The sequence below is a fragment of the Salvia splendens genome, chromosome 22 (genome assembly GCF_004379255.2).
Source record: "Salvia splendens isolate huo1 chromosome 22, SspV2, whole genome shotgun sequence".
Classification (NCBI taxonomy): Eukaryota; Viridiplantae; Streptophyta; class Magnoliopsida; order Lamiales; family Lamiaceae; genus Salvia; species Salvia splendens.
In genome coordinates, this window is record NC_056053.1 from 20,234,554 (window position 1) to 20,378,732 (window position 144,179).

Below are 144,179 nucleotides of genomic sequence, written 5' to 3' on the forward strand. Positions count from 1 at the left end.
GTCCGGCTTGTGATGACCCTGGCATGTCTTGTGACATTCTGGAATGCCGTGAATAACCATGCCCGCCTGTTCGGATACCTCTCTGACCAATTCCGCGAGCTCTGCGGATAAACCCTCGGGACATATCCACATCAGTGCGCTGTGTGGAAGGAATGACCGTGCGTTCACTCTCACCGCAATCGGTGAGGCAGTTAAGAGCAAGACTGTTAATCTCATGCAACAATCCTACGGCGTCTTCTGGGTCAAAACCGCGCGACAAATGAAATACACGTGCCAATGTCTCGGACTGTAACAAATAAAACGTGCATATTTAATAACATACGTAATTTTAAAAATTGTACAACAACTATAAAAATACAATACTTACTTGGAGTGTAGATGATGATGCAACAGTGTTCATCCCTACTTCTGGAAGCCTACCCGGCTGCGTGATATATGCAATGGTAATTTTAAAATACCACTCCATGTATTGTCGAGTTCTCATCACCTGCACGTGGTCTGCAAGAGGCTCCATGTAATGATTGGTAACGAACTCCGACCTTCTCTCCCAATGTTGGATGTAGGTCTTGTTCTGCACAGCCCAGTTCGTCTTAGCTTTTCCACGACGATTGGTTTTGAAATGAGTTTCATTGAAACCCCAATCACGCAATTCCGGGATGAACGGCGTGCCTCCAAATTGTCTAACAACGCGCTCAGGCTCATGTGCTTCGACAATAGCCCAACAAACCATGTACGTCACAGATCTCCATAAGTTGTTCATCTCGAGGCAGGAGTCTGGCAATTGACGGTCCACATAGGGCATCCAAATGAACTACAATAACAAGTTTACATTAAAATTACCCAAATATATATCAAAACATTACATTCAATTTACCTGGCTATTTTGGAGTAATGATAACTGTTCACGATAGTGTCGAACAGAATGTTTGGGGGCTCTGTTTATCATATATGAGCCAGTCCACCTACAATATGAAAAGTTGCCAATTTAATATGTTGTCATTAAACACGCGAAAGAGAAGAAACAACAAACTTACATAAATGCACATGGAGTGTTGTCTGTATGCATACGGGCCATCACAAAATCCGGTCTCAAAGTGGGCATTCTCTCCCACACCCACAGCTGTAGGAGGACGGTCGGACCTCCAATGTCTGTCCTTTTGCCCATGGACGCCTCACAAAGATTATGGTATAATGTTGCAAGTGCAGCACTCGCCCAACTAATCATAGAGGCAGACTCTACATCCCGAAGTTGGGTCAACCACATGAGAGGTATCTTGCACCCTGATCCGTCGGGTAATATCAACCCTCCCAAGAGCACAAGCACAATCATACGAGCCCGTCGAATATAGGCTTCGTCTTCCAGGTCATCTTGTAACGGTTCAATCATCATCCTATGTATTAGGGCCGATGCCAAGATGCCGTTTTCCTTCATCTCACTCTGAAGGGGATAAAAGCCCAACAATTCTTCACATAGACTCCTCCACCCAGAGTCACAATAACCACTTCCTGTGAACGGTGCTCCATCTACACGTAGAGCCCACAATACTTGCACGTCCTGCAATGTAATAGTAGCTTCCCCTACGGGAAGATGGAATGTATGTGTCTCTGGCCTCCAACGTTCGACCAAAGCTGTGATCAATGAATGATCTACATCTAGAGCCTTCCCACAATAAAAAACACCACCAAAATCAAACCTGCAGACATAATCAATCACTCGTCTGTGATGATTATCTATTTCCCAAAAATGTCCCTCAAAGCGCCGAATATTGAATGAAGATGTTTCCTCGCCTGCCCACGCCTTGCGAGATATATGACTGTGCTGATAATGCAATACAGAAGGATCTTCTGGTCCATATCGCGACATCCTAATATTCACAATTCAACAATTCACCAAAAAATTACCACCAATTTCAATAATTCACCAAAAAATTACCACCAATTTCAATAATTCACAAATTCAGCACAATTTAACAAAAGATTCATCACAAATTCATCCCAACACCAAACATTCAAAACCAATTTCAATAATTCACCAAAAAATTAGGACCAATTTCAATAATTCACAAATTCATCACAATTAACCACAACATTCATCACAAACTCATCCCAACACCAACTATTTGCAACCAACATCAATAATTCAACAAGCAATCGACACCAATTTATATAATGTACAAATTCATTATAATTCAACCAAAAATTTGAAATCATTCACCCTAAAACTATAACCAACAAAACTGAAATTAAGGGTCAAAACTTACCTACTAACAATTAAGTTCGGAAGGAGAGCAGCTAAATTGCAAGGATTGACTTCGATTTTCGTCGGAATTTGGCCGATTTCGCCGATTTTCGCGTGGATAGGGGGGAAGGGGATCGCTGGAATGAAGGAGGAGGGCTTCTGCCTCGTCTACTGATTCAAGGCAAACACGCATTTTCCTCTCGCGTGTATCAAGTAAAAGACGCGAATTGCTCTCGCGTGTATCAAGTGATACACGCTAATGCCTCTCGCGTGTATAAATTTAAAACACGCGAATTGCTCTCGCGTCTTAAATTTAAAACACGCGAATTGCTCACGCGTCTTTCCTATGAAACACGCGAATTGCTCTCGCGTCTTTCCTATGATTGGAATTCTTCTTTCTCCGGGTACAAATGGCGGATACGACCTCCCAGGAGGTCGTTTCCTGGAATTCAGCCTACAAATGATACGCAGAAAGATGGTGGCATGTATTCAAATCCAACTAACTACTATGACTATATACAAATCAAGAACCAGAAACCAGTACTAGAAGAATCTAAAACAATAGCTGTCATATTTTATATGCAAGGCATGATGTGATAGATCAAAGCAATTTAAAGCTAATTTCTGAATTCACACTTTACACTTTAGTAAAGGCAGAAGATGCAAATCTAATGAATCACTTTATGATATGATGATGGCTAGTTTTGTCAATCGAAACAACTAATCAGAAGTTATGGGATCCATTGTCCAAGCAATAAGCAGACTTTATGCAAGTAGTCGACAAAGAAAACAAGAAAAGGAAATAGAGTTTGAACAGCAAATGAAACGGGTTGCTGAATGTACAAATTATTACAGTATAATGTATATCTTCTCCAACCTATGGAGAAGATTACAACACCAAGCAGAAAGTCAAAGTTGCCTTACAACTCGAAGAAGCCAGAAACCATACGTATGAGTGTCCTGTGTTCAATACTTCCAACCTATGGAGCAGATTACAACACCGAGACAATGATGTTAACTATAAACTTGAATTACGTCACAAAGAAGCCAGAAACCATAATTATAAAGAGTCCTGAGTTTTATGTGCTTTTTCTTCTCATATGGTGAATGATAAGGGGTGTTCCTTCAAATAAGTCCAATAAATAATTCTCCAAATCTTCGGGATTATATTTGATGTATTTTCCCGCATGCCTTCCACTTTCAAGCTGACTCCCAAACCTTCCCATGAATGAGCGATAAGCTGGAATCACTTTTTCAGAAACGGATATCCTAAGCTCTTCACGAAGCTGAGGATCTGGGACTTTCCAAGCTGTCTGGACCCTGTAGATTTCTTCGAAGCAAGCATTGAAATTCTTAAACCTTTCCTTCAAAGCAACCTTAGATGCATTACTCGTGCTCCCACCAATCCCTTGGTCCTTCAAACAAGATAAGACCTTGCTCCATGATGCTCTGAGGTACTGTGTGGCATGCTGTCTGATCAGTCCCTGCCGCTTCCTAACCCAATTATCACCCAAAAGATTTCTCAGCTCTGAGTCTTTCACCTTTTGCACAATGTAGAGTATGTTGTTAATCAAAAATACGTATTGCATGGCAACATCCTCATACACCTTTGACTTATCCTCAATATTTGACTCCAAAGACATAATCAGAGCAGATAACCGACGAGCAAATGGGGACATGCTTTCCAACTCTGAATTCTCAGCATTCCCCCTATCTGAATCGACCGTCTCAGCCTCCAAATTCTCCAATAATAAGTTAAGAGTATTACTGTAATCCACAAGCAGCTTTGCATAGTTCATCACATATCGAGCAAGCGGATGAATCTCACCGTTCTGGATAGGCTTCCTGGAAGATTCTCCCTGAACTGCATTCTCAAACTCCACAAAGGTCCCAATAGCAGCTTCACCCAGTCCGTCCAACACTCCCTGAGCCTCCCGACACACCATATCACCTGCATCTTCATCCATAAATAATTCCTGCAAATCAGATAGAACCTGGGCTAATGCATCATACATATCAAGAATCCTAAACAACTTCTCCACGGACCTCCTCCCTATCGCAACAGCCTCCCCAAAATTCAACAACAACATCACACAACCTTTGGCAGTCTCTAGAAAGCAGACTTCCTTAATCAAATCAGACCCAGCAAAAATCTGGTCACACAAATGCTTCTCACTCGACAAAAGACCACGAACAACTATTTTCACAGCTTGAATCCATTTCTTCATCTTTTCATCCAACGATTTCCACTCAATCTTCTGCACCTCCTCTATGCTCAATTTCTCCACTCCGATAATTGCCATACATTCCTCTAGAACATCACGCCGAACACTACAATAGACCTGACAGCATTCCTTTTCATAACCAGAACGGATCATCCTATCAGCAATCTCTCCCAGCTCAGTCACGGCATCGGGGTGAATCAATTCAATTGACATATCGTCCCATCCAAAGCTCACACCCCTACCATGGCTGTGGTGGCTGTACCGCCCGCTGCTGACATCTTCAATGCTCTCACTCCCATCACCATTAAAAAACTCCGTTGCAGCAATCGCGATAGCAGCGGCGGACGACGAAAGCGTCGAGCGGTGGTGGTGCAGGCGGTCGGGGTCAAGAGGAACGGTGTTCCGGATCAGCACGAGACGAAACTCATCCTCCAAGCGCGTCATCGCGAGCTGCAGCGCGTTCTCGGCACGGTCCAGCACCTCATCGGGGGAAGCCAGGCTGAACTCTTTGGTCAATTGTATGATCTCATCGACTGCATCCAAGTAGTCATCGGGAAACGAGGAGGAATCGGTGTGGCTCAAAATGATCCGCTCGGCATCGTCGAATCGGGAAGGGGTAGCGGAGGACTCGCCGTCGGCGGCGGCGGAAGGATTCTCGACGAAGGAGGAGAGAGTGGAGAGGCGGTTGTCGAAGGTGGAGAAGATCAGCAGCATATCGTCGGTGTCGGAGGTGTTGCCGAGCGACTGCACGATGCGCTGTGCGGTGGCGAGCACCTTGTCCTCGCCTTGGATTGCCGCCGCCATCTGCTTCAGTGTGTGGGGATTGAAATTGATGGAGAAATTAGGGCACAGAAATTGGGGGAAAATCGAGCAACATTTTAAGAGCATCTCCCGTGGGCGGATGTCCCACTCGGACATCCACTAGGACATCCCAAAAACACCTCCTGCCATGTCACTAGGACTTCTCATCTCACTGCCACGTCACTAGGACATCCCCTGCACAATCCGCCCTTCCCATCGCCCTTCCCACTAGGACTTCCCGCAATAAAAAAAACACAATAATGTAATTACGTAAAAACGGAATTATAATTTTGACACGGAATACGGGAAAACAAAATACAGGCAAAAATACATAGTCAGAAAACATAAAAAAAACATAGTTAGAAAAAAAAACAAAATACATAGTCATTCAAAAAAAGAAAAATACATAGTCCAATATCCCCGGCTCACTCCGCGCTGTCCTCGTCGCCCGTGCCGGCCCCGTCGTCCCCGCCGCTAATCTCGGCGCCATCATCTCCAATGGGTGGCATCGCCAAATCGCGCCGACATCCATCGATGACATCCTTCAACATCCTCTTGTACACCGGATCGGTCGTGCTATGCCACCTATGCATGGTCCGGACCAAGCTAGTCGTTAACTGCGCGCGGGCGAGTCGGTCGATATCTTCTGGTGGAGCAGGGGCCTCCGATTGGACCTCGAACGACCCGCTGCTGCTTCCCCTAGCCCTCCGCTGCGCAGCCTTTTGCCCAACCGGGCGACGACGGCGGCGAGAGTCTGATTGAGGTAGCGGGGACACTTCGTCGGCTTCTGGGAGCTCGTGTGAACTAGCACTGCTGCTGTATTCACCAGAAGCGTTGAACTTCGTCCGCTTCGCCCAGCCCGATTCGACCCCCCCACAAAACTTTGGGGAATCCTTCACCACGAGAAAGGCCTTCCACTGATCGAAATGTTTGAACTTCAAGGCTCTATCGGGGTACTGAGCAAAGGCACGGTTCCGGACATCCTCCTCGGACATACCGCTGCTTGCCTGGCGGAGATTGTCTTGGTAGAGGCCCGCAAATCGACTAAGCTTAGGCCTCAACTGCTCCCACTGTTTCCGGCACTGTTCGGGAACGCGACGCTTCGCCCCAGCCGGTTTGTGTGTGTGGTAGGCTTCAGCGATGCGATACCACAGTCTGTCAATATGTTGGTTGGCACCGACATAGGGATCCTCGACTACTGAAACCCAAGCCTTCTCAAGCGCGACATTTTCCCACGGGCACCATACCGTCCTTTTTCCCGTCTCATCCTCATCCTCCTCCTCTGCCACCGTTCGCGAGGAAGAGCCCGGGGCTTTCCCCTTGCCCTTGCCACGTCCCTTCCCCCTGCCTGGAGTCTCCCTGACTGGAGATAGCCCCAACTCCTCTAAAGAGAAAGTTTCCAAGTTGGTGAACTGAGTCTCCGGAACATAAGTGGAGGGGGTATCAGTAGACAGCATATCGATAACTGGCCGATAGACATCGTCCGCTTGTGGGCCACTGCCACCCCCGGCATCATCCCCGACATCATCCCACCCATCCCCATCATATTTGGGGTCATGCCCCCCATCCCCATCCCCGGCATCATCATATTTGGGGTCATGCCCCCATCCCCGCAGCCCTAGGCATCATACCACACATCCCACCCATCCAATAGTACATATAAGGGGACATCATCCCACTCATTCCACCCATCCCTGACATTGTCGGAACTGTTGTCGTATTTCCACTAACGTTTCCCTCCAGGTCGATGGGAAACGCCGGAGTCTGCGACTCGCTCGTGGCAGGGGAGTTCCTATCGTTCTCCATTAAGTAGAAATGAAATTTGTAGTAAAAGAAGAGAGAAACTTGTTAACACAAGTGGTGCGAATGAAATGAAGTTCAACGAGCCGTATATATAGAGTTTAAAAAAAATTAATTACCGGACGTCCGACCCGGACGTCCGACCCACTCCACAATGGCGGACGTCCGCCCGCACGTCCGAGGACACCCGACGTCCTCACGGGACGTCCGTATCCGACCTTCGACGCCACAATGGCGGACGTCTCGGTCGCCCGTCGCGGACGTCCGCCATTGGAGATGCTCTAAGGCCATCCACCACGGCGTCCCTTAACCGTCCCTTAAACTACTATTTGAGGGTCCCACTGTACTTTTTTACTTCATCCCTTAACTAAGGGACGGAACCTGCAACCGTCTGTCCCTTAACCTTCCCTTAAATTACTATTCATTCAATTTCATTTTTTTATTTTTTTTCCAAGAAATTCAATTAAAAAAACACACTTCAATAAAAATGACATAATTTAAAATACAATTTTATAGAGAAACAACCAAGAACGATTTTATCCCACATCGAAAGTGGAACATAAAACATTCAAGAATGTCTTTATAAAAGAGAAACAACCAAGAATTAGTTTGTCCCACATCGAAAGTGGAACATAAAACATTCTAGGATGTCTCTATAAAAGAGAAACAACCAAGAACGATTTTATCTCACATCAAAAGTGGACACATAAAACATTCAATGATGTCTCTATAAAAGAGAAACAACTAAGAATGAGTTTGTCCCACATCGAAAGTAGAACATAAAACATTCAAGGATGTCTCTATAAAAGAGAAACAACCAAGAATTCATAAATTCGCAAGCCCATCAAATATATATGGGCTATTACGAATTTCTTGTATTCATTTATTTGTAAAAATTGTTTTTAAATAAAAAACAATTTTTATAAATAAAAAGTATTTTTTTTAAATTCAATTTTTTTTAAAAAATGATTTATTGCGTCAGCGTGACGACACTCACTCGCAGGCCGGCGAGTGGGCGTCACGCATGGCGCAGGGGCGCGCCACGGCGTGTGGCGTGACAGCCCGTCCCGTGTCTCGCAGGCACGGGTCGCGGGTCGCGGGACGCGCTAGCGACGGGCGCAGGACGGTTCGGCTCCTCACAACGCGTCCCGCGCGGGATCCGTCTCTCCGCGACGGAATGCGCGACGCCCGCGCGCCGAGTAGTGGATGCTCTAAGGGTGTCCACTATAAGGTGGACACGCCCAATAGCCCCGCCCCAGTTTTTTGTAGGGATGTCAATTGGGCCAACCCGTTCGGGTTCGGGCCAACCCGTTCGGGTTGTCGGGCCATTCGGGTACGGGCTATTCGGGTTATGATTTTTTCGGGTTATAAAAGTTCGACCCTAACCCTAACCCTTCGGGTTTCGGGCTAACCCACCGGGTTATTCGGGCCAATGCGTATTTTTAATTCTTTTAATATTTTCAAAAAATAATACGTATTTTAAATTTTCTTTAATTATATACATATTTTTAATTAATCATTCAACAATGAAATACATATTTTTAATTTTCTTTAATATTTTTAAAAAAGATTAAGTTATTTAAATTTAAATAACTTATTCATTACATAATTATTTACAAAATATCTATCAATAGTATGTTTATGTTTATGTATTTAAAACATAAATCAACACTTTGTTTCAAAATTCAAACATAAATCAATTCGTAGAAAATTAAATAAAATTTTCATAACGTGAGAGGTGCATCGTAGACGTAACAAAAATATTTTGAATTGTTAAAGAGTGAATTATCAAGATGCTAGCTAATTGGAGTAACTCTAAGTTTTCTTGAATTATGATTGGTCAAATTTAATTTATTCCAGCTGTAAATAAGTCAAATAATAATTTATCTTTGTTTTAAGAATCATCAAAGTACGCATAATTCAATGACGAAGCGGCGTCAAAACACTTTGCACTATTATATTGGAAATATACTAAAAGAAAGCTTTTATATACGAGTATTTATAATCCATGAACCACATGGTGATTTTTTCCGTGATCTTATATAGTCGGTTGACGTATTTGGATTTTGCATAGTTTTAGAGGGTTGTCTTGGATGATTTTGATTATATTTCTATATTTTGGTATGTTTACATGTGTTGTTGAGAAATGATAGAAAATTGATTAGAAAATGTAAACAAAATATGTGGATGTGCAGCAGCCTTGTTTGAGTCAATGTTTCTCGTGATTTTGAAGTCTGATAAACCTCTAATACATATCATTCTCTTCGTCTTCGAAAGAGCTTCGCGTGGATATATTGCACGCCTCAATCGGAGCTTTGTAGAGAAAGTTATGACCGTTACAAAAACTGCTCGCTGTGCAGAAGCCTTCAACCCGACGGGCCGACCCGTAACCCGAACGGGTCAGCCCGCCTAACCCGACAACCCGAACGGGTCAGCCCGAATGGCCCGATTTTAAATTCGGGCTGTGAAATTACAACCCTAACCCTGTATTTTTATCGGGTTATTCGGGCCGGCCCGCGGGTTCGGGTTACATTGACATCCCTAGTTTTTTGTCCATAGCCCCAATTTTTTATCCATAGCCCCAAAATTCTATTTCCGCCACTATAGTGGACAACTCCAATAGCCCCAAAATTTTATAATCAACTTTCATTTTATAATATATCAAGTAATTATTAACAAATTTATCGGGCTCTAATTAGTGGATTAAGAAAGGCCGACTATACGAATTAAAAATAAAAATAAAAATAAAAATAAAAATAAAAATACAATACAAATAATGAATTGTAGTGAGAGAAATTTGTATAGATGTTGTGTTTGAATGGTGTGAAAATAATGAATGGAGTGGGGTGTATTTATAGGTGAATTGAAATGTAAAAAAAAAAAAAAAAAATTCGGGCCGAATAGCCGCGGCTTCTTCCTCGTTACACTATAGGCGCCGCGCCTATAGGCGCGGCTATAGCTCCATCGCCGCGTCCGCCGCCTCCCTCCCCCCTCGCCGCGTCCACCTCCGGGGCGGACAACTCCGCCACTATAAGGCGCCCCGCTTCCGCCCCGCTTCCGCCCCAAACGCGGCTATAGCCGCGGGCGTGTTATAGTGGACGCTCTAATGGGATGCATTGGGAAGGTGAAAGGGTGGGATATCCCTTGAAGGCTAGAAGGTTTCATTGAGAAATTGAAATTGAAATTGAAATTGAAATTGAAATTGAAATTGAAATGATGTGTGTGGGGGCGTTGGTTTGAAGGGGAAGAAATCAACTACCAATGGAGGTCAGGCCATCCCGCCTCGATTTCATAAATTATATCCTAACTCAAATCAAAATTAGAGTATTCACATTGTGCATGTACCATACCCCAAACTCATCTAGTACATCTCTTCAATTATACCAAAAATATTTTTCCCAAATTTCGATAACACATACCAATAATCGGTAACGTTATTGAAAATTTGGTAAAATACTAAAATTTCAGTAAGTTGTAATAATTAATAAATAAATATATGATATCTACTCATATTGACATTTTCTATAAGATAATAAAAGAGTTTCAATAAGATATTCAAACTCGAATAATAGATATTCAATTCGATAAGATAATAGCATGAGTGCAAGTATATCAGTATATGATATAAAATATTATTTCATATTATCCAATTTATAAATAACATTATAAAATATCATTCACAAAATTTCAAACTCGAATAATAGATAAAATTTTAAATAACACTGAAAAATTTAAATCACACAAAAAAACTAACTTAAATACATTGTTTAGCGAAAATATGTGTATATTTTCTTACCAATTTAATCCGGGAAATATTTGATATAGTTTGTATGTACTCTATTTAACAAATTAAATACAGTACCTTTTTTTTAAAGTATCAGGATGGATCAAGTGTTGGGTGTTAGAGTTTGGGTTATTTACTTAGTTTTTTGGATATTAAAATTGGTGGAAAAGTCTTATTATTGTGGTGATTCTTAGTACAAGGTTCTCAAATGATCAATAGGTTCCCGGCCTAATATAATTTAATTATGATGTTTACATGTAGTAGCTACTGGAATTTATCTAATTTCCTTTTTTTTATTTTCTTCTTTTAGTATATTTGAGATTAAAAACGATAAGACGATCGAATATATATCTTCCCTAATGAAAGAATACTATTACCTGTGAAAAGTGGAGGAAATTTAAATTCTTTCTAAAAAAGGATAAATTAATTTCCTCTAAAGTCTAAACATTCAATGTTTTAAAAACCGGACCGGACCGGCCGGTTCGACCGGTCGGACCGCGAACCGGTAGGTAGTCCGGTCCGGTTCACCCCTTTAAACCACCACTTCATTAAACCGTCGTGAACCGGTGGAACCGGCCGGTCGGACCGTGAACCGGAAACCGGTTTTCTATTTTTTTTTTCAAAATTTTTAAAAATTTGTTGTTGGTAGAGGTTGAACTCATACCTCTCTTCTAGTTAAGAAGACCTCTACCACTCCACCATATGGGTTCATTGAACAATTTGAACATTAAATATTTTTATACATTAACCATTAATTTTATCTACAAAAACTAATAATTCATTTAATTTTATTATTCTTTAATATAATTGTTAATTATAATATATATAATTATCATCCTTTATATTTTAATGATGCTCTACTTACCGCCTATATTATTATTAGTACCATATAAGATTCATTATTTACTATAAATAAATTTTTTTATATTACATACTTAATTTATATACCCTAGCTATTGACAATAATGAATAATCTTATCTAAACTAATTAATAAGTATTCGTATTTAATTATATATTATTTTACGAAATAAATTTTTTTAAATTAATATAAACATTATCTATTTTAATACATGAAATATTAATTTTTTTATCTAGACTAACTAATATTAAATATATATATCTGAATATATTTACTAAATTTTAATATTATTTATATTTATACATCACTAATTATCTATAAGGTTTAATGTTTTGTGATATATTATTAATTGTAAATCATTTACTAAATTTAATATATTTTTATATATATTTGCAACAGTAAAACGGTTAGACCGGTGGTTCGACCGGTTGGACCGTGAACCAGTAACGTCGCCGATTCGCTTGCCGGTCCGGTTTTTAAAACATGTAAACATCCTGGTTGAGATCTAAGCCTTATAAAAATGATGACGTTGACTTTTCAACACATTTTATTATTCGCTTTTACATTTATATATTTTGACCTATCATATAAATATTTTGACGCAGTCATACGTTATTAATGTTGAGTAGTGCTAAATAGTCACAGGCTAGCCATAAAAATAAAAAAAATTAATAAAAGATAGTGTATTTAATGTCATTTCATTGAAATCAATGCTTCTAAAAAGTATCAATTTTATTTGTACAATTGTACCCTTAGTTATGAAATATAAATATGAAGAGACTAGAATTTATTCAATTGGAGAATTCAATATTTATTAAGGTTACTTTATAATTAATTTAATTCTTTCTTATATTTATAATACCAATTAGCAATACTTTTATTTTTCATATTTACTTAAAATACTCTAAATGTTTATATTTAAAAATAAGTAAAATTGAGCTTTGATCAATATACTTATTAATATTAATAATCATGGGTTAATATTATAAACGACCACTAAACTACAGAGCATGTATCAAATTAGTTCCTAAATCAATTTATTTATTAAGGAGTACTAAACTTTATATTTCATTCCATTTAATGTTTTTATTTAAATTTCTTAATTACTCTATTTTAAATGGAAGCTAAATATTGCAAATCTCTTCTATTTAAATTAAATTACTGAACTTTTCTATCAATTGAATCTAGTATGGTATTCATTTGCCACCAATTGAAGATTAAGATGGTTGGTTGCAATTGCAATTTATTGAAAACTATACAATTACAACAACTTCATGATAAAAAAAAAATATGCACTATAGGCAAAGTAACAACTACCCTCATCCATGTATGCCCAAGAACAAAGTAGTAATTCAAAAAACAGTAAAAAGTTTCTTTAAAAAATTTTCCATGTTGATATTATGCATTTTACATTATTTTGAATAAGAATGGTGTGGTAGCTAAATAGTTTATCAATTTCATTTAAATTGGAAAAATTATAACATATTCTAATCTATATTAACAATAATAATATTAATTGCTATTATTATTAGATTGTATTACAACTTATAATTGGAAAGTATATTGATATAATAAACTATTGTGTATAATGTTACATTTTGATATTATTAACTACTTTTAAATACTACTATATTAGTATATTATAGGCTCATAGATTAATATACTAATGCAATAATGTGGGAAGGATTAGTTTTTGTAAGAGAGTAGGGAGATGGAAGAGACTTAAGGGGAACGGGAAATTTCATGTGATTTTTTTAAAAAAATATTCTATTTTAAGATTTTATTACTTTAAAAATAAAATTCAAGTCAGAATATGATATAATGTGTTTAAAATAAAAAACAAAAAGAAAATTATATAAACAATTATAAAACAATTATTAGTATATTGATATATGAAATTATATTATAATACACTATATTTTTTGTATAATTAATAGTTTTTACAATATAACATAATAAAATATTGTAGACAATCTAATCGTGTCACACCTTAGTTAATACTGATTCCAACTTGGTATAATAGGAAAACATTTTTAAAAAGACAAAAGCTTAATATTAAATTAAAAAATAGTGTTAAAATAAATAATTGAAAACAGAAAATTAAAAAAATGAATGAATCTAATAAAAGAAATATGTATAAAAGTGTAAAAATTGGATTAGAGAAATGTAATAAAAAAAAATAGAATTAAATAGAAAGGTAATAGTGTAAAATTATTTGAGCAATAAATGACTTATTTATTGCTTTGAGCAATAAATGACTTATTTGAAACATTAATAGTCATACCTGGTATTATTTTGATGTATAGCTTTGTTATGTTTGTTTTCTAGTTAGTTAGATGGTTAGTACCCGGTCTGTGGGGATACCATAGTAGCTTTGTTAGCTCTTGTAATTTGTATCTCTCATGCGGACCGAGTCACTTTTGGGCTTGGTTGATGTATGTTCTTTTGATGGTTTTTGATATATACAGGTTGGGGGTCCGCCTTAACCCCCACCGTGATGGTGTTTAAAAAAAAAAAAAAAATTAATAGTCATACCATCTCTCTTCTGTTGGTGTGACAAGTCATTTTATTAACATATTTGATTTTTCTATATTACGAAGTTTACGGCGTTGCTTGACCATATTCCACCAGACCACCAATTTCCAGCAAATCAGAGAATTTACAAATATAAGAAAATATAAGAAAATGTTGAAGAATTTTGAACAAGCATAAACATGACAAATTGACAATATGCAAATTGTGGAGTGTTGATCTTTCGAAAATTAACTTGTTGCTGTGTTATGATTCAATATTAGTAGTAGTATTAATTTATTAGAATAGTTGACTTTGAAATACTATCTCTTACTCTTCATGATATATATTTATATATATATATGGGAGCGTTATTCTCCTATTCATCATTTAGATCCTTTATTCTTCTTAATATGAGTCGTTAGATCTCATTCATCAACGGTCCATATGATCTTCATTATTACACTATAATGGTGCATTATTAGTCGGTGTGCATTATTCAACGGAAAATCTGCATTATTAAATGACATGTGGCACTAATCTAACTGTCGGATGACAAAATCGTGGGGCTGAGATTAAAAAGAACAAAGAACAAAAGATACAAAAAGGAAATGAATACATCCCTATATATATATATATATATATATATATGAATACAGGAAAATGATCAATACAAAACTTGATCTCAATACCAAATCCAGACCAAATCCTGACCGTGAGATTTGATAATCCAATGGTCAATAATTAAACAAAAACACGGAGGGTCATTGTAAAGCAGTTTTAGGTCATATTATAAACTTTGGGTTTGAGGTCATGTTAAGATCATTTCATGTCATCCTTACTATAATGACGTAAAAATAAGCTTACAATGACCTAAAAATGAGTTTTGTATGCTTGGTTCTGCATTTTTGTATTAAGAATGAGTTTGCATAGATCAAAACCCTATGAATACATCCCTATATATATATATGATCACAACTATATATATATATATAGGGTAGTGTTAAACTCCTTTTCTCCCCTTAGATTTAAGTTTCTTCGCAATCTGGATCGTTGGATCAGGAGGATGGACGTTCTTGATTAAAATCATATTTATGATCCCGCACTTCATTATTTGACCAATTTCGTGCATCATGAGGGTGAAGTAGTCATTTTATGTACTCAAAACTGATGAAAATGTATTGTGTGAAATTTACTCACAATATCTTTCCCGATTCTCTCTCTCGACGCGTCTTCCCAATTCCTGTAAAAACCCTAGCCGCAGCCACTCAAAATCAAGCCGTTTTCTCGGAAATTCACCGGGGTTTGCCTTGATTTCCAATAACCCTTCCTGGTTTGAACAATATTATCACCAGCGCACTGCATACAGAAGCAATTCAAATTCTCGCCGAGAAATGGAAATCGATTCAGACATAAACTTGTATTCCAAAGAGCAACACAAAATGTATCAAACTTGGTTCAACTTTGCAGATACAGGTTGCTGCCTCTTTCCTTTTTTTTTCAAATTTTGTTTTTATTTCCAAGTTGAAATGTTTCCGTCTATGGAATATTAGCCGTTTAGTTCAGTTATCATTTGTGTTTACAGATCGAGATGGCCGGTTAACAGGAAATGACGCGACGAGTTTCTTTGTCATGTCAGGTTTAGCGAAACCTGAGCTCAAGCAGGTTTAGTATACTGATATGAATTCCTCATTTTTTTTCAATTTTCTCCTTTTTGTTGTTTTGTATAGTCAAAGAGTAAAGGAAGTAATTGTTACATTCTTTTTAATATAACTATATGTCACTGCAGTATTTACCTAAATGAGTACATTATATATGTTGCTGGGCAGTGGAAATTTTTTGGTTGTAATTTTAATGTTCATTTGGTACATTTATTTCTACAATATATATCTATTTGGTATTCCTTATATTGCACATTTCTTGATGCATGTTGGTGCTGCTGGACAGGGACAAAGCAGTTGAGGATGAACATAGAAGATGTTTTAATGTTTGTGTGGTCATTACTTGAATGCAATGTTTGTGTGGCCATTACTTGAATGGATCTGTACATTATGTAACTATTTTTATGCATTATATATCATGTATCATGCATCATGTGACTGTTGTATATGGTCAAAGAGTAAATGGAATATTTGTATGTTTATTACTTGATTTACTCAGTGCATTATTCGCTTGTTTGAATGCATTATTTACCATGTTTTATACATAATGTGAATGCTTTTGTAAAGCCTTCGAAGAGCGAAGACAATATTTATATGTGAATTGTGTTAATGAATCTGTACATTATTTAACTATTTCTATGCATTATATACATGTTTCATGCATCCAGTGCTTGCTGTTATACATGGGTTAAAGAATGAATGAAATATTTTTATGTTCATAACTAGCCTGAATCTGTACATTATGTAGCTATTACTATACATTATTTATCATGTTTTATGCATCATTTGACCGTTGTTGTACATGAGTATAAGAGTGAATGGAATATTTTTATATATTCATTACTTGAGCGATTTTGTTCATTAATTGGCTATTTGAATGCATTATTTATCCTCTTTTATGCATCATGTGACTGTTGTTGTATATGTGTCAAAGAGTGAATGGAATATTTGTATGTTTATTACTTGACCGGATCTGTACATTATTTAGTTATTTTAGTGCAGTATTTATCATGGTTTATGTTTTATGTGACTGTAGTTGGACATGTGACAATGAGTGATTGCAATATTCATGGTGCATTTGTTGATTTATTCTGAACATTATTTGATTATTAGAATGCATTATGTATCAGTTTTTAGGCATTATTTTGATGCTTCTGTGCAAGGGTGTATAAGTGAATGCAGTATAACTGTCCACATTATTTAATTCAGTCTGTACATTATGTAACTAATTGTATGTTATTATTATGTATGTTGTACAGCATCAAAGCAGCTAAAATTGGACATCAACGAGGCGGTCGATGATATACTGCCAGTAGGAATTGCAAGGAGTGAATCATTATTTGTACATTATTTAGCTATTTCTATGCATTAGTTATCCTGTATTATGCATCATTAGACTGATGTTGTACATGAGTCTAAGAATGAATGCAATAATTGTATGTTAATTACTTGACTGATTCTGTATATTATTTGGCTATTTGAATGCATTATTTATAATGTTTTAGGTATCACGTGGTTGCTGTTGTACGTACTAGACCCTAGCCCCTAGGCTTGTTAAACCCTTAGGGAAAACAAGAAACGTGTGTCAAACATCGAAACACGGTACAACCTAAATGAAACGGGTCAGGATAAATGTTCATTATATTTCACAAATAATGCATTACAGAAACTTATATAACGCATTACACTACATAATATGTACAGTATGTGTATCTGTTTTAAAAAATACCTACGCGCTATGCATGTGCAACCCGAGACGAATTACTGCAGCTCGTGTATTTGGACAACGTTTTTTAGACTTAGAACATACTAGCCCCTAGGCTTGTTAAACTCTTAGGGAAAACAAGAAACGTGCGTTAAACATCAAAACACGGCACAACCTAAATTAAACGGGGCAGGATAAATGTTCATTACATAGCACAAATAATTCATTACAGAAACTAAACTACGCATTGTACTACACAATATGTACATTATGTATATCTGTTTTAAAATATACCTACGCGTTATGCTTGTGGAAACCCAGATGAATTACTACAGCTCGTGTATTTGGACAACGTTTTTTAGACTTAGAACATACTACACCATAGCCCCTAGGCTTGTCAAACCCTTAGGGAAAACAAGAAACGTTCACCAAACAACGACACACGGCACAACTTAAATTAAACGGGTCAGGATAAATGTTCATTACATATCACAAAGAATGCATTACAAAATATAAACTACACATTATACTATACAAAATGTACATTATGTGCAACCCCAGATGAATTACTGCAGCTCTTGTATTTGGACAACGTTTTTTAGACTTAGAACATACTACACCCTAGCCCCTAGGCTTGTTAAACCCTTAGAGAAAACAAGAAACGTGCTCCAAACATCGAAACACGACACAAATTAAATTAAACGCGTCGTATAAATGTTCATTACATATTACAAATAATGCATTACAGAAACTAAACTACGCATTATACTAAACAATATGTACATTATGCGTACGTTTTGCGCGGCTTCCTCCTTGTCGAACTGCACGAAGCCATAGCCCCTCGAGTTCTCGTTGTGATCGACTGCGATCTTGCAAGAGAGCACAGTTCCGAAGGCAGCGAAGGTCTCGAATTTCATGATCTACACATATTTGGTAATGCGACTTATTTTCCAAAAAAAAATGAAAACATCGAAATCAATAACCATGGGCGAAAACAATAAACAGCGGGTAGAGTACTTAGTCATCAGACAGACCTGTTCGTCGAGGAGACAAGAGAATATTTTTGTCAGCTTCTAATCCCCTGCGACTGATCAGATGAAGATGAATTACAAACATAAATATACATAATTAACAGAGTCGAGAGACTACTGGTTAACAACTTTTTGCAATTGAAAATCATATTAATATCGATTAAATCAAAGACAAAAACGCAACGTCCACAGCAGCGAGAGATAGGGAAACCTACCCCAGAAGCGAGCAGGAAACGTGGACACGGAGAATCGCGAATGAAATCGGGAAGATAATGTGTGATTCAAGCAAAATTAAACCCGGACTAATGGAGAAAGAATTCAGCAGAATCTGCAGAAAATATTTTGAGAAACTGCACAAATCCTCCACGGCTGAAATCATGGAGCATTCCATAACTAACTCCAATTGTTAATCTCTATTATGCCCTTTACACGTTAAAAATTAAGAAAATTAAATAATTTCAGCCAGAGATTTAAACCATTAGATCACTATAAATCCACGGATGTGATTAAGAAGGAGATTAGATTAATAAGGAGAAAAGGATTTGAATACAATCCTATATAGGTAATTTCAGCCAAAGATTTAAACCATTAGATCACTATAAATCCACGGATGTGATTAAGAAGGAGATTGGATTAATAAGGAGAAAAGGATTTGAATACAATCCTATATATATAATTTGTGTGATAATATATATATATATAGGGGAGCGTTATTCTCCTTTTCACATCTTAGATCATTTTTCCTTCTTAATATTACGCGTTAGATCTAAGGCATCAACGGATCAGATTGATTCTATAAAACTGGTTCCGTGTTGCATTATAGAAGGTGGCTGTATGCATTACAGGGTTATTATTGACGTTTGACGGAAAAGTAACTGCCACATTTTGGTATCTGCGAATAATGCACCACATGGTCACGAGTAATGCATATAATTGACTATATAATGCACAATATGTGAACTGCAATGCATACGAATAAGATGTACCATGTTATGATGTTTGGACACACGTTTCTTGTTTCCCCTAAGGGTTTAATAAGCTTAGGGGCTAGGGTATAGTACGTAGACACGTATGTAATCTTCACATGGTAACGAGTAATGGATATAATTGACTATATAATGCACAATTTGTGAACTGCAATGCATACGAACAAGATGTGCTGTGTTATGATGTTTGACACACGTTTCTTGTTTCCCCTAAGGGTTTAATAAGCTTAGGGGCTAGGGTATAGTACGTACGCATTAATAACAAATTATAAAACGATACGAATAATTCACCAAATTGTCACGAGTAATGGATGTTATTAACTATATAATGCACAATATGTGAACTGCAATGCATACGAATAAGATGTACCATGTTATGATGTTTGACACACGTTTCTTGTTTCCCCTAAGGGTTTAATAAGCTTAGGGGCTAGGGTATAGTACGTAGACATTACTAACAAATTGTTGTTATTGGAATATACGCATGTGCATTATTTGGTTTAGGTAGTGCATTATGTAGCTGTTAATTGTCATTATCTCAGTATATTATGCATTATTAGAGGTATTGTGTATATGGGTTAATCAACGGATTGAAGATTACATATGCGTATTTAGTAATGTCTACGTACTATACCCTAGCCCATAAGCTTATTAAACCCTTAGGGGAAACAAGAAACGTGTGTCAAACATCATAACATGGTACATCTTATTCGTATGCATTGCAGTTCACATATTGTGCATTATATAGTTAATAACATCCATTACTCGTGACAATTTGGTGAATTATTCGTATCATTTTATAATTTGTTATTAATGCGTACGTACTATACCCTAGCCCCTAAGCTTATTAAACCCTTAGGGGAAACAAGAAACGTGTGTCAAACATCATAACACAGCACATCTTGTTCGTATGCATTGCAGTTCACAAATTGTGCATTATATAGTCAATTATATCCATTACTCGTTACCATGTGAAGATTACATACGTGTCTACGTACTATACCCTAGCCCCTAACCCTTAGGGGAATCAAGAAACGTGTTTCCAAACATCATAACATGGTACATCTTATTCGTATGCATTGCAGTTCACATATTGTGCATTATATAGTCAATTATATGCATTACTCGTGACCATGTGGTGCATTATTCGTAGCGGTTTCCAGCCATTATTAGATTACTATTGTACCCTCATAATGCACAAAACAGGACAAATAATGCAACACGGGATTAATTACCCAATGTTGATCTTGACCGTCCATTTCTCTAATCTAATGGCTGATATTAAGAAGGAAAAAGGAGGAAATATAGGAAAAGGAAATGAATACATCCCTATATATATATATATATATATAGTTGTGATCATATGATAACCCTTAATTTGTGTGATAACCCTATAACCAAATCTGGACCACACATATTTTCTAATCTTGTGGCTGAGATTCAAACTTATATTTACTTTATAAAAAAAGTGCATAGGGTAAATATGTCATTTCCCTCATTTAATTTCTGAATTTCGCTGAATTCTTTCATTCTCTCTCAGTTCGATTCTCAGCGATTTTGTTTCCATATTCCTCTTCTCAGCGATTTTGTTTCCAGATTTTCTTCCGGGAAGATGTTTTCAATTTTGCGTTCAACAGAGCATCGAAATGGAAGTTCAATTGGGTGGCCGGAATTCATCATCAGCTCCGCCAAATAACGGAGATCGTCGGAATCCGATTCGGTATGCTCACTGCAGCTGTTTCAGGCAGTGTTGTCGTTGTTTTTGCTGCTTCTTTTCTTTTCCTTAGTTTCTGTTTTTTTATGATGATCGTTCATCAGTTGTTCTTGAGCACGATGTGATGTAGAAATCTTTACTGCTTCTCTGTTTCTTTGCTCTGTAGTATTATCATGCAAAAATACCATTTTATCATTTGAAACTATCATTTTATCTCCTGAAACTATCATTTTATGATGCAAAAGTGTCATTTTATCAGCAAAAAATCTAAAACTATCATTTTGAAACAAAAATATCATTTTATCACTGAACGTATCATTTTACCCACTGAAACTATCATTTTATTCCCCGAAACTATCATTTTATCCAACCAAAGAACTCAAACAATCAATTTATCATGCAAAAGTATCATTTTATCATTTGAAACTATCATTTTATCTCCTTAAACCATCATTTTATGATGCAAAAGTATCATTTTATCAGCCAAAAATCTAAAACTATTATTATGAAACAAAAATATCATTTTATCACTGCAACCTATCATTTTACCCACTGAAACTATCATTTTATCCCCGAAACTAGCAATTTGAGTGTGAGAGAAATTGAATGCAGCGTTTAATTCACGTTTTCTTCTTACCCGTCCAATTTTATAACGAAATGACAATTTTGCCCTTAATATATCCGAAAATGATAGTTTTGAATCGGACCCTTTTAAGTAATTCCAGTTGATCAATTCATGAATGTATATATATATTATGAATGTAGTTTAATTATTTCTTTATGGTCTGAGTAGGAACCATATCTGTAAGGCAGGAGGCCCAAATCAATTCATGACTGGTTTTATTCGATGTAGCTATGGTCCCATGGATGTGACGTGTGTTACGTTTTTACTAGTAAAAATCGACTCTATTTACCATTCCTATTTTTCTTTTTTCCTTCCCTATTTTTTAAAATTTATTTAAATAATCTTTCACTTAAATCGACAATATTTTATACTCCTTAAATGCTATCGGTTAGCTATAATTGTCGTCCATTTCTTTTTATCCTAGCTCATCGCGAGTGATTTATAAATTCTTCTGGTTTTAATTTTTTTTATTGAAAAAAAAACACAATGAAACATTTGCAGCTTTGCCCTAATGTGGATCACATAAATCTTTCTCTTAATCGTGTGATGTGTTTATTCTATCATTTAACTATAACAATAAGGACACGTTAAATACACTCATTGTAGATCACATTAGTAATTGTTCATGCTATATACATATCATATATAATTATATTACTCCATATCACAAATTGCATTGGTATCATTGTTCCTTTTAACTTCAAAAAAGATATGACAAACATTAAATCAAGCTTTGATTAGTATGTGATGGAGTACGTACTAAACAAGCCCAACAGCAGTAAAGCCCATCAGCCTAAAGCCCAAGAAAGAGTATCAGTTCGGCATGACTAAAGAGTATCAGTTCGGCACAACCAAAGAGTTCGGCCCCAGCCTACAGCTCGGTAAAAGCCAACCAATCAAACTCTGCTCTCAGGTCGGCATCAAGCTCTACTCTCAGATCGGCAAAAGCTGCTCGGCAATAATTCAGCAGTTCGGTCTCAGTATTCGACCGAACTAGGAGATAGTGGACTCATGCAGGATTTCCACCTCCACTACACCCACGATCTATTTAGTGGTGTCAAGCAGTCATTAACTCATGCAGGATAGTGGACCCATGCAAGATCGCCACGATCTCCACGACATCCACTACCTAGTAAATGGTGCTGCATGCCACGATCTTGGTCCTTTGTATAAATAGAACCTAGATCAGATAGATAGGGTTAGACTCTCTCGCTTTCTAGAGATCAAATATAAAATAGCAAGTCTGTATTGTAAGCTGTAAAAAACAGATCAAGCAATACAACTCTGCCCTCTTTTCTTCCCGTGGACGTAGATTTACCTCAGTAAATCGAACCACGTAAATTCATTGTGTCGTTATCTTTATTCTCTACCAGCATTCATCACCATCAAAAATTCGCGGATTCATCACTGGCGCCGTCTGTGGGAAACAGAGAACCAAATTTGTGATAAAGCGAATTTTTGACCCTTTTTCCACCCCAAAAAAAAATGCATACCAGATCACACACTACCCGTAATACCGTTCGTGATAACCGTGAGGAAGCTAGTCCAGCTCGCAGGTCTGAAAAACGGCCTCGGGAGACATCTACCTCCGGTTCTCACGAAGAAGGAACAAGCCACTCCAGGAGAGATCGCACCGAGTCTTCCCAGCAGCCCGATTTAAATGAAGCTGTCAAGCTGTTCTTGGCCGAGAAGCAGGAGGAGTTCTTAACCTTCCTGCAGAAGAGCCAACAGCCGGAGAAGACAACGGCGGATTCTCCCTCCTCATCCAGACATGGAAGTCACTACCGCAGTAGTGACGTGTCTTCCAGGAGAAAGAATCCTCAACCCCGACATGTTCCTGTTCCTCCTCGGTACCGGAACCACAGGAGAACTCCATCTCCTCCGTACCGAAGAGATGTCGGGTTCGCCATGTACGGAGCATTAAAGACTCCGTTCTCGGACGATATCACCCGAACTCCTTTGCCGCGGAACTACCGGACACCGTCAATGACTTATGACGGGCTAGTGGATCCTCATGACTTCTTGGGACGCTATCAGTATAACATGGCGAACCAGGGTCTCAATGAGGTCCATATGTGCAAGCTGTTCCCCGAGCTGCTCATCGGGAACGCCAGAAGGTGGTTCGACAGCCTTCCTCAAGGCAGCATTAGATCCTACCGAGATCTAATGGATGCTTTCCACAGGAGGTTCTTTCAGAAAGCGGAAGCCCGGATCACTTCGGCTCAGCTGCTTTCTATACGTCAAGGTCGCGACGAAAAGATCAGCGACTTCATGACGAGATTCCACAAGGAATGCCTACAAGTAGATGATCTCAACGATCTACTTGTCATTTCGGCATTCCAAAATGGAATCCTGCCCGGAGCTCTCTACAGAAAGCTCGTGGAGTGCGGTCCGCAAACAGCTCAAGAAATGTGGGACATTGCGGACCAGTTTTCCCGTGCGGATGAGGCAGACCGTCGAAAACGGTCTTTAGACAGCTCATCCCGAGAAGAGAAAAAGAAGCCCGATCAAAGCGGCCAGGTGCTTCCTCGCCGAACTCCTTTTGAAAGAATTCAAAGGGCACCGGTACAAGGCAGATTGGGGCCACGTCTCAATCCTGAGAAGCCGCCCGCTCAGTTCGTACCATTAAACAAGTCAAGAGCGGAAATTTTCGAACTACATTCCGATATGTTCGAAAAACCAAAGCGGATGACGAAATCGGCCGCGCGCCGACCTCAGGATCAATATTGCTCCTTCCATCAAGCCCACGGTCACGATACCGAGGAGTGCCGAGATTTGGCTGCAGGTATTGATGTTCTTGTGAAAACAGGAACGTTAAAAAAATACCAAAGCAAGCAGCCGAAAAAGAACAAAAGGCAGAGAGGTGCGAACTGCAATCCTCAGGATCCGAAAAGGCATGAGGATCCCGAAGACGACGACGAGCCGCAATATGATGGAGTAATCCAGACTATTGATGCTCTCCCTGCCGGGAAGACTAAGTCGTCCCTAAAAGCAGAACGCAGAGGTTCCAATCAAGAGGAGCCAACACATAAAAGGCTGAAGAAAGACGAAGTGATTACATTTTCAGATGCCGATCCCGTCCCAGCCATCTCTCCTCACCAAGACGCTATTGTCATTCAAGCCGGAGTGGCAAACAAACTGATCCACAGAGTATTTGTGGATACAGGAGCGTCAGTCAGCATTCTTTTTAAAGAATGTTTCGATAAAATGGAAGTGGATCCAGCTCGGCTCAGTCCGGCTCCACTTCCTCTGAAAAGTTTCGCCCAGGAGGACACCCGCCCTGAGGGTATTATCAGCCTTCCGATCACGGTGGGAAAAGCGCCTACAAGCTCCAATACGATGATCGAGTTCTTTGTGGTGAAAGCTCGGTCCCCGTACAACATCATCCTGGGGAGAGACTGGCTCAACACAGTTCGGGCCGTTTGCTCTACTTATCACCTCACCATCAAGATCCCCACTAAAGGTGGGATAGCGGTCATCCGAGGTGATCAAAAGAGAGCAAAAGAATGTCTGCAGATTGCGCTTAAAAGTACCGAGCAATCAGTTCGGCACCATCAAGCATAGCAATCACAGCAACCGAAGTTAGAGGCAAGCGAGATGACCGAAGTCACTTCAGAGCCGAACTCAATGACCGTTCAGTTATACGAAGATGATCCATCCAGAACGGTCAAGATCGGCTTCGCAGGAACGCCTCTACTCCGGAAAAAGACCATTCAGCTCCTCAAGGAGTACAAAGATGTCTTTGCATGGTCTCCGTTGGACATGACCGGAGTGCCCCCCGAGGTAATCACTCATCGGTTAAATATTGATCCTTCAATCCGGCCAGTAAAACAGAAGCAAAGACTCTTTGCGGCAGAAAGAAGCCAAGTCATCCATGACGAAGTCCGCCAATTACTAAAAGCGGATGTACTATTCGAGGTGAAATATCCTTCTTGGGTGGCCAATCCGGTGATGATCAAGAAAAAAGAAGGAGGATGGCGGATGTGCATAGATTTTACCGATCTAAACAAGCACTGTCCTAAAGATTGCTATCCCCTTCCGAATATAGATAAAAAAGTAGAAGCTTTGATCGGCTTCGAAATTTTCTGTTTTCTTGATTTATACAAAGGATATCACCAAGTGTTGATGGATGAGAGTGACGCTCCGAAAACAGCTTTCATTACCGATTTCGGCATTTTCACTTATAAAAAGATGCCATTCGGTTTAAAGAATGCCGGAGCCACATATCAAAGGATGGTAGACAAGCTTTTTCGGCACCTAATCGGAAAACAGGTTGAAGTGTATGTCGACGACATAGTTGTCAAAAGCAAAAGCACTTCGGAGTACGAAGACAACCTCAAATCCACTCTCGACGTGCTCCGAAAAGCCAACCTCAAACTCAACCCCCAAAAATGTACCTTTTTGGTAGATTCGGGAAAATTTCTGGGTTGTTGGGTTTCAAAGGACGGACTCAAGGCAAATCCCTCAAAAGTTCAAGTTATTCAGAACATGGCGATGCCGAAGTCCATACACGATGTGCAAAGACTAACTGGATGTCTAGCCGCATTGAATAGATTCCTTTCCCAAGCAGCCGAAAAGCAACTGCCGTTCTTCAAAGTGTTAAAAAAGGCACCAAAGTTCGAGTGGGGAGCCGAGCAGAAAAAGGCCTTTGACGAGCTCAAAAGTTATCTAGCCGAGCTTCCTATTCTCTCTGCTCCAACCGAAGCCGAAGTAATATTCTTATACTTAGCGGCATCGGATCAAACCATCAGCGCGGTGCTTGTACGAGAAGAAGGCCTAAAGCAGTTTCCCATCTACTTTACAAGCCGAGCATTAAGAGGTCCAGAAACAAGGTATCAACCTCTGGAAAAAATTGCTCTGGCGTTAGTAAATGCAGCAAGGAGACTGCGGCCATACTTCTATGCTCACAAGGTATGCGTCTTAACCGATCTGCCTCTTCGGCAAGTTTTGACCAAGCCAGAAGCATCAGGCAGAATCGCCAAATGGGCCATAGAGCTGGGAGAACACTCAATCGAGTACCTACCTCGGAAAGCCATCAAGGGACAAGCCTTGGCAGATTTTCTTGCAGAGACCAAGTTCGATCAAGCAATCCCTGTCATTGCCGAACAGAAGAATTCTGCCAATGCCGAACTAGCACAGCCCTTGGAATCCGAAGTAGAGCCGCCGGACTGCTGGAGCGGATTCGTAGATGGAGCTTCAAACAAGATGGGAAGTGGAGCTGGTATTTTACTTGTCGCTCCCGACGGACACGAGGTAACCTACTCACTTCGGTTCCTATTCCCCACTACTAATAATGAAGCCGAGTACGAAGCCCTCCTGGCCGGACTCCAGTTAGCGCAAAGTCTGCTCGTCAAATCTCTCAAAGTCCATTGTGATTCACAAGTCATAGTAAATCACATGTTGGGTACAAGTGAAGCTCGTGACGAGAGAATGAAGAAGTATTTAGACAAAGCGCAAAGCATCAGCCGAAGTTTCTCCTATTTTCGGATAATCCGCATTCCCAGAGCGGAAAATAGCCGAGCAGATACCTTAAGTAAGTTGGCCTCAGATCCGAGCTCAAAGGCGGAAGAATTAATGCATCGAAGCATTGATGAAGCCGAGGTACATTCAGTATCCAGCTCGCCGAACTGGATGACGCCGATCTTGCAGTATCTGGATCAAGGACAATTGCCCGAGGATAAGAGAGAAGCTCGGAAGATCACGTGCCGAGCACTTCGGTACGAACTTCATGAAGGAGTCCTCTTTAGAAAGTCTTACCTCCAGCCGTTATTGCGGTGCGTAGGACCAGAAGAGACGGACTACATCCTCAGAGAAGTTCATGAAGGATCGTGCGGTAGCCACATCGGAGCCAGAACTTTAGCTAAAAAAGTTCTGAGATGGGGATATTATTGGCCAACCATGGTACAAGAGGCAGTGCAGCTCGTCAAGAAGTGTACGAAGTGCCAAATTCATGCAAATGTCCCAAGGATGCCGCAGACCGATCTATACACTATGCAAAGCCCTTGGCCTTTCATACAATGGGGCATAGACATAGTGGGACCACTTCCTCAAGCTCCTCGGCAAATGAAATTCCTTATCGTTGCCGTGGACTACTTCACGAAGTGGGTGGAGGCTGAACCCTTAGCTGCGATAACGAGCTCAAAGGCATTGGACTTCGTCTGGAAGAACATAGTGTGCCGATTTGGCATACCCCACATCCTCATCTCGGATAACGGGACTCAGTTCACCGACAAGACGTTCAAGAATTGGTGCCAAGAGCTGAATATTCAACAGCGGTTCACTTCGGTCTCTCATCCACAAGCAAACGGACAAACGGAGGTAACAAATCGTATCCTGGTGAAAGGGTTAAAAGCTCGGTTAGAACAAGCCAAAGGACAATGGGTAGAAAATCTCCCTCAAGTCCTATGGTCCTACCGAACTACACCCACAACCTCCAGCGGTGAAACTCCGTACAGTCTTGTGTACGGCACTGAAGCCGTGATTCCGGTGGAGATCGGCATACCCAGTCCCCGAACTCTAAACTTCTCAGCAGAAATGAATGACGACGGACTGAGAGCCGAGCTAGATCTTGCCGAAGAAAGAAGAGAATTGGCATGCATAAAAGCAGCCAAGTACAAGGAGCAAGTAGCCCGGTATTACAACCAAAGGGTGAAGAAGCTGCAATTTCAAGTGGGAGATCTCGTCTTGAGAAACAACGAAGTAAGCCGAGCAGAAAAGCTGGGCAAGCTCGAACCCACATGGGAAGGTCCGTATCGGGTGTCAGAAGTCCTCGGCAAAGGGTCTTACAAATTGGCTCACATGTCAGGAGAACAGGTACCCCGAACATGGCACATTTCCAACCTCAAGAAGTTCCATTTGTAAGAGACAGTCCGGTCAGTCAGTCTTGAGTCCTGTTCGGTCAATGTGCTTTCTTTGGTTTGCTTGGTCTTTGTTTGTCTCTGTGCGTTTTTGTCTCTAAGTGCTTTTTATTTGTCTAGGTGTGTTTTGTCTGTCTATGTGCGTGTCGTCTCTTACAAATGTTACTGAGGTATCTTGTTCTTCGAAGGCTGATCCCCTTCTTAGAACATATACAAGCCAACGATTGTGAGTCAAAGCTTCTAAAGAGGATACAAGACCACAATTCGGCTTAAAAATCAAGCACTTCGTCTGAAACGAACTGCAATAAGCCAACAATTGTGAAGTCCAAGCTTCTAAAGAGGATACAAGACCACAATTCAGCTTAAACAAGCAGTTCGTCTAAAACGAGCTGCAATAAGCCAACGATTGTGAGTCAAAGCTTCTAAAGAGGATACAAGACCACAATTCGGCTTAAAAATCAAGCACTTCGTCTGAAACGAACTGCAATAAGCCAACAATTGTGAAGTCCAAGCTTCTAAAGAGGATACAAGACCACAATTCAGCTTAAGAATCAAGCACTTCGTCTGAAACGAACTGCAACAAAAGTCCGATTCACGCGATAAAACTTGCCTGAATTAGGACAAGGGAAAGTCCGATCCACGCGATAAAACTCGCCGAATTAGGACAAGGGAAAGTCCGATCCCCAAATTAGGACAACGGAAAGTCCGATCCGAGCGATAAAACTCGCCAAATTAGGACACAAGACGAGTCCGGTCAAAGATGTTTATTTCATCAGACCAAAGACGAGTCCGGTCAAAGATGTTTATTTCATCAGACCAAAGACGAGTCCGGTCAAAGATGTTTATTTCATCAGACCAAAGACGAGTCCGGTCAAAGATGTTTATTTCATCAGACCAAAGACGAGTCCGGTCAAAGATGTTTATTTCATCAGACCAAGGACCAAGTCCGGTCAAAGAAGAGTTCACTTCATAAGACCGAGGACAAACATCAACTTACCCCGTACCTTTATCCAGAATGCCGAAGTAATTCACTTCGCTTTCCGGGGGGGGGTAGTGATGGAGTACGTACTAAACAAGCCCAACAGCAGTAAAGCCCATCAGCCTAAAGCCCAAGAAAGAGTATCAGTTCGGCATGACTAAAGAGTATCAGTTCGGCACAACCAAAGAGTTCGGCCCCAGCCTACAGCTCGGTAAAAGCCAACCAATCAAACTCTGCTCTCAGGTCGGCATCAAGCTCTACTCTCAGATCGGCAAAAGCTGCTCGGCAATAATTCAGCAGTTCGGTCTCAGTATTCGACCGAACTAGGAGATAGTGGACTCATGCAGGATTTCCACCTCCACTACACCCACGATCTATTTAGTGGTGTCAAGCAGTCATTAACTCATGCAGGATAGTGGACCCATGCAAGATCGCCACGATCTCCACGACATCCACTACCTAGTAAATGGTGCTGCATGCCACGATCTTGGTCCTTTGTATAAATAGAACCTAGATCAGATAGATAGGGTTAGACTCTCTCGCTTTCTAGAGATCAAATATAAAATAGCAAGTCTGTATTGTAAGCTGTAAAAAACAGATCAAGCAATACAACTCTGCCCTCTTTTCTTCCCGTGGACGTAGATTTACCTCAGTAAATCGAACCACGTAAATTCATTGTGTCGTTATCTTTATTCTCTACCAGCATTCATCACCATCAAAAATTCGCGGATTCATCAGTATGTTTTAGTAAAACTAAACACGTTTTTGATAATTTTTTAGTGTAACAGAATGAATGCTAGTATAATCCAAAAGGATATCAATTCAATCATATATTGAATAATTTATCTCCACATACCCTACATATAAGTAATATACATGTTATTGACTGTCATAATATAATTGCCTCGACTCCTGACTAGACCCAAAACTGGAAACATGTTTCTTCACGTGATCACCATCCCATTCTAACATGCTTTTTTAAAAAAAAAAATTATATAATTTTATAATAACAGTAGTTATAATTAATAAATAAATAAAATACTACTCCATATACCATTATTCTGAATAGTTGAATCTCCTAATTTAAGCACCAATGTTACAGACATTAATTTCAAACAATAGTGTGTGTACTCATTTATTTCTATTTTTATGTATTCGTCCACTATTTTTTCTTATCGTGTGATTCCAGATAGAGCATTTACTTATGTTTAATACATTGGCTTCATAAATTTTGTTGCTGGTTATATTCAAAACTGGTTATGTTGCTCCTCGATTTTTTACAATCAAATGTATTCTGTATTCCTATGTGGAAAACAGTCATTTTATCTTTTTTATTTCTTTTTTTTATTATTAAATTTGTGTTAAAACATGTGCCATCTATTTCTAAAAATATTTTTTTAACCTGAGATAGTACTAGAGCATTTTGTATCAAGAAAACAAGAGTGGGTTGGCAACCAAATAGCCACACCTCCCACTAAGGTAACATTGATTTTATCTCCTACTAAGGTAACTTTGATTTTATTTTCACCACATTGAAGTTTATATATTTCCTAAAAAATGTGACATGAAAGTATGGTAAATAACGTGGATGGACAGCACTGGTTGCTTTTGCATACATCATACATAAAGGTCTGAATATGCATGTTGTAACTAAATCTATTGAAATTTTGTATCTCTGTTTTCAAAGTCCAAATCCATGTGTTTTTTGGTATTCACACATAATATTTGTCGTATATAAATGCAAACATTCACTTTCCTTACAACTTTTCCAAATAAATAATTAAATAAAATTGAATAAAATTTTGTACTAAAAATACTCCTTCATTTAGAGTTCTCATGAGATGTAATGAGTCTTAGCTTATTTATATTTAAAATGTTGATTTATGTAAAACTTTTATTATGTAGGTTTAGCCAAGTTCAATGAAATTATATTTTTTTTTACTTTATTAGTAAATCTTAAATTGTAATATAAAATTAAGTAAAATGATAGTATATGATAGTAAAAGGGTTTAGCGTATGTATTTTGATTTAAGTGTTTTTATGTACATACATGGTCGCAGATAGTTTGAGAAGAATGTAGATAATGTAAGTATTTAAGTGTCTTACTTTTTGTGTATATTGGGCTGAGAGCATATCCAACTATTTACGCTAAATTCAAACCAATTTTAGTGTAAATATCACATCAAATATGATTTTACTCTAACCATTTACACGAAACTTAAACTTTAAAGAATATTCTATGTATTATGCATTTTTTACTCACAAAAATTGAAAAAAGTTTTAATTTTGGTTTAGTGTAAGCCTAAAAATAAGTTCTATTTTTTTCTCAAAAATCAAAATGGGATTGATTTTGGAGTACCATTAGAGACTTAGAGTTAATTGTTTATCTCATTTTAATCTTTAGTATACCATTGGAAATAGTATTAGCACTCAGTGTCAAAAACAAATACTAACAAACTTACTTCAAAGGGACAAAGTGATTAATTGATTAAAATTAGAACTTTCTTAATAAAAACTAATTTGTACACATAAAGTTAATTTATGGCACATATACCTGATTTCTGAATTGAATATAAAAGTTGTTGTATATCTCACCGTAAAACGTTTGAAACTATTATATAGTACAAATCTCTAATTATGCTTCGATTAATGTTTTTTTATTTTAACTGAGGTTTATTGATCTTATCAGTTAATTTATTAACTTCGATAAATTATCATCAATAATAATTAAAATTTAGATCATTATATCTTCTACTGTATAAGATTATAAAAATGGAAGAGAAATATCACCCATACATCTAAATAAAATGACGAAATATTAGTTTTTAGTCAACATGGAAAAAAAATTTGTTTGGTCCTTGTCAATTTATATTCATACTATAAAATAACAAAATCTATATTTTAAAATTTTTAAATAGACGATCACTGATCATTTGATAGGACACATTACCTTATGTGGTAGGGCCGGGATTGATTATTACCAAAGAGGCCTACGTTAATCTTATCATATAATAATGTAAGTATGTAACATCAGTTTGATTAGACTTCTAATTTCTAATGCATTACACAATGAATCGAATCGATAGTAACGATTAATTACTCCAATATATTTTATTGTTATTTATGCCTAAATGTGCTCTTATTTTCTTAACTTTTTCAAAGTATTCGCACAAATAATAAATTAAAATAAATGAAATTCTTATTAATAGATTTAAAAAAGATATTCGTTGCCAATTACATCGACGACTAATTTTTTTCAGAAGTTACATCGTACTATTTCTTCCCTATAACATGACTCGCAAAAACATGATCGTTCAAAAATTATTTCTTCCTATGTTTATTTTCATTCACTTTTTCCTTTCATAAAGGAAAATAGCATACAGACCATAAAAGGCAATTACCATAAATAGATTAAGCAGCCACATTTAATTTTGCATATTTAAATTATGATTCATTTTCCCAATATTTATGAAAATTTCAACATTTTTCTAATTGAATAATTTCAAGTGTCACTATAAAGTTGAAATAACAATACATACTAAGCAAGAAAAATCGACAACGGTTTGACATCAACGGTGAAAAGAAATTCTAAAATTAGCTGCAAGGGTCATCGACACCCGCTCCACCGTCTTTATCTTTCGACGGTATCGATGCGTTACTGTTTCCGACTCCACGAGTTCTAGTACTTTAAAAAAGAGAAGGTTGCTATATCCATACCTATTCACACACAGTTGAAGGTAGTAAAATGTCTGTTTGACTTGGACTTACTCGCACGCTTACAAGCAACGCTCTCTCATTTCATTTCATTTCATTTCATTTCATTTCACCAATAATACATTTCCTATTTTTTCCCCTTATTATAGTACTAATATTATTCCCACTCTCACACTGTCACACTCTCACTCCCAATAATTCTTCCTCTTCTCCTACTGCTGCTGGATCTTCACTCAAACTCCGGCGATGGCCGTGCTCCGCCGCCGCCGCCAGCTAGCCCTCTACTTCGCCACCCTCGCTTTTTTCGCCCTTCTCTCCTCCGCCTCAGCTCTAGGCCTCACCCCTCCTCGCCAATTAAGTAAATTTATATGTACAGCTTGTATTTTTCAACAATTTTTTAAAATATATTTAAAATTTTCGAACGCAGCGGAGGTAGAGCGGCGGAGGCTGGGGGGCCGGGGTCGTGGCCGCCGTCGTGCAGATCGAAATGCGGGAGGTGCACGTGCCGATTCAGCCGGGGATGAGTATGCCGTTGGAGTACTATCCAGAGGCATGGAGATGCAAGTGTGGAAATAAGCTCTTCATGCCTTAGTAGTACTATTTTTCTTTTCTTTTTTTGGATGTGTATAAAAAAAATAGAACAAATGTTGAATAACTGATTGAATATGGTGCTGGAATTTGGCCTGTCTAACAACAACCTGCATAGATTTTAGCTCAATCTGTTGTTTAGTTTTTTTTTAGTTACTGAATTTGTTGCTTTTGTATTTTTTGCACTTTTTTTAGCAGCAGAGAAGGGTCTTGGGAATGTAATTTTTGAGTTACGACTGTCAGAAAGGGAGCTTTAATTCCATTTTTCTCTGCAAATATCTGATTTTGTTTGAGTTTTTCTTTTTTAACTCTCTTTTGGTACATGATTTTTGTGAGGTGTTATTGCAGTGATAAGATTTATGAGTAGCATTTATTCAGGATACCTTTTATGGGACAAAAGGAGGTGATAGATGGACTACTTAAAAAAGAAACAAGAACAAGATGCAACTAATTGTGATGCATTCGGGCAAGCCTACGGGCTTAATCAGCACAATTTGGTCCGTCCAGCCCGAAACCCAAGTTATCCTAAAATGAAATCAAATTTGTAGCAAGAGTGGACAAATTTAGTAGTATAATTATTATTGTGCAAAACTTAGAAAAGAGAAATCACTAGCTTTGCAAAAGCACAAAAAATAACTTGACATTGATGTAGTAATTGGCTCTTGAGAGTTCAGTTGTTAATTTGATTAGTCATTGGGCAAAATTTCACACTACCATCTTCCTTCTTACACTAACTAGAATTCATGGCTAATGCTCTAAAGAAATTAAGCAGAGGTAGTAAAAGAAGTATACTAGTATGTAGTATGGTTAAGGCTCCATCTCTTCTTCTTCTTCTTGCCCTTCCCCTTCCCCTTCAGCAGCCTGATCAGGCTCGGTCTCTTCTTCTTCCCCCTCAGCAGCTTCCTCGTTTGCTTCATCCACCTGAGACGGATGAGGTGGCAATATCCTTGTGATGATCTCTACAAGCTCTTCAGCCTTATCTTCCATACGTGACTCGCATTCCTCGATGAGCTGGCGAAAGGGAAAAAAACAAAATGAACAAGCAAAAATTTGTTAGGCCATTAATAGTGCTCAGAAAGTACGATATTGGACTTCTAAGACTGTCTGTTAAAGAATAGCCTAAGATAACAACACCATGGCACAAATTATTCAAACATTGTCTTGTTATATTCCAAAAGAAACCAACTCATAATTTAACAAAGGATGTCCCAATCCCCTATCATTATTGTGAAAGTTTTCTAGAGGTTTAGAAAAAAAACATGGACAGCCCAACTTGAATGTTTTTCGTTTACATTTCCTCCATTTCTATTGAGAATTACTATATGAATCCGAATCCTGATATAGACTTACTGATGGTTCAAAATTTAACCTAAACACATCACTATCTTGTGACCAGGAATACAAATACTGAAAAGAACTTAACAGTTCACCAGCTTACCATTTGGTATTTGAATCTACAAGTTATCCTAACATTTGAATAAGATAAGTTGATTCAGTTCCAAGAGCCCCCCCCCCCCCCAACCCGAATTTCATTAGACTGCTCATCAGTGAACATAACATTGTATGCACACAGCTGAGTATAACTCCACTTTACAAAATTCAACATCTTTTATTTATCAATACCCCTTTCTTAACGTAATAATTCTAGGTAATGATCACAAATGAAATACTCAAACTCCAGGCAACAAAGCACATGAAATCATAAATAATATCCCCTCCGTCTGCCAAAACCTAACACGTTTTGCCATTTTGGGGTGTCCGCCATTTAAAGACACATTTACCTTTTTTCCACTTTTAGTAACCTTATACTCCACTTACTCATTCCACTCTCATTCTACTATAAAATAAATATATAAAAATAAGACTCACATTCCACTAACTTTTTTACTCATTTTCTTTATAAAGTCAAACAATTTCTTAAAACCCGCGCCGAGTCAAAATGTGTCTTTAATTGGCGGACGGAGGGATTAATTCGGTGGAGCTAGCCAATGTTAATCTAAAGTTCAAGTGTGAAGTGTGAACATCCAATCACCAAACCCCTGATGTTCCTCAAAATTAAACTGAGGTATATGTAAAATTTGCCATGGTGGTGTAACTGCATGTATTGAAAACAGAGTAACCTAAACACCAACAAATAGACAAGATACCAGATCGTCCTAAACTGATTCCAGTAATTTATCTGAAATAAAATACTCCAAACTCCAGGTGACAAAGCACATGAGATCATAATAATAATTGGTTTAGCTAGCCAATGTGAATCTAAAGTTCAAGTGTAAGGCATCAGAAACAAATTTCCAAACCACTGATTTCCCTCAAAATTAAACTGGGATAGATGCAAAATTCGCAACAGCACTGAACTGTATGTATTGAAAACAGAGTAACCTAAACAACAACAAACAGACAAGATACCATATCATCTTAAACTCATTCAGAATAACATCTTCATCTAGTATTTGAACCAAGGATCACACTTATCAACCAATTTTCAGTATAACTTGGATCGGAAAACTCAACATAAGTGGACATACAACATTGATAAATATAATGATGTGGACGGCTATTTATTGAAAAACAATGTAGGAATGACAATTCAACAACACAACAAAACATAAGGAACTTAATAACAAGAAATGATAGAGATTACCGGGAAAAGCTCAGGTTCATTTCTTGGTCTTATATTCACAATATTAAGAATCTCTGCCTTTGCAAGGTCAAATTTTTGGCACTCGGCAACAAAGTTATTGATAATTTCCCTTGTTTGATTGCAAGCAACAGTCCCCTCTAAATAATCAAAAACCTAAACGAAAAACAAAAGATATGAGAGATGCAATAAAGAAGTGGTAACATAAGTTGATGATCATAAATAGGAATCCCCAACCTTGAACTCAGATTGAGATACGGTTGCAATAGCTCGTGAGGCATCCTTTCCTGCCCCTCTTGATCTCAAGAGATCAAGCAATTCAAAATTAGTGAGAGCGCCGGCGCTGACCTCAATTCTGAAATAAAGTAGAGAAAGAGGTAACTGCTTCATATGTTAATTCTCACTCTGTATAAAGCGGAAATGTGTAGAAACTCTCTACGTACATTTTCATTGATATGATGCTCACTGCTTTGAGAGCTAAATCTTGTTTTAGCTGTGATTTGGTCGACCGGATTTGTGATGGTGGCTGCAGTCGCCGGAGCGAAGGGGTTGCGGTCGAGGTCGCGGCGGCGGACGAGGGTGTAACACCCCTTACCCGATTAATTTAATAATCGAATAAGTTACGTCACCTTTTGGTACAAATATCAAATTAATAGAAAATCATGGATTCATTATTTGTTTATAGATTAATTAATTTTTCCTTACTTGGCAAACGGAAAAACTGCAATATAACATCTATATATAGATAGATACAACCTGGATGTAAAAATATACATTTCTACCAGAATTGTATGAAAACTAAATTGTTCCAATTATATTACACTTCTTATACATGCCACAACTAGCAAATCCAAAAGAATTACCCAAACTCAAAACATTGGCTAGTGACCCGACTTCAGCAGCTATACTACAAAAGCAAATGAGCTAGTCTGATAGCCTAATCTGCAGGGGAAAAGAAGGGGGTGAGCTTCAACAAGCTCGGTAGCATACTCAACATTAGAGCCTAATTTTCGGAGTTAAGCAAACGTTATGCAACCTATACATTTACACTATTATTGATTACGAAACACTCCAGAACCAACATCGTCATATCCATGCACATATACTTAATATCAGAAACAAACAATAGTAAAATCTTACATTTATCTCGTCAAACTTTGACCTAATGAAGTTTATCACATTCATAATCACGTATCAAATTCATAAATCACATATGAGAATGTAAGCTAAATTACATAAAACCAATAATCGAGTGAAACACGAAACATATAGCAATATTATCCAACCACTAATACATATACAACACATAAGCAAGCAGATCACCAATATTTTCACATATTCAAACACATATAGCCCCTTTAAGTGCTTAGCGATAGACTAGGGTACGCGGACCATATCAGAAACAGAATCAGATACAGACGCGGTCATGGTCCTCGAGAGGACGCCGCACAGACCACCCATTAGGGTGCAGACAGATCAAATAAGGGCCCATCAGATAACAAACGATCATCGCTTCGGTTTTCCAGAAGACGAGAGATCACAGATAATGCAGCGCTGCTGTCCTATGGCATGCCAATTGTACCCACAGAATACACTCAAGCACGGGGCATAAACACAATCAAATATACTTTATATCTGACAATTTCCGACATAACATATCAACGCATACAGATCAGACATCTTCACATGTAAATCAAATAAGTATACATTTCATAGGCATATATCATTTATCTCATTTACCTTAATGCTAATTTCCACATTTATCTCATGAACTTTCAAGCCACATTTATATTCATTTTCTCATCAAATTACTTATTTCCAATAATCATTAACAAATCAGATCAACAACTTCTTTTCACACCATATCATATCAAATAAACAGATAAATTCCAATTCTATCAATATCATCACATATCCAATATTCACATATTTCACGTCATAAGCAAATATATAGATCACATAATGTATCACCGATTAACACACAATATTCTATATGCAATCACGTAACTTAATTCAGGAATTAAGACCTAATGTAGAATATACTACCTCAAAATCCAAAATGTCGTACTAGATCACTTTACTCCTTCGCCTTCTCCTTGCCCGTGCTATCCCTCGGGCCAGGATTACCTTTCAATAAATAATTCTTATCAACACAACACCAAAAATAACTTAAGCATAAAACAAGTTCTCTTTAGTTACTTCTAAGGGCTATGATATCCAATTTATTTGTTTATGGACCATGCTTCTAGCAGATAATAATGGCTTAGAGTTCACCAACAAAGAGGAAGCATGTCAAAGAACGCTTCTGGAAAGTTTATTTAGAACAGAAAGATCATGTCATGCAAATTAAGACCATATACATGAAATGGTTTTTAATTAATTTCATAAAATTATGTTAAAGGAAAAATTATACTCAAACTTCAGAGTTAAGAACTCTTTTGCATAAAATTTAAAGATCTCAGTCTCAATAAAATAGATATTACCTTACTGAAGTTATATAGACTAAAGTGTTGCAGAATGCAGCGTGAAGAAAGAAAATCATAATGCGTGCATAGTAAAGCATACCCAAGAGGATATTGAATCGTGAATCTAAATAAGATTACAATGAAGGTATCATGTTAAAAGAGAATACTTCAGTAGTACATAGTTTGACTTTTATGCTGGGAGATAGCACTGGGATGCCAAAAAGAAATAAGACTATACTATGCAACCAAACTGTTCGAATTCTTGTCATTAAGTATACATGCACTTTATTTCCAATAATATTGTCACAGATGCTCATTACTACAAGTCTAGAAGCATGTTACTTTCCCCTTTCAAACAAATTAGAAACATTCCTGGAAACATTGACAGAATAGAAAAGAAACTATTGAAGTATCAGAAATGCACATAGCTCAAACATTTCATTGCTAGTTCATTTTCACTTCCTAGTGGTTGAATAAAAAAATCTCTCTTCACTTAATTCATAATATTTATGCATATATCCCACAAGACATTAGACTAGTCAAAACTACTCTCCTTCCATATTTCATATTAGCAACCATATCTTAATACACTTGTCCAAAAGAATAAGGTTAAAACATAAGCATTTCGACTTTGATCATGTCTTAAGATTTTTACAGAACAAGTACAAATCCGGACAACCAAGAAGTCAAAATTCAACGTAATCCCAATGAAAATAAAAGCCATAAATGTCTATTTTACCCAAACCTAGCAGAACAGCGCAGTCCCATTACAAAAATCATTATAAATTCATTTTGACTCGTTGGAGCTGAATTTTGGCCACATGGCAGAAGACACATGAAAGTTTGTTCAGTTAAAAATTGGTAAGAAAAGGAGATCGTTTACTTGGTTAACTGAAGTTGGAAAATTCTGCCAGAACATGAAATAAAAACTGACTCCTTTGTTTCTTTCACCACAACATAATTTCAACTTGTAAACTCCAAATTCCTACTATCTAAGGTAATCCAACTATATGCTCCAATCATCTCATGTTCAATTCATTATAATTAATTCCCAAAACATCCTATACCAAATATGCATTTTTCTCAAACCAAAAGAAGAATCATAAGCTTTACAACATTCACGCATCAAGATAAACATTTCATCCTGTATCATCTCTCCAACTATCTCTAGGCAAGGAGGCAGAAATTAAAAGGTCAGATTTTGCAGATTTGCAACTAATTTACTTGAATTCCAAATTAGGGAAAAACCTGATTATGAACCATAGCTTTAAGTGAAGAAGGAATTGAATAAATAAGAGGTGTAAGAGACTTGCTTACACAAATGGGAGACAACTCCAGCCGGAAATCGGCGATGGTGGCGCAGGGAGCAGCCGGACAGCCGTGACGCAGAGAAAGAGACGGAGGGCGTCCTATTTGTGTTCGTGCAGCGTAAGAGAGTTTGGGACGGAGAGAGACGAAAAGTCAGAGAGTGGTCGGAGGACGGTGGTTGCTGGAGCAGCTTCGCCGACGGAGGAAAATGTGGCTGTGTGTGTGTCACGGTGTGTGGGTGTAGAAAAAGTGAGATGTGAGTGCTACCAAGTGAGTGTGTGTAGAAGGTTCGTAAGTGGGTGAATTGAGATAAAAAAAATCTCAATTCCATTTTCCAATTTCTTTTTCTTTTCTTATTTCTTTTTTTTTCTTTTTTTTCAAATTATTTCAATTTCTAAAATCCTACACACCTCACAACTTAAATATGGTATTCAAAAACCTAATAAATTTTAACTAATTTCTGAGTTACAGAATTTCAGGTCATTACAGCTCTTCCCTCCTAAAAAAATTTTGATTATGACTTCAGTTAGGTATAAATGTGATTCGACGGCAGTTAGGCGAAGCATAGCCGGCGTTCGTTGTATTGCGTGCGGCTCTTGCCCAATAATTCTCTTCCACGTTTGTTATTAATGCTGTTAATATGATCGCAACCTATTATGCGAATCTCTGCCATTGCAATCTTATTTTTGATAATATTTTTTTGAAAAATTAAAAATATTAGTACTATTTTGGGTCATCCACTAAAATCAGATTAAGTCTATAGAGATTAGGAAATGTAAATAAGCAGTAGAATACATTATCAAAAATAATAAGCAGAAAGAGAACTATATAATTAAAATTCTAAAAATAATATTTATGAAACAAAATAAGTACATTTTCTCTATAGAATCTCTTGTAACAAGAATTCTGTAAAAATATAAGTAATTTACTTTGTTGTTACTTTTGAAACAAGATTTATACTTTACCTATTTTAATAGTATTATTTAATTATAAGTAAAATGAAGCAAAAAAAATCTAACTTTGTTAAATTAAACGTATTAAAAGATTTAAATTTAGTAGAGATGACTTATGCTTATATCGTTTAACGTACTTTGAGAAAAAGAAATAAAAGAAAAAAAGTAAATGTAAATCTAAATTGCCAAATAAAACTTATTTCTTACATCAAGTACCTAGTACTAGTAGAATACTAAAACACGAATAAAAACCTATTATTGCATAAAATCTAAATTATTTTTAACTGGCTTCGGAAGATCTAAAAAAGTAGGAGTAAAAAATATGACAAAGAATATCATACAGGAGTATACTCTAAAAACTAATAAATTTTTCTAAAAACCATATGCAAACTCACTAGTTTGAATATATTTATGGAATCACTCTATATCATATCATTATCGTTAAAATATTACGACATTCAACCCAAAATTGTTTATTAACAAATAGCATTCACTTCAAATAAATAACCTATATTCAACCCAAAATCCTCACATAAAATTTTTCTGAGTCCAAGATAAAAAAAAAGGCAATATATCGCCTATTATATAAATACACAGTTTATTTCAAGAAACAAATAAATAATTCATGATTAGATCTCGACTATTTAGTTAGTAGTATCATCGAACTTTATTCTTTGTAAAATGAAACGGTTGGAAAATTAGACCACTCAAGAATTTGTATACTCCATAATAAACGACTCACATTCCTCCTTGGGACGTCCCAAGATAAGTGAGCAATTTCCGTTTTTGGCATTCTCTCTACTTTATTAACTGTCTTACTTTATTCACTTTTCACTTTACTAACAAAACCTCATTTTCTTAAATCCCGTGTGGAAAAGTATTGACTCACTTATCTTGGGACGAAGTGAGTATTATAGAATGTTTTAATATTCCCCCATTGAACTCTGGCAGAGGCAGTATACCCACATTTAGTAGTATATAATATCTGTCAGGCTTATGAAAACATAATCAAATACAACCCTCTCTATATTGATTCTGGGTAGCAAATGTTGTAACGACCCGCTAAGCCGATATTATTAGAAATAATATTATTAGCTTGATTATCTATATAAGTGACTTTTATGTAATTAAATCTGAGCTACGATAGATTGTAGTTGTTGTTTGTTTTGACGTCAGGCAAGTGAATAGAACATGTAAATATATTATGAATATAATAAATTTAAATAAATAAATAAATAAGATCCCAAAATTCAAAATCTTGATGTCCGATACATCCAACAAAAGTCCAACAAAATTTAATTTATACATCCTGCGTTCTAAGAAAATCGGGTACTTCAGCGCGGACAGCCACGGACTTGAACCGATTATACCTACACCAAAATTTAATAAACAAGTGAACAAATCAATAAAAAATTACTTAAATAATTAAATAAAAATAATAATAATAAAAATAAATTAATTAAAAAAAAATGGAAGCAGATCCTAGAGGATCAATGATTTCCGACAGCTCATTTAATGCTGAAGATAAAATTTGTATCATACAATCATTCCGTGACAAATGAGAATATTTGTGATAAAATTCTGTCAGACCACTTGCTATACCATCACTTTCACTAACTTGGTAAGTACGCATATAGATACACGCCACTTTGCCATCTTTCATGTATATGTACTTTTATGCAAATCTCACTATATCCAAACCACCTCTCCCTCTGTATTATTCACTTCCCCTCCCCTGTATTATTCACTTCAAATCAATTTATTCTTCTCTCTGCAACAAGAAAACCAACACCCATTCTTTCAACTTCTGCTAAGAAAATCTGAGAAAACTAAGAGAGGAGAGAACGAGAGCAGAAACCTCTTTTTCATGCCAATTCGTTCCCAATCTACAAAGGTATATCAATTTCCTCTGCAATAGCCTAGAGTTTGTGCATATCATAACTCTGTAACCAATCTAATAAAACTGAATCACCAAATCAAAGAATCGAACTTTAATTTCAAAAAATCAATGTAAGAACTTTACTTGCGGGGTGGATCGGGTTGGTTTCGGGGCTGCGCGGTGTCGTTTTGGAGCTGTTCAGGGACCATCGAGCAGCCACCGGACAGCAACAACAGGCAGCGACAGCACGCACCGGACTCGGCGCTGCTGTACGTCAGTGGTGACCCCACACGGCGTGCGACGGAGGGGCGAGCAGTAGCTGACCGACGAGCAGAGGCCGCCGGCGTGGGGGTCGACGCAATGGTGAGGGGTCTGGACGCACAGGAGCAGCGTCTTCCCGGTGAGGTGACTGCGCAGCAACGACGGCAGTGGCGTCGCGGCTTCCGGTGACGACAGCCGCGTCTTCCTGCGGCGACGGAGCAGCGGCTGCAGTGGCTGGACGATGACGACGAATCGGCGGCGAAATCGCTGATATCAGTGGCCAGTGATGGTTTGGCGAATTTTTGATGGTGATGAATGCAGGAAAATACAGATCACGACACAGAGATTTACGTGGTTCGATTTACTGAGGTAAATCTACGTCCACGGGAAGAAAAGAGGGCAGAGTTGTATTGCTTGATCTGTTTTCTGCAGCTTACAATACAGACTTGCTATTTGATATTTGATCTCTAGAGAACTTAACCCTTCTTTATCTGATCTGAGTTCTATTTATACATTGAACTAAGATCGTGGCTTGCATCACCACTAATGATGGTTGTGAATGTCGTGGAGGTCATGGAGATCCTGCATGGGTCCACTATCCTGCATGGGATCCTGCATGAGTCCACTATCTCTGTGCTTGGTCCACTATCCTGCATGTGATCCTGCATGAGTTGACTATCTTCCAGTTCGGTCGAATACTGAGACCGAACTGCTGAACTATTGCCGAGTAGCTTTTGCCGATCTGAGAGTGGAGTTTGATTGGTCGGCTTTTACCGAGCTGTGGGCTGGGGCCGAACTCTTTGGTAATGCCGAACTGATACTCTTCCTTGGGCTTTGGGCTGATGGGCCGTCACTGCTATTGGGCTTGTTTAGTCCGTACCCCATCACTACCCCCCCCGAAAAGCGAAGTGAATCACTTCGGCGAAGCGAGTCACTTCGGCATTTTGATAAAGGTACAGGGGAGGCTGACGTCAGGGGACGTGCCTTGCGCGTGACTGCATTAAATGCGACAGTAAAATCCGGCCGTTGAATCCTGAAAAGGTGGGATTCGAAACGGTGCGATGATTTTGAAATTTTCTCCGAATCTGATAAATATGTCCCTTCCTCATCATTTGAATACTTTTGCTATAGCTTCTTCTGCACTCTATCTTCTTCGCGTAAAAATTTTCTTCCGCTTTCAAGAATTTTTTCAGAATTTCTTCAGACTTTCGAAGAGTAAGAACTATGTCTTCTTCTTCTTCTTCTGAGTCAGGTAGCGGTAGGAAAAGGGGTAAGGGGTCTTCTAGCCGGAAAGAATCTGGGGAGAAGACCGTAGAGTATTTTCACAGCGTCTTGAGTAAGGATACTGTGATATCCATATACGAAAAATATCTTCTTCCCAGGGGGAAGGCGGTGGTTCCCGACGACGATCATAGGGCTAACGAGCCGCCGGAGGGTTATGCCACCGTTTACGAAGCCTGCTTAGAATGCGGGCTTCGTTTCCCTCTTCCCCCACCTTTTGTAGAGCTTCTTGATTTCTTTCAACTCCCTTTAGGTCAGGTGACTCCGAATTCTTGGAGGCACTTATCGGCCTTTGCTGCCGAACTGCGTAGGCTAGATAAGGATTTGTCTCTAAGGGCAATCCTTAATTTTTTCCAGTTTAAGAGGAAGGGATCTTGGTTTTACTTGATCCCTTTACAGCCTTTTAGGGCCTTCTGCAAAACCAAATGGCCGAAATGGCAAAACCGCTTCTTTTTTTATAATAGGACAGCGGCTCCGGGCTTTCCCTGGAGAGGGCCGAAGTCCGTGATTCCTCATCCTCGGTTAGAACCGTTGGCCGAGCTCGAGGGCGAGCTCAATAAGATTCCTATGATTAGGAAACAGTACTCGGAAACTGAGCTCGTCAAGGGCGACCTCGTGTTCAATATCTCGTCTTCGGACGAAGAAAACTGAGGGTGAGGATTTCTTTTTTATGCTTTACTGCTTTAGCGGCGAAAACTAACCTTGTTTCCTTGCTTTTCGGCAGTGAACATGCTAAATAAGCTCAGTCGCCAATCCTCTGAGTCCAAGGAGCCGGAGAGGCCGAAAACCACCAGCTCGGCGTCTGATGCCGAGAAGAATCCGAAGAGGCAGAAGACCTCTTCGGATCCAAAGAAGCCGGAGTCGACTTCGGCAAGTAGGAAGGGGAAGACCCAGAAGCCCCCGAGAGCGCCAGAGAAAGACGTGGTCTTGGCGCCTCCTTCGGAACATATCTGTGAGCCCTTTTTATGGCCCACGGACTTCGCCGAGGTGAATTCTCTTCTTGATTTTCTGGCCTTGCTTTTTTCCTGTATTTTTTGTGGCCCCTCTGTTGACTTTTTGCTTTTTCCATTTTCAGAGGAACGATATGCTCTCCAAGCTCGTCGCCGTCGAACTCTCCAAAGCGTCCAACGACTATGCTGAGATGCAGAGGAAGTTGGCGGCTGCTTGTCACCGGGCCGAGCAGGCTGAGGCAAACTTTGAGAAAGCCAGAGCTGCTAGGATTTCGGCCCAGGATGAAGCTCAATTTGCCAAAAACCAGCTCGTCATCCAGCGAGAGCAGACGAAACGGAGGGATGCTGCCGCCGTGGTTGCCCAAGGAGAGGCTCTCCGTGCTTTCGCGGAGAAACTCTTTCTGAGCAACCAATTTTCAGCCTTTGTCGGTGATCTGCTGAAACTGATGACCGATAAAGCCGAGCAGGGTCCCGAAGTCATCCTGCCGCTGTACGGCCGAGAGATAGCAGCTCGGCTTCAGAGTCTGCCGGTGCTTGAGGAGCTTGCTTCGTCCTCGGTCCTGCTTTCTGCAGACCAAGTTCGTAGTTGCCGAGCTGACCGCGATGAGAACATGGAGGCTATCTTTGCCTCCATAGGGTCAGTTTCACCCGCTCCAATTTTCCATGGAGAGGGTGAGACCGAGCAGCATGAGCGGCAGACCGGCGATGAGCAGGCCGAGCAGGAGGCGCAGCAGATCGGCTACGGTGGCGCCGAGCAGGCTGGGGAGAGCAGGGAGGCCGAGGCTGAAGCTGAAGCAGACAAGGAGAAGGAAGCTGAACCTCACCGAGAAGGCGGAGACGAAGCTGGCGGAGTATGATTTCGTCTCCCTTCTCTTAGTTTAGTTTCTTCCTTCTTGTAAAACGGCCTTGAAGCCCTTGTGTAGAAAAAAATTTTTCTTATGAATGAAAAAATTCTTCTTTCTGCTCTTGTGTCTTCGTATAGCCTTTCGTACTCTCTTTTACTCCTGTTGTGGTTTACTACCTGCTCAGTAATCTGAAATGCCGAACTGACATAGCTGCTCTATATTCTGAACTCTTAAGGAGCTGGAGGTACTTCACTGGAAGCGGCTGTACTCTTCGGCTTTAGACGAAGCTGAGAAAAGAGCCATAGCTGACCAGGTGAAGAATGACGAACTCTTGGCTCGTTCAGTGAAGCTGGAGGCCGACAATAAGGACTTAGAGTCCGAAAAGAAAGATCTGGAGGCCGAGCTGAATACCGCCGTCGCTGAGAGGACTGCGTATGAGGATTTCATCTGCAGGCGCGGGGGAATGACCATCTCTGAAGTTCAGGAACGAGTTGACGAACTGTGGGAGGAATATCATGTACTCCGGAGGAACAATGCGCTGGAGAGCTCGGCTTGCCAACAAGTCGTGAAATCATTGCGGCGCTGGGCTTCTCGGTACGACATCATTCTTTCCCGGCGTCCCTCAATCGAGAGATTCCTTAGGCATTTCCCGTCAACAGATGGTCACACTCCAGCTCAAACCCCTGATTCACTTGCTCAAAACCTTACTCCAAGTCAGCAACGAACTCAGGAACAGCCGGAAACGTCAAGACGAGAACGGACTCAGGAGCAACCGGAAACGTCAAGACAAGGACGGACTGAAGTTCGTAGAGGAGCTGTGATTATGAGTGAGCAAGATCAACAAATGCTTCGTGAAGAGACTCTTCGCCGCCGAGGTGCTAGAGCTTCCCGGGCTCAGGGAAGAGGCGGTAGGTCGATTAGAGCATCTCGTCGACCTGCTTATTCTTCAGCTGCCGAGAACGCCCGAACTCGGCTTCACGAGGATTTTGTGAATAGATGGCTCAACTTTAGCAACCAGGGACAGTAGAATAGTCCTTTGTAATGGCGTAACGCCTTCTCGTAGGGCAGCAGAATTGTATGCCGAACAAGTTTTAATAAATGAAATCTTCATTTCGCTTCTATCACTGCGTATTTACAGCTCAGCGAAAAAATTTCATCGTGCTCGTCCTCGGTCTTATGAAGTAAACTTCTTTGACCGGACTCGTCCTCGGTCTTATGAAGTAAGCTTCTTTGACCGGACTCGTCTTTGGTCTTATGAAGTAAACTTCTTTGACCGGACTTAGTCCTCGGTCTTATGAAATAAACTTCTTTGACCGGACTCGTCTTTGGTCTTATGAAGTAAACTTCTTTGACCGGACTCGTCTTTGGTCTTATGAAGTAAATTTCTTTGACCGGACTAAGCTTGTGTCCTAATTTGGCGAGTTTTATCGCTCGGATCGGACTTTCCCTTGTCCTAATTTGGCGAGTTTTATCGCGTGGATCGGACTTTCCCTTGTCCTAATTCGGCGAGTTTTATCGCGTGGATCGGACTTTCCCTTGTCCTAATTCGGCGAGTTTTATCGCGTGGATCGGACTTTCCCTTTGTTGCAGTTCGTTTCAGACGAACTGCTTGTTTCTTAAGCCGAATTGTGGTCTTGTATCCTCCTTAGAAGCTTGGACTCACAATCGTTGGCTTATTGTTGCAGTTCGTTTCAGACGAACTGCTTGTTTTTTAAGCTGAATTGTGGTCTTGTATCCTCCTTAGAAGCTTGGACTCACAATCGTTGGCTTATATATGTTCTAAAAAGGGGATCAGCCTTTGAAGAACAAGATACCTCAGTAACATTTGTAAGAGACGACACGCACATAGACAGACACAACGCATATAGACAAACAAAACGCAAGTAAAAAACAAAGAAAGCACATACCCCTAGGACCGAACTAGACACAAGACTGACTGACCGGACTGTCTCTTACAAATGGAACTTCTTGAGGTTGGAAACGTACCATGTTCGGGGTGCTTGTTCTCCTGACATGTGAGTCAATTTATAAGACCCTTTGCCGAGGACTTCTGGCACCCGATATGGACCTTCCCATGTGGGTTCGAGTTTGCCCAGCTTTTCTGCTCGGCTTACTTCGTTGTTTCTCAAGACGAGATCTCCCACTTGAAATTGCAGCTTTTTCACCCTTTGGTTATAATACCGGGCTACTTGCTCCTTGTACTTGGCTGCTTTTATGCAGGCCAATTCTCTTCTTTCTTCGGCCAGATCTAGTTCGGCTCTCAGTCCGTCCTCATTCAGTTCTGCTGAGAAATTAAGAGTTCGGGGACTGGGTATGCCGATCTCAACCGGAATCACGGCTTCAGTGCCGTACACCATCGAGTTCGGCTCCGATGTGACTTCGGTCATTTCGCCTGCCTTTGACTCCGGCAGCAGTGATTGCTATGCTTGATGGTGCCGATCTGATTGCTCGGCACTTTTAGGCGCAATCTGCAAACACTTGCTCTTTTTTGATCACCTCGGATGACCGCTATCCCTCCTTTAGTGGGGAAGGAGTTCGGCGAGGAAGCCTCTGATCGCTATGATCGGGCTTCTTTTTGTCTTCTCTAGATGAGCTGTCTAAAGACCGTTTTCGACGGTCTGCCTCATCGGCACGAGAAAACTGGTCCGCAATGTCCCACATCTCTTGAGCTGTTTGCGGACTGCATTCCACGAGCTTTCTGTAGAGAGCTCCGGGCAGGATTCCATTTTGGAATGCCGAAATGACAAGTAGATCATTGAGATAATCTACTTGTAGGCATTCCTTGTGGAACCTCGTCATAAAGTCGCTGATCTTTTCGTCGCGACCTTGACGTGTAGAAAGCAGCTGAGCCGAAGTGATTCGGGCTTCCGCTTTCTGAAAGAACCTCCTGTGGAAAGCATCCATTAGATCTCGGTAAGATCTAATGCTGCCTTGGGGGAGGCTATCGAACCACCTTCTTGCGTTCCCGATAAGCAGCTCGGGAAACAGCTTGCACATGTGGACCTCATTGAGACCCTGGTTCGCCATGTTATACTGATAGCGTCCCAGGAAGTCATGAGGATTCACCAACCCGTCATAAGTCATCGACGGAGTTCGGTAGTTCTGTGGAAGGGGAGTTCGGGTGATATCGTCCGAGAACGGAGTCTTCAATGCTCCGTACATGGCGAACCCGACATCTCTTCGGTATGGAGGAGATGGAGATCTCCTGTGATTCCGGTACCGAGGAGGAACAGGAACATGTCGGGGTTGAGGATTCTTCTTCCTGGAAGACACGGCACTACTGCGGTAGTGACTTTCATGTCTGGATGAGGAAGGAGAATCCACCGTTTTCGTCTTCGGTTCTTGGCTCTTTTGCAGGAAGGCTAAGAACTCATCCTGCTTCTCAGCCAAAAACAGCTTGACAGCCTCATTCAAATCAGGCTGCTGGGAAGACTCGGTGTGTGGACCTTTTGAGCGGCTTGTTCCTTCATCGTGAAAACTGGAAGTAGATGTCTCCCGAGGCTGTTTTCCGGACCTGCGGGCTGGACTAGCTTCCTCATGGTTTTCACGAACGGTATTACGGGTAGTATGTGATCTGGTATGCATTTTTTTGGGGTGGAAAAAGGGTCAAAAATTCGCTTTATCACAAATTTGGTTCTCTGTTTCCCACAGACGGCGCCAGTGATGGTTTGGCGAATTTTTGATGGTGATGAATGCAGGAAAATACAGATCACGACACAGAGATTTACGTGGTTCGATTTACTGAGGTAAATCTACGTCCACGGGAAGAAAAGAGGGCAGAGTTGTATTGCTTGATCTGTTTTCTACAGCTTACAATACAGACTTGCTATTTGATATTTGATCTCTAGAGAACTTAACCCTTCTTTATCTGATCTGAGTTCTATTTATACATTGAACTAAGATCGTGGCTTGCATCACCACTAATGATGGTTGTGAATGTCGTGGAGGTCATGGAGATCCTGCATGGGTCCACTATCCTGCATGAGATCCTGCATGAGTCCACTATCTCTGTGCTTGGTCCACTATCCTGCATGTGATCCTGCATGAGTTGACTATCTTCCAGTTCGGTCGAATACTGAGACCGAACTGCTGAACTATTGCCGAGTAGCTTTTGCCGATCTGAGAGTGGAGTTTGATTGGTCGGCTTTTACCGAGCTGTGGGCTGGGGCCGAACTCTTTGGTAATGCCGAACTGATACTCTTCCTTGGGCTTTGGGCTGATGGGCCGTCACTGCTATTGGGCTTGTTTAGTCCGTACCCCATCAGCCATCTCCGGCGAAATCAAAGGATCAGTAGCCAGCTCCGGCGAGGCGACTATACAACGGCAGCGGTGGCTGGTGAGATGGGAAACGGCGACGGATTCTGGGAAATTCCCAGCTTAGCCGAAGAGAGAGAGAGAAGAAGAGAAAGGGAGAAGAAGAAAGAGAGATAGGCGTGAGGGAGAATGGGGGAGTATAATTAATTTTGGGCCTTTTGTTTTCTTTTAGGAATTGGGCCTCATTAATTGGAATTGGATGAATTATTAAAGTATGGGCTTCATTTAAATTTCTTTAGGCTTTAGAAGTTTTAAGGTGGGTGAAATAATTAGTTGGGCCTGGAAAATAAAATAAGAACTTGGGCCAGGTTAAAATAAATCTTTGGGCTGATAATTTAATTCCTTGTGGGAAATTATTTAATTAAATTCCGGAATAATAATTGAAGTATGAATAATTTATCCCAAGTCTGGAATATATAATTTTCTTAACAATAGGGAAATAGTTGCGATAATTCAGTTATGCGCTTGAATAAATTTTGGGAACTAATTTGACATCGTGATGGAAAATACGAGGAGCCAACAGAGGAATTATGGGCGTAAGCGGCCGACCGGCATCGCCCCGCGACGCCTCGGGCGGCCGCTAAGGAAATGGAAAGAAAGAGGGAGACGGAGTTCTCAAGTCACAGAAATAATTAAGTTAATAAAGAAGTGCTGTTAATTAAATTTTCTAATTTAATTAATATGCAAGTTTCTAAAATTCTTCTGACGGTGAACAAATGATAAAAGAAATAAAGTAGGAGCATGCATTCTTATAAGTATGTGAATTTCTCGAGTCTTATTAGTACGTTGTTTGTTTTCAAAAAGGTTATCTCCGTAAGTAAGGTCGGAGTAAGAAATTCAAGTTAAAGGAACTAAACGAACCAGGTGAACTTTCTTATACTAAAAATACAAATCGTATTTTATGAAAATCACGAACACATGTTCGTGAGTTTTAAAGATGTTGTCTTGCCATAAATGTTTTGTGTATGATGCCTATCTGTTTGGCTAAGGCCAAGTGACTTATGAATGATGATATATGTGAATCGATTCGATTTTGAGTCCTGGTAGGGTGGTGTCCCTACTGGGAACCTCTGACCGTGAACGGGCAGAGAAGGTGACCGAGGAAGGTGGCCACCTTCCCGGCACATGAATGTAAGGTGACCGTGGGAGAACACCATCTCCACGGCACAATGTGATCAGATATGGCAAGGAATGGGAAGAACTTAGACTGCGCAGTCGAATAAAGATTTTTAGTAAACTCGGGTCTTTTAAATAAAACCCCTGAGTGTTACTGTGATGATGGCTTGACAATATTTTCAAAAGTATATTTGTATTTTCGGCAATGTGTTCACCGAGTACTTTCTGTACTCAGCCCTGCATATATTTCTAAATGTGCAGGTTGAGTAGCGAAGTGGTGGAGGAAGTGCTATTGAAACAGGACATTTAATTCAGTCAGATTTTGACTCTCGGAGGTTCATGTCTTCATACATGGAACCGCGTTCATTTGCTTCCGTTGTGCATCTTAAAAGACTCAAGTCTATTTTGTTCAAAACTCTGATTTATTTCGAGCTATTCCCATTTGTTTCGGGTTGTGGTTGAGTTGTGTTGATTTTCCCCTTTCTTCCCCGCTTCTTTAATCCTCCCCTAGTCTCGATCAACCGTGTTTTCTATCCTTAGAAAATGCGGTCGTGACAAATGTACCCAAAAAAACAATAGTAATAACAAGTAGAAAGATACAATAACTTCTTCACATTAACAAATATAAATAAATTAAGCAAACTGTTACACTAGAATTGAAATGATCCCACCTTTATGATCTTGAAACCAAGAACAAATTAACCAAAATCATTACAAGATCAATTCCAACTCCCATGCTTTCTCCTCCTCAGATTTCTCTCAGTTCAATACCTACCTCCATGCACCTGAATCCAAAGCAAACCAATACTCATCATAAACTTGTACCTACAAAAAAAAATAGAACAAAAAAAAAGGTAATTAAAGTAACCTCAAATCCAACCAATGATCTACAATAGTTGGTGTTAGTAAGCACAGTGCTGGATGATCCACACTCACTATCCTTGAGTGAAACTGATGATCTATCAAGCTTCACTGACCAAGGATAGTGAGCCACGTGCGACGACGACCTCTGCATCCTGACTGCCCTAGGCACGTTGCGACCCTCTATGGAGGGCCTCCTGCTCTCCAGCACAGGGCCCCCTCAGGGGGCCTCTGCCTGGGGACGCTGTGGGACCGGACTTTAGCCATAGACGACTGTGTGTTGGCCATGTAGCCGGGGCAGTCGTTGCAGAGGGACTCTGCGTACTCTGACCTCGGGTATGAGAAGGGGAGGCGGGCCTCCTCGGCCTTGGATAGGACGGCCGAGTAGCACTGCAGGGGGCTGCTCTCTGCCGTCCCCAGCGAGCTTGTTATGTCTGACTCGTGATGATCTTGCTTGCTCTGTTTCGGGCTCTTGTTGCGGGCTTGTAGTCGCCTTGATCCATCTCCACGATCTTCACGTTCTCTTCCAGCCCGAAATCCTGTTTGATGGCAACAAATTATGTGATGATACAAATACGGGATGCCTGGTTCACACCAGCGGTTCCGGTTTAGAACCGGAATCAGTATATCGGTTCTACTAGTCCGGTTCCAATTCATTGGCAAGAATATTTGTAATAAGTTGTGAAAATAGGATAAAAATAAATAAATAACATTGGCAAACGACAAAAAAAAATGGTTGGCTTGAACCCGAGACCACCATTCCTTTGTCGGGTTGGTTACGGTTCCAAAATTTTCAGAACTAGAACCGCCAATTCTTGACTTTGGCATATTAAATCAAGCAAATAAAACAAGCTAAAACAGAGTATTCATTTGCAACCACATTCTTGAATCTTGATAGTTTGTGATGATGTATGTTGAAGTAATTGATTTGTTGAAAGAAAAGAAAGAAACACTTACTTGATAATTGGAATTCTTAAACATATTTTCATGGGTAGATTTTCTGTGAGTATAGTTGGTTTGATCAAGAAATTGGGAATCTTGAGCAGCCATCTTCTGCCTCTGGGCTCTGGCTCTGGTCTTCACGGCCACCAGCGCCTGCATACACCGCAGCGTCGCCGTCCCTTGCTTCCTCACCAAATGCCCCCTCACCAACGCCTGCAGCTTCACCAATCCTCTCAACGCATTCAAAGCTTTTCTAGCCTTCACCCAAAGAATAGAAAAATATTATAGTAAATGATATCGAAAAAGAGAGTCCATTTGGTCTATAAACCAATATCAGTATCCTTTTATAGTAGTATGTAACAATACGAAACACACCAAATAGCCGCGAAAAACAGCTTGGATCCGCGACCTCTTCCTCGGCCTTGTGATCGGTGGGCGGGGCGGGTTCATTTTCGATGGGGATGGGATCGTGGTGCTTGGGCGGAGCGGAGGCGGAGGAGCGGCGGAAGCTCCAGCGGCGCTTCTCTTTAGGGGTGGTGGTGGAGGAGATGGGAGATGAGGGGCGGTGGTCGGTGCCTGAGATTTGGTCGATTTCTCTCTCTTTTACCTTTTCTTTCTTGGTAGTCAAGATGTTTCTTAGCCATCTTCCTGTTTTCCCCATCTCTCTCTCTGAGACTCTGAATCTTTGGAGTTGAATTCGGACAAAACTAGCTTTGCATATATATGATAATTGTAAGCTTATAATATATGATTATCGGTGGAGAAGAAACAGGGAGGAAACAGCCCCATGCTTGCATGTTCTAACTCATTTTTCTCGTTATAAATTGAAACACGTTGATAAAGGGATTGAATCTTGATTTGTTGGCACTAGCTAAATAGTAGTAAACCATACTAATTTAAATAACTCGGAAATGCAAACAAGCTCCCAATTTCTTCTAATTATGTGATCATTGTGTTTTAAAAAATTCAATAACTAACCACTATGAATTAGTAGAAAATGAGATGAGGCATGACTTCATAATGGAGGAATTTTATTTTACTATTATTCTAAAAAAATTATTCATTTCTTGTAGCTTTTATAACTTCACTTTCATCACTTTTGAGGTTTTTTGTGCATCTTGATGAGATGGATTCTAACGCTAACTAATTTTCATTCACTTTTTTTCTAAAGCCGGCTCTGGTCTGTTACTTAATGGAAAAGATTATTCCCTAAAATAAAGATGTGAAAGATATGAAAATGTATGGTTAATTGCTAAAAAAATTATCAGTTTTGATTTTAATTTTAGCACGTTTTAAAAAATGCTTCAATAATATCAACACATTTTGATTACTAGCAAAATTATCATGCCCTATAAAACTTCAACATTTCTTTTAAGATCTAAGTATCTAACGGTTTGTTTTCCGATAATTTCATGTCATAAATGAAAATTTTATGCTACGCCTTTTTTCTATTGTCAGAAAATTTGGGCCATATTCTACTTCTGCCACTTACAAATTACAGAAGAAAAGAAATATAATTAATTTATACAGTATATTTTTTTAAAGTATGGTGAACAACAAAATAACTACATTAGAGGGACTAAATTTAGTAGGACTAACAATTTGATTAAAATTAAAACATTGGGGAGAGTTTTATGGGATCTAGCACGTGGTCACATCTCCAATGCCCAGCTGGGGTGATATATAATTACTCTTTTAGGCACATTGCCCTATTAATAACCCTATCTATTTCATACTATTATTAATGTACTTTGATACTGATACATGCATTTATCTTCACGTACAAGCATTTATTTTATGCACATAATTTATACGAAACCAAGATATGTGTAATTTTTTGGTGGCAAATTATTAATCATGCCCAACCATAAGCTGCAAATTATTCAATTCTATTATGTCTTGAATTAAATTCAGACATTATTTTATCTCAAATAATTTTCAGTTTCACTTAGTTGCCACTAAAATATTAACTTAGATTAGCATGAATAATCTACTAATTTTCAGTTTCTATTTATATGTTCTCTCAATTGTGAAAAGTAAGTAATATGAGGATCATAGGCAAAATAGAAACTGAAAATTAGTAAGTGAATTAGTAAGTTATAGTATGAGTTAATCATATTTGGTCTGCAATATTTGTACATTCATTGATAGCTTAATTAAATGATTAGGATCAAGTGGTGGCTTGTGGAAGATGGTTGTGCCAACATGCATGATCATGATCAACAAAGACATATGGAAGTCAACTCTCGTGACAACAAGAATCATAGTGGCGTCTGGCGAATAATCATTAGTTACTAACATGCCACATTTGGGAGCCATCTCGGAGTGGTGGCTTGTCAAATAATCAGTCGTGATCAACGCGTGGTCGTGAGAAACGACTATTAAAGACTTTAATGTCCCACATTGATTATAAACGAGAATAGTGTAAGATTTGTAGATCAAATAGATTTTTTCTGCTATAATAAATGATTCTTTTTGTCTTGCAGTCTTCTGTTTAAGATCTACTACTATAATATATCACTTGCTTATTTACTTAATCTTTCTATTAAGGCACAACAATATTATCAATATTCAAATTAAATATCGCAAATTTGGGTACTTTGATTCACTTTCGTATTTAATTAATCTCTATAAGTCACAGCAAACTAAACTAATATTATCAATATCCAAATATCGCAAACTTGGGTACATTGATTCTCTCACGACATTTTTTATTACCAGTCTCAACACACACACACACACTCTATATATATATATATATATACGCTAGTACTACTATGTAGAAAAATTTTGTTATTTTGATGAGTCGTACCTAATGACCAATAATTTGTCTATTTGCTCTCAATTTAGACTCGAATTGTCATCTTGTATTAATAATAGGTATTTGGAATTAATGATTAAATAGCTATAATTAGTTGTGAATCACATGGATTGATTGTTTGATTGTTTCCCCTTTGACTTGATTGGTTTGTCGTTAAGAAGCGGCTAAATTCAATAAATTACTTCTTGGCATTTGGAATTTCGGATTACAATTAATGATATAAAATTCAACCTTTAGTATAAGATGATTTTTAAATTTATATTAATTCAACTTTATTTTATTTAAATTGATCGAGTGGCTAATTAATGAAATAAATGTGTAATTTGATGGAAAAATGAATCTCATCTAGAAAACTACTAGGAGTAATACAAAAAGTATATTATTAAGAAGTATAAATTTTAGCTTTGTAACTTTATTAACTAATAACAATCACAACACAATGACTGATCAATTGTTAACTTATTATTTAATTGTTAACTATAACTAATTTAAGATCATATAATTTTAGAAATCTTGTGGTCTACAAATTGTCATGTGTAATTTCATTTTTTATTTTTTAATATTAAAAAAATAATAGCAACTATCAAATTTAGGGTTTAGAAACACAATGTTAATACAGTGTATGAAATACATCAACACAAAGACATGACAATGTCAATACAATTTCATATTGACATTGTACAAACATTGTATTGACATATTATGTTCCGTGTATTGATATAAAGCTGTTAACGAAATTTAAGAAATTTTTTTATTTTTTTTCAAATTTTGACATCAGAACATATGTAAGTGAGGTCTCGTTAAAATCTTTACGAAATTATCTTTTATTTGATATATGTTGTGCGAAAAAATAATTTAAATCGAGAAAGTTATATGTGTTTTAAAACTATGAGATATTTTTCAAAAGATAGTTATAACTAATTTGTTGTAAATTGACCTTAATACCCTTATTGACGTTTTTTGTTGATCGTATTGACATTTTGGGGCTGATGATCTAGACCCTTGATTTGAATATCTAATGACTATTATTTAATTGAATAATGCTATGTAGCCATAATGTGGCCAGCCACACAATGACATTTTTGTAAATAATTATAAAAGTCAATATAATAAATTAATAGTAATAGTTAGTGCTAACATAATTTTACTTAATTACCCTTTTCTCAAATTTCACTTCAAATTTAAAGTCATTCTTAATTACCAGTCCTATTCATTCTTACCGTTGATAAAGTCAAATATTCATTCTTCACTGTCTATCAATATTAATTTCCTCACCCCCAATTTATTTGAACAAGATTCAGCCATCCAAATTTTTGTAAACCTAATTAATTTTTTCATCAGTTTTTGTTATTTAAATTTACATTTTAATTAACTTTGTAATTAATAGTATTAGTTTTTATTATATTACACCAACTTAGGATACATAATTATTTTTAAAAAATCCATTATCACTTTTATAAGATAAAATTGATTATTGGAGCTGATAAATTTAAAAATAAGGTATGTCGTTTTTTTCAAATAAATAATAGTATCATATATTATAAAATTGGAAGACTAAATCTCATTGGTTAATATTCAAGTAATAAATTACTCCAGTAGTATATATTAAAAAATTACGTGACACCGTGTTATGGATCTTCAAATCGTATACCACAACATATTAGTATAATTTAATTGGTGGAGTACTTTAATTGTTTTGTATCCAAATTTCAAACCATAACTCATCTTAATGATTTTAAAGAAGTTGCACCACCCTTTGCTATACCACGTACGTAACTCTAATGATAAAAGGATTTTTTCTAAAAAGATGATGGTCGAATAAATATTTTTAGAAAATTATGATTAAGTGGAAGTCATTTGTTTGTGCTAAACTCATAGTCCATAAAGTCACATTAGTAATTTGATAATTTGATGTAGTTCGCAGAGATAGAAGTTGATGGTTAGGCCAAAAAATTGGACACTAGAAAATTAGTTTTACGTAGTTATACAATAGTATTGCGGTCAAAGACTTAAAATTATCATTCTATTCTATGCAATGGGAATGGGGTAAATTAGTCTTGAAAATTTGATAATTTTAAGATGAATCAATTTCAAGTAAAATAGCATTAAATACATAAATTTTTATTAATATTTTATGTTTATGGCTGGCCACATTATGGCCATTTAGCATCACTCTATTTAATTATAGTTAGCAGTTAAGTATTGAGTTGGCAATATAACACTCCCCTCACAACACATCTATATCAAATTTTACTTGAGGGTTGCGTTAGTGTGCTAACTGATTTACAGTAATAACTACTAATAACTTTCAATTTTGTGTATTAAAATTATCTACACAAGGACATAATTATATCAATACAACATGTAAATTTAAATATCAATACAAAGATATAAGTTTATCAACACAAGAAGATTGATAAATTTGTGTCTTTGTATTAATATTTTTAACATACAAAATTGATATTAGTTATTAGTGTGATTTAGTTAGTATTTGATATGTGATTTAGTTAGTATTTGATACACACCTTTTACTTAATATATAATTTCTTTTCCTCGGTTCTACGTCTCTATCATAGAGCTTACTCAGTTTCATTCCTCATTAATGAATTTAGTTAGAGCTAATAAACTGTGGAATAAAAATCAAGTTTCGGATATTACTTATTAGTATGTACATTATTGCATAATTTGCCATCATCACAATGAGAATAAGATGTTTGGACGTATTGTTCTTCTATTGATGAAAAGAGCTCGTATGATAGCAATAAATTTTTGAGAAAACAATGTCAAATTTGCAAAAGCTAGTTCTCCAATCCCAAATATCACTATGATATATAGTCTCTATTTTTCTAGAAATGGTATGCTCACGTAATCAGTAATTATTATTATTATATAGTTTTCAATTTCCATATACTTAGAAAAAACATTCACCACTCGTGCAATGAACATAGTAATTTATTTATACAACACTGTGGTTAAATGAGAATCCATTTTAATACTACTCCATAAAATGGCCTGTTTACTTTAAATGACTAGATAAATATTGGTAGGTTTTATAATTATGTTTGGAGCATATAAATTTATATTTTTGTTGAAAAATGTTAACTATGAATTAGTATATGAACAGTTTGATTGAATAAATTGATGGTAAAGATATCATCCCGATAATCACACGACGTAATCTAACTAATGCGTGTTCCTTTTTACCGAGTTGACATATTACCCTTTCTTGATAGTATAATATTCAATCATGCCCTCAAACATTTAAATTGTAAATACCTACGTACTACCCCAAAATAAGTACTAATTTCTTTTTTAGTTCGTCCCATAAAATATCTCATTTTAATTTATAAAAAGTTGACATGTATGTTGACAGGTACGTCAATTTATTTACAACTTATATCATTAGTGTTCACCATTAGACACTACCCCGTAATAATAATGTGGATCACACAATCCATTAACACTATTTATACTACAATTCTCATTATCCCTTTTGCTTTATCATTTATGCATTAATTTTCGTGTCGTCCAAAATGTCATTATTTTGGGACGGAGAGAGTATTAGTTAGCATTTAATTTATTTATATTTATTCAGTGTATTGGCTTGACTTGATAGGTTGATACCTACTCGCTTATACATTGAAACTGATTTTGCATGTGGCGTTGTGGATATTGCTGGTTGAAATTTACATGTATTATTCGAGTCTCAATTATTTAATTTATGATGATTTTTAAGGCATTTTGTTTGGGACTACAATCTGTATGTGCACATGGTTGATTTGTTTTCATATTTGATTACAATTTACAATCTTAATTATGTCTGTTTGTCTGTATTGATGCAATCAGTGTTAGGGGTCTGTATTTGAGTGTTGCTATGAGTATGGCCTTTTCTGACGCACCAGATAAATCATAGCCCCACAATATATTTATTTAACTACACAACAAAGCATATCTGAAATTTACATTTCATATAATTTTTTTAAAATAATGAGTAATAAAGGTATATGTCGAAATTGAATGTGGCTGAAGGCTGATACAAAATTGAGGCCCATATTTAGCGATCAAGTAGGCCCGTCTCGTATAACAGGCCGGGCTTGGATTGAATTATTTTTTAAATTAGAGCTTTAAGCACAACCGATTTGGGCCCATTATGAGCTACAGAAGTTGGTACAACAAAGTCCATGCAGATATAATGTTTTTTTATGAGGTTTGATTGAAAGATATCATCCTTTATTATATTTTGGGAAAATCAATTGGTTGCCTAGTGACTTTATGACATAAACTTAACGAAATATAAATACATCCTTTTAGTGAAAATGTCTAAATTAAAATGTATATATAACCGTAGGCTAAAAAGAACTAGAGATTCTCAAATAATTAAAGAAAAAGGGTAGAATTTGAATTTCTTTCGTTTAAAATATATGGATTAAATGTAGTGTTTACTTAGAAAATGGGTGAGGCTTGAGCTTCGTTGTCGGCCACCAGCAATATTTTAATTTCTTTCACTGAATAAATTTTCTATATGTATCAATTACTTTTGGAAAGTAAAATCATTATATTTCAGTATAGGATTAATTTAGAATAATATTCTCGCTGCAAAATTTTATGGGTTTTTTTAAATTATATTTTAGTTTAACATATTGTTCGACTATATCCAAAAGACCAAAACCATTCGAGCATCTTACTTAAAATTTGCTATGCTTTTATTCTTTTGATTTTTTAATTAAATTGACTCGACACATGTTCAATCTATATAAAACATTCGAAGTTACGTACATAGTTTATTATACTCAATGGCGGATCCAGGAATTAAAAATCGTGGAGTCGAACGAGAAAATAAATATAATAGTATTTAAATATATGTGTTTAATAAAAATACATTACATATGAAAAATGAAATATATACATCTTATGTTAAATGTGGTAACTGATATATAATATTCATATCAAAACTATGAATAGCGTGAATATACTTGTCTTAGACTTTTGTCATTATGAATAATAGGGTAAGATTCTTCAGCATCATTATTCATATATGGAATCTCAAAAGTCCAAACTAGAACAGTAAAGTACCCTAAAGTCTCACTTCCACATTCAATTAATTTCAAATTTAAATATTTCTCCCACATATAAATGGATAGCATAGCACCAATCACATGGTCTGCCTAGCTATTATAATGAGTATATTTTTCCATGAAATTATTACTTACCACAGTGATAGGCATAGTAATTTCTATAATAAAGTAAAATTAGACACTTTATCTACTTAATTGAGTTCCATTCTGCATGAAAAATCTAAAATTAAAATTTTATCTCACTAATTTACTTTATGGTTATAAAAAATGGGTTAGATTTCTGTCACAATAGCAAATATTGTAATGTCACGACCGCCCATACTAGGGGTACTATAAACGAGGAGATCGTGACCACGAGATAGCAATAAAGGCAATATTTAAGGACGACAGTTCATAAGAAAGACTCAAATAGCTTAAAAGGATAATATTAAAAGTTAAACAACGAGATTTTAGCTTAAAGAAACTTAATATTACAAATTTATTGTTAATTAGTCAAGACTTAGCAAATGATTCTTCAAAAGAAGCAGCGGAGAAAAATAAATGTCAAAATCCAATTAACTTCCAAAAGAAAAACACTTGGTTTAGGTTACGAAGAACCATTTTGGAGTAATGAAGTAAACAACGGATTAAAGTCTAACAGAATTTGACATACTCAAAACAGTACGAAATAAAGTAAGGTCTTGAGGCATGGTTCAAAAATATAGCAGCGGAAATAAGGTTTCAAAGAGAGTCAAGGATGACGCCTGTGTATGAAGACACAACGCATCCAAATTCCCTAGGCCGACTCAACATCCACCGCAACATCCCGCTCAACCTGCACATAGGGAAAACACATGCAGGGCTGAGTACTTGTTGTACTCAATGGGCTCATGCCGAAAACATTTTATATAGTTATGTCATCCATACCAGTGGTCTCGAGTTTTATATGTAGTTAAGAAATATCACGAGAACACAAAAATATTTCAAAGTCTGGCCAGACAATCAATCTCCCCACTTTCTCATCAATCATTCAATCACATCCTTTTTCCATAGTGCGACGAAAGTGTGGCCACACTATTCGCCCATGAGACCGGCCGACTAGCAAGGACGGCTCGCGATCCCACCTGTGTACACTAGCCTGATAGGGTTTGCGGCCTTACTCAGACCCGAATTCGTTTAACATGGCCCTATAGCCTAATGAAGCGCACTCACAAACTAGGCATCAGGCACAATCTCATCATCAAAACAAACATGACATGACATAACACTTTAAACCACCCTTATTACACCATAATCATACTTTTGAAAGCGTAAAAGAGTTTAGTAAAAGAAAACCCACCTCGTTTGCTTAAACAATTCAATATCCACTTAAGGCAACCCTCGTTCCTTGTGCTCACGTACACACAATAACCCTTGCCAAACCACAATACAATTCAGCCTTCCATCAATCCACATTATCATGCATGTCCTATTGTTCCTTTTATCATTCTCTTAAAATTTTTTTTAATTAAAATTTGGGTAATTTTGTTTATCATTCTCTTAAATTACCCATCCCAACATTCATCAACATAAGGAAAACATGTCATAATATTTCTCAACGTGTCACACATAATCACGTCATAGGATACATTCCTAAAACATACATGCATCATATAATTCACTCAACTTGGCAACAAGTGATATTTTTACATAACAACGAATCTGGCAGAACTGCGCAGTTGGTTTGTAAAATCACCAAAAATCCATCCGATGTTAAATGAGGCTGAAATTTTCACAAAACACAGAAGACACTTCAAATTTCATCCAGTCAAAAATTCACATCAAGATAAGGCCATTTGTTCGGTCAAATCAAAACGAAACTCTCTGGGCAAGAATACAAGTTTCTGGCAGAATTGCGCAGTCAACTTCAAAAATTTATTAAAACTTCATCTCTTGTCAAAAGGGGCTGAAATTCACACACAACATAGAAAACACCTTGAAGTTTACTCAGTTAAAAATTCGCACCAAAATAAGATCGTTTGGTCAGCCAAATACACGTCGGAATCCACTGTCCGAACACCACAGTTTTCAGGCTTCACAATTTCGAGATCAGGGTTTCTTCCTCATTCATCAAAAACACAATTTTTCATGCTTCCAACACACAATCATGCTTCAAAAGGTTCTCACAGTCATGTTCTCATATATTCACACATCATTCACCAAAGATTCATTCAAACTTCACACATATTCATTCAAAATTGCATATTCACAATTGTTCTCATACAAACACAAATTCCCACCGATTAATTATGCGATTTAAGATTCCTACACTCACTATATGCATGAAGGAATCAAGAACAAGGTTTCAATGGAGAAGATGAGGAAAAGATTCAATTATACCTTCTTGAATAAAAACCAAACGGTAGAAGCAAAGATTGATGCGATTCGTCGGGAACTCTTGAAAATCAAACTCCAATGGAAGCAAGAACAAGGATTGGAAGAAATTTTGGAGAGGATGAAGAGGGGGCGAAAATCTTGATGGTAGCTCTTTGTTTTTGTTGGTGAAGTAAAAGAATATGGAATGTAATGGAAGCTATATATATATATAGACAAAAGAGAAACAAAAAGCATGGGATGAACAAATTCTCCCATCTCGTCATTTCGAAACGACGGTTATTAAATGCGGCCGTCGTTTGGAAAGCGTGAAATTTCGTTTGGAGTTGAACCGTCGTTCGTAGAACGCGAACCGTCGTTTGGAAAAATAATATTGCGGTTTCCCAATATCCCAATCATTATTAAAATGAGAAAATTTGCAATAATAGCCCATTCAAAAAAGTAAATTTACAATTTTGAAAAAAGAAATTAATTACACTTAAATTATACGTACTCCATATTGATGCAACTTAACTTTAATCTACATATATTTACTAATTTATTTAATATTATTGGAAATTCAAAATCATCATTTAAAAACTAGATAACACTAAATGCTCATGATCAAAGTCTTGATATTAGTATTAGGCAGAATGATTCAATGTGAACATGATATAAAGTCGATTAATGCATTATATGATTATTATTGATGTCACTTTAAATTTTTGGTATTTACGTAAATAATAGCACCAAATCTACCTGTATGTGCGCTGACTTCTTTATTCATAGTTGACTACTTGTATTTTACATAAATATCAGTGGTCAAATACGATCTTAACTATCTTGTTTTTTTAATCTTAATATAATTACAACCGCTATTAAAGATATTAAATTGATTTCAAAACACATTTCAGATGGCAACCCAGATCTTAACGATGGCTCAGTCGAACAACTCTTGGGAAATCTCCAAATTTATCATGCTTAATTTTTATATTATTTTAATTATTTAATTAAGGTGATGTCATCTTGCTTAAATAATCCACTCATGTATATTACACACTAAGATACATTTGTTTCAGATTATTTATTTCCATATTTTATTTTCACACTTTGTTAGGCCCAGGTAATGTATTGGTATATAAAGATACGAAAGCGGAAAATCAATTTTGATGTTTGGTATATACATAATATTCAAAATAATGTGTAAAAGAACTTTTCGTGTTACTATACTTTACCTAATTGTGATATATATTCTCTCTGTTTGCCATTTCATATTTCACTTTTTTTTTATTTTCTGTTAAATATTTCATTTCAATTTTACTATTTTTGATAAATTTACTCAAATTCTGTTATTAAAGTATGATCTAGTCACTAACTTTTTTTTACATATTTTTTTATACATGCATTTTAGTTGTGTTGTTATTAATTTGGACCTTCCGTGAATTAAGCTTAGTAAAGAGAAACCGATTTAATTATGATGTCAATCAATTTACTTGTTTTATTAACATATTTAAATTGATGTGAACACAGATAAAAAAATCTACCCAAAAAAATATAAAATAAAATAAAATCTACCTAAACAATGAGGAGTTGTAGAAGAAATAAAAAAAATAAAATCGAAAAGAAATGAGTCAAAATTAGGCTCGTATTAAAGAATTAAATCATCACAACATAACAAAAATCGAATATAAACAAAGTCATAAAAAATCGCCATCATATCCACAGGTGAACCAAATTCCAAGAGAAACCTTAACCAAATCCAATGTCAATAACAACGGCTATCACACCAATCTAACACGATTCCATATAGCGAAAATAGAATTAGTTTAGGATTTACGGTTTTGGGACCACACATATCACTAAATTTGGCTACCAAACTACTCCATTAAAGCCTAATAATTTTGCTATGTTGGACTTATCAACACTAGCAAACGCGCCCTTAATATATACACCCTCCATCCCATACTAGATGGGCACACTTAGGACTTAGGAAATTACATGAGATTTTAGGAAATGTTGTTTGTATGTTAGACTCAGAAAAAAATAATATATTTATATTAATGTCAAATTGAACTTTTAAAAAAAAAAGTGTGCCATATATTATGGACAGAGTGAGTAGTATATAAATAAACCTTGTAAAGTTAAATTGACAAGGTAAAATTAGACGAGATACACAACAAGCATTTATTACTCGTTTAAGTATGTTCAATTGTTAGGTTTAGTTTTAACTTTCCAAAAGTATCAATTCCACATATTAGCACTTAATTAAATTTGATAATAACCGTATATTAGACACAAATATTAAAGGAAATGAAAAGAAAAAAAATAAAGAAAAAGTAAACCAAACTTTTGTCGCTGCATCCAATATCTATGTGTGTGTGTATATATATATATATGATATGGCCATGGCAAAGAGAAGGGAAATGCTCCCTAATTGGTTAGCAGATTATATAATGCCACGTGTATTGTCATGTATGATCAAAAAATTAGTTAGCTTAGGTGTAGTGGTATGAGTATCACATCATTAACAAATACTACTGCATTATTGCATTCATTGACAACTGCTTAGAAATTATATGGCGTAATAAAAACTAGTACTACTACATGTTAAATCAATACAAATGCTAACATGATTAAATGATTTCTTTTACAATTAGGTCCGATAATATATTTTAATAATGTATATGCCGACAAGCTTTTTTAGCATCATATAGAGGAAAATGGTCAGATTACTAGTATATTTTAGGAGTAAATATATTCTTTCAAACAACTCAAGATAACTTTTTAGTTGACCATTTACTTTTCCAACAAAATGTGGATGTGTAAAGAGGCCTCATATCCAATCCCCTATTCCAACTAAGCAGCAATAAGGCAATAACCATAGCAACAAATTAAATAGAGATTAGCATGTCCAGTGATCACACTCCCTTACATCGAATTCATCTCATACAAAACGATCCCTTGGTCATACACGTTTCAGATTCAACACTGCATATACTAGCTATTCCTTACGACCTTTTTTTTACTTTTTTTTAATTATATTTGTTAATATTTTTTTAAGTGAAATTGATTTTTTTAATAAAAATACTAAGTAATTTTTGGTGTAGATAATTAAACAAAATATGATAAGAACAAACATTTTAGATCATTTTTGGTCATATAACTTAAAGATAGATAAGTTATCTGCCGAAATGTGTACGAACTCCAAGATAAAGGAAATAGAGGACCACTCTAGCTAACTGGCTGTTCCTTTTTTACTAGACTAGTAATCAATCTATTGTATTGGTCTATGAATACCCTTAAATTCAATCTATATATACACAGAAGAAGTAGTGCTATTGCCTATGGATTTGTCAGAATTCAGAGCTTTGAGAATGAGAGCATCAACTTTAGCATCTCAAAAGTGATGATGAATTACAGATACATGGGAAGTAAGAAAATCAAGTACATCTTCAATCATGAAGCTTTATTTTTGCACATGAAAAACTGAATGTTATAATTTTCTTCATAGTACATGTGCTGGAATTCATTACAGCAAAGAAAATTAAACCTAGTAAAACACAGTTAGCAGATTTTAAGGTCTAAAGGTGTTGTGCCTGCAGGAGTGGCAGGTGGCAGAGAGGGAATCCATCATCTCCTTGATCCTCTCGGCTCTCTGCACCTCCTCTCGTGCCCTCTCCCACATGGCGCGTGCGCGTGCGAACTCGCTCTGCGCCATCTTCATCTCCCGCCTCGTCAGCTCCCTCACGCGCTCCGCGTACGCCTTCTCCATGGCCGCCAGCCGAATCTGCTCCGCCCCCTGCCACTTGAGAGCCTCCACGCCCGCGGCCTTCCGCATCTTCCTCATCGCCACGCACTCCGGCTTGTTCAGGCTTATGGATAGCTGGAGGTCGAGTGGCGGTGGATTGTGATCGGGAGAAGAGGTGGCGGTGTAGGAGAAGAGCTGCATCTCTTGATGGTTTCCTTCCATGTGGAGAGAAGGAGGAATGTTGTGTGATGTATGTTTGGTTTAGGAAAATGAGGGTGATGTGTTGTGTGTATATATAAGGGTTTGCTAAAAAGGGCTTAACTTAATTACAGTATTCAGTCCATTTTCCCATGCAGGGAGATAGAGAGAGGAGAGGGGACCAACAATCATTCTAATTCTTGCATCTTCCTATGAATTATCAATGGATCTTAGTTCACATTCCCTGGTGTTGGCCTGTGACCTAAGTATTTTTAATTTAAAGGAAGATTTGTTGGGATTCAAAGTTCAAACTTCATCTCACATCGGGTAATAATTAAAAATTGCAAACCCAATAGATAGTGTTCCAAGATCAAAATCATGTGCGCTTATTGAAGATCTGTGGTGACATGTGACCTATGTAATTTTAGTGTAATGAAACCAAGGAATAACTTAAAGTTGCAAACTCCATAGTGTTCCAAAAACAAAACCATGAGGGCGCTCAATCAAAGAATTATTCTAATAATCAAATTCACTGCTCCCCTTCTCAAGTAAAAAAAAAGAGAGTTTGTCTCATCATTAAGTGTTTCCGAATAAATAATTTTGGACATATGAAATTAATTAATAACGTGGCGATAAAAAATTTGTTGTATATATTATTGGTTGATTGGACAGCAACTCGTACCTTCAATTTGAGAAATACTTCCTCCGTCCATGAAATGTTGGCCACTTTTCTTATTTCTGTCCATCCGCAAAATATTACACTACAAAAAAACGCAAATTAGTGACAGAATTAGTGACGGTAGCTGAAATTTCAAGAATTAGTAACAGATAAGTGACTGAGAAAAGTCAGTCACTAATTGGTGACAGAATTATCCGTCACTAATCCGAATTTACCATGGCGGCCACCTTTGATTTCCTAAATTTTTACTAACAAGCTTTTTATTGACGGATCTGTCACTAATTAGTCTGTCATGAAATCTGTTAAGTGCCTAAATTTTGCTGATTAGTGACGGACAATTCCGTCACTAAATTGCGTGTTTTTTTGTAGTGTTATCCACTTTGATTTTATTTTATATTTTTGGTAAATAGAGTCAACTTTCCACTAACTCATTAGTCATTACACTCACATACTATTACTAATACATAAATGTGGAACTCACATCCCACTAACTTTTTCTTCACATTTCTTAAAACCAGTGACGAGTCAAATATGGATAACATTTCGCAGATGGAGGAAGTATAAGTGGTATCTTATATACGTACAATGGGTATACAAAACATATTCTCGTGCATGATCGGATTAGACTATTTACTTGACTATATATGTTCATAAAATATTATTATTGCATATATATATGGAGTATATCTATAATAGTGTACAAATGTATGCTTACATCGAAAAACATATAATAGTGGAATAGTACACACAGTTGCTGTCATGTTGGCAATAATATATTACAAGAGATCAGTATAATTCTCATATAGTTTCTTATATAAGGTGGTCCAATCAAATGAATAGAGAAGTACATGACAACTAGTGTACCTCACTGCCTAGAATCCAAAAACTTGCTCATATAATTCAAAAATATCTATTCATCAATTGACCTTCTCCGAATAAAATTATGCCGACAAACATTAATGTCCATATAATTTTGATTATTAATATTAGTCTAGAATCTAGTGAGTATAATACTGAAAATCGATTTCATTTTTTAAGTTGCTAATTTTGCCGATGAGATGTAACTAAATTGGCAAAATTGAGGCACCCAACATCATTTTGGACGTTCAATTCAATATAGGTGATGGATTTTCTTTTCAGTCGTTTTCATTTGTTCTAATTTGTGCTAGTTTGACCATGTTAGAAATTTTAGAATGCTTTGTCATATAAGAGTAATACTATAATTATGACAATGGTATTTGATTTGATGAATTGGACAGTACTGACGCTTATTAACGATGTTCGATTGAATAAATATATATTGCTTGAATTAAAATATACTCCTACTAAATACTTCTTCTTAGACACAAAAGTCCAAAAATTGGCGAGTGGCAAACATAAAAGGCCCATCACATTGATTTTGTAGTTTGAACATAGTTTGAAGTCTTTGGATCACTCATTTTTTTATGGTGTAATATCAACAAATCTTTGTTAACATATGCTGCTGCCAGTTTTGTTATTAGAATTTCAAATGCTATGATTTGGGTAGTGATAAATAATTATAATTATATTTATATTTGCTTGTTTTATTTTAGGGTTAGTTTAGGTTTCTATCGGTATCCTGTTCTCAAATCTATCTCAATCTTTAGAGCATCCACAACCGTGCTCTTGCCAGCGGCACGGTTGTGGGCCCGGGCGGTACTATTCATGCCTGCTCTCTGGCAAGAGCACAACACCCACAACTGTGCTCTTCCGCAAGGACGAGCACAATTAATATAAAATTCAATTACACAACAACATTTTCATAATACTAAAATTCATTAAAAAAACCACAATAAAAATTACAAATTACAAATAAAATAAAAAGACATAATTAAAATCCTAAAAATTAAAAATTACATAATTAAAATACTAAAAATTAAAAATTACATAATTAAACTCCTAAAAATTACATAATTGTGTAGTGAAAGTGTGAATTTTTGGGAGTGAAATTGGGGGTATTTATAGATGAAAGTGTGTATTTTTGGGGTAAAAAAAATAAAAAAAAAATTAAAAAGTGGGGAAAAACGGTTATAAACGGATATAATTTTTTGGGGAAGTGAAATTTTTTTTTTTATTTTTTATCGGTTTTTTTAATAAAAAACCGATTTTTTTTAAAAAAAATAAAAAATTGTTTGAAACCAACGGCTATGCCGTTGGCGAATGGGAGAGTGACACGTGTGCGTCCGCTGGCACGGACGTGCTCGATACATCGAGCAGCGCCGTGCCAGCGGCGCGGTTGCAGCGGTGGCGGTTCTTCGCCTTGCCGCTGGCACGGACGGCGGTGGCGCCAACCGCCACCGCTGCGGATGCTCTTATAAAATGAGTATCAATTTTTTCAAACTCTTCTATTAAATTTATTCTTGGATTTAATTTTCGGCATCACATTAGTCATATGGCTTGCCAAAGCTTATGTGTATATTCTTTGAGGTGTCTAAAAAATAAAACAAAAATCTTTCTGCAGGAATAAAATCATTGTAGACGTATTAGAATAGATTTCACTCAATACTCAACAACCGCTTGTTCACGTAAAAAAACTATGTATTCTTTACTTGCTTTCGGTTAAATTCTCTAAATTCCGTCCCACATCGACTTGGTGAAGATCCAATCTAATCTATATAAGTGTGGATAACCCTCCCACTTATGAGGCCTTTTAAGGGGTGAGTGGCTCATTTTTAATATAGTATCAAAGCGGGCCCAAGTCGATGATGGTTTTCTCTTTATCTCTTATCTACCTCACGAGTGGAAGACCGATGTCCTTTCCGGCCCACATCGATGATGGTTTCTTTTGCATTGCCTACCCACGTGATGGAAGACCGATGTCCTTTCCGGCCCACACGTGAGGGGGCGTGTTAAATTCTCTAAATTCCGTCCCACATCGACTTGGTGAAGATCACATCTAATCTATAACACGTGAGGGGGCGTGTTAAATTCTCTAAATTCCGTCCCACATCGACTTGGTGAAGATCACATCTAATCTATATAAGTGTGGATAACCCACGTGATGGAAGACCGATGTCCTTTCCGGCACACACGTGAGGGGGCGTGTTAAATTCTCTAAATTCCGTCCCACATCGACTTGGTGAAGATCACATCTAATCTATATAAGTGTGGATAACCCTCCCCTTATGACCCCTTTTAAGGGGTGAGTGGCCCATTTCTAATACTTTCAAATATTTAAACCCTAGTTTCTCCAATCCCCAGAAACCTTGCAAATCTTTACGTAAATTTATTCTAGAAACAAAGGATTCCTCACTACCAAGTACCAACAGCATGAGTTGAAGCCATAGGTTATGTCCACGTTGTTTGAAGAAAAAATTTGTTTATTGTTGTTTTGCAATATTGAAAGGTAATAGGTTATTATCCATATATCTCAGTTGTGTGTATTTAGGGCTCGTTTGATTCGTGGATAGAATATAATAAGATAGTTACCTTAAGATAGTGTTTTTTTGTAGTTGTTTGATTAATGAGATAGTTTACGAAATTATTGTGTAGATAGAATGAAAAAGGACAAAAATACCCTTGTTACAATGGGTAAATTATTTTGTACTCCCTCTGTCCTTAATAATTCGTCACCGTTTTACCCGGCACAGATTTTAAGAAATGTAATACAAAGTGAGTTGAAAAAGTTGATGGTAGGTGGGTCCTACTTTTATATATTAATTTTATAGTAAAATGTGAGTGTAAATGAGTTAGTGGAATGTAGGGTCCACTATAAAAAAAGGTAAAAGTGAAAGGTGATAAATTTTTAGGGACGGACGAAAAAAGAAATATGTGACAAATATTCAGGGACGGAGGGAGTACTATAACTTATCTAAATTTGTGCTTCATTACTTAATTGGTCTTTAATTATCATTGATTACAAAAATTATTACATATTAACATAACTCAAAACTGTAGTAATGGTTGTGTAAATTGTCAAATCACAAAAAATTGTCAAAATTTATTAGATCACTAATTAATCCACAAATTAGCTAATTATTAAGTACTCTAATTTTGTAATTAACTGAATCAATTTGTGCTAAATAGCAAATTTTAAATTGATTATTGAAGAAATCAACCGTGACTTTCTTGTTGGTCTAAGACAGTACACCAGTTGAGGAAGAAGCTCAGCTCTATCGTCACTGTCTAAATTCGAGCAAGATGAAAACATTCAACCATCACAAAAATCGAATGAACGATTACCAAAATTCCAGCAGATTAGAACAACACTCTTTTACTTATTTATATGCAATCAAACGAGCCCTTATAATATATGAGACATATAGACTAAGGTTGTTTCACGCTAAAATTTTAAATATGCAGTATGCAAGCGATGGTTAAGTGAAATGTGAGTATTACTTTTATATACTTAATTTTATAATAAAATGTGAATAAAATGAGTTGGTGAAATGTAAAAAATAGTTAAAAATAAGAGTGTCAATTAATTAGGGACGGACGAAAAAGAAATTGGTGCCAATTAAAGGAGACTGAGAAAATAATAAGCTAAATAATTATATAAAAAATATCAACTCATTTATTTTAAAAATAAAGTAAAAATATAGATTCTTATCACCATTCTACAACATCAACATTGGAGACATGAATACCAGAAAATCGAGGGAACGATCATAAAAGTTTTAAATGAAAGCTCTTTGGAGAATGAAATCAGCAATGGTTATGTGTGAGAAATTAATTCAATACTATATGAAACGAATTCGAAGAAGAATGCCTGTTTTTAGGCGAGAGGTCGGTACTGATAAAATAATGTATTTATTCATTCTAAATTAAAAAAGTAAATGAGGTGGAAACAAATATCAGTCCCGGGCCCACGAATCTCTCTGCATTGCATATGAAATTATAGAAACGCCTCTGGAATTAGGGCCGAGGAAAATATCGAAAAAATGATATATCGCTCGTATCGTATTGAAAAATATCAAAAAATTATCGATATATCGTAATTTTCGATACGATACGATACCGTATCGTAAGTTTTCGATACGATAACGATATGAATTTCCTTATATCGCGATATATCGTTTTATATCGAATATACGATATATATCGATATTTTCGATATATCGTTTTATATCGAATATACGATATATATCGTATATATCGAAACATATTGAAATTCAATACATATTAAAATTTAAAATTATAAATATATATAAATCCATTTAATTGTACTTGGTTGTGTTGTATTTTGATTATGGAGATAAGAACACTATTAATATTATTGTGTTGAAGTTTTATTAATTTTTGTGTGAATTTTAAGTTTTGAAATTATAATTTTCGATATACAGGTATTCGATACGATAATGATATTGATATTATCCATATCGAAAGTTAGAATCGAAACTTTCGATACGATAACGATATGAAATTTTTTCATATGGATATTTTCGATACGATATACGATATAATGTTTTTGATACGATATCTCGTATCAACCCACCCCTATCTAGAATCATCGTAACATAAAGGGAAGACGGTTTAGCCAATTGAGTGACGTGTCATTTGTGCAATAACTGAAAATCGTAACCGAAAACAAATCGCATTGCAAATCCAAGACGAAGAACATTCACTCGAATCATTTGCCCACAGATCTGCACTCCCCACTGCCCCGATCCGCCACCGAGGACTCCCACCCGCTCTGGCTCAACCCCTCCAACTTCTCCTACTCCGAATTCCATCTCCGATATCCGCACCTTCGTGCCTTTCGACACGCTCTGATCGGAGCTCCGATTATGCCGATTTCGCCGACGTGGACGGCGTCGTGGTGCTTGTGCGGGCCCCGCCCCTCGATATCAAGGAGAAGACATTGTCCTTCCGTGGCTCCGTCGACGCTTCATTGGCGGGGCCGCAGAGCCGGCTGAAGCACAGCGCTCAGGTCTTGGAGTTGTTGCTCGATACCTTTCATGTCGTTTCTAAGGTATGCATAATTCCGATTTGGTTCAAACTTCTAGAGATGAGAATTCAAATTTGATGGGATAGTGTTTGATGAAATATGAATGCACATCATGTGTTTATTTGGTGTGGAATGTAGACATTGATTTTGCCCTAATGAATAGCTTCGAATTCTAGCTATTCTATATTACTAATATGAGCCTTTAGTCTGAGGCACGGACCACTTTGCATCTGGTTTTGGAAAGTGATTCCTGTTTTAGAATTGGATTGGACTAATAAGCATCAGATAACTAAGGGAGCTCGATGGTAAAAATAGCTGCAACTCCAGAAAAGAGGTTTTTGAATTTTGAATGCATGTGGTTTTCCTCTGTGGTACATATTTTATGGTTCTTGCATTCCTATATTGCTTATATGTGATGTAAAACTCATAATGCCTGCTGGTCAGGTTGAAAAATAGATAAAGGAACTGCCAACTATTCCAGCTACATAAACTCTGCCGACAACGATCAAATAAGCAATGGTATTTCAATACAACATGCAGAAAATGGAACCAACATCCGAGAAACATAAAGCATGCTCCTGGAGAGAATTGCTAGTGAAATGAATCGCCTAAAGGTCTATATTGCTCTTGCACAGGTCTAATTTGCTCTTGCACAGGTCTAATTTGCTCCATCTTGTACTAAGGCTAAGATCCTCTCTTCATTACGACATTATGACAAATGCACTGAAGATTTTTTCTTTGTTCGGTAAAATTGTACTGGATTTTTATCTTTGTGAACTTTTGCTCAACAACTTATTGACTGTATAGTAGTCTGTCTCTTGTGAGCCAGACAGCAATAGCAACTTCATATCTTTAGCTGTTGGAAATCGCATTTTACATTAAAAAATGTAATCATGTAATACTGATTCTGGTTCTGTATGTGATGGCAGTACAGAACATGCAATTCATAGAAAACATGGTAAAGAGGATTCAAAATGCCAGCTTGTTGCTAGATTCAAGCTTGGGATACTGTTCCATAGATGGGCTGGCGCACAAGGACGCAAGTGCTATATACAATTGTTTATGTGCATATTCCTCTACCGATAATACGGAAATGTGCAGAAGAAATTTTTCGCTCAACCATTGTAGTTCCATTCATACAAAAAATTATCCTTCATGGCTTGTCTGGAACAGTTGGTGGGTCCCCTAGAGATGATCTCGAGCAAGACTATGAAAGGATCAAGCAACCTATCGAAGATGAATGTAAATTTCTGTTGGAGATATTTTCTACAGGTGTTCTTGTTTTTCAGTCAGAATAATACAATTCTCCTATGCTGTTTTCCTGAAATTGTCATGTTAAACTGTGTCAATAACCCAAAAGATCTTTTCTGTCAACATATGGTCATTCTTAGTTGTTGCTATTGCTTTGCGTTGTGTTTTTATGTATAATATTTGCATTTATTTGTGGACTTTGTGTAGTGTGTGCATTTGTTATGGACTTGCATCTATTTATGTAATGTTGTATCAGCAGGACTATAAATTTCTCTGTATACGTTCTGACTGTGTTAATATTTCAATTTTTGCAGAAAATTCAGGTCTTCATGTTTTTAGCTTTCTTGCAAATTCTATTCTCAAGGAGGTTTTATCAGCCATCCAAAGAGGGAAACCCGGTGCTTTCTCACCTGGAAGGCCCACAGAATTCTTAAAAAACCTATGTTTCTTGAAATATCTAGAAGGTGGTTGATGAGCTTTTAACTTTCTGTTTGTTCGTTACTATTGTCCTGTGATACACTTTTTGCTCATGTCGTTTGTTATTATCCAAGGTCACTGTCCCTCTCGGTCTGCTGTTGCTTAGGTTCCGTGTAGAGCCCGTCTATATAGAGTTCATGAAGCAATGGAACACTGGAGTTTATTTTTCATTGAGGTATGCAAGATATTTTAACTTTTGCCACCTGATGCCAGGCCTATTAAATCTTGGGAAGGTTGGAATTTGAACTCTTGCTCTGTGAACTCAGGTTTCAGGAAATAGCTGGGTCTTTGGACTCTGCACTCATGATGATAGGAGTGAAAGGCGAGAGGAGAGAAGAGAGCACGAGAGATGCTCCCTGATTTGAGTCACTGGTTTGTAATTGCAATAATGTAAGAAATGACACTTTGATTGAATAGAAAGTAAGGAAAATAACACTCCTCCACAGAGGCCTACGATCAAGTCGTCCAATACAAAATGATCTCTCTATTAGGAGACTCTCTCTATATATAGGCAATTCTAGTGCTAAAATAAAGGAAACCGAATAACAAATATTGAAAAGCATAAAAATAGGAATCAGCTCTCTCCCTTAATCTTCTCCACCTGCTTCCTCCTTTCTCTCTGCCGGCCCAACCATCTTTCTCTCTCCCCCTCCTCCAATCCGTATCAACTGCCTCACCCTCAAAACAGCCTTGCCCTCAGCCTGAGGTCTAAATCTGGACCCTAAGTACTTCGTCTGGTGGAGGTTCAAACTCATACTTTTGGGTAGTAGCCAGAGCATTGAACCATAGAAGATGGCCAACTATATGAAGGAATAACAACATGGCCTGATGGAAGAATGGAGTGTCAACTGCTGCATATGGGGGGTCCGGAAGGGAAACTATCGATTGCATAGACTGGTGGGCAGCAGCCAAAACTAAACCACGCAAAGGCTGAAGCTGAATATTGGGGCTGGAGGACAACCGTGGTGTTGACACCATGGTTGTTGTAGGCGGACCAGAAGAAACCAAGAGTTTGGCATGGTCCGCAGCAGCCGCAGGATCACAATGTTGCAACAGAGGCAAGACGGAAGGTTGAAACTGCGGCATAATAGTGCACGAGGACAACAGCGGTGCTGTCGTTGGTGCTGGTGTAGGCAGTGGCGGATCCAGGATCCGGAAACGGAGGGGGCGGAATATATAGTATTAGCTTGATTTAGTGCGGACATGGCAATTTCTTTTGATGTTCGGGGCGACGCCGGAGGCAAATGGAGGGGGCGAACATGGTAATTTTACATCCCGATAAGGGAAAAATAGTCGCACGGAGGGGGCGACCGCCCCCTCCTGCCCCCCCTAGATCCGCCACTGGGTGTAGGTGGAGTTGCTGGTGTAGGAGTAGGTGGACTAGAGGGCAGCAATGGGGTTGTCACCGTGGGTAGGATAGCCGCAGTATTATTGCTGGGCGTGGGGAAGGTCCTCAGATGTGCAGCAAGGGAAGCCCGAAACTCCCGTCTGAGTTCGTCTAACTTAGTACTCAAATCCTTGAATTGATCTGTCCTCCTTTGGGACCGCCACTTCAACTCTGCTACAGCCTTCTCCAATCCGTCCAATCGCGTATCCGTCCTGGAATTCATCGTATCCGTCCTGGAATTCATCCACGTTCACCGCACCAATTGATAGGAGTGAAAGGCGAGATGAGAGAAGAGAGCACGAGAGATGCTCCCTGATTTGAGTCACTGGTTTGTAATTGCAATAATGTAAGAAATGACCACTTTGATTGAATAGAAAGTAAGAAAAATAACACTCCTCCGCAGAGGCCTACGACCAATTCGTCCAATACAAAATGATCTATCCAAGATGATCTCTCTATTAGGAGACTCTCTCTATATATAGGCAATTCTAGTGCTAAAATAAAGGAAATCGAATAACAAATATTGAAAAGCATAAAAATAGGAATCAGCTCTCTCCCTTAATCTTCTCCACATGCTTCCTCCTTTCTCTCTGCCGGCCCAACCATCTTTCTCGCTCCCCCTCCTCCAATCCGTATCAACGAAGATTAAGGGAGAGAGCTGATTCCTATTTTTATGCTTTTCAATATTTGTTATTCGGTTTCCTTTATTTTAGCACTAGAATTGCCTATATAGAGAGAGTCTCCTAATAGAGAGATCATCTTGGATAGATCATTTTGTATTGGACGACTTGGTCGTAGGCCTCTGCGGAGGAGTGTTATTTTCCTTACTTTCTATTCAATCAAAGTGGTCATTTCTTACATTATTGCAATTACAAACCAGTGACTCAAATCAGGGAGCATCTCTCGTGCTCTCTTCTCTCCTCTCGCCTTTCATTCCTATCAATTGGTGCGGTGAACGTGGATGAATTCCAGGACGGATACGATGAATTCCAGGACGGATACGCGATTGGACGGATTGGAGAAGGCTGTAGCAGAGTTGAAGTGGTGGTCCCAAAGGAGGACAGATCAATTCAAGGATTTGAGTACTAAGTTAGACGAACTCAGACGGGAGTTTCGGGGCTTCCCTTGCTGCACATCTGAGGACCTTTCCCACACCCAGCAATAATACTGCGGCTATCCTACCCACGGTGACAGCCCCATTGCTGCCCTCTAGTCCACCTACTCCTACACCAGCAACTCCACCTACACCAGCACCAATGACAACACCGCTGCTGTCCTCGTGCACTATTATGCCGCAGTTTCAACCTTCCGTCTTGCCTCTGTTGCAACATTGTGATCCTACGGCTGCTGCGGACCATGCCAAACTCTTGGTTTCTTCTGGTCCGCCTACAACAACCATGGTGTCAACACCACGGTTGTCCTCCAGCCCCAATATTCAGCTTCAGCCTTTGCGTGGTTTAGTTTTGGCTGCTGCCCACCAGTCTATGCAGTCGATAGTTTCCCTTCCGGACCCCCCATATGCAGCAGTTGACGCTCCATTCTCCCATCAGGCCATGTTGTTATTCCTTCATATAGTTGGCCATCTTCTATGGTTCAATGCTCTGGCTACTACCCAAAAGTATGAGTCTGAACCTCCACCAGACGAAGTACTTAGGGTCCAGATTTAGACCTCAGGCTGAGGGCAAGGCTGTTTTGAGGGTGAGGCAGTTGATACGGATTGGAGGAGGGGGAGAGAGAAAGATGGTTGGGCCGGCAGAGAGAAAGGAGGAAGCATGTGGAGAAGATTAAGGGAGAGAGCTGATTCCTATTTTTATGCTTTTCAATATTTGTTATTCGGTTTCCTTTATTTTAGCACTAGAATTGCCTATATATAGAGAGAGTCTCCTAATAGAGAGATCATCTTGGATAGATCATTTTGTATTGGACGACTTGGTCGTAGGCCTCTGCGGAGGAGTGTTATTTTCCTTACTTTCTATTCAATCAAAGTGGTCATTTCTTACATTATTGCAATTACAAACCATTGACTCAAATCAGGGAGCATCTCTCGTGCTCTCTTCTCGCCTTTCACTCCTATCACATGACTACTACATTTGTACCCTTCCAGAAAACCTTAAACCAGGAAAATTATCAAAGCTTGGTATTGGAGCAAAGCATCTCTCTTCTGGATTGCTTGAGATCATGTTGCTTTGGCTCATGAATCTTACATCTTAGCAAGAACAAATTTCCATAGATTCTTCTTAATTATTGGAAGAAATCGACTTGTTAGAAGCATTGTTTTTTAAATGTACATACTCTTCTTTGCCTGTTGACATTGAAAACATTGGTTTAAGAAACTATAACGTTTTACATCTTGCTTTTTGCAGGTTTTTCTGGAAGGAGAAGGGGCTGCTACATATTTAACCACAGAGCGCAGGAAGAGCTCTTACAGAGTACTGCTTCTGAGATCACTCGTCGATATTATGAATTAGCTTCAGACATTGTAAGTGTAGTAACCTTCCCTAGAATTCCTTTTTCTTAGGTGTTGAATGGCATATTATGCGAATCTCTTGTACTTACTTTTGATTCTGAACCTACTTGCTACATGTCTTTTATCATAATAGATTCAATCGAATCCCAAGAATTCTCTTGCAATTTTCTTTAAAATCTACCAGAGATGACTAGAACACAGGGTCCATGTATAAGATTTATTGTACTTACTAATATTAAGAAGTTAGGTTATTAGCTCCTATAATCTTCTATCTAAATTATGAATACGAAAACTACTTGCTCAGTCATGCGGGACGCAACTCGCAAGATGATGTTTCATGGAGTACTTCGCAGTAGTTGTTGTGGCTGCACTTAAGAAGATCTGTGATTGCTGTTTCGTTTTTGGGGAGATCACCTACAACCTGACACTCATTGACAGGCCAGGAAAACAGAGTCCTCACTTCAGAAAATACGTTTGGGTGCACAAAGACGAGCTGGAGCAAGTTCAGGCGTGTCGGACAATAACATTCTGATACAGACAAGATATGCATGCAGTTATTTCTTGATATTCAGGTGATATAAACTCTCATCAAATGATGTGGAAGCCATTATATCTTGCACAATTTGGCTCACACACAAGTTTTGTTGATATCAGGAATATGGCCGTAACCTTGCTTCCCCTCGGGGTTGATGCTACATCTACACCAGCGTATCATTCCTCGTGGCAGTATGTTTCCCCTTTGGAGAGTCAAAGCATTCTAGTTCAGAGTTTCGACAAAAGATGCATATGCTAGGAAGCGTGGACCATAGCGGCCAAGATATACGAATATTTTTGTCCTTCATTTGAGCCTTTCTTCGAGTAGGATTAGCAGCAGCAAAACATGATTTACAGTTGACAAGCTGTCGAAGCCATCTTATACTGATCAAAAGTTATCACATACTAATATCCAGAACCAGATATACATACACCAAGCAAGATACAGAATCAAAATTAAGTTATGGAGACACTAGTGTTTTCCCTGTTTTTGGATCAACATTTGGCGTCGCCTGAACTTGAGCTGCATACTGCAAGTTCCAGAGAACATCCTCAAAAGAAGGGCGAGTTGATGACTCGGGAGAAATGCAGTTAATCGTCAAGGATATGGCGATGGAAAGTGACTCTTGCGAGCAAGATGCCAGCACGATTGGATCAACTACTCGCCTCTGCCCGTCTGGATTTCCAAGGGAAACCTACAAATTGCATAAGATTACCAAACTCAGTCATCAGTGGAGATCCTCTAAGCCAAAGAGGGCAAAAATGCTTCTCAGCTAATTCTAGTTGTCAAAACATGAATGCTTATTGTGATTAATACATGTATGATTAGGACTTGCTTTTTAAGTTGAAAAGTGATGCAGTTTATCTGGGCATATTTTACCATTTCATTGAGTAGAAATGACTCATTTCTAGCACGCACTGAAGGCCCAACAAGCGACTCCAGTAGTATGATACCAAAGCTATAAATATCATCATCCAAGCTCTTCGCGTGCCTGCAAACGAAGTTCTAATTTCAGTGGTGTTCAAAACTAATGTAAGCATGTAACTACATCTCTACCATTCCGATCAAGACATATTCTTACCATGATCTCATGGCTCCTCCTTTCTCCTGGACAAAGAGATCAAGACAAATGAAACAGTGAGTGGTTACAGTGGGTTAGAAACTTTCAACCGACTAGTGATATGGATGTGCATAGAGTGCCTACCTCGTCTTTCTCAATATCTTGAGCTACAACAGACAGTCCATAATCGCTCAGCTTTCCAATCCTATGCTCGTTTAACAAGATGTTATTTGCCTTCAACCTGTTGCTATAGAAGCCGGGAATAACTCCAGTATGCAGAAAATGGACAGCCTTAGCAATGCCAATCAATATAGCCAGCCTATCAGACCATTTGAGCACCTTGTCTGGATTCGTTTCTGACAGCGCAATGCAAAAAAGCATAATATTAGTTTTTTTTCTGATCTTTATGAATACTCCATTACAAAAGTACTTTTAGATCATTGACAGATGTTGCTAATGAAATTTCGAAAGATATTTGTAGGTTATCCTCACCAGAAAGATGAGCTCGATAATCTCCATTTGGGACATATTCATAGATAAGATAGACATTGTTGGCACCAGACACTTCTTTTCCTTCATTCTCGATGCAATGTCCCAAGAAGCAGACAAGATGAGGATGCCGGAGCTTAGCCAACAAATCTAGTCTCAGTTTAAGATTCCGGATTGTGTATTTTTTCGACACTACCAGGCACCGTATAGCTACCTGGGTGCCGTTGTCTAGTCTTCCTTTGTATATCTGAGGAGAAAACAAAGGATGCCCTAAGTTCAAGTGACAAGATACTAAAAGTTTATTACATTTGGGACATTTTGTTTCTGAGCCATTTCAAAATAGTGCCCAATCAATTATGCATTCATAAGAGTAGCTAAAAACAACGAGGTGCCTATTCATATACAACAAAAAAGGCCTATTTAGAACAACTCAAGCATCAAGACAAGAGGCGTTTGTACCTTTCCAGTCGAGCCTTGGCCCATCAATGCGGAACTGTCAAAGTTGTTAGTAGATGCCTTCAACTCATCGAGTGAAAAGGGGCGATGAGCCGGTGAGCCCTGCACGCCTAGCTTTGCTGCATCCGAAATATACCCTGTGGAGTAAAATGTAATGCTTGAGAAAGTCTCACGACATCCAAACAGTTGAATTGAGTTAGGTAACGTACTAGCACTGGTCAGAATCTCAGCAGTGTATCCGGTGACAGAATTATCATGAACCGCCTTATGCAGCAAGTGCTGCTCAGACGTCCCTCTAGGGCAATACTGCCGACAGAACACAAGAAAGCCAACGGCTAGAAGCACCACAACCACAGCAATCCCACCAATGACACCTATCAACACTCCCACACTTTTCTTCTCCTGAGGTTTCGTCTTCTCTTGGATAATAGCAGCACTCGCACAGTATGCTTCAGGGTGTTGATGCTTCGGATCAGTGGCCAAGCAATTGCCACCGAACCGGACAGTTCTATTCTTCACATTAGAGCTCAAACAAGACGGCAACACACCTTTTAGCCTATTATTCGATATATCAACCAACTGAAGCTTGCTCCCACAGCTCAAACGCGATGGAAGCAATCCAGTTAGCATATTCGACCCCAAGTTCAGCAAAGCCATATCAGGCAACGCAACGAGCACCACTATACCAGCCACCTCAGTTAGCGCGTTGAAAGAGAGGTCGAGCTGCTGAAGCTGCCTCAGTTTTCCATACTGCTCAGGAATTCTCCCCGAGAAAGAGTTGTTGCTCAGTACGACCGTGGCTATGCCTTTTGGCAAACTTGGAAGGCCGGAATCCAGCTTATTGTTGCTCAAATCCATCCAATATAACCGCGATAGACCACTTAAATCCATCAGCTTTCCATTGATCACATTGTTGGACAGATTAATATCAGTCAATGAGGTAAGTTTCTGCAGAGAATTAGGCAATGGACCTTCGAGCCGGTTCGCCCTCAAGCTCAAGCTCGTGAGATTCGAAAACGGATTGATCCAATCAGGAAAAGTGCCATTCAAGAAGTTCCCATCAAGCTTAAGCACTTGAAGGCTGAGGATTCTTGGGAAAGTGACAGGAACAGATCCAAACAGAAAGTTCCAACTCAAATCCAACGATTCAAGAGAATGCAGCCTATGAATCTTGACCGGAATGGGACCCCAGATGCCTAAAGACACAAGCGTTAGAGCTCTCAAGCTGTTCAATCTCGACAACGTTGCCACGAGTGAATCCATGGAGAAATTCCCAGACAATGTTTGGGGAGGAGATGGGAATCCATGAAAACTAGGTGGCCTTGTGTTGGCATCACCGTATATGTTGATCTCAACCACGATGCTGTCTTGGCATGTGATGTTCACTTGTGGAGTAGAGGCAAAGCAGAGATCAATCCCAGGATTTTCCCAATAATCTAACTGTTTTGGATACTCTAATTGCTTCCTCAGCTGCAGAAGAACTTGGGTTTGAGAGGATTGGAGCTGCTGAGTGCCCCAAATCAAGAAACTCCATGATAGCAAGAGTGAAAGAATGAATCTTGCCATGGGATTTGGTGATGCTTTGCTTCAGTAATTTAATTCATGAAAATGACAGTTTGTTGAGGTGATGAAACAGAGAATTAAAATGCCAAAAGCATAGGATTCAGAAATAAAGCAGAAACTTACATGAAAAGATGTCCAGGAATCCCAGTTAAGGTTGAGAACAACAAAATCAGACCAAAAAAAGTGAAATAAAAAATGGAGGATTTTTATTGGGAAAATGAAACGATGATGGCTGGATTGAGGAGTATAGTAATTGTAGAGGCACGTGGTGTTTTTTCTTGAAAATTGTGGAAATAGAAAAGGATTTTCGGTGATTAATTAACAAGTTGAGGTAATTTATTGCTGGTGTCTGCAACTGTGAGCTATGGCGAGTGACACTCTACTTAGTGGGAATTTTTTATCCAACTTTTTTTGTCAAGTTCTTTGTCATCTTGTCTTGGATATTATAGCAAAAAAGAAACTACTTTGATAAAGAAATCTGCCAGCCATTTAGCTAGAATTTAACTTATATAAATATTTTTTTCACCGTGGATTTTTTTGTGATAATTTATGATTTTAGCCTTTTAGAAAGATGCCCTGCAGAATGGATTACTTGACAAATGTTGTCCTGGCAAAATTGTTTTGAGTGAAACTGTGAAACCAATAAATAAAGTGACACTACAAATCAAGCTAAAATGATTGCAAGAAAAATCAAATATTACAGTTTTTAGTGGCAACAATATGTTCAATTGGATCGGAATCTAGTATATTTTTATTAAGTTTTACGAATTTGGGCACTGAATGCCAGCTTGCTCGAATATATATATAAATATATTCATAAGTGCCCATTCTTGGTTTATTGGATAACTAATTTATTATTTGGAGTTACATATTTGGCAAGGCATCTGTCTCTCTCTGCCATGATGCAATTGTTGTGATCATCTAATATAAATAAAATGAATATGTATTATTCTATTATGCTTATACTATAATTTTACTAAAATTTCAGATATGATGCAATAAGCATTTTTTATCCTAAATTGTTAATGTTCTTACATGTCACATGTAGTGCTTGCTGCATATTATCTACATTGAGATAGAAACATGACTAGACAAGGTACTAATAGTTAAAAAACACTCAACAATGTACTTTTCATAATTCGACTTTTTCTCGTTTTGTATTTATTGGACCAATATATGATGGTAAATGGCCAAAAAATTGTAGATCCCCAATATCAATTTGATTAATTAACTAGCATGGCTATTTAAATTCAGTCTAAAATTGTAGATCCCCAATAATTAACCAATCAAAAGTTTTTCCGATATAAGACTATCATTTTATTATCATGTTTTCTATATTTTATATTACAATACATAGAAACAAAACCTTTATTAATAAATTTGTTGATAATAAGAGCTGGAAGTTTTACAGTGATCATCAGTTATCTAGATTTTATTTCTCGGTTTCAATGTTGTAAGAATCTTTAATTTAATCTTCGAGAGAGTCTCTTTCATATACTAGAATTGAATACTGTCGGTGCTATTGGAATTTGACAATATAAATTAACTAAAATAAACCCATTTGAAAGTACATTTAATTAAATGTTAATTGTCTAGAATAATACATCCATTTGCAAATTTTGATTAAAGGTATTTTGAAAATGATGTAGGAGCAATGAATAGTCAGTTTTATTGAATGCATTGGAGCGGCTCGAAAAGGAGAGGATGAGAGAACGAGTGGAGAATAGTTAATTAGACACATAGATGAACAATTATAGTCTTATATAGTTATATATTACGTGCGTCCACCAATAAGTTTTCCCTCCGTCCCACAAAGATTGTCTCATTTTTCCATTTCCGTCCATCCCACAAAATTTGTCTCATTTCACTTTTTTATCATTTTTGGTAGTGGGCTACATATTCCACTAACTCATTCATACTCACATTTTATTAGTATAAAAGTAGGACTCACATTCCACTAATTTTTTCAATCTACTTTTCATTACATTTCTTAAAACTCGTGTCCGGTGAAAGTGAGACAATCTTTGTGAGACGGAGGGAGTATGTCATTTTGCGTTTTCGTACGTCCAACAATAAAAGCAGGATCTACCTTCCGTTAACATTTTCTACTCACTTTTTACTACATTTTTTAAAGAATAAAGCTATGCGGCCACATTATGGCCAGCCATAAATTAATTAAATAATAAAAAAATGTTTTTTTTCAAATTTTTGGTTTAATACTACTTGATTTTACTTTTATATCATCTTCATTATATGTTGCTCAACATGTTAGTGTTGTTCTTTGGTAGTTTTTGCTCAACTTATTACTACTGTCATTTCTTGATTGTTGCTCAACGTATACAATAATTCGTGATATTAAGATGTTTTACGTAATTGAATTCAAAGATAAGTATCAACTTACAAGTCCATTCACACACATATAAGTTTATATCGATAATTCTAATTTTTTATACATGTAAATAGACTAAATTAACTTTTTATGGCCGGCCACATTATGACCATTTAGCATCACTCTTTTTTAAAACTCGTACCTGGTCAAAATTGATCTTCTATTGAGGGACAGAGGAGTCCTATATAAGTTCCTTTTTCATCAAAGATTGAACAATAAATGCAATTATATAGCATTTAATAAATAGAGGCATAGACCAACTGTTGTGATTCATAAGATCCAGCGTAGTTAAAAACATTCATTCATATACATCCATTTTTAGGTGAGGCTAATTAATTCCAACGCTCTGTATCGAAATTTAGTAAAAAGCTCCAAATAGAAGATAATCAAGATTTAGGGTTGTTCGTGCATCATTTTCCACACGTATTGTCTCATTCGATCTCATTTAATCTTTTTTTTATGAAGTCAAGTGGGAATAAGATTTTTCCACTTATAATTTAAGAAATATATTAAATTATAATTAATCTACGAATATCTTTTAACTTTAAAAAAAATGTGTGATTCATCTATAGACCGCCCCACTTAGCCAATTTAAACGTAGTTCTAAGTAGGTAAGACGCTTCATCTTCAATTAATAAATCGGAAGTTTTAATCAGTTCAGACATGTGTATGTTGATTGATGTCAAGCTAAGTTCGTTTCTTAACTAATTTTTCCACCACATGATTTGCGTACTCAAATTATATCTCTAAATTGAGGGTGAATTTATCAAAATTTAAGAGCATTCAAAGATACTGGTGAGAGTTGAGGATATCTACTGGTAATTTGTAATGCATGGATGTATATAGTAATGCAAAACGTACAATCAAAATTGAAATCAAGATGCCATTTTCATACGACAAAATGAGAACGACGGTGACCCACATGCGTCGTGCTCAAATAATTCAATTTCATTTTATATCTTCACTTTACAGTAGTAAGATGTATTTTAATAATTTATCCTTTTGACTTTTTTTGTCCCTTCATATTTTGTTTTGCGTCACTACGATCAATATATCCTCAAATACTCCGTTAGTATGTGTTCTTATTCAAATGAGGATAGAACACTCCAGTAATAAATTGATGAAATGTAGTATAGTTAATTTTAGTATCGTGTATCCCATGTAGAAAGTGATCAGATGTATAAATTTTGAATATTTGAGTTTTAGATCATGAATATTTAAAATATCTTAGTTCTTAATAATCTGAAGCTTAATTACTTCAAAATATATATCATCTTATTAGAGCATCAGCAGTGGCGCATACGAACTTCTCACTGCACTGCCACGTCATAATGAATTCCCACTGCACAGTGGCGGACATCTCCAAGGACATCCCGAATGACTTCCCACAATTAAAAAAATTCACAAATTCACAAATTAAACAATTTCCGGAAGTAAGAAATTTACGGAATTAAATAGTCGACACGAATATAGAGAAAATACAACCACTTTATTTAAAAAAACATACCTCATTATAAAAAAATACATAATTACTAAAAAATGACATTATTAAAATAAAAAAATTACATTATTAAAATTACATTATTTAAAAAAACATTTAATGCAATAAACGAGAATTCCGCGCGGACATCCGTGGGAGTCAACGCAATGACGGACGTCCGCGCGGCGTCGCGACGGAATTCCAAGTAAACGCCGCGGAACTATGGTGTCCTCGACAGAATTCCGTATCCGTGCCTACCATGCACAATGGCGGACATCCGCAGCGGAATTCCGGCACACCGGTTAAAATTCCGCCGAGACGGGTGCCATTGCTGATGCTCTTATATATCCGTCCAATCTGATTTTAGCTTCTAATGGTGATGAAACTCATGACGTTTGACGATAGAAAGACTGAGAAAGTGAGAAATATTGATGAGATTATAATATTTCACAATGAATTTGACTTTGGCCGAATGTATATCTCACCCCTCATAATTACCCCTTTCTAAGTATCAACTCGTTATCATGGCATATATTTCAATAAATATAAATATAAATATACTATCCTTAAATTCAATAAATTTATAAATTAATTTAAGTAACTGAAGTGGTTGATGTAAGAGAAGAAAATAGCATCCCATCCGCCCTATAAAAATAGTTTTTTGTTCATTCAATAAAATACTCTCTTTTTATTTTTGACAAATATTTTCTTTCTTATAAAGTGACTCTTATTCTCCATTAACAATACTTTAATCATATTTTTCTTTCTAATTTTACGTCTTCGTTCGTGGATTAGAGGTGCCACATGTTTTTCACTCTCATGCATATACATCACCAACATAAGATTTGAGTGTTATTAGATATTGGAATGATGACTAAAAATGTAATATGTATGCTGCTTGGTGAAGTTTGAATGTGTATTTTCCTTGTTTTTTCTGCTATTTATCTTGGTAGCTACATTGGAGTTGGTTTTGTTGTTTGAGTGTATTTGCTCTTTGTTGATCTTTTAAATTTCTGATTTGTAGGATCTTTGCTCGCCATTTTTAGCTTTGAGTTTTTCTAAATGCATAAAAAATAGTTCTATTTTCTAATGATTGATATATATATTATAAATTAAAAGAATAGCGGGTCATATTTCATATAGTATAAATGATAAATAAATTAATATATTGAAGGTAATATATTGCTGCCAACATTTATAGATTAATGAAATTAATTAATTTTTATAGATATATTAAAATAATAAAATTGAACTATTCATCAGACATACTAATAAAATTATTGAAAAATGAGGAATGTGAGTGCATTTTAGCTATATGGAAAGCAATGAAATGACTTACTATGTGTGTGATGATAGAATTTGGGAATCGTTGTCACACATCATGCAACTTTAGCTTTAGAGTAAGGCTAAAGACGCCTTTATTCTATATTCTTAATCAAAAGCACTAACTAATATTCACACACACATGGTAGGCCTTACTCACCTCTCTCCCTTTTCTTCATAAACCATATGAAATTATTACATATATGGGGTCAGTGTCGAAGTTCTAAAACTGGACACATAAAATTACAATTTTATAATGATCAAGTTTAAAAAGGAGAATTGAGAAATCATATTTTGTATTTCATGAAATTGGAGTTTGTATCAGCCAAGTTGAAAATGATAGTATGTCAAACTGCCAGAAAATAAATTGTCCTTTCAATATTCATATGCATGTTTAATTTTTTTTATAGAGGCCCCCTACTTGGACAATAACACCCAAGAATTTCACCCAATTTGATGCCACAATTAAATTTGGTACCGAAAGTTAGGTTTGTATAGTCGCATACTGTTTCAGAATACAAATAATCTTGCGGGAAGTACTTCTACCTCATTTTCTAGTGATCATACAAACATTTTCATAGAGGTTGTATAGTTATATTTTTAGTTTGTCACATTTTGGTTTTGGTTTTGTTCTCCAAGGGCAGCTCCGAATAGAGTTCATCTTGACTACTTGATAGAACTTGAGGTTCTATCGATGCAAAAGAGCACGCGTACGACGGAAATTGATCGGAAAATATGATAAACACACCTAGTTGAAGTGCTAGGGTTTTGAGAGTCAAGGGTTGAGAAAAAGTGTTTTTTATTACTTTAATTCTCAAGACTCGATCTATGGGAATTCTATAATATATAGAATTCCCCCTGCTTGATTCGGACTTACGACTCGGGAAAGAATCAAGAAGAAAACCCAAGAAGATTGACACTAATCTATCCTAAACATAAAAGATATCGTTCAAAATAAAGAAGCAATAATAATTAAGTAAACTAGATCTTCTCTTCCTTTTTAGTGTGATACGTAGTCTCCGTATCGGACTGATTTGGAAGCTTCCCTTTTGGGCCTTTCTTTCCGTCCACTCTTCTTCTCGACTTCCTTGCGTGGCACGTCTTCTTCCGCTTCGTCCGGCAAGCTACTCGTCGGACTTGGTGATGGCAGTTGGATCATGCATGACGTGGAGTCCCTATCAACTCCCCCTCCCATGAAAATCGCCTTGTCCACAAGGCGAAGGTTCGGAAAATGCTTTCGTAGTAGCTGGGACCAGATGACTACTTCCCCAATACACCCAACGATAGCTAAAGGTCCATAGAAACATCGATCGAACATCGCTGCCACAAGGTGCTCGAGATGGTGCTGGTCATATGGACGGAGGATGAGTATAACATTGTCTCCAACTTGGAACTTTCCAGCAGCCAATAGGAAAACGGTTTGAACTCCCTCCCAATCTTCATTCGGACAAGGATCGCAAGCTCTACATGCCGTCGAAAAAGCATGACGCAGCTCTATAACCCCATCTCCAACTTGGATAACCTTGCCATATTTCCTTACTTTGACATTGTGGAAATCCCTCACAAGAACAGCCCGGCAGAGCATTTGTCTGTCCTTGATTAAAGTAGTTAAGGGAATATCACCATCTACCATATGAAGCTCAATCATAGCAGCTGCTACCCTGTCCCGGAAGAGCATAATCTTCCTTTGCGATAAAATGAGAAAATATACTACCGAATATGGGAGTTGGAGACAAGATAGAGGCAGTGGAGGTAACACTCGGAACAATCTTGATGTCTGTGTACCACTACTATCCCAGAAAACATCGATTAGTAGTTCATAAGTCACCGCACTCGGCCATAATCCATCCAAATTACTGGTGTGATGAACTTGCTCGTGGCAGAATTCACCCATTTCTGTAAAGGGCAAAGGACCTCCAGCATTCCCACAATTCGAGTTATTGTCCCCTGGCACCCTAATAGTTCGAGCTCCATTTCCATGAACACAAGTATCATCCCCTTTTTTTTGAAATCCATCTCCAGAATTGCTTAAATAAGAACACATCTCCAAAGCTTGAGTTTTACAGCTCCCACAATGCCTCCAAGTCTCATAAATATCACATTCATTTGAAGGAGCTAACCAAGTAACATACCAGCTCTTCGTCTCATTGTTCAACTGGGAATGCAATAATCTCCCCAAATAAAGCAAGCCTATATTCAGCAATAGCTCATATTTGTTGTAGCATAAAGCATCAGAATGAACACTCACCTCACCAAACTCAATGAGGCCTAGAGAATGCAAATCTTGTACCTTAAACAACTGAAACTTGAATAATATCCCAATACGAGCAGTTACGAACCTCAAATCCATAGAATAATTCCCTAGAACACCAGAACTGGTCCTCACCTTGTTGAAACACGGAACGCACCAAACATAACTTTTCCCATGCGCATCCTCATGAGACCTATATTCACTTGTTTCTCTCATATAAATCGTGTAGTACGATGGATCACATCGCTGACGAATAGCGTTCGGAACCTTTATGAAATCGTCTCCGGGTTCAGCCACACAATTTCGAAGCATGATAGGATTTCCGCCCAATAGAAGTGCATCGTCGCGCGGGGGGATCAATCGGGCATCGTAAATGAGTGCTTGCACCAATATGAACAAGTGTAGACCACCGAAACAAAACAAATATGGTTGATTTGGCCAAGATTTCATAGCATTCACATAGGAAAGTGTAAGACGTTCCCCATATTGTGGATCCTTTACAGGTTGTGTCAGATTAATAGGACGAACAACTCCATAACTGTGGCCGCGTGTGTCGCTGGGGACAATATCGTCCACCGATTCCAGCACGGACACGATTTTCTCATGAGCAACACCAGAATCCGCTGCCACATCAATCACTATATTTTGCAACACATTCGTATTCCCTACCGCCGGAGGTGATATTCTCAACTGAGAAAGTGAATCAGTGCAGAAATCAGCCTTGGTAAGACACTCGTCGTCCTCAATATCGTCGGCTGTGATGACGCCATAAGTAATATTCAACGCCTCACTACCAAGTTGGTCAATGAGACTGTCATTCGCGAGTTTTATATCCACAAAAATACTGTCCATATCACTTTCATTGTTCCCGCTATCCATGCTCATACACCCATTACCAATAAGTTGCTTGGGACCTCTCCCGTTAGCAATCAAAGGTTGAACACCAAACAAATTGTCACAAAATTCTGGTGAGAATACCTCCTCATGTCGCTGCGGTGGTGGGCGATCAGGCTCCCGGTCCGCGACTGGGGGCGCCATTGTGTGAATGGGTTGTCGCTGATCTGGGCCGGTCCATTTCGTCCTCCTAAACAGTGAGGCTGTCTCCGCGTAGGGATCGTAAAAGTCGGGATCGAACCGCTGCTTTACATCCAACAATAAATCATCCCAGCTCTTATCAGCATTATTATCCGTCCAGTCTTCCAACCAGTCTGACGCCGGGTGATCAAACAAGTATTTCGTAAGATAAAGGCGATCAGATAGAGGCGTGTAGCAGTGGTTGTAGTACCTCTGTATATTACGAATCCACTCGACGACGTTCTCACCATCGAAACGAGGAGCATCAAAATGAGGGCGAGGGAAGGCCACTGGCACCACTCCTGTCGGCGGCTGTGTGAGCGACGTAGGCAATCTCCACCCGCTAGTGTCCGAAGGAAAAGCATGTGAGTTAGGCGGTTCGATCGTAGCTTTGTTGCTCGCGTAATCCTCATCGAAATTTGGGTCAAAACAATGCTTGACTGCCATCAAAAAATCATTCCAGCCCTTTCCCGTGTTGTTTTCCTTCCAATATGTTGCCCAATCGGACGCCGGTGGGTCAAATAAGAACGTGACGAGATAGAGGCGATCAAATTCTGGAGTATAAGAGTGATTGAAGTAGCTCTGGATCTTGTGAATCCAATTAGAAGCATCCTCACCTGTGAAACGAGGCGGCTCCATGCGAGGGCGGGGACTTGACTCCAGAGTGATGGTCGTCGGTGCTGTAGTCCGAGATGGCGGTGGTTTCCACACATGCTTCGCTGCCGGCGTCTCCGTAACCGAGCGATCTGGCGGTTCTTTATGTTTGTCTACTCGAACGTTTCTACTAGAAGCCAGGAATTCCAGCTTCCTAACAATTGATTCAGAACCAAAAAACTTTGGCAAGGGTGGGGGCTTCGAAACCATCAAATCCGGTGCCATGGTTATCGTGTGTTGAGGGAGAAGAGTAGTCAATGGAAGCACCAATTGATAGAACTTGAGGTTCTATCGATGCAAAAGAGCACGCGTACGACGGAAATTGATCGGAAAATATGATAAACACACCTAGTTGAAGTGCTAGGGTTTTGAGAGTCAAGGGTTGAGAAAAAGTGTTTTTTATTACTTTAATTCTCAAGACTCGATCTATGGGAATTCTATAATATATAGAATTCCCCCTGCTTGATTCGGACTTACGACTCGGGAAAGAATCAAGAAGAAAACCCAAGAAGATTGACACTAATCTATCCTAAACATAAAAGATATCGTTCAAAATAAAGAAGCAATAATAATTAAGTAAACTAGATCTTCTCTTCCTTTTTAGTGTGATACGTAGTCTCCGTATCGGACTGATTTGGAAGCTTCCCTTTTGGGCCTTTCTTTCCGTCCACTCTTCTTCTCGACTTCCTTGCGTGGCACGTCTTCTTCCGCTTCGTCCGGCAAGCTACTCGTCGGACTTGGTGATGGCAGTTGGATCATGCATGACGTGGAGTCCCTATCACTACTACAGTAGTATTTAATTACTTTTAATCAATGTTTTAGAAATCAGGCCTATGAGTGAGCTCACAGAGTTATTGATACATGGTTCAATTAATTTGGTCATTAGTCGAGTTGGAATACTATATCATTTTATTAATTAAATACTACTCCCTACGTCTTAAGAGGAGTCCTATTTGGTTTGGACTTTGGACACGAATTTTAAAAAATATAAAGAAAAGTTAGTTGAATAAGTTAGTAGAATGTAAGTCATAAAATATGAGTAGAATAAGTTGGTGAAATGTAGGGTCTACATATCATTTATGGTACTATAAGTGAAAATTTATTCTTTTTGTTAGATGGACGGAAATGACAAAATACGACTCTTATTATGAGACGGAAGGTGCAATAAGTTATGCAGAAATACTAAATATAGTGTATGCAAATGTTTGATGTTAATAATAATAAATGTTAAAATATCAAATACTCCTAATAAAATATCTTAAACATAAGTACATAACAACAAACCGAAAGTAACAAAAAATTAATGATTCTAAAAACAATAACAATGATAATAACATTAGTAGTTACTATAATTCTCCGTATTTAAATAAATTAACAATAAATATGTAAATAAATATGAATTTTGAAATTTAACTTTAAAAAGAAATAAAATAGAAAACAATACCTAAAGTATAAAAACATGATTTGCATAATTTTATTTGTTAAATAAAAAATTAATTAAGCATAAAGAGTTAAAAAATAGTTATTTTTTATAATTTGTACTTCCTCCGTCCATGAAAAATATTCTCATCTGGAATGTAATTAGTAAATATGAGATAAAAAGAGAAAAAAATGGTAATTAAGGTTGAAAATATATAAATATAAATCATGAGACTAATTTTAGTGAACGAATAAATAAAAAATGAGATATTTTTTTATGAACAGAGAGGGTGTTAGTGTTACTTTTATAAGCGTAAACAAATACTAAGATGAAGTCCCATTATATGCAAATCCACTCCTTATTGTTGAACCACAGAACCATATCAAATTAGGGCTTTTAGATCTAGTTTTTTTATGGGTGAGATGTACAAATTTATAAATTATTTTCGCCTTCATCACGAGCCTATTTTAATTCATCCGAAGGCAAATAAGTCATACTAACATGTTACGAAGATTTAACTTCATTCCAGTAGGTGTTTACTGCATTCCAGTACGTAAATGTGGTTTCCCCGTCGCGTACGGTTCTTTCTCTCTACAGTGTCTATCACCACCGCCACAGCGCTGATATGATGTAATAAACATATGGAATGATGTAATAAATTATTTGAATAAAGTATGTGTAGAAGCATTTGAAGTCCTACTGGAATGAAGTAAAACCCTTATCTAATGAAGTAATAACGTTTCCGAATGAAGTAATAAATCCACTTGAATAAATTACCTTTTAAAAAGTGAATAAAGTAAAAACCCAGGTCAATGAATTCGAATGAAGCATATGTTGAATCTTTTCAAAACTTACTGGAAGCAAGTAAAAACATGTTATAGTTTCAAGGTATTACGTACGGAATGAAGTAATAAACCTAATACAATGAAGTAAAATGGACTTGTAATGAAGACCGAAACAAATTTACACAGCAGCACATCTCATCAAAAAACTAGATCTAATGGCCCTAATTTGGTCTCTAGTTCGATATTTAAAATTGGTTCGACATTGATCACAACTTATATATGCTATATGTAAAATCATCTAATAGTTATATACACATGTTTTTTAGTTCAAAATAGAGATCTTATAAATAATCTATCCTCCAATTAGAACTTATATCTAATAGAACTTACATAAAAAAATCATGGAAAAACTATTCTCTAATATATAATCATAGTACCACTATCTAAATAAATGATCGGATGATCCCTTATATGATACATCGAGTAAGTACATAGGTTCAAGTTTGAGATGAAAAGCCCAAATCAGTAATTACAAGAGGCAAGCCCACACGTAGCAGTCCAACAATCTGTACTACCATAACTAGGGATGTCAATTTAACCCGCAACCCGTGGGCTGACCCGAATAGCCCGCCAAATTTATAGGGTTAGGCCTGAAAATTTCCAGCCCGATAAAATTACAACCCGATTAGCCCGCACCCGATTAACCCGCAACCCGTTAGGGCCAGACCCGAAAACCCGATGGGCTGGCCCGGAAACCCGATAAAATTTATATTGTTCTATTTGTTTGACTCTAATTCGACACTTCATTGATTATTTTATAATACAGATTACTGAAAAAATAACTTTCCATTTTATATATTAAATATATAAATTATACTATATTAAGTTTTTATTAATATAATAATAGATAAATGAATTAGAAACTTCAAATTCACTAAAAAAATATATTTAAATTTCTAAACATGCTTTAAAATTTCTTGATGTTTATGTTTTATGTTGCATAAATCTCAAATATTAGTATTTGATCATGTTAATATTTGAGTTTACGCATATATCTCAAATTTATCATAATTAAATATTTTACATTTTATAAATATAACTAATTTTCACCATTATTTATTGGATTGATCGCATGTTAATTTTATCGGTAGCAACCCGATTAACTCGATGGGCTAGCCCGAAACCCGAGCTTTTAGGGTTAGGGCTGAACTTTTATAACCCGAAAAAATAACAACCCGATTAGCCCGCACCCGATTGACCCGCAACCCGAATAGGGTTGGCCCGAAACCCGGTGGGCTGGCCCGATTGACATCCCTAAATATAACCATATATATGGCGCAATTTGACTATTGCATAAAATAAATACTCCCTACTAGAAAACAAATGAATTAGAAAAACCTAGCATGAAATCAAGACAATGAAGGTTGACCAATCTACCACAACACAACCACCAAAAAACATATTCCAATATAGTAGTAGTTGTTAGGTGATCTTCCAATAAAATAAAGCAATTACAGTCAACTAATCAGTTAATTATGATTTTTGTAATTACAACATTGTTATTGTTAAAAGTTAAATTGACACTTTTGTATGATTTATATAAATTCGAAACTTTTGTATTAATTTAAAACGTTGGTAAAACATTTTATATGCATAATGTAATTATACCACATAAACAATTATAATGAATTACAATTAATGAATAAATAGGAATTAATTAAAATTTTAATTAGAGCAAATATATGCGATTTGGTGGAAAATGAAAATAATGAAAGAAAAAGGACCGGAAATAATAATTAATGTAATTAGAAAAGGGAAAGAGCGGGACAGCGGGTGATATGCTCGAGTCTGCAGCTTTGGAAGGTCCGAAATTCTTCAATTTCTCTCACCCACCAACTACTACCACACACAGAAAGAGAAGCAATGGCGGATCTCGAGGATGTGCCATCTGTCGATCTCATGACGGAGCTCCTCCGCCGGATGAAATGCGCCACTAAACCAGACAAACGCCTCATCCTCATCGGTGCCTTCTCTTATCCTCATAATTTTTGCTCTTTCCCTTCCGCCCTTTGCATTTCTGTTTTCACTACGTGTTTAGGGTTTTGGGGTTGTGGTGGGTGCGTTTTCGATGGATTAAATTAGGCTATCTACGATTGCGTAACTGCGTAACAACGTTCCGGATTTTTAATTATGTTGATAACTTTCTGGTTCAGACGGAATTAGGTGAACTTGTTGCTGAATTTTCTAATGTATGGTGCTTTTATTGGTGTGTGATTTTGAAGTTATTTTCTAAGTTTAACTGATAACAATAGTTCCCAATATGAATATGCATTAGATCCCAATAGTTGTATACTCATATTGCAGTTTTTTGTCAGCTTGTTTGTTTAAATGTTGGTGGGAGTGTATGGGTATCATTGTTGGATGAAAAATTATCAGGAGAATTGGCCACTGGCTAGTTATGATGTATTTGATTCTTTTATTGGCATGGATTATATTCACTCTAATAGATGCTAGCACATATATCAATATGAAATTGTGCAAACTCAGTGTCTCAGACTCCAGTATATGTGCCTGGATGAAAATAATGAGTATGATTAGGTTATATTCTTACTTGGGTAAAATTTTCACTAAGATTGACACATCTCAAATGATCTTATGGTCTATCTGCATTTGTAGATCTCGGACACCAAAATTATTGACAATAAGTGAAAGTGAAAAACCCTCTGATTTCCTCTGAGGATAAGATGGGTTTAAGCAGCAGTGACACACAACTCACATAACCACGTGCCATTCTACAGACTTTCTATTTAACGATTTTCTGATGCTTTGTATCCTTCATGTTAATTTTCAGGTCCACCAGGGTCCGGAAAAGGTACCCAGTCACCAATAATTAAGGACGAATATTGCTTGTGCCATCTGGCCACTGGTGATATGCTTAGAGCAGCTGTTGCTGCCAAGACTCCTCTTGGTGTTAAGGCCAAGGAGGCCATGGAAAAGGTATGCTCAGTTTCTCGCTTTCTCAGTGACATGTTATTCCACCTGGAAATACTGATGAACTTTTATCTGAATTCTTGTGATTTTTCAGGGAGAACTTGTTACTGATGATTTGGTTGTTGGGATAATAGATGATGCATTGAAGAAGCCATCTTGTCAGAAAGGTTTTATTCTTGATGGATTTCCTAGGACAGTTGTCCAGGCGCAAAAGGTAAACTACTTTTAATGCTTCTTTTTTGGTTTTATTACAACAATTATGATCTAATGACATGATTTTTGTATATCCAGCTTGATGAGATGCTTGATAAGCGTGGAGTCAAGGTTGACAAAGTTCTTAATTTTGCAATTGATGATGCTATCCTGGAGGAGAGAATTACTGGTCGCTGGATTCATCCTTCTAGTGGCCGTAGTTACCACTCAAAGTTTGCACCTCCAAAAGTGCCTGGTGTTGACGATGTAATTACTGACCTCATCTCTTTGTGATTTGCACATGCTACTGTTCCTGTATGCACTATTGCTTTGCATTTCTTGATGTGGGTAACATGTCATAATTGTTCATTATGTGTCAAAGAAGTATTTCTGCTCTTCAGCCTTCATATTTCTGGATACTTCATGTACTAATCTTCACTTCTTAGGAGCTCATTCATTCTGTTTGATCATGGTTGAAGGTATCTGGGGAGCCTTTAATTCAACGGAAAGATGATACAGCTGCTGTTCTCAAGTCGAGGCTCGAAGCTTTCCATAAGCAGACTGAGCCAGTATGTTTACCCTCCATATTCCTATTGTCTGCATCTGCTTTCAACCAAGTTACACTCGTGCAAATATTCTTTATCTGTTTCTCTAACCAGTTGTTGTAATTAGCATATATTGAAACAGAAGCTTTTTTTATATTTACTTCGAATGCTGTTTAAAGTGAACGTCATACTTTTTTTTGCTTGGTCATGTTTTCTATGCTTGTTCTTCCCAAGTGCTGTATTTATTCTACTCAGGTTGCTTGTATCTAAGTTCTAAGATGACGAGGGACCTGAAATTTGTGTGGTTCATATTATTTTTATTTTTTCGTTTGAGGAAATGGTATGTTACTATGTTTTATCCAACTTTTTAAACCTGTATGCCCAAAAACTTTCTTGCGACACTGACCATTCGTCCGAGAAAATTGTAACATTAACTTCTTTGTATGGTTAGACTAGATCATATTCTGTAATGTGGTTTAGACTTATAGACAGGATATTGTGGCAAAAAAAAACTCAGGATCAGGGTCTAGACCTATCCTTTCATCCCAGAATATTGAGCGTTGCCAATTGTTTTATGAATATCCATCGTTAGGTAGTCCATGTGGAACCGTGACCTAAATCTGTAGCTTTACATCGTGGGAGAATCATCACCAAGCTGGACATCAAGTATTTTACTAAATATGCTGTCCCAAAGTTTATGACTGCTATTGCCATTTAGTTTCAAATCGTCTGTTCACCAATCCATACATAAATTGGCTCTTTTATCTGCCCGGTCATTACCCTGTTTCTTATTACCTTATAAATTGTAATGGTGCTGGCCTATCACTGTAGCTCCTTGCCCCTTGGACTTAAATTCCTCTCATACTGTTCTTGACTGCACAGGTTATTGACTACTATAGCAAGAAGGGTGTTGTTGCTAACCTTCCGGCAGAGAAACCTCCTCCAGAGGTGACATCAGAGGTGAAGAAGGCACTGGCGTCATGATTGAAGACTCTAGTTTTTTGTCCACCTTCAATAAACATTTTGGTCATATTTTTTCTTGGACATGTCAGTGTGAATCATCACCAAAGGTTCATCATGTACTGTACAATTTGTTCTGCTGAGTCAAAGGAGTAGTCGGCATTAGGTTTCCGATTTGCCTATACGAGTTACAAAATTGTTTCAGTTCACATTCTATCTGAGGATGCTAAATACAGTTTTGTGGGTAATGTATACTCACTGTGGTGTTTGTATCTCTGCATATTGTGAAATGTGAGCATGAGTTTCAGTGCACTTTATTTCACCTCTACATGCTTGCTAATAAAAACTTCATTGCTATTTGACGACGGGTAGCTTTTCTTTACTGATGCAATATACTCCAACAGTCCAACTTAACTAACACACTATTTAAAATTTAAAACTTTGTATTGTTGGAAACACCCCTCCAAAAAGTAGTGTATGTCGTTTAAATTTTGTCTGAGAGATATTGGAAGGACCGGATTCTAGGCTCTCCAAGAATCTCGCCCTGGATCTGCAGAAGCTCCGGTGTAAGGTAGCATTCCACGCGCTGAGATCTGCCTCTCGGGTTCAACAAGTAGAAAATCACTTAGATTGCAAGGAGAATGTGTCACCGGCTTGGGAGATGTGTGGGTGAGGACATGCTGTGTCACCGGCTTGGGAGATGAATACGGCCAAGGAACGAAGGTGTATTCCCAATTTCCTAACTGATCCCCTCGACACGAACCAAGGTCTTGCTGGACTCTGGCCTCTCAGTGCACTAGAAGTAGCAATGTGATTGATTAATCATTGTTTTGATCAAAGAAAAAAAAACTAGAAACTACTTTATCAAGATTTGCGAAGGCCTAGCAGGAGGATAGCCGTTTGGAGGCAGGAAAGCGCTGCAGCCACTCATGGATGATATATTTTAGACTACATTGTGTCTCTCAGCAGCGATATGTTCGTGGGGGGGCAACATGGGTGGTGTACATGCACCATTCAACATTTCAATTGAATTAGTGTTTGTTTTCAAATACTCTCTCTGTTTGTTACACTTTGATACAGTATGAGTTTTTAAAAATGTAGTAGTATGTGTCCTATATTTATATACTGTGTTAGTGTTATTTAGATTATCAAAAATAGTAAATGTGAAATGTGACAAGTTTCATGGAATGACAAAAATGAGAAAATGTGACTAATTCATGGACAGACAAAAATGACAAAATGTGACAATTTTTTTCAAATAAAGGAAATTATTAGTATTATTATTGATCAAATGCTATTTAATTCGATGTAAAGAAAGACTCCTAGTAAAATAAGGAGTGAAAAATTGCAGCTAATAGTAGTAATTAGTCTATTAAATTAGTTAGTGGGCTGGTGTATTGGATAAATCATAAATGTAAAATAAATGAAATATGTGCCTATGGTTACTCTGCTTTCCTATTTATTTATTATTTTATTATTTGTATTTGTTTATTGGTTATTCATTCTGGTTTTGGGTGAAAGAAAGATCTTATTTAATTCATTGGTATCAATCTCTTTCCTGCAAAATTTCGCCTCCAGCAGCAAACGACGACTTGCCTCATTCCTTTCTGTGACACAATTCATTCACCCAGAAATCTTATCTAAAGGTGGGAGCTTCACCCATTAATTTTATTATGTATTTTTCATACGTGTTATTGTTCAGTTGTTCTTATGGAGCCTTGATTTATCATGGGACCAAATCGTCTCTTCTTCTATCTCATTTTGATACTGAAATTTCGTGGAAATGAAGAATTGTTAATGGGTCAGTTTCCGATGGGTTGCTGGAGATTTCTAGGTTAGGAAAAGGCATGAAACAATTACAGTATAAATCAGAATCTATCATGCCCTTTAATTTTCGGTGGAATGGTTTCTCTTTGAGTGTCTTGTCAATTGAAATGTTCTTGGCTGAAATTTGTGACATGATTTTCATATGTTTAATTTCTCATCTCTTCTTTGTTCGAGCTCACTTAAGATTAGTTTATTGGGGTTCTGTGTTTTCATGTTTACAAAGCTGAGAACTTTTCTTAAATTCATAGGATGCTCATAATCAAAATTTTTAGTGTGATATTTGGCCTAAAATTCCTGATATGCTGCTCGTTAAACCAAGATTTTAGTTTTTGAGTGTCATAAGGCTTGTTGATGCGATTAGCATAGACCGAAACTTAATTTATCATTGGTATTTGGCTTGGAGAATCTGTTACGGTGCATTACAAGTTGTTTGTAGTTGACAGGGTTGTATATAATTTTTGCTCTCATCATCGACATATTAATGGTAGTGGTCTTGTTATCGAGATGATGGTTATCAATGCATTGTGCATGCGCTTCTATTAATAATGAACGTTATCAGATGATGGACCAAAACCATGGCCGTGCAAATTTTACATATTTGTTTGAGCTATGAAAGTTTATCTCACAACAAGAGGTTGTTTTGTCTTTTTGCAATTTGAGTTTTACGTGTAAGTACATATTTCTGAGTGATCAAAACCACAAGCCATAATGCTTCCTTCTTAAATGAATTTTTATCATTTTGCCATTCCATCTTTGTTTTGTTTTATGTTTGCTTGTAATCTGCTCTTTCAGTGCTCAGTTTTTCGTTCTTATGAACAATTCAGGGGTCCTGAGTTGCCGATTCTTCCATGGCGTCTTTCAGAGCATTCCTGAACAGTCCCGTTGGTCCAAAAACAACTCACTTTTGGGGCCCTGTTGCTAACTGGGGTTTTGTCATTGCTGTAAGATAATCCAGCTGGATGAAAAATATAAAATAATGTTTTTTAAGCTGCATTTATGCTCAATTGTTCGATTTGTGTTTCATTATGCAGGGACTAGTAGACATGCAAAAACCTCCGGAAATGATTTCTGGCAACATGACTGGAGGTTTGGAGTTGGATTTCTCAGATTAATTATCTTTTAACATGTCCTAATGTGTGTGTTTCCCCTTGTTTTGTTCTATGTTTAATGATGCAGCAATGTGTGTTTATTCTGCGCTGTTCATGAGGTTTGCTTGGATGGTTCAGCCGCGCAACTATCTGTTACTTGCCTGCCATGCTTCAAATGAGACGGTGCAACTCTATCAACTCTCCCGCTGGGCCAAGGGTCAAGGGTAAGCTCCGACTCAATGCTTCTACCTCTATCTGTGTATACGCCATTCCATTGTTATTGATAGATACAATCAGTGGATGAACAAAGTCTCCATACAATTGTGTGTTGTGTCTGATCATATATAAGTGCAACTAATGTTTGTTTTCGTCGCTAGGTATTTGGGAGAGAAGAAAGCCGAGGCATCTCCTCAGTGAATAGAATGCTAGTGATGCTGTGTGTTCTCTCTTTAGAGCTGAAATCGCAGCTTACCATCCATCTGCAACAATGGAAATGGAAAATAAAAGGCTTGTGTATGATTCAAAATTGTTACTACCTTGAGAAACTATTTCTCCTCAAGACTCGTGGAGAGTATTGTGTATCAAAGATTCTCTAATTTGTTATGTTTCAAAATCAAGCTTAGATTTCTACTGATGTGAAGATGTTCCTTTCTCTTCAATATGTAGCCTTGGAAACTCATTTGAATTATCCGATTTGCTAGACTAAAGTCCCATTTGGTCCTTAACATATTGCGATTTTTTTATTTTGGTCCAAAATATTATCTTTTGAATTATTCGGTCCCTCATATTTGAAATTGGATCACATTTAGTCCGAATTGGACGGAACTGTTAAAATTTAACAGTCAACGTGGATTTCCCGATTTTGATCCAATTATCATTTTTAATTAATTCAAAAATAATAATAATCATTATAAATAAAAAAACTTTTATATTATAAATAAAAAAATAACCCCCCAACTCCTCCCCTCCAGCATCTCCGCCGCCTCCCGATTCCCCACCACCGTTGTCACCGTCTCATCCCTCAGCTACGGGGGGATTGATTGCTGATGCGAGGCGAGGAAGGTGGACGTCGTGGCGGAGGTGGACGCCGTCCCCAAATTGACCTCATCCTCTCAATCGTGATCCACCTGCGGCGTGACGCACGGAATGTGCGGCAGCTTGAGCCGCAGAGCAGCCGGCATCCTCACGTGCACCACCGGCGTCCTCTGGAACGAGATCTCGTGATCGCCGTAGAGAAGCGCCGTGCGCGAATCTCTGGCGGCGTAGGCAGTGATTTTTTTGAATAACTTGTGGAACGCACTGCGGTGATCGCGGCTCTGTTTCTGCACAATTCGCCTCTTCTGGTGCACAGCAGCGCGCGGAGGAGCTCCCACGCTCTGTGAGCGACAAGTGAGGTGCGTTTCGACATTTTTTATGCTTTTTGCTTCATATATATGTGTATATGAGAGTGATGGAATTCTAGAGAGAGAAACTGTTTAATTTTTTTTTAAAAATTGCATGTTGTGATTGGATTGTGAAATTGGATGGGGTTTACTATTATATAGGGGATGAGGATTTGATGATATGTTGGGTGGTTAATGTTACGCGGTATGAGAAAGCGGACGATGAGTTGTGGTGCGATCCTAACCTCATACCGCGTAAGGAGGGGGTGATGAGGACTTGGCGGTGAGCAGCAGCAGAGGGAGATGATGTAAGGAGAGGGGTGAGGCTGAGGGATGAGGCGGTGACGATGGTGGTGGGGGCGATGAGGGGGAATCGGGAGGCGGGGAGGGCGGTGGAGATGCTGGAGGGGAGGAGGTGGGGAGGGGTTTTTTATTTATAATATAAAAGTTTTTTTATTTATAATAATAATTATTATTTTTGTATTAATAAAAATGATTAATTGGGTCAAAATCCGATAAATTCACGTTGACTGTTAAATTTTAACAGTTCCGTCCACTTCGGACTAAATGTGATCATTTTAAATGTGAGGGACCGAATAATTTAAAAGATAATGTTTTGGACCAAAATAAAAAATCGCAATATGCTAAGGACCAAAATAAGACTTTAGTCTATTTGCTATCTAATTGAATAAATAACAGTAGCAGCATATATACACTGTAACATAAATAGAAGTACAAAAGCCATAATAATCTCAAATTAATTAGCAGTAATTACTAGGAAACAAATCGTGTAAGAAACAACGCCAACGTCCGCCCGTAGCCGGCCGCGGACTATGGGTCACCTCTCTTGATATTATCAGATTTTACAGTATTAAATTATTTTATACTATTTGGATTTATTTTAAGTAGTACCCGTTTCGGCACTCGATGAGAGTATGGTGTGTTTGAATTGGAGTTTATCTTTCGTTTAGATAAGAACACAATCATTTTGTATAAATGTTTTTCTTGTTTTTCATTTCTATTTGTGTGTTTGAATTGATGGTATGTTATTTATAGTCCTTAATATCACATGTTTGGTTTGTTATTTAAAGCCACAATATAGTAGGAAATTCCAAATTATCATCTGACTTTTTCTATATTTCCAAGGCTGAGGGCTATATTAGTAAATTCCATGTAATTTAAGATTGATATAGTATTCACATTATTATCACTCATTTTTCGGTGATAATAAAACACCATTTTTCAGCCTTAATTCAATGGGCCCTTGCTCATTGAGCGGACCACATAAAAAATTTAACCAACGTATCAAACAATAGATTAGACTATTAAATACACTTTAAACAGGTCTATGTCTATCTACCGATTCAATCACACAATGTATAAGATTATTAATAGTCATTAGATAATGTGCATCTCGTTTACTCTAGTTGAATACGTAATTTCAATATCTCAAAATAGGAATAAAGTGGAGTACCTCTTAAATAACTTATCGGAAATACTTATCCTACATATAATAGCACTGTCTTTCATCACGTAAAAAAATACCTAAAGTTTTACAATTAGACCTATATTATATACTCTGCTCTCTACATATATAAAATAATGTACTGTATGTAGGATATATTTTGTTGTATATATAAATTTTGATTCAATTGCCACTAGATATATATTTTTGTAAACTCTCTTGTGTACCTACTGCACCAAATGTAAACTCTCTTGTGTACCTAAGCCAGGTGACATTCGCCCCATTGTGGACGCTCGCGTTATTACGAATATGATTTTTTTTATTATTATTAAAAGAAAGGCGCATTTATTGGATTAAAAGTGTATGTATTTTAAATGAAGGTGACATGGCATTCATGTATAAATATTTGGTGAAATCGATTTGTGAGTCACTCGCGCCTTTACTCTTTTCTGCAACATTCACAGCATCGCCACTACCAAACTTGTACTTTCATGGCGTCATCCGATGCCGCCCTCTTCCCCGATCCCGAAACCGACCTCGACCAATCCCTAACCACACTCGAAAAATTCCTCGGCCTCCTCGGCTTCTGCCACCACACTCTCCTCCGCGCCACCCTCTCCTGGCTCGCCTTCCTCCTGCTCGCCCTCGCTCTTCCTCTCGCCGAGATCGAGCTCTCCCGATGCTCCGCCTGCGAGAAGCTCCAGATCGAGACCTTCCAACTCCAAATTCTCGTCTCGCGTGCGGTGGTCGCCGCCGTTTCTCTCCTCTGCCTGTCGAGGAACCTCCGCAAGTACGGAATCCGGAAGGCGCTCTTCGTCGATCGTTGCCATGGCCGCATGACGGAGTTCCGGAAACAGTATATTCACAGAATTCGTGTAAGTATTTCCGTGAGACTGTCAACTTCCTTTTTCTTTTTTGTTTTTTAATCGATTAAGCCACGCCAGTTTTTCCCCCTTCGATTATTCAAACCTAATGTAGTTTTAATTGAGGTAATTTTGTTAGCACAGCAAGGAATTCATGTTTGATACAGTGCATCATGGTGAATGATATATAGTAATGTGATTTAGTTGTACGCTGATAATGTGAATGTGATTTAGTAGACTAAATTCCGATTTTTGTGCGCTATGTTTCAGTGATGATCACAAAGTGCTTGCTTAGCTGCTGATGTTGTGTTTATTGTTTTTTCAAATTTTTTTTGTGAAGCGATATCTTGGAATGTTAACTTACTTTATCTTCAATTTTGAGCAGGTATTTTACTGGTTATTGGGTTCGTGGTTTGGGGTGTGCTTTGTACTGAAGACCGGGCGCGAGGTTGCTCGTCTGGTCTATCTGCACAATGGTTCTTGGGGGCTGTCTATTATCCTGTTGATCATTTGCTTGTTGTCTTGGTCATATTCTACACTGGTGTTTCTATCCGGATGTGCTTTATTTAATTTGGTGGGGAATTTGCAAATAATACACTTCCAAAACTATGGGAAAGTTCTTGAGAAAGATTTGGATGTTTCTCTCTACATCGAAGAGCACATGACTCTAACCTTCGACTTATCAAAGATAAGTCACAGGTTCCGAATCTTTCTTCTGCTGGAGTTCTTGATCGTCACAGCAAGCCAGTTTGTCACATTGTTGCAGGCAACAGAAAATCAGGGTATCATCAATCTCATCAATGGAGGGGATTTTGCAGTAAGTACTTGTTTCTTTTGAGAGTTCCTTCTAAAATTTCAAGCATATATTTGGTACTTTAACTTCGCTATGTGTGTATATCATTTTGTGATACATAAGCTAAATACGTTGAGGATTCATTGGTTTGCCAATTTTGTCATATGCAGGTACTATCAATTGTTCAATTAGCGGGAATCGTTCTCTGTCTGAGTGCAGCAGCTAAGATTTCTCACAGAGCCCAAAGTCTTGGCTCAATTGCTAGCAGATGGCATGCATTAGTTACTTGCAATTCAAATGATGGCTCGGGTTCTGGAAATGTCGAAAATGGTGGAAATGCTGAACCCCATCCTTCTGGTTCATTATCTTTTAATTGTTCAGAGAGTGACTTGGAATCTGCTGATTACATACCTCTGCCGTCAGATATACACCCCACCCCTTCTAAGTCTTCATATGAAAGGAGACAAGCATTTGGTATGTACTATTTCTTATAATTATCTGAGTAAGATTAGCATTATCTTGTAACGGACCAAGCCTCACGAAACAACCTTACTTACAGCTTGCTATAACAGCTTTATATTACATACTGTAGTTTTTTTAATATCAGAACCAATAGTTAAATAGATATTCAGTGATGCTAAGTTGGCATAAAATGCTCTAAAATTGTAGCTGCCACCTCCCACCATGACTGTTTCAGTAAGACTGCGGCCTTCAAATCTCTGATGTGCAAAGTAGTGAAAGTAGACATGAAGTATACTGGAGCTATGGTACGAAGATAATTAGTTAGATATGCAGAGTACACTTTAGTATAACATTTCAGTGACTATTTAGTGTGGTATGATGATTTTCTTACATCTAGTACTAGGGAATCTTAACCATATGACCAGTACTTGTGGGTGTTCACGTTTAAGTTTAGTTTATATAACCAGATTTCTTGTCATACTTTTTCAATCATATCTTATGTATCTGTTGAGTGAAACAGGTCAATTTTTAGTCAAGAAACATGAGAGTGATAGCTTATTCTGCTGTTGGCATATGTTTCTGTTGAGAAAAAGAATTTCTTTTTCTTTCTTATTTCTAATATTATTGTTATTTTTTTCTTGATCTCTTCTAAGTTCATGATATGCCAATTCTGATAGTGTGTGCTATTTTAATTGTAGTTACATATGTGCAATCCAACACGGGTGGATTCACAATCTTTGGCTGGATCGTGGATCGTATGCTGATCAATACAATCTTCTTCATTGAGCTATCCCTCGTTTTCTTCGTCCTTGGCAAGACAATCACTGTCACCGTCCGATAATAGGAACTAAACTCTGAAATCCCTATTTTTTTACATGGGGTAACTGACTAGTTTCAGCAATTAACATTAATGTTTAGTATTGATGAAACTTTTAGTCGATAGTTAAATGTATGTCTCATCTCATGTAGTTCCTTGTATACGATCGATGAGGCTTATCCTTGTATTTTTGGATTATATCATTAGGCCGCATATGTGGCATTGGTGATGCAAATTTATGCACTATTTCTGGTATCAACCAAAGATTTTTATTTTCAATCGCTCAACTTGTTTTGCGACTTTCCAAAGCTTCATTTTATCTAATTATTTAGAAACCTGTGCCTTTCACATTTCCGCGACGAATATATAGCATAATCTCCCACAAACAAGAATCTGGACAGCTTCAGGTACATTGCTTTTCCTCTTTGTTCCATCCATCATCACAAAATAACAACTGTTCATACTTGTTTTTATTCTGATTCAATATTAGGCAATTTCTCTCGTGTAATGTAATGGGAAATCAATGATTATGTATTGAGATTCAGAGAATCGGCAAGATGAGAAAATCCTGTTGAACACATTTCATTTATCTGCATTTATATATCTGTATATTTGTTGTTTTGATTAGAAGATATAAACACAAGTTATGAGCATCTATGAGATACAAGATGCATTTTCCTCCTATTTAAATGCAATGCAGAATTATCAACAATATTTGATGCTGTGTTTATGCATGATCCTATCAAATGACTTTTTTTTTTATCTCTAGCATGAGGCTGTTGGTTGGTCTATTCTTGCAGATATATGAGTAGCTGGGTTCCTATATAAGGTGCAAGAATGTTGAGGCAATCACCTCGTAGAAATCAGAGGAGTAGTGGGGTAAAGGTGAAGCATGTGTTGCAAGTGTCTGTGCTCCTCGGGGTCTGCATCTGGTTGGTGTTTTACCAGATGCCTCACCCCAACGACGGCAGATCCTTTTCTAACCATGGGATCAAACTCTCACAGAAGCTGCGCACTGCCAGTGAGATCAAGTTGGGGAGAAAGGATCTAAAGCCGAGGACAACAACACTAGTGGAAACTGAGGGCCCAGACGTCACCAAGATAGATGCTGATGGCAAGGAAACAGAGAAAAAAGATGTGGAGGAGGGGAAGAAAGATGGCGATGACAAGGAAACTGAGAAAAAAGACGGGGAGAAGAAGCAGGATGACGGTGACAAGAAAACAGAGAAAAAAGATGGTTATGACAAGAAAACAAAGAAAAAAGATGGCGATGACAAGAAAAAAGAGAAGAAGCAGAAGCAAGATGGTGGTGAGAAGAAAACAGAGAAAAAAGATGGTGATGACAAGAAAATAAAGAAGAAAGATGGTGATGGCAAGGAAAAAGAGAAGAAAGATGGTGGTGACAAGAAAAGAAAGAAGAAAGATGGTGATGATGACAAGGAAAAAGAGAAGCAAGATGGCGATGACAAGGAAACGGAGAAAAAAGACGGTGATGAGAAGAAAAGGAAGAAGAAGCAGAAGCAAGAAGGTGATGACAAAGAAACAAAGAAAAAGAAGAAGAAAGAAGGCGATGACAAGAAAAAAGATGAAGATTCAAAAAAGGACAAGGATGAGGAAGCTAAAGTAAGCAAGGGCAAAGATGCAAAGCCTGAGAAGAGCAAAAAGAAGAAAAGCAAGGAAGAAGAAATTGCAGATGAGAGGAGAAGAAAGAAGGGAAAGGGCCAGCAAAGGATAAGAGGAACAATCACTGAGGATTTCGATTCCTCACCAAGAACAACTGTAGGAGCTGACTCTCCATCCTCATCACCTGGAAATCTCTGACCATGAGGCCTCTCATAATTAATGACGTGTCTATCAACTAGAATTCTATTTCCCATCTTGTTGTAGATGTTAATTTTTTCTTTTGGAGTGTGTGCATTTTAGTTTGGAAAGTGGATATATATAATCCTAGGAGAAATCGCCTACTAATAGCGTATTGTAAATATTGATTACTGATTTCACATATCATAATAAAATCTGAGTTTTTTAGTTAGTGTAAAAATCCCGTTTTTGTTAAAATCATGTAACTTGTCAAGATTTCAAATGGTGAAGCCAGCTAGATCATCAGTATCATATAAATGAAGCTTATAGATAACAAGCATTATGCTACTTCATGGAAAACATATATCAACATAAAATAATCAGTATCTACTCAGTTTAAGCTATTGAAACTACTCCTACCTCTAAATTGCATATCTGTTTTGTGCTGAATGCTTTGAGTTGGAACGAGTTGCGGAATGTTCCTTGAGCAATTCAACGACCCGTCTCATGGAGGGCCTGCTTGTGGGCAGTTCAGCAGTGCATGATAAGGCCACATTAAGAAGCTTCTCAGCCTCTCTGTAGTCGATTGAAGATGCGTCCATCCGTGGATCCAACACCCGATCCAAACTAGTGATACCGATGCTCCCAGTTGCACTCCCCCGATCACACGACAGTGCTTCTGTTGTTACCCACTTAACAATGTTGTTGTTCTCTCCCAGTGATTCATCATTGGCCTTCTTACCCGTCACCAGCTCCAGCAGCACCACCCCGAAGCTGTACACGTCGCTCTTCTCAGTCACTCTCGATGTGTAGCCGTATTCTGCACCATGTTAATAACACAGATCATGATTCCTGATACTATAAGGTAGTGTTTTAAGAGTACAATTCAGTATTGAATTATTTCCTCCTAATTTCAAGGATTTCTATGCAGTAATCTCAAATTATAGAATTAAACAAGGGCTTTATATGCTAAATCTCAATAGTAAACGTCCTAATTCGACTCACCTGGTGCAATATAGCCGTAAGAGCCGGCTACACGCGACATGGCTTCATCGCCCTGCTTCAACGTCTTGGCCAGCCCAAAATCAGCTACCTTGGGTCTGAACTCCTCATCCAGCAATATGTTGTTGGGCTTGACATCTCTATGCACAATCGCAGGCACGCAGTCGTGGTGCAGATAGGCTAGGCCCTGAGCAGCCCCGACTGCAATGGCGAACCTCTTAGGCCAGTCGAGCAAGAGCCCACCCTGGTCTCCGTACAGCACATCCCCCAAGCTCCCATTCTCAACATAACTGTAGACAAGCACCATAAAATCCTCACCAACGCAGCTAAACAACAGTTTCACAATGTTACCATGCCTAATCCTCCCCAGTGTCTCCATCTCTGCCCTCAACATTCCATCGGCCTCTGCTACACCCTTTGGCTGCCAGAACCTCTTGGCAGCCACCATCTGCCCGCTCTTCAGCCTGACTCGGTACACCTGACCTGACCCTCCAGACCCGATAAGGTTTTCATCGGTCAACGAGGCCAGGACTTGCTCCTCCTCAAAGCCAACCTTCTGGAACGAAGTGATCTTCCAGGGCTTCCGATTTCTGCTGCCAAAGATGAACTTCCTAGTCTTGTAGATGAGCCAAACTAGTGATACAACGAGCACGAATGCCAGAACCGAGAGAAGCACAATCATGACCAAGCTCACGGGCTTCGGCCTCGAGCAAGGAGGCAGAGGCCGAAGATCCGGACTGCATAAATCCGGATTCCCCATTAGACTTGAGAGAAAAAACTTTGTATTAAAACCAAGCGGCACTCTTCCACGGAGCCTATTGTTAGACACGTTGAACTCGTTCAGCTTCAGTTTCGTAAGCTCCCCCGGAATCACACCGGAAAGAAAATTATTAGAAAGATTCAAGAACATCAGTACTGGAAGATCGCCCAACCCAGAGGGGATTTCACCTGAAAATTGATTTTCCGAAAAATCCAACTGCGTTAACTCGCCCCAAGACAATACGCCTTTGGGGATTTCACCGGTGAGCCTATTACCTTGAATGTGGAGCTCCTGCAACTTGTCCATATCAGTAATGCAAGAAGGCAGCTCGCCGGAGAGCTGGTTCCGGCTCGAATCTATTTTCCTCAGTTCCTGCAGCCCGCAGATTTCAGCCGGAAAGCTGCCGGAAAACTTGTTGCCGGATATCAACAACTGTTCCAGTGATTTTGCACCAGAAATAGAGCTTGGAATAGAACCTTCTAACATGTTGTCACTGAGCTCGATGTATTGAAGATCGATGAATCCCCAAAATCCATAAGGTACGGCTCCAGATAACTGGTTTTTTTGAATTCTTACGTACGTTAAGCTGCTGCATTCACCGTATGATGCTGGTATTCTTCCGGAAATTCTGTTGCCGAAAACTATCAAATTCTGCAGCTTCTTTCGGTTGCACATATTCTGAGGCAAGAAGCCTTCCAGATTGTTGTTGGAAACGTCGATTTCTTCCAAATCCGAATTCATACCCAAATATTCCGGTATTGCGCCTGACAACTTGTTGTTGAATAGTCGTAGCTCAATGAGGTTTGGATTCGTAGCTATAATTTCTGGTATCTCTCCGTCAAAAAAATTGTCATTCAGATGCAACGACTTGAGCTGCAAGCCTGCTAGGGTTTCTGGAATCCTCCCGGTGAGATTATTTTCTGACGCATCGAACCGGCGCAAAGAAGTGAGATCGGAGAATGTATCCGGAAGTTCGCCGGAAAACTGGTTGCCGAACAATTCGATTTGCACTACATACTTCAGCCGGCCAATCGTGCCAGGAATTTTTCCGGCGAGATTGTTATTCGACACATCAAAGTTTCTAATCGAGGCGAGATCGCCGATTGATTCAGGAATTTCTCCGATTAAGTTTGTGTACATCGATTCGAACCACTCGAGCTTCACCAGCCGTCCGATGTTGAAAGGCAGTGAGCTCGGAATGAACGGATTCACAGAGAGCACGAGATGAGTTAACTCGGTCAGATTGGAGACGAACTCCGGTATCGATCCGTTGAGCAGGTTCGAGCCGAGCATCAGGACCTGCAGTTTCGGCAGATTGACGAAGCTCGCCGGAATCTCGCCGGAGAAATTGTTGTAGGAGAAATCCACCGCCGTGAGGTTCGCGAACTTCACAGGGAACTCCGGCAAAGTGCCGACGAAGTTATTGTAGGAGAGGTTGAGTGCTGCAATATGAGAGCACAGGGCAATCGTATCGGAAGTAATGCTGCCGCCGAGACTGTTTCCAGTTAGGTTTATATACCGCAGCGACGAAATCCGGCAGAAATCGGCGGGGAAGTTGCCGGAGATGTTGAAATCGGAGAGATCGACGGCAACGACGCTGCGGTTTGCGGCATCGCAGGCAATGCCGGTCCAGCTGCATGGTGCGTTGGGGGCCGACTCGATCCAGTCGTGGAGTGCTCGGAGCGGGTCGTGGAGCTGAGCCTCCTTGACCCGGAGTAGGACGGCGGCGTCTCTGTTATTGGAGGAATTCGCCACAGCGCACAGAGTGATGAAGAGAAGTGCGTTTATGAGGATTTGATGATTATTCGATTTGTTAGCTGCGGCCATGGCTGTTCAAGTTCGAGAATGATTGCAGATTTCATTCCATAATTATGTGTTGATTATGTTGATGATTAGATAATAATAATTAGAGGTTATTAATTGGTTATACTATTAATTAGGCTGTTGGGAGGGCTCTACTACTGTGAATTGCTTAAGAAGTTCTCGATTAATCAATGTAACCAAATTATGCAACTAAGTTTTTAGTTTAATATTAATTCTCCCGTCTTATAAAATAAAGACAATTGGAACAACATGAAAATTAATAAATAGTAGTAATTGATAAATAAAAGAGATAAGAAGAATAATAGTTAAAATATTGTCTATTATATTCATTGAAAATATAATTAATTGCAACATACTACATTATACATATTGTAAGTATCATTGAAAATAAATATTAGATGGAAATTACTGAAATTAGGAGAAAGAATATATTTTGCAAATTTTGATCTTCAATTCACTTCTAATAATTTAATCTACGAATATGTCAGTTTAATCGATCTGTTGGTAGCTAATCGATCGCCATGACGGCCCAGTCCTAATCCTTGGGTGTATCCGTAGTTTATTATTCAATAGTATTTTTTATTCGGCTAGAACCGAAACAACTGATTGAGCACGCAAATAGTAGCTATGTAAGGATGTGTCTTAGTCTCGCCGGTCAGTTAGAGCAATACAGTACCGCCCTATAAATCCGTTCATCCTCATTTTTCTCCTCTGACGTTAGCACTTTATCTTCAAGCCCAAGAATATGCAATAGAGTCATAAATTTCACCCTTAAAATCTGCTTATCCCCATTTTCTCCAGTATTTTTAATTTTTAAAATTTTTGTGTTATCTAATAAAATAAAAGAGAATAATATAAATTAAAGTTTATGCAAAAATAATTAATTTTAAAAAAATTACAAAGCAAAATAGAAAACAAAGGAAATGTAAAACTAATAGAAAATTTTGGATATTTATAGATAAGAGACTGAAGTAAAGGGGTAATAAATGGAGTGAAAAATATGGTATTTATAGAGTGAAAATAGTAGAAAATAAATAAATAATTTAAAAAGAGATCGACAGTTTTATCTTAAGGCGCGCGGCATGAAATCCGCCGATGATCGGCGCGCCCGATGTATAGGGCGGGATGTATAGGGCGGGTTCGTCAGCAGTTTCATCAGCGATTGGCTTACAAAAAGGCTGATAAAACTGCCGATTACGTAGGACATATTTATCAGTCCTAGTCCTATTGCAAATAGCCTAATAACATTTTAATTTCTCTGACCAAATAGAAAAGGTCTTATCAATAGTATATTTTTCCTTCCTACTTATGTACGAAGAGTGATAATAATTTAAATTTTATAATGACAAAGAAGTCAGTTTTGTTTATATGATAAGATAAGATAAGATTCCAATTTACTTGAAGTTGTAGGTTTTGTAATAAAACATGTGAGCGACTGTGAATTATGCTTAACTAAGCATGTGAGTGGGTGTGAAATCCATTCTTAATTGTGCTTAGCTTAAGCATGTGGGCGGAAGTGAATTCCAATCTATTTCAATTGATTGTTTATTCGTTTTAATTTCGAGAAGGCTGTTAACCAAATACGAGTACTACTCTAGTAGACCCTTTATCACAAATTTGGATGTTGGATGTCACTTAAAAAGTCATTCATACAAGCCATTTAATTGGAAATAAATAAATTAGAAATGCAGAGTTTTCGATTTAATTATTTGATGGTATTAGTAAGATTATTTTACCCTCCTTTTGGGTATTAATAGTAGACCAAAAAATTACATATAATGAATCAACTGAAATGCTAACAAATACTCCCTCCGTGCCCACAATAAAAGTCACATTTTGTCATTTCTGTCCGTCTCATAATAACAATCACACTTCCCCTTTTACCATAAATAGTAAGTAGGTCTCGCATTTCACTAACGCACTTGACTCACATTTTACTATAAAACCTATATAAAATAATGGGTCTCATATTTCACTCACTAACTTTTCCAACTCACTATTTTTCACTTTTCTTAAAATCCATGTCCATAATAAAAGTAACTTCTATTGTGGGACGGAGGGAGTATATACCTGCATTCACATCAAGATGAATAAGTAACTCAAATATGGTAACTAGGGTATTATTTGTCCCATACCAAATTGGGTGCATGATTTTGGCATTAAGAATGTACGAATGGAGTAATTTCGTAATATGCTTAATGTACATATTGATACCTAAGTGAGAATAAATCGCTTTGGATATATTCTTCTTCGTATGATATTTTCGTATATATTATGAATGATTGAAGTTGGCCCCACATTGTGACATTAGTATGCTATAATTGAACTAGATTTTCAAAGAAACCATATGAGTCAAAGGAGATTAATTGATTGAATATCGTGTAGCCGCACATGGGATGGGAGGTGTGCGGACTTTCAAGATTTGCTCTTCTAATGATTTGGTTCTCAATCAAGACCTAATAAGGAATTCTTCCACGTGTATTTATTAATTTAACCACAAATTATTGGAAAAATCACGAAATCTAATTAATTTTGTAATATAAAAAAAGTTAATTACATTACAATTTTAACCTTTTTTATTAATTGTCTCATTTTTTGGTAGTTAAGAGGAATTGTGTGTGATGTGGAGAGCAAAATCCATGTAACTTTTACAAATTTGTATATCACTTATAAAATTATTCATTTTAGTAGTATAAAAATATATAATGAACTAATTAGGCTAAAATATTTTGGCTTTTAAATCATACGGCACTATATAAAATATAAATCAATTGCACAATTAAAAATAATCAGAATTATAATATAATTATGAGATGGACCATAAATTAACCAAACTTCATAATCTTTCTGGTAATCTGGCATATTTTAACATGGATGGAGTAAGTCATAAAAAATGATGAAGATTACCTTGGTCTCCACACAAGTATCTACATTCAAGAAGCTACTTGTGATTTCCAGTAATTTAATTTGTATTTATTATTGTGTGTTTGATAAAATTTGTACTTTAGTGCAAATAAAACATGTTTAATCTTATTTGGTAAGCAAAGTAAACCAACCATGGTTGGGATTGGGGTCTGGGGAGATTAATTAAATTCGGTAAAACTGCGTCAAAAGTGTATGACTTGTTACTGCATGTAAGGTTAATTAAATTTAATATTGTCACAATAACACAAATCGTGATCCTTATACTTTGAGAGGAGATACGATTAAAAAAAGTCTTATACGCAACCGGCTATTATAAATTTATAATGGAGTACTGTAGAAAGAGAAAACTATTTAGAAATGCTACTATGTGTATTACTCCCGCCTCCATCCTTTAAATTTTATCACATTTTAATCGAGTACAAGTTTTAAAAAAATAATAGGAAGTGAATCGAAATATTAATAGAAAATATGTCCTATTTTTATATATTAGTTTTACAATAAAATATGAGTTGAAATGAATAAGTGAAATATGAGATCCACCACTAAAAGTGATAAAATATTAAATGTGACAAATTTTATGGGACCGATGTAGATGAAAAAATGTGATAAAATTGACGGAATAGAGGGAGTATCAATTATCATGACAAATTAACGAATGCAAATTTCAACGTTCATCCAAATTCCATATGATTGGTACTACAAAACAGAAATTTCTCAAAATTTGATTTAATTGAGAAAATCATTTACTACTACAGTATTCCTCCGTAGTAGTATTAATTAGACATAAATGTCAAATCGAGTTTCGCGGGAGATAGGTTGGTTGCTAAGCTACTTCCTTTGCCTACGTGGTTAATATGTATGGCCATCTGAATAAAACAAACAAAGCAAGTCGTTGATGTATTACGTTCCAAACAAATTCAATAATCATATATCATAAAATATATAAGCCGTTTGATGTGGAAAAATTGTTATATTAAATATTACAATTATGCAACTTGTCACGAATTAAATTAGTTCAGTGATGTGTTACTTTGTCTTGTTTCTATAATATGATTTATCATATTATATTTTTCTGATTTTTTACACGCACTATTCTGTTAAATGTTAAGACAGTGAGACAAAAATATAATATGTCCATGCTTCTCCCATGAACACAATCAAATTCAAACTCATTCAAAATTGTCACTACTTGGGTTTTCTAATTAATTACTACTACTATTATTTATCAAACAAGCCGGATTAATTATACAACTTGATATTGTTATGATATTTTATAATTTTCAAAATGGCGAGGTCATGCCATTTTAAGACTTTTTGCAATATATATTTTGAATTCAATATATGGCCCTTATATTTTTTTTAAGACAATGTTGGAAGTGTCCCCACTTTCTTACAATAACATGGAAACTACACATGACATAAGAGATGAATTGCAAGTATCAATAGCACAACTCCTACTTTTTGGTCGAGAGACAAAAAATCTATAAGTAGATAATTTATTAAAAGTTAAGGATATTAGTGTGTGAGAAATAAGACGCACAACCGCCGAAGTGGGCAGTCGACGTGAGCGTTACGTTCTTCCGCTTAGCCCTTGATAAAATGAAAATTGCCGAGGTTTATATTTTATATTCATATGTTTATATTTTGGATTATTTTATTCAGATTTCGAACCACATACTAGTATTTGTGTTACATGACATATTATAAAAAATAGATTCCTAACTTTTATTAACATGAGGAAAGGCCATTATTTGCAATGAGCATCAGCAATAGAGAGCTGCCTCTGGCCATTTCTATTGCAGCCCCGGAGTCGAGACAGCGACCCCATTTCGAACCCCGCTAGCGGCGGTTCACACGGTACTATTCTGGGATTCGCGGCGACTGTTTGCCATTTTTCAATAGTTTTTTTTTTATTATTTTAATATTCTAATTTCATCTATTTAAATACATTCTCTTTCAACATCTATTTTAAATACAGTCTCTTTTAACACTTTCTATTTTATTCGTCTACAAGGCGGTAATGATACCAATTAAGTGCTTAGGATGGGATCCCAACATGAAGTACGTAGGTGACACGATCATGCTTAAGACGTACAAGTCCGCGATTTTTGAGGATTTTTTCGACGTTGAATGAAGCCGAGCTTTGTAACCGAGAATAGGGATGTCAATCGGGCCGGTCCATCGGGTTGCGGTCAATCGGGTACGGGCTAATTGGGTTGTGATTTCTTTCGAGTTGTAAAAGTTCAACCCTGACCCTAAAAGCTCGGGTTTCGGGCTAGCCCATCGGGCTACAACCGATAGGATTAACAAGCAATCAATCTAATAAATAATGACAAAAATTAGTTATTTTCGTAAAATGTAAAATATTTAGTTATGATCATTTGAGATATATGATTAAACTCAATGAAGAAAAAGAATTAAAAGAAGACTTGGATTTAAAGGGGTTTTAGACATCATCATCGTCTCAAAGAATATGGAATAAAGGAGCTTATCACAATACAAATTCCATCAAGTTAAGCTGTCGAATGCACTTTTGCTACTAACTCGTATATCACCTTGGATTCGTACTTCACTCGGGATGTATATATGTGTGTATATTCACCTCACTAAAAAGTGTATAACGTATCAAGTAGTCACTCAAATCAAGCAAAAATGCATGGTTTACCATAAGCTTGCTCAATGTCTGACCTCTCCTCTACCTCGTGTGACAATAAATCAAGAGTCCGAAAGGTCTTTTATTTAGGTTATAATGTAGGCTCTTTGGTAAGGTGGGGAAATATTTGGCTAAAGTGACTGAAATTCCCAAAACGTAAAATCCCAAGAAATCACAACAATCAACTTTTAACTTCAACCATTCTCGAAACACTTCTAGATAATAACTAGACTTTGTCTAATTTCTTCCCAACTTCCAAAGACCTCAAATTATTCTCTATATACAAATTTTTTTTTCTTTCTTCTTTTTCCTTTTTTTTTCTTCTTTTTTTTTCTTTTTCATTCACTTTTTTTTTTCTAAGTACAAACTCAACCAACCTTTTTCAATTATACTTTCCCAACTCTTCTTTTTCAAATCTCAACAAATTTAGAGTCTAGGATTCCCAATCCACTTGATTAGCTTGACAAAAGAAAAGGCTTAAGGCTCAAACTTGGCTAACAAGGGTGTTATATACTAAGGTTAGTGTTTAGGTAAAAATGAGGCTAACAACGATGGCCTAACATCTTCCCCTATATTTAAGGTCACTTTGTAGACTCAAGAAGACCAGGAGCAAGTTCTAGAAACACATGCACAATTGATGATAAAACACACATGAAAGAATTGAAGGCTCAAAAATCTCACTTGGGTAAATAGCATGAATCAAGGCAAACAAGCAATTCGTTACTTATGCACCCAATTACTCAAACTCTCAAGTCAATGGTCAAGTGATAGCTCAAAATGGATGGTTCTTTTATCATAGAAGACTAGTCTTCACCCCAATTATACCAATTTTTTTTTTTTAATTCAAGCCCAAAATTTGCAATCAATCACAACCAAACAACACAAAACTTCATGAATTTCTTAAACAAAGCAATTCTATCCTAAAACAAAATAAAAACAACAAAACACAACTAATCAATCTAAAGCAAAAAGATAAGTACCTCGTTAGTGTCCCTATCCACCATATCATCCCCCCAAACTTATTCAAAGCTATGCAAAGAATAAGTTTGAAAAGTTGGTGGAGAAGGGAGACTAACATGGTATGCAAGCAACATAAAACACACCAAAAACAAACTGAAACAAAAGAATTAAAAGATACCTACTAGGGGTTACCTCCCCTACAGTGCCTTTGGTTATCGTCGTTGGCTCGACGTCGTCCATGAGCTGCATCATGTCACGCCATAAATGGTGGCGTTGGATTTTCTGTCAATCTTGGAAGCATATGATATAGCCAATCTCTTCTTCCACCAAGTATTTTTCAGAGCTCCATCAGAAATTTCAGTTTCCACTTTGGATAAATTTTCAGCTTTTGTTTTCTTCACCTTCACTTTAGGATTTGATGTAGTCTCTTCTTTAGAAGTTGATCCACCACATGAACCAAACATCCATTGCGGTAAAGAAAAATCCCCAAATGTGGACTCAATTTCTTGTGCCTTTTGGACCTCTACAACGTGCACAGCTTTGCACTCTTTCTTCATAACAAGTTCTTCTTCCTCACGACTCTTCATAGCATTGTAGATAGATAGGATGTGACGTTTGCTACCCATATGAAGAGTGAGCTCTCCCTTTGCCACATCTATCAATGCTTTTCCCGTTGCAAGGAATGGGCGCCCCAGGATAAGCGGTATATTCACGTCTTCTTCCATATCCAATACTACAAAATCGACGGGAAAAATGAAGTCATGTACCCTCACAAGAACGTCCTCAACAATTCCTTTAGGATAGGTGACGGTTCTATCTGCCATCTGTAGTGTTATTGTTGTAGGCATGAGAGTGCCGATCTTCATCTTTCTGAAAAATGATAATGGCATCAAATTTATGCTCGCCCCCAGATCACAAAGTGCCTTTGTCTGTCTGTCATTTCCAATAACGCATGAGATGTTGAAACTCCCAGGATCTTTAAGCTTGGCCGGTAGCTTTTTCTGAATTATGGCACTACAATTTTCAGATATGTTCACCGTCTCATAGTCAGTCCACTTCTTCTTCTTGGAGAGCACATCTTTTAGAAACTTTGCATATGTAGGCATTTGCTGTAACGCCTCTACCAACGGGATGTTGATGTGCACTTTTCTAAATATGTCAAGAAACCTAGAGAAGTGATCATCTAGTTTCTTCTTCTGCACGCGCTGTGGAAATGGGATCTTAACCTCAGCAGGGGGTGCAGGTATCACGATGCTTGCCTTGGGAGGCGGCACCTCTTCCACTGGTTCTTCTTCTTCCACCACCTCTTCTTGAGAGATTTTCTCCTTCTCTGCAGGCAAGGTTGGGCCATCATAGCTCTTTCCACTCCTAAGATTAATGGCTTTGCAATCCTTACAGTCTTTAGGATTTACAATTGTTTGTGACGGAAATTGGCCCGGTTGATGCTGAATACCCACTGCCTGTGAAATCTGGCTCATCTGGTTATCGATGCTCTTCATGTGAATATTAAGGTCATTCACATTAGCTTCAACCTGCACTAGCCGTTTGTTGGAGTCCTTCATGCACTCTCCCGTTTGCTTCATAAAGGCCATTAACACATCTTTCAGCTCATCCTTCCTCGGTTCTATGATTTGGCCATTTGATACCTGGAATCCGGGTGGTGGTTGCAGGGCATTATTTGGGTTCCCGTATGACAAGTTGGGATGCACCTTGTTCCCATAGTGATTGTAATTGCCTCCTCCTTGGTTGGGGTGGTAATTGTTGAAATTTCTGTTGTTGCCACCTTGATGAACGTAGTTTACATCTTCGACTCCTTGTTGCATCTCAGTCCCAAACTGACGTGTTCCCATATACCCAAGCTTGTCAGTTAGAAATTCCAGCTGCTTGGATGTTGCATCAATCCTATCATTATCGGAGGTGGATGCCACCCTATATGATTTTCCTCTGTCGTTTCTCCATCCATCATCATTTGAAGCTACCCGCTCGATCACTTCAAGTGCTTCAGCTTCCCCCAATTTCAAGAGAGATCCTCCGGCGCTCATGTTCAGTTCACGCATTGCTTCCAGCGTGCCTCCCCTGTAGAAGGTTAAGATCTGTTGTCCCGGAGTTAGCCCGTGATTGGGGCATCTTCTCATCAGCTGCTTGAACCTTTTCCAAGCCTCCATGATATTCTCCTGAGGGTGCATCTTGTATTGAATGACCTCAGCTTGGCGTTTGAGTGCCTCGCTAGGTGGATAATATTTCTCCAAGAACAGCTCCACCATTGCATCCCATGTAGGCACAGAGTTAGGACCCATGCTGTCATACCAGTCCCTTGCCTCATCTTTCAAAGAGAATGGGAATAATCGGAGGCGGACTTGCTCATCTGTGACCCCATTCGCCTTCACTGTGTTGCTGATCTGTATGAACTTGGTGAGGTGCTTGTTGGCATCTTCTGAACCTGTCCCACCAAATGCGTTTGCTTCTGCTCTGTCTATCAACCCCGGTCTCAATTCGAAGCTGTTGGCCGCTATCCCCGCATTGTTGACTGGTGGATTAGCAACCTGTCTGTAGGCAAATTGATTTTGCACGGGCACTGGCCTCACATTCTGTTCATTAGTTGCCTCTGCATGTTAGCCAGCTGTAGACGGAGTTCACGAATGACAGGATCCTCATTGTTGTTCTCCCCGCCGTTCTCCATTAGAATTGGAGAATGAGGCTCGTACTGGATAGGTGACGGAGGTGGAGATGGACTGGGTGATGGGGTTCTCTGGATAGGAGAAGGTAGACACCTGTGCGCGGGTGAAGAAACCCGAATCCTTTGGTTTAACCTTCTCTGCGCGTTCCTCCTTCTGTTGGATGCTTCGATCTCGAGATCGATAGGCTCTAGAGGTGGACCTTTAGAACGCGTGTGCATACACCCTGAACAAGGAAACACATCTATTAGAGAACTCAAAAATAAAAAATAAAAATAAAGCAAGTAAAATCTAGATTAGTAATCTCAATTATTATCACGATATTAAGCTATAATGACACACAATTGTCCCCGGCAACGGCGCCAAAAACTTGACTCAACTTATTTTAACACAAGTTATACCCGCAAGTGTACGGGGCTAGTGTAGCAATCAGTAAGCAAGAGTATCGTATCCCACAGAGACAATTTTGTATCAACTTAACTACCACGAACAAAGATCAACTACTATCTAGACAATCAAGTGCAGTTTGGTTTGTTCTAACAACTAATAAAAACATATAATAAGCAAGTAACAATTAAGAACAAGAAAACACAGTGTGATAATGAAAGATAATATGGAGAAATTGTAGAACTCAAGGATCAGATGCACAATTCCAAGCTCTTATCCAATTGACTCGCCCTACCTTTTGGTGTCTCTAGAGTTACTAAGTCAACCACGATTATAGATTAAACCCCCTCCCGAGGTGAGAAACCTGTAGATTAGATGCTAGAATTGAAGTCCCCTTCTAATCCTAAAACCTCTAACTCCCAAAAGTTTGATTAGGTTAATGACCTCACTCAAAACCTCAACTCTCCCGAGTTCTATTGTATTAAGGTGTGAATTATTCTTCTTTCCGGATTAACTATTTCATCTCCCGATTAATCTAATTAATCCTACACAATCAAGTGGTGATCAAGCAATTGAAAGGAATAAACTCAAGAATAATCAAATAACTACAAGAGCAAGGCAAGAACAAAACCAATCGGATAAAAACTATGAAATTAGTGCATCATCACCAAGAATTCTACAAGAGATGTTTAGCTACTCATGTTTATGAAGAAAATCATATTCAACACAAAGAAATTCAACAAATACATGAAATATAGATACTAAGTACTCCTGTGAGATCAATCTATGGAATGAAGCTTCAATCTTCCGATATAGAGTCTCCAATCTTCAAATATTTCTCTCAAAGGTGTTCTTGAGGGTGTGAGTGCGTGTGGTAGGCGGTAGGTAGAATGTAGAATGAACCCTAGGCTTCTTCTCCTCTTATTTCCCTTCAAAAATCGCGTTTTCAGCTTTCAGACGCGTCAGACAATCCGACCCGGTCGGGTTGTATTTTTGAACTGGAAATTCAACCCGGCCGGGTCACCATTTTAGGACAGTTGCTGGATTCTGGCTCAACCCGGCCAGGTTGTATTTTTGCACTGTAAATTAACCCGGCCGGGTTACCTGTGCGCGGCTTTCGTAGATCGGCCATATCTCTCTCATCCGAACTCCGATTAGGGCGTTTGAGATACCCACGCGAAGCTCTTTCGAAGACGAAGAGAATGATATGCAGTGGGTGTTGATTGGACTTCAAAATCTCTAGAAGAATTGTCTCAAACCAAGGCTGCTGCATATCTACCTATTTTACACCTTTTTCTACACATTCTTAACAAAAAGGTCAACATACCAACATAATAGAGAAGTAGATATAAACACGCCTAATAATAGACGAAATATGATCACATTCATACAAAACCACCCTCTAAAATCATGTAAAATCCAAGTATGTCACCGGTCCATCGGGTTGCGGTCAATCGGGTACGGGCTAATTGGGTTGTGATTTCTTTCGAGTTGTAAAAGTTCAACCCTGACCCTAAAAGCTCGGGTTTCGGGCTAGCCCATCGGGCTACAACCGATAGGATTAACAAGCAATCAATCTAATAAATAATGACAAAAATTAGTTATTTTCGTAAAATGTAAAATATTTAGTTATGATCATTTGAGATATATGCTTAAACTCAATCATAAACATGATCAAATACTAATATTTGAGATATTTCGTGAAATTTTAATGCATGTTTTAGAAATTTAAATATTTTTTAAGTGAAATTGAAGTTTTTAATTTATTTATCAAAGATTATACTAGTAAACATAAAATTGAAAGTTATTTTTTAGTTATTTATATTTTAAAATTAATCAATGAAGTGTCGAATTAGGAGTAAAAAAAATAGAATAATAGAAATTTTATCAGGTTTTCGAGCCAGTCCATCAGGTTTTCGGGTCAGACCCTAATGGGTTGCGGGTTAATCTAGTGCGGGCTAATCGGGTTTTAATTTTATCAGGCTAGAAATTTCCAACCTTAACCCTGTAAATTTGACGGGCTATTCGGGCCGGGCCACGGGTTACGGGCTACACTGACATCCCGAACCGGGAACACATGATCCAGAATCCAGATGGTCGTAAAAATATTGGGAATTTAGATTATGTTGTTGCAGTTATTTTATGTTATTATTGAAAGTTAATACTAATATTTTTGGTTAATCTTAAATAGTTTATGATATTATCCTTTTGTGGTTATTCTCTTGTTTGAGACACCGTTACATGTGATTGTAAACATAAGATCGAGCTACACAAGGCAGTAAAAAACTTTGAATACGTGACTTTCTACATATAGTTCTATTTCGTTTAGTATTTATTTAAACAATTAATTTGTTTCTAGATGAAATGACATGTGTAAAGCATAATCCAAAAATGTTGATTTCACTTGTCAATTCATCAATTTTTTTCAAATTAAGCTTCAATCATGCAAGACGGGACAAAAATAAACATAAGAGTAAAAATCACGAAATTAACCAATATTTAATGTACCTCCTGAGTCCTGAAACTAAATAATCATATTATAGCAATTCTTTCATATAGGACCTTTGTTTTATTTCCCTTCAAATCCTAAAGATTTACTCTTACCATAAAGAGATATAGCTAATCGATTTTCTTGTTACATAATTCTTTCTTTTTTCATTAATCAATAGTCTCCATTTTTGAGAAGATCGTGATCATGCAATAAGAAGGGTTTTGAATTTTCAAATGAACATGCTTTTGCCTACTACAAAAAATTCACCATTGTTATATGTTGTTGGAGTCTCCTCTCAGACTAGCAGATCATCCACGGAATTACCTAAGCTAATACCTCTTAGTAATTAGGTGCTTCATTATCTTAATCAGTGGCAGATTCAGAACTCAAATGTGCAAGGTGCGGAATTAGATATTAAAAAAAATATATATATAATTCAGTATGTACTCCTACAATTTTTAATATAAATTAATTAATATATTAATTTAAATATAAAACTAATATTGATAAAATAGTAAACATTTAGATCTCATAAATAATTTAAATATATGTTTTGATAAACAACATATAATAAGATGCAATATTTTGATTACATAAATTAAATATTTTACAGTAATAAAAAAATGTATACTAAAAAATTTGATTTAACTATTTTCATAAATAAAAAAATAATATATGTAAACTACTAAAAGCATAGATTCATTAAATTATTGTAAGGGTTTGTTTTGGTAATAAGAAGCACTAATATGAATTGATAAAAGAAATAAATAAAGGATAAGAGAAGAATCTCTTAGTTAAAAGGCCAACAACTTAACTACTAAGCTTACTATAGATTAAGCTATAGATTTCTTATGGCATTTATCGAAAATCAATATTTTTTTACGTACGAAGGGGGTGAATATGCTCTTTCTAGCTCGATCATAAGGAATATTTAGGCTCTCCGGACGGCCAAGAAGTAGCGGACACCCCCTCCCGCAAAATCCGCCAATGTTCTTAGAGCATCCGCATCCGTGCTCTTGCCAACGAGCACGGATGTGGGCCCGGACCCACTTTTATTACTTTTTTACTCCCCGCTCTTAGGCAAGAGCACAACACCCACATCCGTGCTCTTCCGCAAGGACAAGCTCAAGGGTCCCACTATTCTATTATTCAATTTAAATATAAACATTTCCACAAAATTAAAATGCATTAAAATACCCGAAATAATATTACAAATTACAAAAAAATTAAAAATTACATAATTAAAATTCTAAAAATTAAAAATTACATAATTAAAATCCTAAAAATTACATAATTAAAAACCTAAAAAATAAAAATTACATAATTAAACTCCTAAAAAATAAAAATTACATAATTAAAGGCTAAAAATACCCCCGTGGAAGACTATTCATCCGGCTCTACCCCTAATGTTCTTTGGAGACCCCGTATCATTGCCACATGCGATCGAAGTTGCTCGGGGGTCATAGTTGACCTATCGGCCAAATTGAGTTGGGCCAAAACCCCCCACAACGAGTTGGTGGGGGGTTGAGGTGGCACAAAGGGAGCGGGAGCGGGATCAGGGGTGGATGGAGTCGTGGCGCGACGGCGGTTGGCCGTTGACTTCTTCCTTCCTTGCGGCCGGCGTTGGGAACTACTCTGGCCGGCGTCGGAGCTACCCAAGTTAGCTCCGGCGAGTTGGGTGGACACCTCATCGGAGCCGGCTTCGGATAGGGATACCGACCTCGACCGTTTTCCGGAGGAGCTAGAGAAGGATGATACGCCTCCCCTATACTTTGGATGCACACGCACCTCCTGCCAAACATTGAGGTACTTGAACAGTTTGTAGTGTTGGGATTGGTAGGTCGCCAACGCGGCACTGATGATGTCAACCTCACTTCTGCCGCTCCCCGCCGACCGCTCTTCCTGGAGGTAATACCCCTGGAACTTTTGGATTTCTTCGTTGGCTCTGTATATGGCATTGCACACCATACTCTCGTTGCGCTCGATTGTTCCAGCCGGCCGGTATTCATTGTACCGGCGACAGATGCGCCACCAAAAATGGTCCCCGGATTGGTTCGTGCCAATCACCGGATCTTCGGAGATAGACAAAAACGCTTTGAATAATTGCTCCATCTCCCCCGGAGTGTACGGGGTGCGGACACCACGAGTAGGAAGAGGAGGAGTTTGAGAGCCGCCGCTCCCTCCCGCTCTAGGTACGGGTGGTTCGGGTGCCCACCCGTATTGCCCATCGGGGGCATCTTGGTCGTCGACCGGGTAAGGCCGGTAGCCACCCGGAGCTTGCGAACTTTAGGTTTGAGCAGGGGCCAAAAATTCCGTTTCCGGACTAGGAAATGGTTGTGAAGCGAACCATTCGGGGTTCCAACCGTGGGAGCCGGAGGGGTGATCGCCGGAGCCGGACATTTTTTTGTTGTAAGAGTGAAAGAAAGATTGAGAATTGTAAGAATGGAAATGAGAGAATTTAGATGAGAATTGTGTAGTGTGGTTGACAAACACAGATTTTGCATGTTTTGAAGGACTAGATTTGACTTATTTTAAATGTCAATCATGCAAATTATGTTCTTAAATTGCATATGTTATACATTTGGTATTTTTGACGTGTTTGTTGATAAATGATAGAAAAAGATGAAAAAAGGCCAAAGTGCAGCAGCCTCAGTTCGAGCCCATTCTGCCAGCGATTTTGAAGTCCGGTCAGTGCTTAATACATGCCATTCTCTTTGTCTTCGAAAGAGCTTCGCGTGGATATCTTGCATGTCTCAATCGGAGTTCTGTGGAGAAAGTTATGATAATTCTACGAACGTTGCGCAATGCAGTCAAAGCTGACGGGAATTTATGCGGAAATTCACGAAATAAAAGAAATTATTATATTGTGAAGCCAAATCTCTCCTATTTCTTGTAGGGCACGGAATTTATCAAAAATAAACCTTTTTTCAGCCTATAAATACCTCTGAACCTAATTCATAATCTTTATCTCAGAGCCTCCAATCATTCCCCCTCTCTACACTTCTTCCATTCCATATTCCACCCTTAAATTCATCCATCTTCCATTGGAGCGGAGTTCTGCAGATCCAGGCAAGAGAAGACTGAAGATTGAAGATTCAACCTTGGGTTTTATCAATTTCTTTCATGTCTCGTACTTTATTTGTAGTTTTTACTTGTCTATGAGTTAAACATCAATTGTGGAATTTTTGGTGAAGATATTCGATTGATTTTCCTTGTTAGCTCTTGTAGTTATTTGATTTATCCTTGCGCTTTCTATATTCAATTGATTAGCTGCCTCTTGAATACATGTTAGAGTTGATTAGAGTACTCGGGAGATGAAATAGTTGACTTGGAAAATGGATAATTCACACTTTAATTCAATAGAACTCGGGAGAGTTGAGGTTTCACGTGAGGTCATTGGTCTTAACGATCTTTTAGGAGTTAGATGTTAGAGATTTAAAGGGGACTTTGATTTCAACACCTAATCTACGGATTTCTCACATTGGGAGAGGGTTTAATCCAGTTTAGTGACTGACTCAATAACTCTAGAGACCGTAATTCAAGAAGTCGATTGTGTTTTGGATCCTAATATTCTACATTCATATGTCTGCTTTGTATCATTGTTTAAATGCTTTCTTTTTATTTTGTTTATTTATTTTTCAGCCTAGTTTAATAAAATCAAACAAAAAAAAAACATTCGTGTCTTTAAATAGTATATGACGCTTAGTATATGATAGCCAGTTGCAATCTTATGCCTTGTGTTCGATATCCCGGTACTGACCTTTAGCTATACTAGGTCTACCCTGTAAACTTACAGGTATTTTTAGTGCTAATAAATAGTGCATCAAGTTTTTGGCGCCGTTTAGAGATGAAAATGTGTATTTTTTGGGGAAAAATTGAAAAATAAATTAAAAGTGGGGAGAAAACGGATATAGTTTTTTGGGAAGTGGGAAATTATTATTTTTTATTTTTAATCGGATATTTTAATTAAAATATGATTTTTTTTAAAAAATTTTGAATTTGCCAACGGCATTGCCGTGTTCCAATCAGGAGCCACCATGTTAGCTGCTCGCTGGCACGGACGTGCTCTTAGCTAAGAGCAGCGCCGAGCCAGTGCCAAGAGCGCAGCGGCGAGCAGCGTTCCGCCGCGTCGCTGGCACGGACAGACGGACGCCGTGTCCGACCGCTGCGGATGCTCTTGTGCTCTCACAAGTACATTGAATTTATAGAAAAATTACGTTAGGGAAATCTTGAACTCAAAATTTCAAAACAAACAAACTGGAGTATAATAATTGGGCACAAAAATATATTTGATCCCTAGTCAAATAAAGTTAGGAACCCAAGAAAATTGCAGTAAAGGAAAACGAAAGCCTCAATATGGTAAGAGTCGTAGAAAGCGATTGATTGATTTTTGACTGTGATAAGGAAATAGGGCTGAATTAGGGGTCCAACATATGTGATACTGACTTCATTCAATAATATAATAGTACTATGAATGTTAATTTCAAAAATTTTGGTGTTTGGTTTGTGACAAATAAATGCCCTCTCACTTTCATGGTCAACTTACTCAGCTTTGAATTGCTCATAATTTAATACAATCGATGTATCTTCTACTTTATACTAATTGGTTACATACAACTTTATCCTATTTTAAAATAGAGTGATGCTAAATGGTTATATTATAGTCAGCCATATAAGGTTAATTTAGTCATTTTAGAGGTATTAGAAAATTAAAATTACTTAAATATCCTTCCCTCATTTTCAGTTTTTGTTTCCCTCCATCGTGATAAAGAATTCAGCCTCTTTCAAATTTTAAATTAAAGAAGCATTAATTACTACTCCACTTAATATCAAATTTAATTACTGCAGCAGTACTTAATAGCAAATTGGAAATTGAAGAGAATATTTTGCGTCATAGTTATAGACTTTATCTCCCTCTCTTCTAACTTGTTCTTTTCTACTTATATCATCTCTTGAACATGTTAGTGATGGTACGGGAAATGCCATGTTAGTAAGATTTTTCTTTCTTAGGAGTATTATAAAATTAAATTAGGACATTGCAAAATTTATTTATTAATTTAAAATATATAATGATGCATGACAACATGAATTGTAGTTATAATTTTTTAAAATGAAATTTTTATAAATATTTGAATTAAAGAAAATCATCCTAATAGAAATGATAATTGAACAATTAAGGTGAATTTTAGATTCAAATGAACACTTCAATAGTGATTAGTATATAACTTTAATCTAAAATTCATATCTAATAGTGAATTGAAACTAAGCACTATTGAATTGTTCGATTTGATCTAAGATTTAATTGAATTGAGTAGTATCAATAAAAAAACTCAAGTGTGTCAAATTAATCTATGTGCCTTTTATATTTTATTTTTAGATGCAATTGAGCAATTAAGGTGAATTTTAGATTCGATAAACATTTCAAGCGAATCTAAGTACTATTGAATTGTTTAATTGATTATAAGTTCAAATAAATGTTTAGTTACATCGTCTAATCTAGTAACTTTAAGCACTGTTGAATTGTCCAATTGATTCTATGTTTAGTTAAGAGTAAAGGCCAAAATTGGTCCTGAACATATAGTCATTTTACGATTTTGGTCATAAACATTATCTTTTGGATTTTTTGGTCCTGCACATATGGACATTTGATCATTTTGGTCCTGCACATATGGAAATTTGATCATTTTGGTCCTCCGTCAACATTTTCGTTAAAAACTAACGGTCAACATTATCTTTTGGATTTTTTGGTCCTGCACATATGGATATTTGATCATTTTGGTCCTGCACATATGGAATTTTGATCATTTTGGTCCTCCGTCAACGTTTTCATTAAAAACTAAAGGTCAACGGCCGATTTTTGACTAAAACAATGGGTTGGGTCGGGTCGGGTCGTGTTTGGGTTACACTTTAAGAAAAAAAATATTTATTTTTTATTAATTAAAAAATTATAAAACTTTAATTTTTAGTTATTTTTGTTGATTAAAAATATTATAACGACTAAAACATGATGTTATTATACGATTTAAACATGATATTACACGATAAAATAAAAAATTACCAAATTAAAATAATCATTTTTTAATCAAAATAATAAAATTAAAGTATACTAATATTAAATCTATATAATAAAATTAAATAATTAAAAAAATTATTTTTAATAAAATCTAAGCATAATATTTTCTTCAAATTCATGAAAAAATTAATTAAAAAATACTATACTTTAATTTTATTAATTAAAAAATATTAATTAATTTTTAAAGAATATTATGCTTAGATTTTAACGAAAATATTATGCTTAGATTTTAAGAAAATATTATTTTTTTCTTAACGTGTAACCCAAACCCGACCCAACCCATTGTTTTAGTCAAAAATCGGCCGTTGACCGTTAGTTTTTAACGAAAATGATGACGGAGGACCAAAATGATCAAAATTCCATATGTGCAGGACCAAAATGATCAAATGTCCATATGTGCAGGACCAAAAAATCCAAAAGATAATGTTGACCGTTAGTTTTTAACGGAAATATTGACGGAGGACCAAAATGATCAAATGTCCATATGTGCAGGACCAAAAAATCCAAAAGATAATGTTTAGGACCAAAATCGTAAAATGGCTATATGTTCAGGACCAATTTCGGCCTTTACTCTTTAGTTAACTATAAGTTCAATTGAATTGTTTAGTTACATTTTACAATGAGTGAATCTAAGGACTATTGAATTGCTCAATTAATTTTATATTCAATTAACTATAAGTTCAATTGAATTATTTAGGTACATCTTATAATTGAGTGAATCTAAGAATTATTGAATTTCTCAATTAATTCTATGTTTGATTAATTATTGAATTATTGAGTGAATCTAAGAATTATTGAATTTCCGTCGTGTCCGACCGCTGCGGATGCTCTTGTGCTCTCACAAGTACATTGAATTTATAGAAAAATTACGTTATGGAAATCTTGAACTCAAAAATTAAAAACAAACAAACTGGAGTATAATAATTGGGCACAAAAATATATTTGATTCCCTAGTCAAATAAAGTTAGGAACACAAGAAAATTGCAGTAAGAGCACCAGCAGTGGTGCGGAATTCCCGGCGGAATTTCCAAAAACACCTCCTGCAACGTCATACGGACTTCCCACTGCACTGCCACGCCATACGTAATTCTCACTGCACAGTGGCGGAATTCCCGACGGACTTCCTACAATAAAAAAAATTCACAATTTCACAAATTAAACAAGTTTCGGAATTAAACAATTTACGAAATTAAAATTTTGACGCGAATACAGAATTAAAATTTACGGAATTAAACAATTGAAAATTAAAATTCACAATTTCACAAATGTTTTTCATTAAAAAAAACATTTAATGAAAAAAAACGGAATTCCGCGGGCGTCAACGCAATGACCGACGTCCGCACGGAATTCCCCGCGGAATTCCGCGGAACTGCGAATTCCTTCACGGAATTCCGTATCCGTGTATGCCTTGCACAATGGAGGACGTCCGCTACGGAATTCCCGCCCGCCTGCGGGAATTTCGTAGCGGACGTCCGCCACTGCTGATGCTCTAAAGGAAAATGAAAGCCTCAATATGGTAAGAGCATCCGCAATGGCGGACTTCGCCGCGGAATTCTCACGGATGTGCCGGAATTCCGCGCGGAATTCCGCGGAAGGCTGCGGACCTGCGATGTCCTCAGCTCAATTCCGTATCCGTGCTATTCGTGCCTAATGGCGGACGTCCGCAGGGGAATTCCGCCACTGTGCAGTGGGAAGTCCGTATGACGTGGCAGAGCAGTGTGAAGTCTTTATGACGTGGGCAATGGGAATTTCGTGGGGAATTCCGTCGGGACATCCTACCATTGCGGATGCCCTAAGAGTCGTAGAAAGCGATTGATTGATTTTTGACTGTGATAAGCAAATAGGGCTGAATTAGGGGTCCAACATATGTGATACTGACTTCATTCAATAATATAATATAAATGTTGATTTCAAAAATTTTGGTGTTTGGTTTGTGACACAAATAAATGCCCTCTCACTTTCATGGTCAACTTACTCAGCTTTGAATGGCTCATAATTTAATACGTCGATGTATCTTCTACTTTATACTAATTGGTTACATACAACTTTATCCTATTTTAAAATATGAGGTCAAGTTTTTCTTTAGTTCTAAAAGTTAATCGAGATGCCTACGGCTACCTATGTAAATTAACTTTGATAAGGCTGTATCAGCAAAAAAGTAAATAAGATATTATGTTCATATTACTACATCTTTCAATTTGGGTCAAAAAGAAATTATGGACTTGATTGGACAAAAAGTAAATCGGAATTGATTCGACAAAAAACATGCATATTACATGTTGCAATCTAGGAAACATTTAGATGCATTACTAATATACTTTCACTAAAAATTGCATAAAATTTTTATCAGTTAGAAGTGTCAATTCGAATTTATACTCAGTATTTTAATAGTATATTGGCTGAAAAATCATGATATTAGGTTGAATTATGGTTTATCCTGCAATTTTAGAACCAAACGGAAAAACCAAAAATTGAATTTGTTTTTGATTAATTAATCCATGAAAAAAAATAGGCAAAATTATATCTGATGTGGAAGACGAGAAATCATATGTAGACTTACATTCACCACCAACGAGTTAGATGATGTCATCTATTTATAAATCAAACGGCGAGTTAGATGATGTCATCTATTTATAAATCAGGTTGGAAACATTGTCGATATATTACACGGTGATTACATATTTAGTTATGAGATAATTGTGAACACATCCAAATTTCATACTAGTAGTACTTTTTTTTCAACAAATTTTAAAAGTTGTGAAATAGACCATAATTTATGGTAAATTTTCATAGTTTTAGAATCAATCTGAATTTGAAGCTTCAACCATCTCACAATATATTCGATAATTTTTCATCTCGAATAAGAACATAATCATCTGACAATGGATCAACCAGGCATGAAACATCATAAGCGATGAATGGGCTACTAGTTTCTTGATGGGCCTCTGAACCCGATACATTATTATTTATTATTATTAAATTGATGATTGGGCTGCTAGTTTAGCCCAATTATTTATCTCCTCTATTACTGATTAAAATACGTCATCCGTCCTACAATAAGAGTCACTCTTGTTGTGGGGTACAAGTTTTAAGAAAAATGAAGAAAAATGAGTTAAAAAAGTTAGTGCAATATGAAGTCCAATTTTTTCTATTGTTTTTATAATAAAATGTGAGTGAAGTGAATTAGTGGAATGTGAGAGCTATTTACTATTTATGGTAAAAAAAGTGAAACGTGACTCTTATCGTGGGACGGACGAAAATGACAAAATATGACTCTTATTGTGGGATAAATGGAGTAACATTTAACGTGGCAAATCATCACATAAGCACGTTGTTTTATGTTATTAAAGGTGTGTGATCAAATACTAACTTTTTATAGTAATAACTAATAACTAAATATCAATTTTGTATGTTAAAAATATCAACCATCAATCTTTCTTGTGTTGATAAATTATGTCTTTGTATTGATATTTAAATTTATATGTTGTATTGATATAATTATATTTTTGTGTTAATAATTTTAATACACATAATTGAAAGTTATTAGTTATTACTGTAAATTAGTTAGCATACTAACACAGTTATTAAAACAAATTCAATCACGTATATAAGCATCTTGGATAACATATCAGTGAGATTATATCACAAAATTAATTATCAATTAAATAGTTATTCAAATTAATCTTTTTTATTTTATATATATTGAAGTAGGATATGAATATCGCAATAATATTAAATTAATTCCAGTTGATATTTTGAGCTTCTGCGTTTTGTCAACTTCCAGATGATACCATTCCTTAGAAACCTTAACTTCCAGCGCAGGGGAATCATATGTACAGATTCATGCGACGTCAAACATATAAAATATTAAAATAAAAATATACCCCAGCTCAGATACATCTGTCAATTATTCGAAGTAAACGTTTAAGGTAATAATTAAACAGTAGTACTAAAAAAGACACAAACACAAAAATCAGCATTAAGGATTATGTAAATGTTAGTTGACAGCAAGAGAAATTACCTAGTCTTTTCTAAAATTAAAAATTGTCATTTCTTATTCATCATTTTCATTTCAAGGAAAGATAATTTCACGCTGGGGCTCCGCCACTTGAGGAGGGTAGGGTGATGCCCCCCTCAAAATATTTCTTCTTCTTTTTTTTACTATTTTCTTCTTCATTTTTTGAAAAATTTTCAATTTCCTTCATAAATACCCTCCCTCAAACTCTAAAAATTTCTTTGTATATATTTTTGCCCCTTCTGAATTGAATTCTTGACTCCGCCCCTGATTTCACGACCAAATAAAAGTCACTCTATCTATACATATAGGGCCTGTGTCATGGTTCATTCATCTCATCAGTATAAAATATATTGCAAATAAAATGTTAATGAACTAAAAACAAACTAATAATGAATTTTGTGTAATCTTATAATGACCTTCCGTGTTTTAGTCTGCATTCTGCATTGATTATATTCAAAATAATGGAGTTATGTAGATTATATCCACAATCTACAAGCTACGATATGAGAAACAAATTCGTTTCAAATAGGGCTGACAATTTTCGACACGACACGATAATCCGACACGAATTCGCACGAAATTATTGGGTTGGGGTCAAGTCTTATTGGATCTATGTCCTTATCGGGTTGACCCATTAAGAACCCGATAATTTCGGGTTGGGTTCGGTCGGATGCGGGTCAAATACGGGTAACCCATTAAGAAATAATATTATTATTTTTATTATCATTTAAAACTATATATATTACTTTAATATTTTAATTTCTTATAAATTAGGTTTAAATAGTATAAAATGAATTTTAATTGTGTAAATTAGGTTAAAATTAAGGTTTAATCGTGTAATATTAGGTTTTAATCGTGTAATATCAGGTTCGGGTTGTTATCGTGTCGTGTCAACCCATATTATATCGTGTCGATAACGGGTTCGTGTCGGGTGCGGGTCGTGTTCGGATTTGAAGGTAGCAGGTCGGGTTCGTGTTCGGATTTACAGTTTCCTTAACAGGTCGGGTTCAAGTTAGGCCTTATTGGGTTGGGTCATTATCAGGTTGACCCGATAACGACCCAATCCGCACGATTTGCCAGCCCTAGTTTCAAATAGAACTATTTATATATGTGTTGCATTTATTAAAAGATGACTATACTTATATATGCTACTCATCCATATAGGTTTGTGTTAAAATGACAACACCTCTTAAAGCGACACTGTGACACCACGTATCCAGCAATATTATAAACGCTAGACAGCAATAGTATAAAAGCTAGACAGCAATCTATAGATTGCTGTCTAGCGTATTGGATATTGCTGGCCGAGAAATATTGCTGTATAGTGTATTGGATATTGCTGGCCGAGAAAATTTACCCTTAAGCATTTTTTATGATTGCCACATGGCAGCTGATTATTCGTCCACGTGTACAAATTATTGGCTAGGAATTGTGGTATGATGTTACTTTAAAAGGTGTTGTCATTTTAACGCACCTTATCAATATATTTACGAGTTGTATTTGATTCATTAAATTAGTCGAGACTCAAAGGGGCGACATAAGAGGTGGCAAGTAATTTTATTACGATTACCATCACATGAGTAAGTCCCTATAAATTCGATAAGCAGTCAATGAAATAGTAAATTGTATCGTGACAAAATAATTGTGATGACCGTTAACGCCTCCTCCGTGCCGCTAGCCTACCAAGCATACACCAGCGCCGCAGTGCCTGAATGGCTGAACAAAGGCGACAACGCATGGCAGATGACCGCAGCCACCCTTGTCGGGCTGCAGAGCGTGCCGGGCTTAGTAATCCTCTACGGCAGCATCGTTAAAAAGAAATGGGCCGTCAACTCCGCATTCATGGCCCTCTACGCCTTTGCGGCGGTGGTTATATGCTGGGTGGTATGGGCCTACAAGATGTCCTTCGGGGAGGAGCTCCTCCCCTTCTGGGGCAAGGCTGGCCCGGCCCTGGGACAGAGGTTCCTTATCGGCCAGGCCAGCCTGCCTGCCACCCAGCACTACTACCGCAACGGCACAATAGAGACTGCCTTGGCGACACCCTTCTACCCGATGGCGTCGCTTGTGTGGTACCAGGGCGTGTTTGCTGCCATCACGCTTATACTGGTGGCGGGGTCGTTGTTGGGGAGGATGAATATCAGAGCGTGGATGATGTTCGTCCCGCTCTGGCTCACCTTCTCCTACACTGTAGGAGCTTTCAGCCTCTGGGGTGGAGGCTTTCTCTACCACTGGGGTGTCATTGATTTCTCCGGTGGCTACGTCATCCACCTCTCCTCCGGTGTCGCCGGCATCACCGCTGCTTTTTGGGTAACTCCTCCTCTCTGTCTATTTATTTTAGTTTTAATTACCTATAAAATTAAGTTTCTTAGTCTCATAGTGACGTCGTTCAACTATCCATGTTGGCATGTTAACAAACGTTTAATTGTGGCACTATTCATCCACATCACTAATTTCACTAATTTGTACACATGTGCGCCAACTTAGCATCGATTTGCCTGAATAATTTGTTAAGAATAATTGCGAATTTTTGTCATTCATATTTTAAGAATAAGAAGTTTTGGACATACCAGAATCTTATCAAATTTTATAATTTTACATTCAACTACCCTTTATTTTATGTGGACTTGTATGAATTGTGTAGTTTATCAAGTCAATGAATACTTATATGTGACATTTAAGGTTATTTTTATGACTTGTTTGTTGAAAGAAATTGTTAATGAAATGGGATTTGGTGGTGCAGGTAGGTCCTAGAACGAAGATTGATAGAGAGAGATTTCCCCCAAACAATGTGCTATTAATGCTGGCGGGGGCAGGGATGCTGTGGATGGGGTGGTCGGGGTTCAACGGCGGCGGGCCCTACAGCGCCAACATAGACTCGTCGATGGCGGTGATCAACACCAACATCTGCGCCGCCACCAGCCTCCTCGTGTGGACGTGGCTCGACGTTATCTTCTTCGGGAAGCCCTCCGTCATCGGCGCAGTTCAGGGGATGATCACCGGCCTTGTTTGCATCACTCCGGGGGCAGGTATACATTTTCTTTTTATAAATATTTATGATAGTGTCCGATGATAAATAAAAAAACAAAATCTTCTCTTTCAAATTAATTAATTAAGTTGAATTCAATTCAAGGTATGCATAAACAAAGTGTCTTATCAACAACCATTAATTAAGTAGTTTGATTTCGACTAAATAACGTCGGCGTGCATGGCAGTACAAGGGAGTATATGGTTAATATAAGTTTGATGATCATATTTAACAAATGAAGGTGGTGTAAAAGACAAGTTCCATTGACCTAAAAAGTGGTTATATAATGCAATTTGCGTTTCATTGACTAGCTAGGATTAGTTAGTTAATTACTGCAATTGGGTTACTTAGAAAATCTTCGAACTGGGATTAGTTCGAATTACGTGATATATGTGTATATCTGTATTGAAGAACTTTTTTAAAAAAACATTGACCCAATTCAAGAGAAAAAACACAAAAGACCAATACAAAAACCATTTTCTCTTAATTTTTATACTTGCAGGTATATGAACAAGGATTTTGAAACGAAGTTCGACCAAATTACATATGGTATTGAAAACGAATGGATTAATTATAATCTACATATAATAATTAAAAAAACTTAGCTAGTCGGAGGATCGTTGGGCCATGTCCGGAAGTTGGCTCAATCCCAACATATTAGGGTATAATGTTATTAGGAGTAGTTCAATTCAGAACTATCTTTCAAACGAGAATTAAAAGTTGGTGATATAAGTATTACTCTTTCTGTCCGCTAATATATGTTTCATTTATCTTTGTTTTTTACTACTTTTGATAATGGATTCACATTCTACTAACTTTATAACACTCACATTTTATTATAAAACTAATACTATATAAAAGTAGGATTCACCTTCCACATCTAATACATTTCTTAACACTTGTGTCTGATCAAATTTGGCCTTATAATTGTGGATGAAGGGGTAGATTATTATCAACTGATATTAGTTGGCAACTGATATGTATAATTGTAGAGAATTCCTGTCTTGTTTTCCACATCCCTATTTACTGCATTGAGAAACAAAGTTTTCTGACCATTTCGTCTTTTTTTGGCCTCATTTAACATTTTTTAACATATAATAATAAGAAAGGGAAATCTTATGGATTGTTGTACATTTCAATTGGAATTAGGTATTCTGTGCACAACTCTAATTAACCCTTAACTACATATACATCTGATTATATATGCTTTATGTATTACAATAAAAAAAGGAAGTTTTTCAATGTGAGATCTAAAAACATTTCTCTCCATGGCCCCAGTACTAAGTATGCCATGGGTCGGGGCTTTAGCATGTCTATTGATAGTTTTGTGCTGCCACCGACATATTTTGTATTGCCAACTTGATAAGTTATCAAGTTCACCTATCAAAATTTCGTTATTGTTATTTGGTTACATATGTTAGACATTTTGATGTATATTCATCAAAATCATTTGTGTTGTTTTAATTGAAAATGAGGATATGCACATTGTTATAGGGCTTGTTCAAGGGTGGGCAGCCATAGTGATGGGAGTGCTCTCCGGCAGCGTGCCGTGGTTCACAATGATGGTTGTCCACAAGAAGTGGTGGCTCCTCCAGTCCATCGACGACACCCTCGGCGTCTTCCACACCCACGCCGTTGCCGGCTACCTCGGCGGCATCCTCACCGGCCTCTTCGCCGAGCCCGTCCTCTGCTCTCTCTTCTTGCCCGTCACCAACTCCCGTGGCGGCGTCTACGGTGGCGTCCAAATCCTCAAGCAGATCGTTGGTGGCGCATTCGTCATCGGCTGGAACATCGTCGTCACCTCCATTATCTGCGTCGCGATCGGCCTCATCATCCCGTTGCGCATGCCCGAGGAGGAGCTGCTCATCGGTGACGACGCCGTGCACGGTGAGGAGGCCTACGCTTTGTGGGGCGACGGGGAAAAGTATGACAACACCAAGCACAGTGGCACGTCGGACGATCTCACGCCGCAGCACAAGGCGTCTAGCGGAGCTACGCAGGTGGTTTGACAAATAGGTTTATGTATCCATTTTATACTTATGCATTGTTTCATGTGTGTATATGAACCTTTTCGTTTCTTGGGTCATATTTATGCCATAGGTTTTACAGAATTGTTAATCCGTTCTTTAATTGAATTGTATCCATTTTATACTTCAGCCTCAAATACCAAAATTGTGGAGCAAAATTTAAGAGGTTTGAGGTTAATAGAAATGGTCCAACTATATCTGTCTACAAATATCCTTTTTAAACTACTTTTAACTTCAGATATTACTGTAATTTTATCTTTGTCAGCAATAGTACGTTGAACTAAATTCCACAAATCAGGAGATAAAGTTTAGGTTCATACTGATATGTATACTTACATGTATGTTCAACCTAATCAGATTATGAAAAGTCCACCTGCATCATCGACCGTGGATTGAAGGTTGAAAGGTAGACAAATTATATTGATATATAGAGAAGTAATACAATTGGAAAACATAAATTTCATTTTACCTTTTTGGGAAATACAGTTTGCATCTATAAAATAAGAAAATACTTATAAATTACAAGTATGGTTAGCTCATGCTACCTTAAAATTAAATTATAGGAGTAACGCTACTACAAACTTTCCTAAACACCATGAAGAATAGTTGAGTTAAAATGGAGTTACAAAATTCAAAATTAAGTTAACGATTAATGGCATACACATGCGAATAAAAAAGTTTGTGGGGAAAGGTATTCTATAGTAAATGGTTAAGGAGTTATAACGAAAATGGAAACCGGTTTAATTTAATAAATACCTCCATAAATAGATATGCAATTCTTCTACCATAAGGTTTGGCTTTCCTCCGTGGAAGCGGCGGAGCCCAAGAAGAAGAACAACATTTTATCCCAACTTCTTCTCTGTTCGATTCGATTGATTAATTTCAGGCATCGCCATATCCCTGTTTTCTTCCAGATCTGAAAAAAGAAGAAGAAATGGATATATTCCGGAAGGCAAAATCGATCAGGATGGTGAGCTACCGCGACAAATACCTAACCGCGGATGAGGACGCGGAGAGCGTGATCCAAGGCGAATATCAGCACCCGCAATCGGTGTGGACAGTCGAATTGGTGGAATACCGCGACGCCATCCGTCTGCGGAGTTGTTTCGGAACGTATTTGACAGCCTCAACCATCCCGCTCCTCCCGGGGGTTACGGCCAAGAAGGCGGTGCAGACGACGTCGATGCCGTCAGATCCGACGATCGAGTGGGAGCCCCTGCGCGACGGGATGCAGGTGAAGCTCCGGTCGTGCTGCGGCAACTTCCTCCGCCCTAAGGGCGGGCTGCCGCCGTGGAGGAACATTGTCACGCACGACGTGCCGCACCTCCCCACTTCGGGGAACAAGCTCCTCTGGGATGTCCACGTCGTCGAGAAATCCTTCTCGGAGACCATGGATTCCATCATAGAATACAGTTAATTAATTCGATATGGATAATTGAATGTTGCATTTGTATATAACATAGACAAGGATTTGTTCCTATGGAATTGAATGTTGGAAATTTTGAAAATCCAGCAAATATTGTGTTATCAGGTACGTTAGCTTCTATCTACCAACCTATCTTTTTGTTGTTCATGCAAATATTAACACAATTTGCTTCAAACGGATTTGCTTGACGAACATTTAATCCAGAACATAATTTTGGAGATTGAATTATGTTTTTTTTGTACATTGTCTTCTTGACACTTATATTTACAAAAGTCTAATTTAACCCATCCAAATACTGGTTTATGGCATCCTCTTGATTGAGTTCAGATGGATGATCATTCTATGATTGAACTTAAACGCTGATTACTCTTGTGTAGGTCATCGAAACAAGTTTTTGGTTGTGACTGTTATAATTAATTGCTTCTCAACCCCGACAATTTTAGCCAGGCAAGAAAATATTATGTGAATTACAAAGTCTCTATTTATTTACTCATAAAGAAATCATTTCAAAAAGAAAATGAATACACTTGGAAGAAATTGGAATTCATCCTCTTTCATTGTCTTTTAGACGGTGCATATATAGCCAGAATTGGGTTTATTTCTATGCATTTATGGTGTTCAGTGTGTATGTAATATATCTCCATGGCCCTCGACTAATATAACGGCCGCACTGTTGAGTCCATTAATCTCCAGAAATCATTTATTGCCCATTAGCTGATATTTGTAGCGGCATTGAGAAATGTGTCAAGAAATGGAATGAAGTTTACTGAACTACCCCTTCCGTTTTCAACTTCCCAAAATTCTGACAGCGAAATTTTACAAATTGGACGAGGTCATTTACGTCAAACCACTTTGAAAAAGATGACAACTAATAAAATAATAAATGCACAGATCAGCTAACTTACCTTATATCTTCCTCACTGAACGAAAGACTTCTCCTTTAAATCTGTGGGCTCCATACCCTCAAATCACATTGGATTTTATATCTTGCATTCCCCTATAAAGAACACTGAACAAGTGTAAAAAAAAAC

At 37.5% G+C, this 144,179-nt stretch overlaps 12 protein-coding genes, 1 long non-coding RNA gene and 2 pseudogenes across 19 annotated transcripts in view; 8 read left to right on the plus strand and 7 right to left on the minus strand.

Annotated features, from left to right (window-relative positions):
* The window catches only part of LOC121787474 (serine/threonine-protein phosphatase 7 long form homolog), a 3,507-nt gene extending 593 nt beyond the window's left edge, over window positions 1-2,914 (minus strand). The window contains exons 1-5 of the mRNA XM_042186205.1: window positions 2,262-2,914; window positions 1,035-1,865; window positions 875-962; window positions 368-811; window positions 1-286 (exon numbers count right to left, since the gene is read on the minus strand). The exon at window positions 1-286 is cut by the window's left edge and continues 593 nt beyond it. Coding sequence (XP_042042139.1) covers window positions 1-286; window positions 368-811; window positions 875-962; window positions 1,035-1,864 — 1,648 coding nt within the window. The 5' untranslated portion in view covers window position 1,865; window positions 2,262-2,914. The remainder of the gene's footprint in view (window positions 287-367; window positions 812-874; window positions 963-1,034; window positions 1,866-2,261) is intronic.
* Window positions 2,915-3,047: 133 nt separating this feature from the next.
* On the minus strand, window positions 3,048-5,299 carry LOC121787475 (exocyst complex component EXO70B1-like). Its single transcript, XM_042186206.1, has one exon. The coding sequence runs from the start codon at window positions 5,266-5,268 to the stop codon at window positions 3,319-3,321; it is 1,950 nt and encodes a 649-aa protein (XP_042042140.1). The 5' UTR covers window positions 5,269-5,299; the 3' UTR covers window positions 3,048-3,318.
* A 29,395-nt stretch (window positions 5,300-34,694) lies between these two features.
* On the minus strand, window positions 34,695-40,775 carry LOC121787036. Of its 4 annotated transcripts, XM_042185633.1 has the most exons (7): window positions 40,504-40,775; window positions 38,768-38,848; window positions 37,585-37,663; window positions 37,165-37,350; window positions 36,959-37,076; window positions 36,725-36,877; window positions 34,695-35,091 (listed from the first exon to the last, which is right to left on the minus strand). In XM_042185633.1, exons 4-7 carry the CDS (start codon window positions 37,170-37,172, stop codon window positions 34,888-34,890), a joined length of 483 nt encoding a protein of 160 aa, XP_042041567.1. In that variant the 5' UTR covers window positions 37,173-37,350; window positions 37,585-37,663; window positions 38,768-38,848; window positions 40,504-40,775; the 3' UTR covers window positions 34,695-34,887. The 4 variants fall into 4 exon arrangements, with proteins under 4 accessions (XP_042041567.1, XP_042041566.1, XP_042041569.1 ...); XM_042185632.1 differs by lacking the exon at window positions 37,585-37,663; XM_042185635.1 differs by lacking the exons at window positions 37,585-37,663; window positions 38,768-38,848.
* Window positions 40,776-52,770: 11,995 nt separating this feature from the next.
* LOC121786516 lies at window positions 52,771-54,711 on the minus strand (annotated as a pseudogene).
* A 12,800-nt stretch (window positions 54,712-67,511) lies between these two features.
* On the minus strand, window positions 67,512-68,271 carry LOC121786400 (zinc finger protein SHOOT GRAVITROPISM 5-like). The gene has a single exon (XM_042185030.1). The coding sequence runs from the start codon at window positions 68,091-68,093 to the stop codon at window positions 67,698-67,700; it is 396 nt and encodes a 131-aa protein (XP_042040964.1). The 5' UTR covers window positions 68,094-68,271; the 3' UTR covers window positions 67,512-67,697.
* A 6,005-nt stretch (window positions 68,272-74,276) lies between these two features.
* LOC121787162 lies at window positions 74,277-77,196 on the plus strand (annotated as a pseudogene).
* Window positions 77,197-78,788: 1,592 nt separating this feature from the next.
* LOC121787163 lies at window positions 78,789-81,321 on the plus strand. Of its 2 annotated transcripts, none has more exons than XR_006047286.1 (4): window positions 78,789-80,055; window positions 80,135-80,250; window positions 80,543-80,810; window positions 80,893-81,321. It is a non-coding gene; the product is annotated as an uncharacterized LOC121787163 (long non-coding RNA). The 2 variants fall into 2 exon arrangements; XR_006047285.1 differs by having other exon boundaries at window positions 78,797-80,055; window positions 80,677-80,810.
* LOC121787161 (probable inactive leucine-rich repeat receptor-like protein kinase At3g03770) lies at window positions 81,123-84,720 on the minus strand. Of its 2 annotated transcripts, XM_042185818.1 has the most exons (8): window positions 84,465-84,720; window positions 82,988-84,363; window positions 82,782-82,915; window positions 82,326-82,569; window positions 81,978-82,189; window positions 81,855-81,880; window positions 81,653-81,764; window positions 81,123-81,467 (listed from the first exon to the last, which is right to left on the minus strand). In XM_042185818.1, exons 2-8 carry the CDS (start codon window positions 84,342-84,344, stop codon window positions 81,234-81,236), a joined length of 2,319 nt encoding a protein of 772 aa, XP_042041752.1. In that variant the 5' UTR covers window positions 84,345-84,363; window positions 84,465-84,720; the 3' UTR covers window positions 81,123-81,233. The 2 variants fall into 2 exon arrangements, with proteins under 2 accessions (XP_042041752.1, XP_042041750.1); XM_042185816.1 differs by having other exon boundaries at window positions 82,988-84,720.
* Window positions 84,721-97,539: 12,819 nt separating this feature from the next.
* LOC121788039 (adenylate kinase 4-like) lies at window positions 97,540-100,722 on the plus strand. The gene is made up of 6 exons (XM_042186891.1): window positions 97,540-97,740; window positions 98,569-98,714; window positions 98,803-98,922; window positions 99,000-99,167; window positions 99,380-99,469; window positions 100,328-100,722. The coding sequence occupies exons 1-6, from the start codon at window positions 97,641-97,643 to the stop codon at window positions 100,427-100,429; spliced, it is 726 nt and encodes a 241-aa protein (XP_042042825.1). The 5' UTR covers window positions 97,540-97,640; the 3' UTR covers window positions 100,430-100,722.
* A 1,179-nt stretch (window positions 100,723-101,901) lies between these two features.
* Window positions 101,902-104,045, plus strand: LOC121785917 (mitochondrial pyruvate carrier 1). The gene is made up of 5 exons (XM_042184400.1): window positions 101,902-102,051; window positions 103,057-103,173; window positions 103,264-103,318; window positions 103,409-103,544; window positions 103,698-104,045. Exons 2-5 carry the CDS (start codon window positions 103,081-103,083, stop codon window positions 103,735-103,737), a joined length of 324 nt encoding a protein of 107 aa, XP_042040334.1. The 5' UTR covers window positions 101,902-102,051; window positions 103,057-103,080; the 3' UTR covers window positions 103,738-104,045.
* A 2,527-nt stretch (window positions 104,046-106,572) lies between these two features.
* On the plus strand, window positions 106,573-109,381 carry LOC121787264. The gene is made up of 4 exons (XM_042185947.1): window positions 106,573-107,042; window positions 107,416-107,847; window positions 107,994-108,297; window positions 108,984-109,381. The coding sequence occupies exons 1-4, from the start codon at window positions 106,659-106,661 to the stop codon at window positions 109,124-109,126; spliced, it is 1,263 nt and encodes a 420-aa protein (XP_042041881.1). The 5' UTR covers window positions 106,573-106,658; the 3' UTR covers window positions 109,127-109,381.
* Window positions 109,382-109,939: 558 nt separating this feature from the next.
* LOC121786896 (nucleolar protein 58-like) lies at window positions 109,940-110,923 on the plus strand. Its single transcript, XM_042185496.1, has one exon. The coding sequence runs from the start codon at window positions 109,940-109,942 to the stop codon at window positions 110,921-110,923; it is 984 nt and encodes a 327-aa protein (XP_042041430.1).
* A 288-nt stretch (window positions 110,924-111,211) lies between these two features.
* LOC121787263 (LRR receptor-like serine/threonine-protein kinase HSL2) lies at window positions 111,212-114,537 on the minus strand. The gene is made up of 2 exons (XM_042185946.1): window positions 111,908-114,537; window positions 111,212-111,722 (listed from the first exon to the last, which is right to left on the minus strand). Exons 1-2 carry the CDS (start codon window positions 114,489-114,491, stop codon window positions 111,325-111,327), a joined length of 2,982 nt encoding a protein of 993 aa, XP_042041880.1. The 5' UTR covers window positions 114,492-114,537; the 3' UTR covers window positions 111,212-111,324.
* Window positions 114,538-138,186: 23,649 nt separating this feature from the next.
* Window positions 138,187-141,899, plus strand: LOC121786315 (ammonium transporter 3 member 1-like). 2 transcript variants are annotated; one of them, XM_042184926.1, is made up of 4 exons: window positions 138,187-138,250; window positions 138,349-138,977; window positions 139,411-139,696; window positions 141,190-141,899. In XM_042184926.1, exons 1-4 carry the CDS (start codon window positions 138,247-138,249, stop codon window positions 141,702-141,704), a joined length of 1,434 nt encoding a protein of 477 aa, XP_042040860.1. In that variant the 5' UTR covers window positions 138,187-138,246; the 3' UTR covers window positions 141,705-141,899. The 2 variants fall into 2 exon arrangements, with proteins under 2 accessions (XP_042040860.1, XP_042040859.1); XM_042184925.1 differs by lacking the exon at window positions 138,187-138,250 and having other exon boundaries at window positions 138,308-138,977.
* A 757-nt stretch (window positions 141,900-142,656) lies between these two features.
* On the plus strand, window positions 142,657-143,139 carry LOC121786897. Its single transcript, XM_042185497.1, has one exon. It carries the CDS (start codon window positions 142,657-142,659, stop codon window positions 143,137-143,139), a length of 483 nt encoding a protein of 160 aa, XP_042041431.1.
* Window positions 143,140-144,179: the final 1,040 nt, after the last annotated feature.

Bases quoted from the DNA above. Each gene is read 5' to 3' on its own strand.
- LOC121786897 (XM_042185497.1), top strand. From the start codon at position 142,657: ATGGATATATTCCGGAAGGCAAAATCGATCAGGATGGTGAGCTACCGC.
- LOC121787263 (XM_042185946.1), bottom strand. From the start codon at position 114,491: ATGGCCGCAGCTAACAAATCGAATAATCATCAAATCCTCATAAACGCA. The intron at 111,723-111,907 runs GTGAGTCGAATT...AACATGGTGCAG, and splicing joins TTACGGCTATATTGCACCAG to AATACGGCTACACATCGAGA.
- LOC121786315 (XM_042184925.1), top strand. From the start codon at position 138,318: ATGACCGTTAACGCCTCCTCCGTGCCGCTAGCCTACCAAGCATACACC. The intron at 138,978-139,410 runs GTAACTCCTCCT...TTGGTGGTGCAG, and splicing joins GCATCACCGCTGCTTTTTGG to GTAGGTCCTAGAACGAAGAT. The intron at 139,697-141,189 runs GTATACATTTTC...ACATTGTTATAG, and splicing joins TTGCATCACTCCGGGGGCAG to GGCTTGTTCAAGGGTGGGCA.
- LOC121786400 (XM_042185030.1), bottom strand. From the start codon at position 68,093: ATGGAAGGAAACCATCAAGAGATGCAGCTCTTCTCCTACACCGCCACC.
- LOC121787036 (XM_042185635.1), bottom strand. The intron at 36,878-36,958 runs GTTGGGGATTCC...TTTTTCGTTTAG, and splicing joins TATCTCAATCTGAGTTCAAG to GTTTTTGATTATTTAGAGGG. The intron at 35,092-36,724 runs GTAATCTCTATC...CCCTTTCGCCAG, and splicing joins ATGAACCTGAGCTTTTCCCG to CTCATCGAGGAATGCGAGTC.
- LOC121786896 (XM_042185496.1), top strand. From the start codon at position 109,940: ATGTTGAGGCAATCACCTCGTAGAAATCAGAGGAGTAGTGGGGTAAAG.
- LOC121788039 (XM_042186891.1), top strand. From the start codon at position 97,641: ATGGCGGATCTCGAGGATGTGCCATCTGTCGATCTCATGACGGAGCTC. The intron at 97,741-98,568 runs GTGCCTTCTCTT...GTTAATTTTCAG, and splicing joins CAAACGCCTCATCCTCATCG to GTCCACCAGGGTCCGGAAAA. The intron at 98,923-98,999 runs GTAAACTACTTT...TTGTATATCCAG, and splicing joins CAGTTGTCCAGGCGCAAAAG to CTTGATGAGATGCTTGATAA.
- LOC121787161 (XM_042185818.1), bottom strand. From the start codon at position 84,344: ATGGCAAGATTCATTCTTTCACTCTTGCTATCATGGAGTTTCTTGATT. The intron at 81,881-81,977 runs GTAGGCACTCTA...CTCTTTGTCCAG, and splicing joins AAGATATTGAGAAAGACGAG to GAGAAAGGAGGAGCCATGAG. The intron at 81,468-81,652 runs GTAAAATATGCC...TGCAATTTGTAG, and splicing joins CATTTCTACTCAATGAAATG to GTTTCCCTTGGAAATCCAGA.
- LOC121787475 (XM_042186206.1), bottom strand. From the start codon at position 5,268: ATGGCGGCGGCAATCCAAGGCGAGGACAAGGTGCTCGCCACCGCACAG.
- LOC121787264 (XM_042185947.1), top strand. From the start codon at position 106,659: ATGGCGTCATCCGATGCCGCCCTCTTCCCCGATCCCGAAACCGACCTC. The intron at 107,043-107,415 runs GTAAGTATTTCC...AATTTTGAGCAG, and splicing joins AGTATATTCACAGAATTCGT to GTATTTTACTGGTTATTGGG. The intron at 108,298-108,983 runs GTATGTACTATT...TTTTAATTGTAG, and splicing joins TGAAAGGAGACAAGCATTTG to TTACATATGTGCAATCCAAC.
- LOC121785917 (XM_042184400.1), top strand. From the start codon at position 103,081: ATGGCGTCTTTCAGAGCATTCCTGAACAGTCCCGTTGGTCCAAAAACA. The intron at 103,174-103,263 runs GTAAGATAATCC...TTCATTATGCAG, and splicing joins ACTGGGGTTTTGTCATTGCT to GGACTAGTAGACATGCAAAA. The intron at 103,319-103,408 runs GTTTGGAGTTGG...TTAATGATGCAG, and splicing joins TTCTGGCAACATGACTGGAG to CAATGTGTGTTTATTCTGCG.